General features: G+C 44.8%; 6 protein-coding genes and 1 long non-coding RNA gene across 53 annotated transcripts in view; 4 read left to right on the plus strand and 3 right to left on the minus strand.

The window, feature by feature from the left end:
* The window catches only part of LOC118507132 (potassium voltage-gated channel protein Shaker), a 175,520-nt gene extending 158,407 nt beyond the window's left edge, over window positions 1–17,113 (plus strand). For 4 of the 10 annotated variants that reach the window (XM_036045177.1, XM_036045198.1, XM_036045207.1 and 1 more), the window contains 2 exons: window positions 1–135; window positions 3,219–4,292. The exon at window positions 1–135 is cut by the window's left edge and continues 312 nt beyond it. In XM_036045177.1, coding sequence (XP_035901070.1) covers window positions 1–128 — 128 coding nt within the window. In that variant the 3' untranslated portion in view covers window positions 129–135; window positions 3,219–4,292. Of the gene's footprint in view, window positions 136–188; window positions 532–3,218 lie in introns of those variants that run through there. The other 6 variants (XM_036045183.1, XM_036045168.1, XM_036045161.1 and 3 more) reach the window with 4 other exon arrangements.
* Window positions 17,114–25,497: 8,384 nt separating this feature from the next.
* LOC118507207 (disks large 1 tumor suppressor protein) lies at window positions 25,498–85,629 on the minus strand. 32 transcript variants are annotated; one of them, XM_036045345.1, is made up of 20 exons: window positions 85,529–85,629; window positions 75,635–76,427; window positions 69,182–69,313; window positions 67,196–67,317; window positions 62,027–62,176; window positions 39,931–39,963; window positions 38,131–38,406; window positions 37,440–38,047; window positions 37,282–37,357; window positions 36,252–36,389; window positions 36,019–36,167; window positions 35,650–35,929; window positions 35,426–35,528; window positions 34,818–34,862; window positions 34,390–34,431; window positions 33,278–33,361; window positions 30,178–30,324; window positions 29,818–30,100; window positions 29,642–29,733; window positions 28,691–29,562 (listed from the first exon to the last, which is right to left on the minus strand). In XM_036045345.1, the coding sequence occupies exons 2-20, from the start codon at window positions 75,651–75,653 to the stop codon at window positions 29,456–29,458; spliced, it is 2,886 nt and encodes a 961-aa protein (XP_035901238.1). In that variant the 5' UTR covers window positions 75,654–76,427; window positions 85,529–85,629; the 3' UTR covers window positions 28,691–29,455. The 32 variants fall into 32 exon arrangements, with proteins under 32 accessions (XP_035901190.1, XP_035901238.1, XP_035901227.1 ...); XM_036045334.1 differs by lacking the exon at window positions 85,529–85,629 and adding an exon at window positions 84,597–84,653; XM_036045323.1 differs by lacking the exon at window positions 85,529–85,629 and adding an exon at window positions 82,759–82,842.
* Window positions 85,630–86,449: 820 nt separating this feature from the next.
* On the minus strand, window positions 86,450–90,145 carry LOC118507330. The gene is made up of 4 exons (XR_004905622.1): window positions 89,969–90,145; window positions 89,582–89,861; window positions 86,697–89,517; window positions 86,450–86,489 (listed from the first exon to the last, which is right to left on the minus strand). It is a non-coding gene; the product is annotated as an uncharacterized LOC118507330 (long non-coding RNA).
* Window positions 90,128–92,430, plus strand: LOC118507284 (NADH-ubiquinone oxidoreductase 49 kDa subunit-like). Of its 2 annotated transcripts, none has more exons than XM_036045633.1 (2): window positions 90,128–90,269; window positions 90,655–92,430. In XM_036045633.1, exon 2 carries the CDS (start codon window positions 90,747–90,749, stop codon window positions 92,157–92,159), a length of 1,413 nt encoding a protein of 470 aa, XP_035901526.1. In that variant the 5' UTR covers window positions 90,128–90,269; window positions 90,655–90,746; the 3' UTR covers window positions 92,160–92,430. The 2 variants fall into 2 exon arrangements, with proteins under 2 accessions (XP_035901526.1, XP_035901534.1); XM_036045641.1 differs by having other exon boundaries at window positions 90,167–90,517; window positions 90,655–92,418.
* Window positions 90,142–95,047, plus strand: LOC118507320 (uncharacterized protein C15orf61 homolog). Its single transcript, XM_036045711.1, has 3 exons — window positions 90,142–90,269; window positions 93,528–93,664; window positions 93,726–95,047. The coding sequence occupies exons 2-3, from the start codon at window positions 93,551–93,553 to the stop codon at window positions 94,044–94,046; spliced, it is 435 nt and encodes a 144-aa protein (XP_035901604.1). The 5' UTR covers window positions 90,142–90,269; window positions 93,528–93,550; the 3' UTR covers window positions 94,047–95,047.
* Window positions 95,048–95,234: 187 nt separating this feature from the next.
* LOC118507292 (adenosylhomocysteinase-like 1) lies at window positions 95,235–111,361 on the minus strand. Of its 6 annotated transcripts, none has more exons than XM_036045682.1 (7): window positions 110,929–111,361; window positions 110,808–110,857; window positions 101,905–102,282; window positions 101,462–101,781; window positions 99,105–99,454; window positions 98,404–98,975; window positions 95,235–98,344 (listed from the first exon to the last, which is right to left on the minus strand). In XM_036045682.1, the coding sequence occupies exons 3-7, from the start codon at window positions 101,912–101,914 to the stop codon at window positions 98,217–98,219; spliced, it is 1,380 nt and encodes a 459-aa protein (XP_035901575.1). In that variant the 5' UTR covers window positions 101,915–102,282; window positions 110,808–110,857; window positions 110,929–111,361; the 3' UTR covers window positions 95,235–98,216. The 6 variants fall into 6 exon arrangements, with proteins under 6 accessions (XP_035901575.1, XP_035901584.1, XP_035901557.1 ...); XM_036045691.1 differs by lacking the exon at window positions 110,808–110,857 and having other exon boundaries at window positions 101,905–102,090; window positions 102,231–102,941; window positions 110,929–111,330; XM_036045664.1 differs by lacking the exon at window positions 110,808–110,857 and having other exon boundaries at window positions 101,905–102,541; window positions 110,929–111,337.
* A 1,322-nt stretch (window positions 111,362–112,683) lies between these two features.
* On the plus strand, window positions 112,684–120,350 carry LOC118507283 (BTB/POZ domain-containing protein 17). Its single transcript, XM_036045617.1, has 4 exons — window positions 112,684–113,815; window positions 114,350–115,352; window positions 115,426–115,601; window positions 119,106–120,350. The coding sequence occupies exons 1-4, from the start codon at window positions 113,729–113,731 to the stop codon at window positions 119,355–119,357; spliced, it is 1,518 nt and encodes a 505-aa protein (XP_035901510.1). The 5' UTR covers window positions 112,684–113,728; the 3' UTR covers window positions 119,358–120,350.
* Window positions 120,351–121,896: the final 1,546 nt, after the last annotated feature.

Raw genomic sequence — 121,896 nt, forward strand, 5'->3', positions numbered from 1 at the left:
GCGGAGGAGTCGTCGGTGGTGCCGTCGGCGGTGCTGCCGGTGGCGCCGGAAGCATCGGTGGAACGAATAATAATTTACAACAACGCCATAATAGCGCTTTAGCTGTTAGTATCGAAACCGATGTCTGACTACTGGGTATGGCTATTTCTGCTAGTTTATATTATAATTTACCTTTTTTTTAATTATAGTTCTGTATTTAGGCTTCCGACGGTGCTCACCGGTGGCGGTACATCGATCGATTCGTTCCTTGACACACTCCTCTTCTTCTGATATCATCTACGTCAACTTCCTTCTTCAGAGATCCTTAAATACTCTCCCAAAATTCTCCAAAATCCTCTCTTTAGCCACAATTAGAAAAGGCTTCTCGTTCTCTATCTCCACCGTAATCTCCGTCCAATCCTCATCCTCCACAATCCCGTTCGATCGTGTACGCTAGCCAGCGAGCACCAGAAGCGGCCTGTAAGTAAAGCATTGCTCCTTCATTATACGCACCTGACCGGAATATGAATACATATGATACAGCTTCAACTACACGTCACTCACACAACCACGCCTACTCACGCGCGCCCTACCCTTTCTGTTCCCTTGTCTTGTTCGGTACCGTAAAACAAAAAATACCAAAGCAAACCAGCAAATCGTATCCGTCAATGTTTCTGGCCCCAAATTTTGTTCGGAAAGTGTTTTTGTTTTTGCAAACGAATAGAAGAAAAACAGTAATTGAAACTTGAATTCGTCTATGTATGTGTGTGTGTGTGTTCTGGGTCCTAGCAGCAAGGCAGCTCCAGTTGTTTTGCTTCCCATTTTTTGTTCTATTCGATTTCTATAAGATCGACAAGTCTTCAGTGATCAAAATTTTGAACGTTTTTTTTGTAATGCGTATTGCATACTGATAGGCGCTTTGTATGCAGTTGTGAGATTCACTGCAGATATTAATGTAATTTTTTGGTTTACACATTGGAACCAGTTTGAGGACCTACGATTTGTCAGTTAAGGCTGAAGTATTAAAGTCTTCTGCGTTTAGATTGGCCATCAGTTTAGTGTAAGTTAGTTAATAGCTCTAGAATTCAAGGTCTTCTAATTCAAAACAAGACCTCCAATCTCCAAGATCGAGATTCAATTGAATGTCTAAACGCCTTAAAGTATGCAATCGATGCTTTAAAGAATACCTATAAGTTCCTTTTGGCTTTGCAAAACTGTTGAGCCTTCCAGGTGCTAGGTGCCGAGCCCACAACATACAGCAAAGAAGCAAACCTAGACATTTTAAAAAAATCCCCAAACCGTCGTTTGTCGCTATAGGCACAGCGAGGGCAGGAAATAAACAAAAACCTTAAAAAGTGAAACGAGGAAAAGAGAGATAACAATAACAAAACAAAAAAAGGCAAACCTTCCAGACAAGTAAAGCTCGCACCAATAATATCTCACCGTAATTGTACTTTAATTCGATCGTTTCAGTTTTTGCCGTTTTTTGCTACCACTTGTTCTTCTTCTTCTGTTTCGTATGAGTTTAACTTTTTTTCCACACGTTATACTGATATATATATATATATACAATAGTTATGTTTTATTACCCAACGGCAACCGTTACAACACAGCCCAATCTGTTTTTGCCACCCTTCTTCAACCCCCCCTCCCTCTTGCTCACTAGCACGGGAGGCGTTCGCGCACTATATCAATAATATAGGCAGGGGGGGCGAAGAGATTCGCAGCCTTCGACGAGGGAAGGGAGCGGTGGGGGGGTGGGGGTTGGAGAGGGCAGGGAGATGGAGCAGGAGTCATCAGGATAAGAATTCTCGTTGTTAAGGACGCTAGACGAGAGTTCTTGCCTTCCATCCGCTCACTCAGCTACTCTCCCTCTCACTCTCTCCCTCTCACTCTCTCCCTCTCACTCTCTCCCTTTCTCTCTCTCTCTCTCTTGCTTACTCTTCTATATTAAACGCATACACAAACACCCTAGTAACACTTACAAGATGCGAAAAAACTGGAACATAGTCCAAAACCCAAACACTCGACTATTCGAATCCCGAAAAAAACCCCAAACTGGCTAGATTGGTGTCTAAGCGTAGGTTACACAAACTATCCTGAATCCTAGATTGGAACGAAGCAAGAAACTACCAAATAATCACCAGCTGCGACTCTCTGCGTTTAGTTAGTGCTCGCTCGCTGAACCACTGTTCCCTTTTGTTTTGTGACCGGTAGTTGTTGTATTGCGTGCTGCATACGGAACCTCCGGGACCGGCCGGAAGTCCGACCGCTAGTCTCAAGGGTTAATTTTGTGTTTTATTCTTTTTCGGAATGATGCTAGGCACCGGTGAAATAAACGCTGTTCCGTTTGCCTTTGTATAGCTTGCTCGATACCGTAGCCCGTAGTAGAACCCGTACGTGTAGATAGTTGTCTCTTACTCTATAATAGCCCTTGTATGCTATGTTCCTCTAACGAACGAACAATCACGGGAATGGGGTCGGCCCAATGTCGGCCGAGTTGAGCTAGCGATCGCCAAAACAGAACAAAATAATGGAATATCACACAGATAACACTATTGTCTACTCTCCCTCTCACAGTCTAACGCTCTCTTTCTCTCTCGCTCACTCTCCGAAAACAGGCCAAAAAGAAGGATATGACCTAAAGACAGAGACAGAGACAGTAGAACTAGAACTTCTATAGGGAGCGAGAGAGATCCTATAGTGATCAAGAGCTCTACTCAGAATACCCCTACGCGACGACTCACAAAGACTTCCTCATGATGCCCGACAATGAACCTTGCAAGATATATAGACGTAGTAGCAGCAAGCAATTCTGAACTCTTCTGAAACTCTAGACACGAAGACTTGAAGTAGGAGATATCCTAACCATCTCAGACCTTACCAGACCACGACAGACCAGACAACCTTTGAATCCTTTCAAACGAACTTCTACTCCTCTCCACGAATTTTTTCCCATATTCATACTCCGTGTTTTCCCAACTACCTTAGAAAACCTTCCTAAATTCCAATGTCTGTGTTATGTTCCCTATGTACAAACTCTGTACCGCACGAAGCCGTATCCTCCAGACGCTGGCTGTCTATCCTCTGGTGCGCGCCTGCACCTGGACAGTCACGCCTCGGAAGGATGGCCAAATCCAGCGCATCGTCTAATATGTATACCGTTTTTTTCTTCTTCTTGTTGCTTTTTTTCCCGGGGGGGGGCGATCTCATCCGCATCGCATCGCACCATCCGCCAGTGAAACGAACACTTCGCGCTATTTTTTGGCCAGCAGAACTCATACGCTGGCTGCCAGTTTCACCGAGAGCAGTCTGAACGGTTTGAACGGTCTCCCCATCGCCAACCATCGCCGGAGCGGATGGACACACGTCGTGGACAGTTTGCCAGCCCCGACCAGCACGCCCCGAGATGGGCCTCCTGCTCCACCGTGTTCCACGTTTAACACATTCACGCCCTTCCTTCTCTTAGCCTAAACGAAAAACAAAACCCAAAATATCGCCTGCAATGATGCGCCATAGTCAGGTCAGAGAGAGAGAGAGAGATGGTGTTGTTCGGTGTATTTGATAGACACGCTCGCATACACCACGGTACACATCGAACTGTAACGCCACGCCACGTGTTTTCTGGACATCCCCGTGCATGTCCCTACAAATCCCTACAACACCCCTTTGGAAAGGAGCAAGTAGTTGTAGTAGTAGTAGTAGTAGTAGTAGCAGCAGCAGCAGCAGCAGCAGCAACATCAGCAGCAGCAGCAGCATCAGCAGCAGAAGCAGCACCAACCATCATACAAGGTCCCGAAGGTTTCACCAACGGAGTCGGCCACGGAAGACGACTACCCTCACTTTTTGGCAGAGGCGGATCACACCGCTGGACTTTCACGGAGTCAAGTGACGCTCTCCAACATCTCCTCGACCGTTAGTGCTACGTAAAAACGCAATACAGTGCGCGTGTACAGGCCAATATCGCTTTCGCCGCAAAGTCGTAATTGCGTTTACTACATTACCATTTGCGTTTGCGTTTTTGATCCCCTAATAACTTCTTCTGCTACGAGCGTAATGAATAAATGCAAAAGCAACCAACAAAAAACACACGGAACAGATCGAACTCTCAATATCGCGTGTGCGCTGACACAGGTGACACCATGCAACCCATCAAGCTGGTCGCCAACCCTCCTTCAGCTTAACACCCTCTCCTCTTTCCCTTCAATATCCCCTCTACATACCGATACACTTACACGGGATTTTTTTAATCCTCCTGGAGCAACCGCTCCGGCGTCCAACCGTCGCTGATGTGGTGTAGGGGCAGGACTCGAGCAACAAAAAAGAAACCCCCCCTGGAGCGTTCGGCCGTACGTCCGTTCCACTACTCGTCCTTAACTACCGAGGACTGAACACAATATCCGCAGTTTATTGCGTATTTTGCAAAACTTTTTCATCTATTGTCAAAAACCAAAAACCAAAAAAAAAAACTTTAATATAGATTAAACAAACAAACAAACAAAAAACTACCAAAAACCAAAAAAACACATACACACTCACACACGCGGTATCGAAAGAAACGGTAGGGCGGAGTTCAACAAATAAGGCGGACAAAGGAAGAGGTGGATAGATTATAGAAAGAAGAAGAAAAAAAAACAACCAAAACTGCTACCAAACACTGAGGCTGAAGCGTAGAACGGAACGGGATTAATGAAAAAAAGAGAGAGAGAAAGAAAATCATGCAAAACTACTACTACCACTGTTACAAGAAGAAAAAAAAAGGGGAAAACATAAGAAGAAGAACAACAGCTAAACCAAAGGGAACGAAACCAAAAAGTAAATAATTAATCAATAATTAAAGAAGACGACGAGAGGTAGAAAACCCAAACTCGTAAGGAAATCATTCGCAATTATACTACATTAAACGCAGGCAGAGGCGGTACACGTACATAACAAGCAGCATACCTTTAGCAAAGTAAAAACAAACGTCGCAAAACAGAAACAGACAAACAAACAATGCAGCAAGAAGAGCAAAATGGCAAAAACGCGAGGCGTGTAGACTAATGACAAAACACACACACAAACACAACAAGACATAACCAAGCCAGGAGCTCACGCTCTCTTTCTTTCTCTCTCTCTCTCTCTCTCTCTCTCTACGGCACTCGTGCGAAAAAGAGAACGAAAATACTCTATAAAAATAGCCAGTGACTCTACCAGATAGTAACACAGGAGGGCATGATAGAGTAGCCCTGGGACATCTCCCGTTGTTAGCTGAGATGAGGAGCGCTCACTGAAGGCGTCCGAGCGAGAGAGATAGAGATAGAGAGAGAAAAGCGCCATCTGATGGTGAGAGCTAGAGTCCGACTTGGACACTAAACACTAAACAGAGGACGTTCTAGCCGTACCACAGACAGACCGACGGACAGAACCAGCGTAGCAGTAGCGTCTAGCGTACAGGCCCCCAAAACTAAAGCTGTGTTAGTAGCGTCATGTTGCTAGAGAACTAACTATAGCTACACGGTGAGGTAGACAAAAACATACACACTTTTCTTCAACTCTCTTCCCGGTCCCCTTTGCTGATCTCCTTTGGCCTTCTTCCTCTAGATCCTGGACCCAAAAAAAAAACAATCTACACCAGGCTTCCTATTCCTAACCTCCTACTCTCTGTTTTAGACCCTTTGTGGGGGTGATGTTTTAGTAAATTCAAGTCAACACACACATACACACCAAAAAGACAGATACAGACCAGCAATAGAACGCAAAACCAAACAAACTAACGAACAAAAAAAAACCAACGTCAATGTTACTAAGGTTAGGTATCCGGTTCCGCAGCAAAACGGTCCTGCCCCAGTTTGTAGATATTCCTTTCGGTTTTTTCTCTGTACATTTCTAACTCAATTCTTAGGCTACTATGTGCTCGTTCCTGCACCGGCGACCGCGTGCGTGCGTGTACTGTTGTTTCCCCCCGGGGGAAGGGGGGGCAAATAGGTGCGATCGACAACCAAGGCAGGGTTTTTTGGCTTGAGTAAAAACGTAAAGCAAACCAAAACACTAAACACAACTCCTATCCACGTTTTAGCCTCGTAGGCGCAGATGATTATAGGCGAACAGGCAGCAGATAGGCCAGTGAAGAAACACACTCATAGGGTTAGGGAGCTCGTAGGCAACGCAAAACAAAACAAAAAAAACAGTGGGTTGGGAAGGAGGGAAGGAGATGGAGTGATTAGGGAGAGTTGATCGTGTGTGTGTGTGAGAGAGAGAGATAATGAAAGAGGGAGAGAGAGTATGGGTGAGAGAGAGAGAGATAGAGTTGAGAACTCGGAGGATGCGTATGAATCTTTCTTTCCTCATCGCTCTTTCCCTCTCTCTCTCTCTACCTCTCTCTTTCTCGTCTTGTTCTCTCGTTCTCGCTTTCTTTTTCTCTCTCTCATCCCCCGCTCTCTCTCTCTCTTCACTCTCGCACACTAGCCAGAAACATAAAAAAATCGGACAAAATTCTAAAAAAACGTTCTTAAGCTTTGATGCGCGGCGTGCTCGCATATGTTTTTGGTGGGAAAGCGGGGAGGGGATGGGACACGGGGGTTACGTGTTATAGGGGTAGAGATGCCATGTAGTTTGCCATGTTTATTATTCACCTACTGAAGCGTAAACAGTAAAACAAGTGAACCATAAATCCGTTCCCGACTACGTTCGATCTAACCGGGGTAGCCGGTTCAATGGTGGCTAAGGTAGCAATCGCACTACTCTCTCACACACAGACACACACAAACACTACACTCTATCCTACATCCGCTCTCCCTTCTCTCCAACCCCCTCCCCTTCCCCTTAAAACCCCTCCTCGGAATAAAAAAATTGAGATATTATAGTAACGAGTAACTTCAATAGAATTCTTAATCAGATTAATTTATTATTCATATATTTTTTCTATAAAATAATGGAAAGCGGTTCACGTATTGCTCTTTATAGATTCTAATCCAGCAAAAACAAAAACAAAACAAACCAAAAAAAAACAATACGCAAAGATGAACGCGACTAGAAAAATAATAATAATTAATGCAAAGAAAAACTCGAAATCGGAATAAGAGAAAGAAAACAGCACATAGTGACACAAATTATTAATGAAAGTGTAACAGAGCTAGGCGAAAATAGGAGTGCGAAGCAGAAGAAAACAAAACAAAAACATATTTGCATGCAGGCGGCACAGAAATCGTTTATAGTTACAAGAGAACAAAACACACATACACACGGAGAGACACTTACATATACACACAAAAACGGACAGTGAGGTACTAGTAGAATATCGCACATAGCGACCTTTCAGACAAGGAAACGTAATAAAATCCTAGTCCCCCTCCATCCATCCATTACAACAGTAGCATCAAACAATCCCTGAAGCAAAAGGACTTAAACACACACACACACATACAAATACACACAAGACACAATTACACAGGAAAGGCAGGAAAAAAACCTAAAATAAGAAGTATGGAAGCAAATCGAAACTAATACGCAGAAGAAGTTATGCAAAGCAGAAAGAAGAAAACAACCGAAAAAAAATGAAGAAATCAACAAGGCGTGTGTAAGCTTATATCGTATAATGAATCTAGGCGTTTAGTGAAAGAAAAACCGCAAACTCTGAAGAAACAAAACAAAACCACACCGGAAAAAAAAGGTAAACCAATGAGAGGAAACAAACCAAACAGCAACAGCAAAAGCAAACGAAAATACCTAGAAAAAGAAACCAAAAGTAAAGTGCAAAACGGGTTTTTGCAAAAGTAAAGAAAAGAAACGAAAAACAAAAAGTCACACATACACATGTTTGAAGAAAAAGTGCTGCCATCCCAATTGTTGCGTCCTTTTTAGTACACTACGAATTACTCTCACTTGGCCTCCATCGGATACTCACCCGTATGGAAGAGGAGGAAGGGGAGCGGAGGAGGAGGGGGGGGGGGGTGGGGGAAGATGAAGTGGGTGGCGGGAGAGGTGAAAGAGAGAAAGCGAGCGAGAGCGAGAGAGAGAGAAGAGATTTGGCAGTGAAAAAAAAGCCAACTACTAGCAAATCAACTGTCATCAGGCACAGCCATTTTAGTAAACAAGCTAAGTAGATCGCAAACACACACAAAACAAACAAAAGCACATCGAAACAGTACGAACAACCGGGAAACCCTTATCTCTCTCGCTATCTGCTCCGCCTATCCTTCCTACTTCTTTCATTTTGAAATATCTCTCTTTATCTCTCTCTCTATCCCTCTCTTTCGCTACCTTTCTCTCTTTCTCTCTCTCTCTGCTTATCTCTATCTCTATCTAACTCTCACGCACACTTACACATCCTTCTCTTTTCTTTCTCACTGTTCTCTATAGCTCTCTCTCTCGCTATCTCTCTATCTGTCGGTCTGTCTGACTCTCTTTCTCTACTTCCTTGTCAGATTTTTTTTCGTCCTTTTTCTCACTCGGTTTCTCTCTCTCTCTTTTACACGAACGCTCCTACCTACAACTATCAAAACAAAATCAAGACGCACACTATTTTCTTTCCGTGAGACCTTACTTCGTACATCATTCGTTTATTCGTGTATCTGGTTCGGTTTTTTCGTATTCCTTGTGTTTCTTGGATTGATTTAAGGTTTCGTTTGTGTTTTTTGTATTTTGTCGTCTTTTTTCGCTTATTTTTCGCTGTTTTTACTGGTTTGCTATGTTTTTCTTACGCCTTGTTCCGGTTTTCAGTTTTTTTCCACTGTTTTCGTTTTATGAATGATTAATATCACAGTACTTGTGTTTTTTTTTCTGTTCGGCGTTTTTCTATTCTTTTTTCATATATCACTTCTATTGACTTTATGATTATGCAATTATGACGTTAGACGTTTAAATTTTGATGGTAAAACACAACTCCAACAACGCATCCTAGTGGACGCACCTCACCTCACCGCTGACTGACGCCGACGCGCCTGGCTAAAGAGCCATCCAAACTCCGGGCGGACAACTGAAACATCTCAAAAAACGTCCCTTGCTTCAAGCATGAGCATAAGGTTGTACGGTTGTATCACCTGTTCTCTCCGCTTCATCTACATCGAAAACGCTCAACCAAAATCCAAATGTCAATTAACACCGAACAACCACGACGCTTTCGATGCAGACTGTGTGGCTGGGATATTTTTTGGTCAGTCACCTTCGGAACGATTGCGACAGTAAAACCGACACTGCTGCCTCGTCCTCGCCATATTTTTTTGTGGTTTTTTTTATTGTGATTTTTACTTTCACAAAGTCTTGCTAACAAAAAGTTTGTTCATTTATGCCAAACATCATGCCGAAGAGTTATTGCCGTTCGTGCCGATACCATATGCCGTTCGATGCGATTCCCAGACCCAGGCCGATGATCGAACCGATGCAAAACTGTGCCGTGTAGCCACACACACACACGCACGCAACAACTATCTGACCTCACACGAACCTTACAACTTTGGACTAGTATCTGGGAGTAAACCGTATTCACAGAAATCAGAAATACACAGAGACGACACCCGCAGCGTACGGAGACGTAAAAGAGAGAAAGGCTGCATGCGCATTAAACAAAACAATTGTCTACTTAAATACAACAAGAACAGTGTCAAACAAAAACCACAGAAAAGAGAGAAACATCCTTACGATCTAGTGAGCTAGTAGAGAAAGAGCCAGCCGAGACCATTTCCACCTAGACCAGTGCAAACTTCGAAACAAAAAAGAGGAAGTTAAGCAAAACACTGCAGAGAGAGAAAAAGGAGAGAAAATATGCAAGGAAACAAGAACACCAAAATAAGAAAAAAATAAAAGCAAAAAAAAGCTAAAGAAGAGGAATGCTAATAAAAGTAAAGTGTAGCAAAAACTAAATAAAGCAACAGTGTCGTTTTAATTGGAAAATTGGATAAAACAATACGAAAAACATCTAATCGTTGTGGATAACTTTGCCAAAAAAGCAGTAAAAAACAACACAACAAATGAGATAGAAAGAGAGAGAGAGTAACAAAAAGAGAGAGAGAAAGCAAAAGAGAGAAAGTGAGAGATGCTATAGAGAGAGAGTAGGCTAGTGTGTGAGAGTGAACGAGTGAGAGGAATAAAGCAGGAGAGCGCGCGGTGCGAGTAAAAGAGTGCGAGTGAGATAGTGAAAAATAACCAAAGAAAAAAATTGTAAACTTAACGATATTCATTACTCATTTGACTAAGAACGAGAGCTCTCGAGTTTTGCCGTTTAAACAAAACCAGAAATGAAACAAAAAAAAACCCAAAAAAAAAACAAACAAACGTCTTTTGCTAAAGCACTGGATATAATTAACAAGCAAGCAAGCAAACAAAACAAAAAAAGAAGCGAAAACGAAACAAAATGCATATAAATATCGGCAGTTAGCACACATGCGCTCGGCAAACAAACAAAAAATGAGGGGGATAAACGAATGTTACTAACCTTTTTCGAAAATCTTAGCCTATGGGAACCCCCGACATTTGGTTTTCTGTTTTCTATATAGTTTGTTTTTGTCTATCCCTGCAAACAAAGAAAGAAAGAATAAATCACACTAAACAGCGCTGCTAGGCTAGAGACTACTTTGTGCAACAGCAAAGCAATAGTGAAGGCTGCACACATACGACACGCTCACACACACACACATACTTACACATTGAACAAATTACAGGCGTTAGCAGCTAAATAACAAATACTCTCTCACACTTACACACACAAACTCACCCACACACAAACTCACCCACACACACACCCATACATCCGGTTGCTAGGAATGAGCACGTTTGCAACCAAACCAAATACTGCACGCGAAAGTGTGTGTATGTGTGTGTGTGGGCGTGTGTAAGCGTAGTGCAAGGGGTTGCAGGTGAAGGGAGAACGGTGTAGAAACGTAAGATTTACCTTTTTAGATAGTCCTTTAACAAAACAAAACTAATAAACAACCAAAGCAAAACGAACAACAAACAAAACAAAAAAAACGCAACACGATATGCTAAAGAATTACTCCAGAACAACAAAAAGCAAAATCAGCCATCTTATCGTCTATTTCGACCAAACAAAATAAAACTTTAAATCCAAGAGACAAAAACAAAAATCTTTTTCTTTGCTGCTGTTACGATTTTCTGATTTCTTACTGTTTTTTTGTTGTCCCACTATCAAGACTAAACCGTCGATGCGCTTTGATGGTATGTGTGGTTTTTGGTTCGTTTTGTTCCCAGGTACCCATTCTCATATTGTACTCAATTTTCTACTCATTAAAGACCAATCTAAGGGGCATTCGGTTCCGTACTAGGCAATAGCAGAGAGCGAGAGAGAGAGAGCGAGAGAGAGCAGCAGCAGCAGCAGCAGCAAGAGCGTATACAGTGTATAGCGTTGGAAAAACGAAACAAAACCAAACAACAAGACAACCCCTTCCCTCCCCAATTTCTGTGACGTGTGTCAGACGGCGGAAGGAGTGTAGAAAATATGTCCAAAACAAAAACCAAGCAAACAAAAAACGTGGTAAGCAACAACAAAAAAACAAACAAACGCAACTCGTAGCGAAAACAAATGAGAAACAAATGAATCAAACTAAAAACAAACCAAACTAACAATTACAAACCAAACAAAACAAAAAAAAAACAAAACCTTTTAGCTTGTAAGTTTATCGCCACATCAGCTTCTGTTAGTTAGCCCTTCGTGTAGAAATGAGATGATAAAGTGCGAGCGAAACCAAAAACCAAAAAAAAAAATAGAACGAAAGACCGAAAAACCAAAGCGTATGAAAGAGTGAAACTTCTCTGGCACTGACACAAACGACACACAAACACATACATACACACACAGCACTGACAAACGACTTGTCCAAAAGAGGAAGAAGATGAAGAAACCCATAATCAGCCAATATAGGTGTAATGAGAGAGAGAGAGAGAGAGAGAGAGAGAGCGAGAACGAGACACACACACACACGTAAGAACTCATTACGAGAAAAAAACAAACTTTTTTCCTGCTTCCTTAAACGTTTCTTAGAGTGATTGCAGGCTTGTAGCGAACAGCGAACTAACAAAACTCAAACCCGCAACAAGAAAAAAAAAAGAAAAAGAATGACAAGAAAAGTAAAACTATCCAACTCTTAAGCCCGCGTAAATGATGCTAATGTTTTCTTGTAGTAGCACCTGATTCTCGAAAAAGAAAGGACAACAGGAAGAAGATAAAACAATAAAGAAAACACACATACACACACCACACCAGTTCGAGTAAGTACAGTGGTAAAGAGTAGGGAACGAGGGGTGGATAAAAGAGAAGAGCAAAACGGAAGGCGAGGGGTTGGGATAGATAAGATCAGGGACGCGGGAAACCTACAGTAGATAAAACAAAAACTCAAGCAAATGCAGCATATAAGGCAGCCAAGCGGCCGTGCGGCCAGCAGCTAAAAACTCGAGATGAAAATAAAACTAAGCAACAGCAACCAACAAAAAAAAAAACACGTAAGAAGCTAAGCATGTATGGTAAAAGGGCCACGGGTCGTAATGGCATATTTAGTAGTATGAAGAGGACAAAAAACACATACACACAGACACAACACAGAATATGCTTGGTACCAAATGCAACAATACAAGAGAATCGTAACGTTAGCTGATGCGAACAAAAAAAAACACTGGAGGGAAAAAGAAAAAGATAGAGAGAGAGAGAGAGCTAGATGCGAATAAAATGAAAAAAATGAGAAAAGGCAGCGAAGTTGCGTCTATACATATATATAAATATACATATAATATAAGCGATGAGATATCGAAACAGTGTCGAAACGTGGCGTTTCGGATGCTAACAGGTCAGACCGCATAGTCTAAAACTAAACCAACAACCAAACCAAAATGAATAAAAAAATCGAAAAGAAAGCAAAAAAAAAAACATACACACACACATATTTCCCAAATCTGCAATTATTATCTTTAAAAACAAACAAACAAAAAACACAAAAATCGCGTAACGATTAAACCGCCCCCTCCTAAGAAGGAAAACATAAAGATTAAAGAGGAAGAAGAAAGAAGAAGAAGAAAACAAAACAAACGCAAAACATTAGGAGCCAGAACATGCAAACAAAACTTAATAAGCAAGAGTAGGAGTAAAGTAGTTCGCAGACGCAAATCGAAACGAGTGAAAGAAACAGAAAGAGAGAGAGAGACAGAGAGAGAGTAAATTCGCTAATCGACAGTTAAAAAAAGAGCGGTTTAGCGATTGCGAATAACAGATAGAGAGAGAGAGCGAGAGAGAGAGAGAGGGTGTAAGAGTGAGATGTGCAGTGTAAGCGAGAAGATTATACAGTGAGGCAAGAAAGAAAAAGAACAAGTAACATAGAATTAAGCAAAACCCCTTTCCCGAATTTCTTCCTCTTTTGGATAGTGTAATGAACGATTATGAAACCAATGTTGCAAAATGGAAGCGGTAGGGCGAACGCTGTAGTTAAACATAAAACAACAAAACAACAAAAAAAGCAAGAAAACAAATGCGAAGCTGAACTACAAAACAAAGTAACGCAGAAGAAATAATAATAATAATAATAATAATAATAATAAATAATAATAATAATAATAAATACTAATAATAACTAGTACTAACAATAACATTAAAACATGAAGCAAGGTGAAGAATACGATAAACACAGCGAGCGAGAAAGAAGGATAGACGCAGCAGAACGAATAACGAAAAAAAAGGAAGAGAAAAAGGGAAACATACACACACAGCAAGCAGTGAACCAAAATTCTTATGATTAAAACAAAAAAAATGTAAGCTTAACTAAACAAAAAGAAAACATTTTAAATAAGCAAATATCCCTTTAAAGGAAGAAGAAGTAGAAGACACACAAAAAATGCAACCGAAAACAAAAGCAAGTAAGGGAGAAGGGGATAAAGGCAGGCTCGTAAAATAGCGAACAGCAACAAAAAATCTAGTATTAGACAAGCTCACACACACACACAAACGAAGACAAAACATAGCAAAAAAACACACACACACACATACACACCGACATACACGAAAATAGAAAATGTCGCTCCCATAGCAGAAGCAGAATCGAGTTAAAGCTACAATAAAAAGCCAGCACCTTAAATAAGTTAATACTATTCGTCGATGAACAGGATGGAAAATGCTTGTGAGTAAAACAGAGGCAACATGAGCTGGAGCGAGAGAGAGAGAGAAAGCGAGTGAGTGAGAGCGAGCGATCGTGCACTAGGGAAAGTAGAATTTGAAATATCGAACAACCAAAGAAGCCAACCAAAGAGATGCCACTGATTGCCACTTCCACTGTCCAAATAAAATAAGCATGCGAGAAAAGAGGTAAAAAGAGATAAAAGAAAGAAGAAAGAGAAAGAGAGGGAGGGAGAGAGAGAGAGAGGCGGGTAAGAAAAAGTGAGAAAGAAAAATCATAGAAAGAGAGAGACAAGCCACTACTGTAGCATGAAGCACTAAGCAACAGCTTGACAGATGACGCAAGTTAATTAAATTATTGTGTTTTTATATTTCCCGTTTCTATTTTTTGTTTTTCTCATTTTTTTAATCATTTGTCAAATTTCCCAATTTAGTTTTTGTTAATTTTTCTTTCCTTATTCGTTTATCTCTATTTTTCTCACTCTCATTATCATCCTGTTCACTCAAAAGAAATTGCATATGCTGTACATTTATTTTCTCTTCCTTACTGTACTGCCCGTTTCGTTACACGCACACAAATGCAATTGGAAGAGACAAAAAAAAGAAAGTAAGATATTATGTAGCAAAACTAACATCAAAAATATAAACAACAGAAGATAAGACAAGAACAAGAAGAAAGATTAAAAGTAAAAAGAGAAAAGGGCGAAAGTGTGTAAGTGTAGAAGAAGTAAAACGCGAAAGACAAAAACCTCACATTGTGATAAAAAAAAACAACAACCGGACCCCTTACATGAGCTACACAAACACACACATGTCAACAGGAAGTAATTCCCATTTAGATAGCTTTCTCCTTCTACTTCGCTGTACTGTATCCAAACGATCTCCCCCACACTCACTCTCTTTCGGTCTCTTTCTCATTCTCCCATTCTCTTTCTTTCTTTCTCTCCCGCTCCCCCCCTTCCCTCTCTCTCTCTCTCACTCACTCTCTTTTCTCGTCAGGATTAATGGCTGTAAGAAAAATAAAAAGTTATATAAATAAATCAAACACAACGGTGATCAAATTTACCGTATCCCGCATTAAAAGAGAGACGAAAAAAAAATCACGCGCTGTTTGGAGAGAAAAAAACGACAGAAAAGAAAACTACAAAAAAAAGTCTGCTTGAAAGGATAGACGAAAAAAAAGGGGAGGCAAAAACAAAACACTTAGAGTAAAAACAGACACAAACGAAGGAGAAATCACCCAGACAGCAGTTACGGTTTTGTCCAAAATGTTTTTTAAAAAGCTATGCCGCGATTATTAGAAGAAACTACTCAACGCCTCCATCCACTCGGTCGGGCTCGGGTCGGGCTTTAGGCACCGTTTGGGTGCCCGAGCTTACACACCTTTAATCCCAGTTTTGCATCCCCTCTCTTCTCGCCTGCCACCCTTTTCCCTCCATTTTGACGTTTGTTGCCCACACCCCTACCCCCCCTCCCATTAGTAGAGCTTAGTCGAGCAAAGCAAGAAACTAATCCGCCAACCAGTGTTAGTACTTTCGTTCGTTTCGTGCGTGAAACCGTTTGAAAACGCATACTCAATTATAGCGCCTGGGTTTTTGCAGCAAGAAGCAGAAGAAGAAAAAAAAACAAAACAGGCAACAAGAAACCACACACAGCTAAACAAATATAAGAAATCAGGAGCGAAACGGAGCGGAAAACAAAACATAAAACAAAACCAAAAAAAAAACGATAACGAACAAGAAAAAAAGCTTTACTTAATAAAATTAAACTTCATATGTTGAAAACAAAACAACCGGTAAAGCGCCTAATGTCTCTTCTGTTGTTTCTGGCTACACTGTGCATTGTCCACCGTGCTTTCACACCACCGTCCGCACAACATCTTTCAGTCACGCTTTCTCTCTCTCTCTTGATCGCTCTTTCTCTCACTCATTCTCTCGCTCGCGCACTATGGAAAGAAAGCTTAAATTTGCCAGTTGGGAAGTGCTGCTACTGGTAACGGGCGGCTAACGTTGCTGGCGTTTCGTCCAACCGCATTCCCCTCCTTCGCATGGTAAAAACCGGCCCCCGAATCCTACCCCGCAATACACGTCCCTCTTAATCGCCCACTTTCCGTCCGATAAAATCCGGGTTGTGTCCTTTCGGTAGCGCCATTTGAAGAAGAAAAAAAATCAAACGATCATTAGACATTTAGAAGCATAGCCTGCGTGCCATTTTGTGAATCCGCTGATCCACGGTTGAACAGTGTAAGTGAGGGAGGCCCGATTTGCTTTCCCATTCATGGGTGGTTAGTTTTGTCTCCCTGTTGTTTTTAACTTCTTTTTTTTTTGTATCGAAAACTTGTCGCTATTTACCCCGCATCCAATTTTTGCGAGCAGAGCTTTGAATAGTAAAACAAAAACATACAACGTATATAGTACATCTATAGGTATATGAGAAACAAAAAACAAATATACATAAATATATTTAGCAAACGCAGAGCAAACGTGGAGCGCGCGCAGTGTGGAGCGGACTCGATGACGGGTGTTCAACGCTCCAGTAATCACGCTTAGTGCAAGATTTAGAATCGCTTTTTTTGATAACGTATACTAAGCGATAGTACACGGGCAGGCAAGAAGTACGGGAGCGCCTTCACTAGCAAGAGGGAAAGAGTAAGAGAAAGAGAGAGAGAGACAGAGCGACAGAGAGAAAGAGAAAAAGAAAGAAAAGTTAAGAGAGAAAGCAAGAGTAATAAAGAGAGAATGAGAAAAACTGAGAAGAAAGAAACAATGTGCGGAAAGGGAAAGAAGAAAACGAATGTGAAAAAAAACAGAAAGAGAAAGTAAAAGAAAGCTAGCTCGCTTACCGCTACCAGAAGAAAAAGAAAACAAATGCGTTAATCATAGAAGAAGAGAAGAGAGAAATATACGATCCACGGTTCTGTTTCTGTCGATTGGGAATAATACAGCGCAAACGTGATAAATAACGAAACAACAACTCGCAAAACAACAACAAAACAAATACACACCCACACACATGAACACATTAGTAAAAAACAGCATCAGCAAAGAAAAAACAAAACAAAACAATAATAAACAACAACAATACGCAACACAAACACAATAACGTGCAAATTCTAAAACATGTTAATGACACCGAACTAAAACAACGGAAAAAATGAAGAGGAAGTAATAAGGGAAAGGCGTAAGAAGATAACACAAAAACACATGAAAAGTATGAAAAATTCATTAGTGCGTAAGCACTAATTCGAAACATGAAAAAGAAGAAGAAGAAGAAGAAAAAAGGGAAGAAGAAGGAGAAAATGAAGAAAAATAGTAACTTACACAACAGCACAAGAACAACAACAAAAAAATCCATTAGGTTAGGGCTCCTGCGGGAACGGTAGAATAACACGAATCCCGCATTCTCTTTCTCTCTCTCTTTCTCTCCCCAATTTAAAAAAAAATCTCTCCCCCCCCCCTCCTCCCGTCCAACCCCAACCCCTTCCGCTATCAAAACTCACCCCGAAACACATACCAAAGCATTAGACAGTTTTTGAGCGAGTAGAGACAAAACGCAAACCAGTGCAGCGGGTTAGGGGGTATAGGGGAAAGCCAATATATTAGTAAAACAACAACCAAAAAAACGCGTAAAATTAAGCGTAAACAGTAAGTGCAAGCCATAAAAGACTAACAAAAAAAGCAACAAAAAAAAGAAATAAGGGCAAGCATGAGAAACAGCTTTTTAAGAACTTCATTAGCTTAATTAAAATAAAAGAAAACGGAGGAAAAAAGCGGAGCAGATGAACGACGATGAATGCAAAACAAACATCATAGAAAAGAGAAAAAAAACAATAAGAAGAAAACAACAACAGCAAACAATTACCAAACAACCGACCGGAGGTAAGAAATGCACAAACAAAATATTGTTTTAAAAGGTTTAACAACTTTACTTACGAATCGCATCGTACCACTTTTCAGCGTGCTTGTGTGCGTGTGTGGGTTGTGTGCGTAATGTGTATGTACTAAAGTGAAACGGTGGACATTACACCATAGCATAACCCGTTCATCCTTCCCTACGTTATATCGGCTGTAAATCGGACGCTCACGCACACACGCACACAGCTACACATCGTCTCAAAAGAAAAGCAAAAAAAAAGAAACTAGCTAAGATGAAATAGGTTTGTATAAATAGGCAAAACAAAACAGATAACGAAAAAAACGAAAGAAAGAAACACACACACACACACATGTTACCAAACGAATGGCAAAAAGAAGCAGGAAGAACAAGACGAAAGAAGCAAACTAAACCTGCATAATAACTGAACCTAACATAGAAGCAGAAAAAGCAAGAAAGAGAAAGAGAGAGAGAGCGAAAGAAAAGGGGGAAAAACGAAAAAGAACAGGAGAAAAACAAAAGAAGATAAGTACAGTAGAAGCAACAACAACAACAACAACAAACCACAACAGCACACACACACACGCGCACACACACATGCGAATCGAACACTGTGCGTGTAGGGGAATGAGCAGGCAGCACACGCACACACACACACATACACATTAAAAAAAGGCTCGATTTGTGTATGTGTAGCGTGCGTGTGCGTGTATTTTCGTTATGTGAGGTTATGTGGGTCTGTGGCTGTTGTGCAATGGTGGGTTGAGGGAGGAGAAGAAGAAAACTAATATTATTATTATTATTATTATTGTGATTATTATTATTATTATTATTACTATTATAAAGCACTTTTAATTGTCAGCAGTACGTCATGCCGTTTGACATTGCTAGCGAACGGTTAGTCGGGCAAAAAAGGGAACGTTGATCAGCATCGAAGGCATCGGTGAACACGGTGGCGTTCATATCGCTGCCGGAAAGCAAGAAAAACGGAAAATTTCAAGTTCGAATGCACACATTTCCACACATACACACACACACACATGCACACATACGGACACTAAAAGGAAGTCAACTACAGATATTGCTGTACTACTGCCCGAGAGCTGCTCTCAATAATCGAGTGCGCCAAAATGTAGGCAATACTATGCTTCCCAGCACCCAGATGGCAATTTCAATTCATCGCGTTCAATCAGCTCGCTCGACGTTAAGTTTGAGCGAGCTGATTTTGTTCCGTACAAGTAAGCCGATTATCCGCACAGCCGAATAACAATTCGAACAAATGCGAAGCAGTACGCAAAAGAAACTATTCATTGTAACACACAAACAGATCGAATCCTTTACATACGTGTATGTATGAGTATATGTGTGTGCATATGGCTGTGTGTGTGTTTGAATGTGTGTGTGTTCATATGAAATTCAAATAAAAAAGATCTAAGTGAAATAGAGCAAAGCAGATGCGAGCGTAATGCTGCACTGCGAACAGCAAAACAAAGTGACAGCAGGAAACGGAACGAGAAGTGCACGCAACAAGCATGAATAGCATGGAAGCGAGAAAAGAAATAACAAAACCCAAACAAACACAGAACCCATGACGAATCCCATGACGTGTGTGTGTGTATGTATGGGCGCGCGCGTGCGTGTGTGTGTATGTATGTGTGTGTGTATAGAGTGTGCAGAGAGAAGCGGACGGAGAAACAGAAAAAAAAAACACTTGAACTAAAGAAAAAATAAAGACGTTGTTAAGATTATGAAATGTTTTATAACCGTTATAAAAAAAAATCGCTGCGAAAATAAATCAATCCAAACACATTCCTCCTGTAAAAAATTACTCCAGCCCCGTGTGTATGTGTGTTTGCACTTTTTTGTGTCTTCTCTTTTTGTTTTGGTTTTATCAACTGAGGCTAGGTTAAAGCTTTCAGTGCAATGATTTTAATTGTAATTTGTTGTTGTTGTATGTTGAAGAAAAATAATGAGAAATTTCCCAATTTTACCGGCATTGTTACAACTTTTTTTTAGAATGAATAAAATTTAAATGTTAAATAAGGTAAGTTTCATGCGGACTTATATTAACGGATGGTGGAAACGCTGGGTTTTATCCGTCAACGGCACTGTGGTTCAGCTTTCAAGCAATGAGCGGCTGTTTAATTTTCGGTTTTATGAAAATTTTTTGTTTTTAGCTATGGTTCTTGGTACTGCAATTTAGCTTAATATAACTCTAAGTATTTGCCTGACGATTTTGACGATTTTGACGATGTTGACTGTAAGGATTTAGTTAGCCTAGACAGCAAAGCTAACAGCAAAGCAAGATTTTGCTGGAATGATGGAATGATTGATTTTTTGATTACAAACTAGCAAACGATAAAAATAGTGGAACATGCTTTATCGTCGATGAACCATTATGAGGAACATAACAAAATTTAAAAAAAAAACATGAAACTTTAAATCTTGTAACACATTTACATGAAACTTTAAATGCATTTATCGTTTGTCGATATATCGATAGTGAGGAGGTAGCTGAAACTTTCCACTGCTTTGGACATGTTATTGACTTACCTATTTTATTTAGGTCTAAAATAAGGATTGTATTAGTTTTTAAAAATTTAATTAATATTATTCTCTAATGCATATTAGCCATAATGCCATCCACAGGCACAGATTTTGTTCAACAAACATATACAAAGTAAAGTGTAGAATTGCAAAAATCGAGGTGAAAGACTCGAGAAGCCCCGCCCCCTAGACTCTATCAATGTGTGCAGCATTTGTGGCCTGTCATTTTTATTGCACAGTGTGATTTCTGTATGGTCAAAACTCGTTTGATAAAAACATTGTGCATTGTTCCTTACAGTTACTAGACAACGAGTAGAACATGAGGTAAAAGGCTCTAAATGAGATATGAGATGTTGTAAAGGAGGAAAAATAAGGGTAAAAGACTCAAGATGGCTCTCCCCCCTGACAAAATTTGTTCGTCATTATGCGGCATACGGCATACACGTTGCAAAAGCTTCACAGTGTCCTTTCAGTGTGGTCAAAAGTGGTTGAATAAATTTGAATGAAATATTCCTTATTATTCAATAAAATCATCTACCCACCCCTTCCTTCTATTCCGGAGCATTCATTTTGGCTTAAGGAGGCTATGTACTTATTCTCGGTCGCACAAGGATGAGACAATCTGTCCTATAACTTTCACGGAGTTCTCAGACGGTAACGGAACATTGATTCGATGCATACTTGTTATCGGGCATAGATATTTAGAAAAGGAGGAAAAAAAAGAATATCAACATGTCAAATCACTTATTACAATGTATATTATCATGCTCTACTCGCTGTATGGTGACAGTATTAGGGAACAATACATAATGTTTATATCAAACGAGTTATGACCTTACAAAAATCCCACTGTGCAATAAAAATGACAGGCCACAGTGCTGCACATAAAAGATTCTAGGGGGGGTCTTCTCTAGTCTTTTACCTTATTATTCTTATTTTTCCTCCTTTTCTGAATATCTATGCCCGTTGACAAGTATCCATCGAACCAATGTTCCGTTACAGTTCGGGAACACCGTGTATGTTGTAAGCCTGATTGATCACTCCTAGCGTGACCAAAAATTATTACGTAGCTCCTGTAAGCCAATACAAATGATCAGGATACGGGAAGGGGGAATTAATCGAATTTTAAGCAATATTTAATTTGACTTTATTCGACCATTTTTGACCACACTGAAAGCACACTGTGAAACTTTCGGAACGTGTACTACGGATTGCATACATTCAGGCGTAAATCCTTCAGTACCTAACAAATTTGGTCAAAGCGGCCTTCTCGAGTCTTTTACGCAATTTTTAATTTGTTTTTTATAATTTCAGTATTACGGCATGACGCCGTATTGTCAAACCCTATTTTTAATTAAGATTTTTATTCCATGAATTCATATTGGTTATTAAATTTAATAGTTTTTCACATTATGTCCGCCCATAACCCAATGTGGGATGAGTTCTAATCAAAAAGCCACAGTTGGCGCCTAAAGCAATGCAATGCGTGTTACATGGCATTTTTTTCCCCCTCAACACGCTATTATGGAAACCCACTCTTTCTTTTCTTCCTTAACCGGGTTTGTTTCGGATGTTACACAATCTTGTTGCACATCTGTTTGCACATCTATCCATTTTGCACCAACATACCTGCTGTCACTCACTCTTTATTGCAGTACAATACTTAAACAAACACGTGTATTTTTTCTTTGCCCTCTTTTCCCATTTAACTTTCCGTTGTGAAAATTTTCACCCTTCTTAATGCCTCTTTACAGCGTGCAGCGTGTGTCCCTTTTTCCATCCCCTCAACAGCTTCCATTTCGTGCTATCTATTTACTATCTCTTGCTTATCATTTTTCTGCTGTCTATTCCATTCTCGTTTTCTTTTCTGTTTTTTTTTTTTGTTCGTTTATACTCCTTCGCATATCGCATCATTTTACATCATCTACTTTCAATCAACAATATAATGCTGTAACGGTTTTGTTCTGTGTTTTTTTTGTTTTCATGTGTCTGTATTTGTGTAAGTATAAATGCGTTTGCATATTATTGTGTGTGGGTGTATGTTTTTCCTTATATTTTTCTCTCTACATAGGGTTGTTTTCCGCTTTATTCAACTGTCTTAATCATAATACCATCTCCTGCCATGATACACGGTCTGACACACCTTTCTATATCGGTACTCCATTTTTTTTTTTCGTCATGCTCTTCCTTGGCTGTGCAGTTACGGTGCCCGTCCCGATTAGTTAAATAAGTTATAGAACAGTTGTGATAATAAATACAACAACAAAAAAACACGATAACATCATCGATTTGTTTGCCTTTGCGTTTAATTTGTTACCGAAACATGACCTCTGTAACGCGTTGGCGTTACATGTAACGAAAAACTAAAAATCGTCCCCTATCCTTATCCAACAAACCAAATATAGAAAAAAGATCAATTAAGGATTTAATTTCAGTTGTTTTTTCCTTTCTTTAATTAATTAACGAATTTACTAAGACCCAAACCCGAAAAACCAGAAAAAGTTGTGTCGATTGCCTACATTTAGGCGTCGCATTTAAAACTCATTCATTTATAATTATTTCAATTTTTACTACAATCAGGATAGCAAAAACCGACAACAGATTATCTTTGGAACAGATTTTTTTCACCACTTGCATTACTTCCGGTGCACAAAAACCAGCAAAACAAAACCAAAATATTTTATATTTAAAAGAACCTTCTTCATACGTGTGTCACAGCATCATTGGACCTCTACTACAATTACATTTTGCAGCAAACCAACACAACACACTGTAACAGGCTCTCAAAACGCATATTACTAACACACTTGCCGTAGTTTGTCCCACACACTTTCACCTTACTGTTACTGTTGCACCAAATATAATTTATACATGTGTGGTGTGTCTTTGTATGTTGTATATCTTCTACCAGTGTTTTCTAAACAACATTGCATCTACAGCTTTGCATCACCTTAAACGCACCAGGTGCAATCGAACAAAACTCCAAAATCGAGAAAAAAAGGAAAACGAAAAAAAAACTGCGAAAGAAAAACATCAAATTATACAATGTGTATCAGATCGTAACACAACTGTCCACATGTTTAAAACAATGTGCAATGTATGAGATGTAGCGGAGATTGCGTCAATCGGTTGTCTACTTCGAAATTGTCTATTGTTGTAAACATTTGAACACTTGTGTACATTGTGTACTGAACAGCATTGTATCTTTGACAGCTGTTCTTCCTCCATTTTGTTTTTAGTTTTATCTCTTATTTTGATTGAGTCGAATAGAAACCAGCCACTGTTCGGCATGCAAAGCAGGGGAAACGAAACGGCATCCAAAACCGGATAGAACATTTTCCCCCATCAAAGACTCGCTCTCTCTCTCTCTCTCTCTCTCTCTCGCTCTCTCGTGATCCTTCACGATCTCTCACCATTTCTGACGAACACTCTTTCTATCGATCTCTCGCGATCTCTCTGACTCCAATGCTATATGGGTGTTTTAACTGACAAGTTCATCGAGATATTGATTTATTTACAGCCATACAATTAACACTTGAAGTGTGAATTGCTCCTTTGTTCGTTGGTATTGTAGAATCAAGCGTTTTCGGTCCAAGCGTCCCTTGCTCTAAATTTTCTCCTGAACTATGGTTACTACAATAGCAGAGGTGTGTGAATCAACCACGGAAAGAATCAATAGTATGCCTGAACGTGAAGCAATATCTCGACAAACGTGTCTATTATACCTTCGAAAACCCTGTACAACTGACAAGTGCATCGAGATGTAGATTTGTTCAGACATAAAATTGACACTTGCAATGAGCTGTTGGATTAATTTGTTCGGACTGTGCTGATGCAAACCTGATGTATATCAGTATCTATAGGTTCTTCTTGGCTTAAAAACCTGTAAGGGCATGCCGGCTACCAACACGTTTTCTACAATTATTGATACCACGTAGTTTTATAGTCGTGAGGACTGATGGGGGAACGGTGTAAATCCCACATTCGATACAAATCTCTGGTCCTGCCGTGTGAGGGGACTGGACCCGCTATCGCCAACTCCACCGGACCACTGAGAAACTATTAGCCAAGGATCGCGCGACAGACTTTTCCGAGACCCAGCACCAAGCGGATTGGACCAACGAACTGATATTAGTACTACAATCCTAGTCACCAACTCATCTAACCATATCGGGCCAATCCAACAACTCCCTGCAAGTGTCAAGTGCTATGGCTGAATAAATCAATATCTATCAACTAGCGTGTTGATTACATCTTCGCACTCGGAAAACCCTGCATTATAAATATCTTTCTTTTGGGTTTCGGCTTTCGATTTATCTACGCGCTCTACACATTCTAAGCAGGACGAACAAAACCAAACAACCATCGCGTACCGTCTATGGGCAAATCAGAGCGAATGAAGAATCAGTATTGAGTTCCGTTGCGTGATTTTACAAAACCACCTTGCTGGCTTGCTTTCTTATTTCGTTTCAATCGCTTTTCTTCTTTTACCAAGTTTTTTTTTGTTTTCATATCGTTTCACTCCTTTTTTTGTTAATGGCTTCTCCACTCTTTTTTGCATTCATCTCTGTGTGATTTTATGTTTCTCAATTCGTCGTTCTCTCTTCCCTGGCTTCAACGGGGTTCCCCTTTCTCGCTTCTCGAGGCTAACGCTTTCTCAATTTAGTTATTCTTTGCTTAAATTGCGTGATTTTTTTTTGGTTTCTTATAAAAAAGTGGGACTATATGTAAGGCAGCTTCCTAATTTTTTTTAATGCATTCTTCCTTTTTTCCTCGCGTCATTTCTGTTCTGGAGAGTGTGTTTGTGTGTGTGTGTGTGTGTGTGTGTGTGTGTGTGTGTGTGTGTGTATTTGTGTTAGCAATATGGGTTTTCAATACTTTTATTCGTTCTTTTGTGAGTTTTGCGCTCTTTTCACATGTTTTCATTCGTTTGATTTCCAATTTTTCCCCCCATTTATCTACCATCCTTTTCTTGTGTTGTGTATATGTGTGCTTTCGATATTGTTTCCTTATTTTCTTTCATTTTTCTTTCTACAGGTTTAGAGGGATTTTTATTTTGCTTTTTTGCAATGCGTGTTCGATTTCTATCTGAACCTCACCGTGAACCATCCACTCGGAGGGGGTTTTGCTTTTAGTGTTAATGTTTTTATCGTCTAAAGTTTGCCTTTATATTTGCTTTACGTTTCCGTTCACGAGGTCTAAAGGTTTCTTTTATTACTTATTTTGCGGTTTTCGGTGTATTTATTGCAATTTTGCGTACTATTGTTCCTATGTGATTTTTTTTCTGCTTAGAGATTTAATTCTGCTTCTGATACGTTTTCGCTAATGGTGAAGCTTGATTCAACCTGTAACAAACTGCTCCGTTCAAGCTCTAAAGCGTTTGGAGGAAACTCAGAAAAAAAATAGGCAAGAATTCGTGAAAGCAATGCCTAGGTGTAATCTACAGAGTGTGCGAAAGGTAGAAAAACAAAATGGAACGAAATGGCTCGGCAGAGGTCTGGTGGGACTTCTGTGTGTGTGTGTCCACATTACGCTTGGACAGTTTCCCGCTAAGCGTTACGCGTATCAACCAATCGGGAACGGCGGAACGAAAGCCAACAAGACAAAACGCCAGAATCTACGCTTTGGCACAAGATCCTTTCGGGTGGGACGGAACGGATTGGGTGGGCGGGTAGAGAGGAAAAAGAGGGGGAGGGGGGGCGAGTATACGGATTACAGACAGACAATGAAGTTTTGTCCTCTAAATTGGTCATATTGTATGAGGTCAAAACACACACGCGCACCAAAAAACACACGCAGCTTCGCTCCAAAATACTGAACATTTGGCTCTCCACATAGCTATCAGCGCTCTCGAGTGATTGGATATCCTCCCTAAGCACTCCTCCCAGATGGAGCTCTTTTTTAAGGATAAGGGTTTTTGTATTTCAAATTTTATCAACTTAGCAAATTTTCTTTTATTTGGAAGGAAGATCTTAGACTGACCCGCCCCTGCTAGGTCCGTTTGCCAGAGTTCATCCAACATTCTTGAGCTCTCCAGGGTACGCAGATGAATGAACTTTGCCTCAATCTTGATTGTCCGCTAATAAACGTGTTTCGGTCGTGTTCGTCTGAGGACTTCCGAATATGCTGCCGAAGTCACGCCAAGGGCATCGTGTCCTACAAACAGTGACTATAGTGCTTCCATGAGTGTGTGTGTGTGTGTTTGTGTACGATATCCGCGCATTCTTCCCCGTTTGTGTTTCGATATAAATATATGCCTATAGTTGTTGTGTAAAGGACTCCACCATGCACACCGCCACTAGAACGGAGAGCTGTGGACGCAGACCGGGCGCCATCGAGGAAGTCTCTTTTGTGTATGAGTCGCCTTATATACACTTCCCTACGCGTTCTATAAAGCAGTTATCAAGGAATCATATTCCTATGGTGGTTCGTACAGTAGTAGTTGAGACATTGACCGGAGCCAGCTATTGCTTTTCTGCGCACGGTGTTTTATTGCATTTTTTGGCTCTTGATTTCTGTTCTGCTCCATGTGAACTCCAACTCCCGCGAACTCTCCTGGGAGTGTGAGCCAAACATTTTGGTAAGTATATTTAGATTCGTTTAGCCGTACTAACTCTATATTACGCGCTCCCTCTCCCTACCTACATCTCTGTAGTGGTGTTTAAAGTGTTCCGAGTGTTGCAAAATGTATTTTACTATTATTTATTAATTACTATAGCTTTACTCTTCACGCGCTCCCCGGTTTTGTTGCCCTAATCGCTAAGCAAACAGCAAAAGATAAGTTAAAATCAACGGAACAACGTGCAAAACTTCGTAGTTCGATTGGCCAAAAATTATGCCTGAGAGGAGGGGATTGATTATTGCCTTCCATTGCCACACCACTGTCACAACCACAAACGTAAAGCGCCCTACAGGATGGAATCGAATGCTAGAAGCGAAACACCAGTGGTTACCTGAACGAAACCCGAGCCCCACACAAACAAAAAACCTCCGTCACCTATACAAAAACACAAAGCGGAACCGGAATATTAAAAAAAAAAACAGTTTTATCGTGGATGTGCTTTTTTTCGTTTTTCTTTAAACATGTATATAAACTAAGATTAAAAAAAGCGCTTCACCAGTACAACGACGCCACCGGGCTACGCTACAATTCGTTTACATTTAAAATAAAATTATTATTCAATAATAATTAAAAACAAAAGTTCATTAATTACACAATTGTTTGCAATTATTTTTGTTTTAATTAAACAACAACATTCCTGTCGCATGTCTGCTTTTCTGCGTTTGCTTGTTCCTGTTTGTTTTGCTTCACGTTCATGCCACAAGGATGAAGCGGGTTAATCGGCCATCTAATGGGGGGGGGGGGACAAAAACCGGGACTGGTAAAGGAGGGGATGACAAGGGAGATGGGGGGGGGGGGGAAAGGAAAGCATACCAAATACATGTGTTGCTGTACGTGAGTGTGTGTGTGTGTGTTTGCTACATAATTATTTCGTGACCTTCTTCTGCTTCTTCTAACCTGCAAATCGTTTGCTTCCCATGTTCCGCCATGTTTGTTTTTTTTTTTTTTGGGATATGCTGTAGCCGTGTCCTTAACCTTAACCGAAATGGAGGATATCGCGTAACGTTGGTTTTGTTGGTTGCTGTTACGAATCGTTGAGCTAAACCAGTGTTTTTCGCAGGTGTTCCATTAGCTCAAGTGTCTACTTGACACAAAACACAAAGCCCGATTCGAGATATAACAACAGTGCGTTTGTTTCTAACTCGAAATCAATTATTGTTTTAAACATGTGGACACTTGTCTGTATGGACTGAAAAACACTGTAAAGGATGCTGCTCTTCCCTCTCTCTCTCTTTAGCTCTCTTTTGCTCATACAAGAAAACCCTTCCTTCTGTACAATAGTGCGTTTCTACTACCGCAACCGGTCGTTTGCCTTTTGACCCCCTCCCAAAAAAAAACTACTCTGCCCCTCTCGTTCTACTACAACGGTTAAGATGGTGAACAAAGCTACACACTGTCTCGCAACAACAAAACACCACCATTCCTAAATAAGTCTAGTATTCGATATAAATACGATCAAGTTTGCTTCTCTTTCGGGGTTTTTAGTTGTTTGCCCGTCGGGTTTTGCGCTAAACCGCGTTCCTGCCATTGCCAGCACCGACATTTTTTTTTTTGCTACGCTTTCTGATACTGACTTATGGGTTGTTTTTTTTTTTTTTTTGCTAGCTACATCCAATGCAACACACCACCTCAAGTAACAATGCTCTGTGCGTCCCTTTTTTGCCCGGGACGGACCTGAATGGGATAATAAAACGGGGCTATCGCTTCGCAAACAACTACGTCATCTTGCTTTCGGTCTGATTCTGCTTTACGCTAATACGCTGCCTACACATCTCATCAAGAATTTTCCCAATTCGCTCCTTACACCCTCTCGCTCTCTCTCTCTCTTTCTCGCTTCCGATACAATTGATTAATAAAGCGGTGCCGCTCCATCGTGGGGGAACAATCGACCCCCCCAAACAAAACCATCGCCCATCCGACCAAACACCAACATACGTTAACGTTCGTAAAATGGTGTCGCCCGGGGTAAGCATTGGAAGAGGACGTGTAGGGTGGGAGGGGGAAAGAGGGGTTGCTCCTACATATTTTTAACATTTTCTTTTTTTTGTAATTTTTTGTCGAGTTTTCAAACATTTTTTTCTGTATGACTTTTCTCCCACCGATTTTTTTTTCCGTCTGTGTTTTCTTTATCTGCGTGTTTTGTGTAAGGGTGTGTGTGTGTGTTTTCCGCTTTCTCATCCGTTTTTGCGGCAAGACCCCTATCATCCGTGGGGCCTCTTCTGGCTTATCGTACTCCACCTCTCCGTGCCCGTGCTTTTGTTTTACCGTCAATGGTGGCCGGATGTGCGGGATACGGGCCGTGCGCGCATATTTGGTGGCAGCGTCCAGGTGATGCTTGCCTGCGGTCATAGAGATTCCTTCGACGGTACCCAGATCGTCGGTCCGCCCTGCGACCAGATAACATTCTTCACCTTGCTGTAGATCTCCTCGATCGTGTCGCCTTGCACAATGGCTATGAGATGCAAAAATGGCAATCAATATCATCAATTCAGCTCAAATCGTTCCGAAGCGCAACACTCCGCACAACTTACCGGTAAAGTATTCGCCAAACTCGTGCTCCATCTTTAGCGTTCGTTCGTAGGTTTTCTTCGCCTGTTCCTCCGTCATGCGTCTATTCATTTCCCTGGAAGGATATAGAAATCCACCGTAAACAAAAAAATCTGCTCGTGGATATACATCACACACAATCGCGCTGTGCACTACATACATGATCGACTCCACCGACATCGGCTTGATGAAGATGGCGATCGGGTAGAGTTGGGCGACCTGCAGCCGCTTGATCGCATTGCCGGACACGTCCAGTATGCAGTGTTTGCCCTTCTCGGCGACCTCGCGCACCGACGCCACCGACGTACCGTACAGATTATCATTGTACTGGCCCGCCTCGATAAACAGATGGTTCTGGATGTCCTTTTCCATCTGTTCGCGTGACGCGATAAAATGGTAGTCCCGGCCGTCCACCTCATAGTCACGTTTCGGGCGTGTGGTATCTACAGAAAAAAAAGGGGGGGGGACATTAATAATTACTATCATCGTTTATAATCGCCTCCTCTTGCCCAACACTTACGTGGTACACACGAGCCGAATTTGTTCGGGTACTCCGAGATCAGGTCGTCATTGATGCGATCCTTCAGCGGACCAAGTATAATGACGGGGCGCGTGTAGGTGATTTGCAGACGCTGCACCGGCTCGTACGACAAGATGTTTTCCTCCGCTAATGGTGTTAAGGGAAAAGAAAAAGTAGGCAAATCAAGCAAACCTCCACATTGGTGACATTGTACGCCATTATACGAGATATTAGATCCGTCATCTTGACGGGTGACGAATTAGAGCTACCGAAGAGTTGATTGGTCAAACAAAACGGGACCATTACGGCACACCATAGCCGAAGAACACACCAGGTGTGGTGAAGGTGATTGGTGAACTCTGGTGCAGAGACAACGTAATTGTGTTCGTGTTTTTTTTTATGCAGTACATACATCGAAACAAACACAGAAGCCATAACAGATCAGTCAGTGTAGGAAACGTTTCAAACCCCAACCTTTAACGAAGACAGTACGAGACGGCAAAACAGAAAAGCTCACGAAAGAACAACTTGCAGCCGACAGAACCATGCCAAAAGTATTATAAGAAAAACCAAAGGAGCAATTGCAAAGGAAACCCGTAGAAAAGCCAAGTGGATGAGTATTTGAATTTCGAGTCTCAGTGAGTCTTGTAGGAGTATTGATGTTCCTAGGCAGTTGGACATTTAAATAGAAAATATTCAGATTCAGATTCAGAACATACTGCATTGGGATTATAAGGATTAGGATAAGCATGTCTGAACTTCATTTCAGATTCATGATGAGTTACCCCAGTCATATCAAATTATGGGATTAGGATTGGATCAGGCTTTGGACAGTTGGAAACTGAACTCAAATAAGCTTGACGATTCTCGAATCTCCAGCTCTAGCTCTAGCGGTTCTAGAATCTATTAGTTGCTCGATGAAAAGGTTAGTTCACGAGGCACGCCATCTTGCTAGGTATCTCCAGAATGTCAGTATTAAGAGTGTGTTTTGATACTGGACCGCAAACAAGCGTTGCTTGACGGTAATTGTCTGATGACAACTCATCACCAAGATTTTGTGATTTAACCTTGCTAGCCTTCTTTACGAAGTTACGTGTCTTTGCTCGTCTAGATCTTTGCCAATATGTCACAAAGTACTGACGCTTTGAATGCCAACATTACACAATCCTTCAACGAGTTATGCACAAGAGTAATACACAGTTTGACCTTTCAAAGCAAAGTCTATGTGCCCTACTCAAAAGTTTAGAATGAGGATACTCAGTTTAAATCGCTGTACGCCATCATTTATGGTATACATCGAGACTTCAATATTCTCTCCACGATGAGGAATACTAAAATCTGTCCTTGCCCAAAATCTGGGGGCGGACCAATGGTAGATGTGACAGCGACGCCGGTCTTCATCACACGGCAGGGCTGGGGTTCACATGCCTTCCGAACCGTTCCCCCGAAGTGAGGACTGACTATCCAACTATGCGGTATTAACCAGTCTAGTAAGCCAGAAATGCCAGGCATGACCGAAGAGGTCGTTAAGCCAACAAAGAAGAGAAGAGACTAAACTCACTCAGAATGACAGGTCTAGATCTCTAGAGCTTTTTAAAACCGGTCTGATTATAAGTGAAGATTCCTGCAGTACTCAACGCATACTGAGGACGAAGAACTCGAAGAGTCCACAGAGCTTATGTCTGCAGGCAGAATCTCCCAGCTATGAAGAATATTGCTAGTGACAGCTTCATGGCGAGTTTGGAGTTAGCAGTTTAGAAATACAAGAGAGTTCTCAGAGCCCTCCGTTTTTGGAGGAGGTTCCTGAGTGGGTACTCTCAAACTCGTATTCTAAGGATACAGTTTTTACGTCTATTCAATTCAGAATCTAATTATACACAGAGTCCACAATGTAACGCATATACGTTACGCTCAAACTTCATATAATTGAGCTTCGAGCATCCACATCCATGGACACAAAGTAAACTGCCAAAAGCGAAAATGTTGAGCACTGTCACATCTATAGAAGCTACAGGGACCATTACAGTGTTTATATTCCACGAATAGGGACTTACATTACTATTGCTATCGAATTCAAATGTCCATTGTCAAACATATTTCTCGACGATTCTTCGAATGGTTGACAATAATCGATCGCTAATTTCAGATTTCTTACATCAAACCACCTTAGAGCGTACACAATTGTTAGTCAATCTCTTCTTTTTCAAAAATAATTAGAACTTTGGAGGCCATTACAGCATGCAAACGAGTAGATAAAATAAGAACAAAATAAAAGAAACATCAACAACGTTTGCACATGCACAAAACTGTTTAACATTGAACGATATCATTAAAAAGGGTGAATCTATTAAGGAACGAAACCAATCTTGATAGTTTTGTAATTTGTCTAAAACGAAAAAAACTATATGGAAATAGACACAAAAAAACGCCATTTTGTCGCTGAAAATCCAAACCAAAAAAAAAAATTACAATCCCAACATAGAAACAGGATCAGGAGTAGAGGAAGGTAGACAGTAAAAGAAAACCAACAGAGCGAATAATGGAGTAACTGAGCTGCTCTCTATCGGTGCTGAGGCCGGTTCGAGCCACTACAAAAAAGAATGGAACATACGTCAAAACATAGAACATGCTCGAACCGGAACGATCAATAACGGCTAAACAACGACCATAATATAAACACTCTAGAGGACGTTACAAAACAAACGATAAACTTGATGATGGATTCTGCAAAACCGGTAAAAGTAGTCTAAAGAGTCGAATACAAACAAGGAACACATACACACATACACAAAACAGAAAACAGACCAACATGTACGGGAGAGTGTGAGAAAAAGAACGACCAGAAATGAGAACCGGTAATACCGATGTTACACTAGATCTTTGCCAGAACGTGGAGCAGAAAGGACAGGGTGAATGCGACAGATGGAAGAAGTACAACGACAACTTAAAGACAAATCGAAAATGAATGAGAAAATAGAATGAAACAAACCAGAGTGGTTAAAAGAAAGATAGAGCGAGAGAAAGAAAGATAGACAGAGAGAGAGACGAAAGGGGTGAGAGAAAGAGAGAGAGAGAGCTGCGTCCGTGGTGGCAGACTTACAGTCGGCATAGTTATTCTCCAGGTAGATAAGAGTTATCTGCTCCATATCAGGTAATTCCACGCGGTAGATTATTTCACCACCACCTGGACAGAGGAAGAAGAGACACAGATATACATATAGAGAAACAAAGAGAGAAAGAGAGAGAGAGAAAGAGAGAAAGAGTAGGAGAAAGAGAGAGAGAAACAGAGTGGGATAGATATAAGATAGAAAAAAAAGAGAAAAAATAAAAAGGTAAACAGACTAAAACGGAAGAAAGAAAAGTCGAGAAAACAAAATGGAGGAAATTGGCGAATAAAGAAAAGGAGGACCAAAAACAGAGAAAGAGAGAGAGAGAGAAAGAGAGCGAAAACAAAACAAGGAAAATAGTTCAATGAATTTAACGTAAGAGGTTTGAGTGGAAATAAGTTCGAAATGGAGACGGGAAAAAAATCGCAAAAAAGTGAACAAAATGGAGGATGAATAGCATTTTTCTTCCCCGGTTTTACCGCCATTTGTATCGCTCTGCGACGTTACATTGCTATCAATCCGTTTCCCTCTTCCAAAGCTTTCTTAATTACACCCACGCCACGGAATATACACAGAATATAGGGTTCAAATGTACAACCGAGAAGGCAAGACCCAGACCACAACACCACATGAGCTTCATCAAAGGAAAATGGCCGACCGACACGTACGGTACGTTTCTTTATGCCCCGGAAGTCAACATTGAAACATTCGAAGATCTTACATCCGCCATTTCAGCGTAGTGCTGTTAAACCGGACAGAGAAAACGACATGGAAATTAAACCAAACTAAAACAGAACACGCTAAAATGATGGGTGGGGGAGCGTAACGACACGGGACACCGGGAAGGGACTGGGGAAAAGATGGGAACTTGTATATCGGAGTGGAGCAAAACCCAACATCTAAAAAATCAGGAATGAAACATAATGAGCAGGATTCAAAACAACAGCGATAAAACATAACTTAGGTGTACTTAGATTTATGTATATATCTTGGTATCGGTAGCGGGAGTTATAGTATTTCGATGCCAACACAAGAGAAACCCAAGAAACCGAAGAAGAAAAAAAAACAAAATGAAATCAAAGAAATCCATCTCGGTCACACTTACCTTCGGCGTTCGCGTCTTCTTGTGTGTAGCAAAGCATGAAAGCTGGAAATGGATTGGAGATGACGATTAGAGTATTCAAGAAGAAGAAAAAATCCCTTGGTGAGAAGCAGATGTTCCGGCTTAATGCTAGTTTGCGCGTGGGGTATCGGAGCAATCAAAGACTTTCCCTCCCGCTGGTTGTCCGGAAATCGGAGATTGGTTGTTTTGTTAAGTGTGTGAGGAAGAGATGAAACAGCGTGCGTGATCAGACCCCTCAAAGTTAGTGAGGCTCAAAGTTCTGAGACATAAAGTAAACCAAAACCCAACGGGGGGAACACACAGGATAAAGCCAAACACCACCAACCGGAACTGGATGTAGTATAGCGGAAGTAGCCGGATGGTTTGAGATGCATTAAGAAGGAAATAAAAGAAAAACTCGGGAAACTTACGCTGCTCGGGATCATGACTATTTGGATCGCTCAGGTTGCCATTGGCTGTTTGGGCGACATATTTGTTGGAGGGATATATCGTTAAAGGGAAGATGATGTGCAGCAGCAGCGACACGACGATGATGGCGACGACGACGATCACGGGACAGAGTACACGTAACATAACACATACATACACACGCACACATACATGGAGATGATGGAGGGGAGCATTTTTGGGGGTTGTGGTGCAGTGGCATTAAACCCGCCGGATGTAAGGATGAGTCGTACATATAGAAAAGAAATTGAAAGAACGAAACAAAATAACAAATGATGAAATTGTTGCAAACGACGCTTCACGGTGCTTTTTGCTGTGAGGGTTGGGGGGGGGGGTATAAAAGATCATCTAAGAACACACGCACGCACACACACACACACACACGCACAATACATCAATAATCGAGCAGTACAATCACAGCCACCAAGAAAAGAAAAGCCCCGTTCATAGGCATCGGTCCCGGGAAAACGATCCCGCCTAGTGAAACGAGGGCAAGGATGCTGGTAGGTGGTGGTAGTGGTGCGATGGTGGAGTAGATGGGGGGGGGTGTGTGTGTTTTGCCTTTACTTACGCTCCTGATCCGATCCGTCCTCGTTCTTGTCGTCTTTGCTCTTCATGAACGGGAACCGGCGGGAGAAGGAAAAGTTTTTCTTTTTACGATCGAGCGTCGACACCTGAGGAAGACACACAGAGGCGAACGGTTAGTAGGATGCACATTTAGCGCTCGGCACAACGGGTACACCGGCCAGCAAGCAGGGCCAGGTGTAGCCATTTCGCTGGCGAAGGAACATTCACCTCCTCGCCCGTTGGAGATACCTTTTCCAGGTTGTTATTGTTCGCACCGGCGTGACCCTGGAACTTGACGCTTCGGTCCCGGGCCCGCTGCTTGCGCTCCCAGCGCCGCTTCGACGGTACGATACCAATGCTTTCCTCCTCGTCCTCGCCGATCACGCGGCGCGCCTGCCACCATTCGTCGTCGGACGCGTTCGTGACGTGCAGGATGTCACCGTGCCGGAACTGGAGTCCGCGCGTCGGCAACCCATCGTCCCGGTTCGGATCGTAATCGAACAGTGCGCTGTAAATGGGTGAAGCGCAAAATAAAATTGTGGTGTCTCAACAGTATTGCACACTTGCAGGCGTTTTTTTTACCATGCCATCACTTACCGTACGTAGAGTGTACGCTTCTGGGACGTTCGCAGTAGCGTGCCGGTACCGGCCGCTACCGCTTGCTTCAGCTCCTGGATGCGCTGCTCGAAGCGGTTGTAGTCTTCCGGTCGGTACTGCACCACCAGCGTCACCGTGCCACCGGCATTCTGGATGAGCATTTCGAATGGAAAAAAAGCGAAAGAAAATGTGCTAAAAACTGCCAATAAACTGATCAACGCTCGAAGGCTCACCTTCAACGCTTGGGCTGCATCTTCGTGCGATGCGTTCGCCAAACTGATACCGTTGACGGACAGTAGCTGGTCGCCACGCTTTAGCTCACCACCGAGATCGGCCGCACCGCCAGCCAACACGTACGATACGAAGATTCCCTGTTGGAAAAGACACGCAAAGAGTTTAAAAATAAGGAAAGAGTTAAAATCGCAGGACACACTATCACAGGTCACATACGTCCGAGATCCCTTCCTATTCAAGAACCTCATCAGAGCTATAGAATGATTTCATGTGACATTTTATAGAAAAAAGCATGATTAGTTGATAGAATATGACTCTACAACACATCAGCACTTTAATTAAACCTCAGCCACGATTATGTCTTTCAGAGGAATTATTATTCGCGTGAAGGTACTTCAAGTTCAAACGCATAAATAGTTAGCCGAGGAACCGAGGAAGAAATATCCAGGGCATCCAGATAAGCTGCCTACATCATGCTTAATAAAAAAGGTCTTCAGGCGACCAGACAGACAGAGGATTAGTTCCAACGATTTCACCTTGAACGAGGCGCAAGATGAGGGATTGCAAGAATTGAAAAGCAAAAAATCGCTCTCACACAAATTACTTGAAAGAGCACCTCAACACGGTAACAAACGGAGTTGATGCTCTTTAAATGCTCGGTGACACTGATGAGAAATTGTGTGGCTGCTCTTCAGAACAACTAAGATGCGATAATCCTCGTAACGTGTTGGTTGAATAAATAAAATTGGGTAAGGGAGGAAAAATCGATGGTGGTGTATAGAGTAAACGCAACCAATGATGCACTAAGCAACTGCCGAAGAGATAAGATGAAATAAGATGGGCTTCGCGGTAAACTCAACTCAAGAAGGGAACGTTTTTGGAGGTATTTGAATTCAACGTAATGAAAACTGGAAACTGGGACCTGCAAGAACTCCCATTTGCATTGATCCAAGAATTTACGTATGTCAGCTACTCTGGGCCTATTTGTTGTCCTGACCTTTAGAAGTTCCGTCCTCCATCTTGACGTACCTGTCCATCCTCACCGCCGACGATGTTGAAGCCAAGCCCGGACGCTCCTTTCCGAATAACGATCGTACGTGGTACTCTGAAACACACAAAGAAAGGACCATCAGATCGCTATCAAACCAACAATCCAGACATTCGTTTGCACTTCCGCGCCAACCTACCGCGTTATGTCTTCACTGCTAACGGCACGCGGTGTACCGATCGGCATGCCCGTTTCCAGCACGTTAGACGATGCGTACCGGGAGGAGCTGTTCTCCAGTGCGAACGCCGGCGAGTGGGAACGTGCCGTCGGTGCCATTTCGCTGTCACCTCCACCGGCCTCGCCGCCACCGCCACCACCCGCATCCGGTGACGCGTGATCCACCATGCTGACGCCCACATTGTTCATCGCGTTGGTCGAGAGCGAGTTCAGGTTGCTGATCGAGTTGGCGAGCGCCTGCAGTATGTTCGTCTTCTGCACGATCAGCGTCGCCCGGTTGGTGATCGCCTTCAGCGTTGCGACCGCTTCCTCGTGCACCACATTCTCGAGATTGCGCTCTCCACCGTCCGGTGTGCGGACCGCGATCAGCTTATCGCCGACGGCGAGCCGCCCATCGATGTGGGCCGCACCGCCCTCCATGATCTTCGTCACGTAAATGCCATTATCGCCCGGGATGTGCTGGTTGCCGATGCCGCCCGCAATCGAAAACCCGAGCCCTTTGCTACCCTTCAGCAGTTCGATCTCTTCCAGCTTCGGTGCCTGGGCGGGTGGTCGCTTCCGGCGGATGTGCTGTACAGGGGTTGGAAACGATACATCAGTGAGCTTTGCTGTCCGTGGTGCACCGCGAACCGTGGGCTAGTTCAGCTACCTACCAGTGTTACACGATCGCCGGCCTGCTTGAGAGCGTCGACAGCTTCACCGTGCGTTACGTTCACAACGCGCACCTCGTTCACGGCCACGATGCAATCGTTCACCTGCAGCCGGCCGTCCACGTGTGCCGCACCGCCCGGTATCACCTTGGTGATGTAGATCGAAGCGTCGAGATTGATGTGCGGATTGTCCGTACCGCCGGCGATCGAAAAACCAAGGCCGGTCGAACCACGTATCAGCGTTATCTCATCGTACTCCCAGGGCGAATCGCCGTTAAGCTGTAATGAAATGACAGATGGAGCGAAGCGTCAGTACAGCACGGGAAGACATCATCATGAGCGTAGATGAGTGATCATTTAGCAGTATGCTCCAGGATGGTGCAATCATATCAAATGCTTTCTTGAACAATTTGTACTTATAATAAGATAGTTCCTATGATTGCAATACTTGCAAGCACCATAACAAAAACCAGCCAGTTAGTAGTAACAAACCCAAAACAAAATTAATGAACAAAACAACAACTCACACAAACTTTATCTGTAATTTTATGAAAATATAGGCAGTTCAAAAAATAGACTGATGTTCAAGAATTTGCTGATTAGCTACGCTTGAGTCCTAACAATCCACTTTGTGCAAATATTGAGGCATATTTCCTGATGTCCGATTACGAATGCTTTTCACTTCTGAAGAAGCACGAGACTTCCAGATCGTTATAGGAGACCTGATTCCAGGGCCCCTGACTTCACAGCAAGTTTCTTCTGACGTAGCAGGAACTCTCCAAGGCTTTTTTTATCTTGGAGCATGGCTAAGCATAGTCCGGCCCATAGGCCAAATCCAACCGACCAAAATCTTTATCTGACATACCAGAAAATATTGCCAAGGTCGCACACAGAGAACACAAAGTCTCTTCAGCAAGACATCGGCTACTTTTCCCAGAAGTTTAGAACTTATACGACAAGGAACGTAATGTGCTATAAAAAAGTCCTCGAAATTCTTAAATACACAACAAAGGCTACATGGAGCTGGTGTTCTCCAAGGTGTCGGAATCTGGGAGCGAACAGCAAGTTTTCAATCGAAAATTTACTGATTAATTGTTTTTAGTCTTCATTATGGAATGCTATATCAATCTATGGTACGTGTACTAGATAATTGTGACGTACTCGTACAGTTTTTCGAGATCAAGTTGCTAGCTGAGATACCATACAACTTTGGACTATTTGACTCGTAGTTTCAGTATTGTTGCAACTGTCTGACTCTGTCAGCGAGAAGTGTGGCTACCACCGGGCTGGAGCCTTTATCTTGGATAAAGGCGTTATCTTGGATCCAAGGGTTAGAGGACATGGATCCAAGTCCAAGGATAAGCTATAAAACATATCTTTTTTATTGGAGAGTAAGTCATCACGCTCCCTTTTTAAACTTCTACAGCGTCAAATAATATGTGTTGAGATCTCACCTCTATTGGAGTATCTTCAACCGAGATTTCAACACCCATCACGAAATAGTAAGATTTAGAAGAAATTGAAATACTGCAAACATGGATACTCTCCACCTTGAAGATGGTCTCAATAGTTTTTTTTTTTTGTGGGATGTTTCTAGAAGGAAAGATTTTTTTCCAACGTAAGTCCAAAGTCTTCAAACCGGATCCAAAATCCCATTTCATTTGAACAATTTCTGAAAAGGAAATATTCCAACTAGACCAACATCCCGATATCCGACAGCTTTATAGCATCCTTCTTCATACTGATCATACCTGGCAGTTTCCTATAAAGTGATATTCGAGATAATTTTTAACTTCAACTCACCTGTTTTGTTTCATTCGCATTCGATGTTGGAACCTGGGTTGGGAATGAGATAGGAAGCGAAACGTGAAATTAGGCCGTGTAAATGTTGATGAGGGTGAGAATAGGTTAATTGTTTATCCTGCCGCAAATATATCCTTTTTACCGCCGAAAGAATTTTTTTTTTTCAAAGAAGAATAGAAGCGCACAATTTAACAAGAGTGGAAACTGAGTTTAAAACGCTTTTTAATTGAATTTCTAAACAGTAAAGAGAAGCGTTTTCTTCCCTCACATTAAGAAGCTAATTTTATTATGGCAAAATTTTCTAATTCGCACGAACACGTTAAAACACACGCCTAAAGTTAGGCAATCGGCAAGTCTCAACCGTTAGTTCAAATTTAAATATACCCATTTTTGACTCATAATTATTTCTTTTAATGCTTCTTTATTGTTTATGTTAATTTTAAGTAATCGAATGTGTATGAAAGTGTTCAAAATGTTTAAAATGTAACAGTGAGACAAAACATGCGAATAAATAGCGAATAAAATTAAATACAAAAAAAAAACAGGATAAAAAAACTACAAAAACAGCGAAATACGGTTTTGTTTTTAAACAGGGAAAACACACATCAACTACATCAGCTACAAGATACACTAATCACTACACACTACTACCGTACCGTGTCCAGGCTGAATAAGGACGAAACCTTCTTGAGGAATCCTCCACCACCAGCGCCACCTCCGCCGCCATCCTGCTGACGTTTCTTTTTCCTCGTCGTCATGTTTTATTTCCCTTACTTGTCGTGTGTGGGTGTGTGTATTTTTTTTCCTGTATTAAAGCTTCACTACTCTTTCACTCTCACAACCCGTCAGTGTTTGTCACCACTTCGTTTTATTGTTGAATATCTGTGCTGCCTAGAGTGTAACAGAGTGTTTTAATGGACTGTGTGAGGGTTGTTTAGCTATATTTTTAGCAACATTTAATCATCGACTCTGGAAACGTGCAACATCCACCCCCTACTCGGAAGTAAGGTTCCTCCGTCCCCAAAACAGCTACCCCTCAAACCCACACCTTCCTCATGGGGAAGTGGTCAGGGTGAAGTCGTTCTCTTCACCTTCTTTATCGGGCTGAGTCGATAAAAGGTATGAAGTAGAAGGGGTTGTTGCTTTTCTTTTTTCTCTTTATTGATGGTTTATTATTGTAATATGGGTTTTAAATAATTTATTTCACTTGATATTCGGGATGTTTGCACTGCAGCTGCTTAAGAGCTAATTACACGCTGCCCCTTGCACAAACGGTTACACGCACACATGGATACACACACAACAAACGCACGCCTAATTTTCTTCTTTGTGGGCGGAAAATGAGGAAACACAGATTAAAACACATGGTCACATCGAGAGTCAAAACGCAACACACAGCAACGCAACAAACATTATTTAAAATCAACTGCTCTCAAATCTGCCACCTTTCCAATGTGGGTGTGTATTTTTTTAAACGATATTTAATTGAACGAATTGAATCCCATTACTGCCCGCGCCCCCCAAAACTTAACCGACCGGCGAGCCAAGAGGGTAATAAACGCATCGAGCCAATAGTAACAATTGATATCCGATTCATTTAATTTAAGAGAGAGAGAAAAAAAATTACACGCTGAAAAGGCCCACTACTTCACCGGTGTAATGAGCTGCAAAAATAGCAGCCCATACACCCTTTTTTCCACCCCCACCGATAGGAGTGTAGCAGGGTGCAGAGAAGCATAGCGATCCTTTCAATGTGCCTGATTTAATATAGCACAAACGAATGCGCACACCGATGGATTTTGCATGATGATGCGCGGTCTCCTAGCGCGAGGGCGAATGAAGGGTGAAAAAAGGGGGTGGGAGCTAAAAGCTGGTACAGTAATATTGGATAAAGATTTCCCGGAAAGTGCAGAAGCATACAATTCTCGGGCCCAAGTGCCAATGCGAGAACGAGCCAGGCAAAGGTCAAATGCAATCTAGGGCTAATCTGGTCCGTCCTCTATCAAGGTTCCTTATTCTTTGTAGAGTGCCCGGGGGGGGGGGGGGCCTTCTTGCCTTGTGGTTTGATCCTTAAGATAACTACAACTCTTTACCCCTTTTCGTGTTTCGTTTTTCCATCACCACAAACGCATTTCGATACATCAGGCGCCTGAAGCCCCCCCTGCCACAAAAGCTTTCGCTCCTAAAAACTCTTTGCTTCCATCCTCATCATCAATTTATCTAACCGCTTTTCCCCGTGACGTGACTCGCTTAGCAACCGAGAACAAACCAATAAAAAAAAACACAACCAGAAAGTCTGGGAAGAAAAAAACTCGTAGCTTGAAATATCGCCCCCAAGGGGAGGCCCCCCCTAGGGGAGACAGTTTTGCGCGTACCAGCGCTAATAATGCTGCTGCTCAAACGATAGTCACCTGTAAAAGCGTGCAAACATTGGACAGAGGTAAGAAAACGAGTGAAGAAAAAAGGGTCGTGGAAAAACGAAACGAAAGTTAAGAAAATGAGTGGAAGAGATGAGAGGGAGAGGGGTGGAGGGGGAAAGTAGAAGGGACGTAAATTAGAGAGAGAAAAGAAGATGAAGGCCAAGTAGAAAAGAAAAAAGAAGAAGAAAGAAAAAAAGAAAAAGAGAGAGAGAGAGAAATTTAAATTAAATTTTGTGATAAAAATCTAATCTGAATGGGGACACGGAGGAGCAGTGGGGGTTGGGTAGTTGTGTGAGGGTGTTAAACCAAAAAAAACCGGGGTAGCAAGACACGAGTAGTGTTGGGAGATTTGTGGATAATAAAACCAAAGAAGAATAAGTCAAAACAACACGCAGTCAAACGGAAAATGCACAATCCACGATCCGGGGAAGTCATTTTGTTGGTAGGCACACCGAAGAGACAAAGATATTAACACACTGCTGTTGTTGTGGTTGTTTAATGGTCAATAGTTGGTGGGTGGCGGGGTTATTCGCTGGTGTTGTCGTAAGACACGACAGCAATTACAGCAACAAACAGAATGGGATTAGAAGGGTCAAGGCATATAGCACACATAACTCGGCGAGGCAGGAGAGGTGGAGGTGTGGTGGGGTTGTGGTGGCGGGCAACTAAGCGGGTTGACAATAGAATTGATTGTCTCCTCTAAAAAACGCTTTTTCTCCATCCACCATCACTATAGCTTCTGCTTCCTCTGTGGAAATACAACTTCAAGAGATCTTGGGGCCTGTCAATAATCTCTTCTTCACTTTGACTTGATACTACGCGTGTATCTGGTTAGTTAAAGTCTTGTATACGCAGGGAGACAGAAGGCTTCAGGATGGGATTCGTTACCCGCGGTTAGGTCCTGCCGTTTACCAGCGACCAGACCAGACTCGCCTAGCTTACGGACGTAGTATATCACGGGGGCCATCTAATGCCCTACTAGAATTATAGATGCCACGTAGTTCGATAGTTAGTATTTATTCCGGGGGCATGATCCGGATGCGATTCAATCATCTGCTACGCCCTAGGGAGACTCAATGACTACTCTACGCCAGTCTTCAAAACTCTGTACGCCTCGGTAGTAATATTACGAGATAGTTTCCCGATCCGCTTGATAACCCGCGTTTGCGTCCTCTGCCGAGAGAGGTTAAGTTAGAACCGTCCCGAATGTTCACCGAGAATGGGGGGGGGACATAGACGGTCTTATTTTTTTCTTCTTGCACAAACCGCCAGAAACTGCTTGCCTGACCGTTGTTGCGCACGATCTTCACCCTGTACGCAAGAAGCAGCCGGGCTTACTTGCATATTCCGTATGCAAAACCTGTCTCCACATATTCGTCAACGGTCGTTCTCGCACCATGGTGTGCATTTCGCATTTCAGCTTTCGTACCTCAAAATAGACAAGAATAGGTGTGTGTGTGTGTGAGAGATGACATCAAACGATGGCAACTGTAGCCTGGCACCGGACTGTAACCTGGCACCTTCGATTAACCTCCAATTTTCATTTCCACGTCACACGTTATTGCGCTACCATATACCATATATACGCCCCTTTTAACTCACATCTGCGTGTGTATGCGTTGTGCTCATAGGGGTGTGTAGTTAGAAAAAGTATGCGGTGCAACATAATCGCACAAACTGTTCGTGAGTCACTAGTTCCGTCTTTCGACAAAACACCCCGTTCGAGTCAGACACATGTACGCCGTTTGGGGTCAACTTTTTTTTGGAGGGGGGGGGGGGAAGTAACACACGCCCGCGCATCAACAGGGTTGCCTCCCGTGTGTTATTTTCATTTAGCAGCGCGGTGTCTCTAAAAATATGCGGGTTTGCCCAAAACTCTATTCAAATGTCGTTACTACTGCCAGTGGAAAGCAAAAAAAAACATTCCGTCCTACCCAGTCCTACACAATCCAACAGTCGTTGTCGGTTTTTGGGGTGCTGATCACTTTAATATGCGGAACAGCTCTCTCTCTCTCACACTTGCTATCTTGCGATGCTTTGAGGGGACCAAGAGCTTTACAAACGGAAAGAATCAATTATACGTGAGACGATTTGCTGAGCAGTGTGTTCCATCCGTGTACGCCGTATCTGATCCGTCCTCGATGCTGCTGATGCAGCAGCAGCAATAAACAAAGCAATGCTTCAGTGGCATCTTTAAGCGATAGATAAGATGCAAACCTCCTTATCCCTGTTTACACATCTTGCATGCCAATAATGTAGTCACCAGGGTTAGGTTAGGTTTTATTGTTTGCAACACTGTAGTAACAACACACGCCCTTTCCGTTCGGAAACCTGAACAATCCGTTCGGACGAGGAAAGTACGCTTAATGCTAAAATTATTAGGCTGCGTACGTGGTGTTGCAGCCATTAAGATAGCAGTTACGATCGCAGCCCAATGATCATACTATAATCTTCAATACAGTCAGGACTCCTATAAAACTGGCTATATGAGCACAAGGGCCCTAAACGATTGTCATTAAATGCAATGCAATGCAAATTTGATCATTTTTAAGGGTTTTAAAAGCATAAAGACATGTTTTGTTAGTATCAAAATACATTAACTCTGTTACATCTTTACAACTTTGAGACTTTCATCCGTCTGTTTCTTGATGAAGGTGGTCAGTACTTCGTAAGTCGTATACTCCGCGTAATCGTCACCCAAAACACCTTCTGAATGTCCCGAACTTCACCCAAATTGGAAATCTACCGTTTTGCGATTTTAGTACCAAATTTGCTTCCTTATCTAGCACCATCGGTTGCTAATTCCATTATCCAGGCACTTCTTACGGATTCTTCAATCTCCTTTTGGCCTTTCTTCTGTTTTGGCTCTAAAGCCTCGAGAGGTCTTCTGCTTCTTCTTCTTCCTTGGCACTACAACCTTGAAAGGTCTCGGCCTGCCATTTCTGGCTCTCTGTGACTTGATTTTACCCCCAGCAAAGTAGTCAGTCGCTGTCACCTCGGCCACTGGGCCGCCGAGAAGTCTTGGACTGCCAGTTTTGCCTGCCTTGACTTTGTTTTACCATGTACCTTGATAGTCAGTCTGATGGTTAGGAATCTACCAAATCTCTTCCTGTGTACCTTCTTGACCATTCTCATGCCATAGCTAGGCCTCCAGATCTACAGGCTAATTGAACTCTCTCGATAGGGAGATCATCGAGCAGCTCATACAACTCGGCACCATGTACCAAATAGAATGTTCGTGGAACTCAAATGCTCACCACACAACCTTCCAAGCCTACTAACCCTATCTTGACTTACTCCCTGCACTCGAATAACTCGTGCAAGTAAGGGGTACCCCAATCCGATGAGTTCATTCTAAAATTACACAAAAAGCTGTTTTCTGTATTCGGCGCAATTTTGCTGTTTTCTATTTTCAGATAAGGCCCCGTTCGGTGTTGATTGGTTCTGTTGATAGTATAGAGCAGTTGGTTGATTGTTGATACGGTTGATTTGTCGCACACGAGCAGGCACAGAGGCGTCAGGCATCGGTCCCTCGCTAGGTCACGGTTGATGCAATACGCCGAGCAACAACGATAACGATTATGAATAACATCATCCTTCAGCTGAAGTCCCATTCTTCAAATTCTACCATTTAACACCACCATGACACACTCTCAGCAGCAGCAGCAGCAGCAGCAGCAGCATGATTCATGCTTGAAGCCCTCGTGGAACGGAGGTGCAGTAAAGCGGACGATTCGAGGATAGCGAAACATCTTTTTTTTATCGATATCGGTGCAGATTTTTATTCCTTACGCTGTATTCGCCATTCGCAAGTTATTGATCCAATGCCTCCCCCAGCCAGCTTCACAATGCCAAGTGCTCCAGCAGTGTGGGAAATGATAATTGGAAAGAATAGCGTGGAAAAGTGTGAAAGCGAGGTAGAATTTTCCGCGCAATAGTTTTATGGTAATTTCGTTCCACCGGCCATGCCCACGTGACGGTGTTGCATTGGAGCAAACAAGAAACGAATCTCGCCATTGGCTGTCAGGAGATGTTGCAACTTGCTTGATTTCTTGCGATCGCTTCTTGACATTTAAAAAACAACATTTCTATCCTTCTAATGGGCTGATGGGCGTAATGGTGTCTTCCTGCAAGCATCAGCTAATTGGATCGCTGCACAATATTTCGAGAATTGTTCCTTGAGCGCCAATTATTCTTTTCCAGCAGTTAGCTGTTATCGATTGCAGTTAATGACTTCTATTTTAAAAAGACTGGCGATAATAGGAAAATGTGGACACTGTTCCTTTTTCTTTGGCTCTACAACTTCGAGAGGGCAGACCAGAGTTTGTTTGCATGACTTGAGGCTAGATGCTCAGCAAGTGGGATGCTGCTCCAAGTTGGATAAAGTATGGATCTAGAGACGACCCGGTCTTCATCCTATCTAATTCTCGTTAATGTGTGGCCATTAGCGCTGATTGAGTGTTCAAACTGACTGTCCACTGACTTCTTACTGGGTAAAAAAACCGGAAGCTTTTGCTTACTTTTCCATACCAGCTTTCGACACAAGCGAATAAACCGTACAGACCTTCGCTATGTGGCCATGAAGAACACTTTCGAGGCATTTTCTTTTTCGGTCTTCTTCCATGGCAAACACACGTCGCCTAGTTGTCATTTAACCCTCGCTCGCAATGTGGAAAATGGGCTCTGAAACTCACTGCTACGCTCGAAGCTGAATGGAAACAGAAACAGATAAGAAAAAAAAACGCAAGCGAATTCATCCATTCAAAGGAACGTCAGTGAATGGGAAAACAACACCGGCTCAGCACGGCGCTCTCTCTCTCGCTCTCCTTCTGTTTCTATCTCGCTTATTGTCGTCGACTTGTCGACTTTTCTGCCCGCATTCCACGGCATCGTCATCATCATCAGCCGCCATCAGGGTGGTACGGTGTTGTGTGCAGGGAAACCCGAAACCGTTCGAGTGACTTCTACACACACACACTGTGAATGACGCATTCCTCTCACACATGCGTGCCATATGTGCGCACGCGAAGGTTTTTCTTGTTTTCCCTACCGCCTTTACCCTCTCCCTCTTCCAAGCATTGTTCCTTTTGCCGGGGTTCAATTTTTATTACAACACAACAACAGTCTGCCTAATCGGGACTGCATCCCCGAAAATTGATGTCACCACTCGAAATTACAAAAATTTCGCTAAAATGGTGCGTGCGCGCGCACGCTCACTCACCCTGGCTGAATTTTCCGCCGCGAACATTTTACTCCCTACTTAAAGCGATATGCGCACCAACGCACACACACACACACGAGCATTCTGCAGCAGCGAAAATGGTTCGAATATAGGGCAAAAGAGCAAAAATAGTTGAACAAAATTAAATAGAATGTTCTTGTTAAATGCTTCAATCGAGTCGGCTTTTGGTGAGTAAGTTGCATCGGTGCATTGTGCACTTTTTCTTTATCCTTATAATTGTACGTTTTGCTTCTTCTGCTTTGACAATACAACCTCCAAGAGGTATTGGTTTGCGGTTTTTGACTTTCCTGAATTGATTTTGCCCGTAACGGCATAGTCAGTGAGAGGACCTCAGATAGAATTTAGAAGTCAGAGCTTACATTTTATGACTATTGTGACTTGATTTTACCCGTAGCTGGATAGTCGGTGAGAGGAAAAGTATTTAAAAAAACCTCCAAGAAGTCTTGATTTTGACGACAATACGGCTTCAAGCCGTCATCATAAATATATAAATAAGTCTTGGTTTTGAGATGCCTGGTTTCCTTGGCTCGATTTTCTTTGGCCTCCGCACAACTTCCAACGAGTCTGACTATTGGTACAATCAAGTCGAGAAATCAAGGAAAATTTCAAGCCAATCCCTGATTCCTTGACTTGTTTGTACCAATAGTCATTTGGACGATCCGGACGGCTAGGAAAACAGCCTATGTTTCGTCAGGAACTTCATCTCTTAAGCTCTCGGAACGTCGCGAACTCTAGTCATGACATTACTGGTTTCCTTGACTTAGTTTTAACCCGTAGCTAGATAGTCAATTGCCGCATACCGGGAGACCGGGCGTCCGGGTGGAAATTTAGCCGTATGAGCACCGATTCCCATCTCCGGACGTCAGAGAGCATTTCTTGTTACATTTTCCATTTGAACTGTAAACATTTCAAAGATCTTAGCCATTTTTCACTTCCTTTCCGGGCATCACCGGACGTAACCATAGTGAAAGAAAAATATGGTACGCAAAAAAAACAAAACTCGCTCCGTATCTGCTCGAATTTATGCTCGCAACAGAAACGGGACGGTACGGAACTGCTCGAATCGGGCATCGGTTAGTTACGCGTGCCTTGTCTGCCCGAATGATGATGATGATGATGATGGAACGCGATCTCGCACAGCAGACACGGCATATTTTTGGGGTTGTGCTGCTTCGATGTCTGTGTGTGTGTGTGCATGCAATAAAGTGGTGTTTGTGTGTGCGTGCACGGGTTAGAAAGGCGTAACGAAAGAAGACGGGTGCGCATAGCGAACCGACAACACACAGGAAGGAAGGGAATAAAAAAGAACCTTTAAGCATACAAATGTTGCCCCTTAAACGCGCGCACACACACACACACACACATCCACGCACGCATATTCGCGCTGGTTGATAATGGAGAGACGGTATTCTATTTCGTTGGTATGTTGCTGCTGCTGTTGCTTGGGTTCGGGGCTTTTGCAGTTGTATTGATGTTTGATGAGACTTTTTTTGGGGGGCCGTCGCTATTATTCTCACACCCGGGGGGTCGGGGGAACCCAGGGCGGGATTGATTGAATGCAGTTTTTGCTCTCCACCGTTTCTTCCTCTTCTGCTCGGTCCTATTTGTACGGCCTGCGCTAACGGGACACTAATGCGACCACGCACACACACACGCACACGCACTTATGTACACAAAACATCGGCAGGAGCGGAGTGCGTTAGGCAACAAAACAATACAGTGTCGGCCAGTGTGCCGCCCTTTTACACTCACATTCGTGTGGATTTTTAATACGCACACACACACACGCGCGCAGAAGAAACATGAACAAAACGCATTCAGTACACTGGTTTGGAGAGTTGAGCATATATGTTGGAATTGCAATTAAATAATACAGCAAACGCACTATGATTCGGCTTAACTAAACGCACACACACACAAAAACACAGCCGTTAAGCCTCGAAGGCCCGATTTGACACCGATTCTGACAGCGCAGCCCGACCGACCGAGCTTTGCATTCCGTCAATTCATTTTCCACAAACACATCCGCACAGTTTTTCCCCCCCACCCAACGCTATGCGCACAATTTTGCATTCGTTTGGGTGTGATTTTCCGGCTTAACTTTACCTTTTCTATGTTTGGCTTATGCTACTACATATTCCTTCTAGCAACCAAAAACCCCCAAGAACGTCACACGCATAATCGATCACACGTCCACAAAACCAGACCAGAGTCACACAAACGCAGCACTACCATAAAATACAACAAGAGAGAGAGAGTGCGCGAGTGTGCAGGCACGCACGTAAACGCGCTTACACACCAGCACACACACACACACGCGCGCGCGCTTACACACAACACACAGCCGCGCTGGAGAACCTCTAGCGAAGGGAAAGTGCTCCCTGTGCGGTCGATGCTTGAAACAGAAATGCCGAGTGCAGTCAACTGACACGACTGCGACCTATACCCGGGCCACACAGCACTATGGGCTTAAATCATCCCACTGCTGGTGTCAGTAGTGTGCCGGTGGAATATTATGGTGTGGTGTGGTGAATTTCTGCTCACTCTCTCTCTCTCTTTCTCTCTCGCTCTCCACAACGACGCCCGGGGTGCGAGGACGCTCCAAACATTGGTGCGAAAATTTCACGCATGCGATTTAGCCCGCGCGCTTAGCGCAAATGTGTCCGATCCAGAATCGATCGATTTTAAGCTGAGCTCGCGCGCGCTGTTGGTACGCTATGGAGGATTTATTTTTGCGAGCAAGAACAAATCACACTTTGATTTGGGATTTGAGTTGAATCCTTTTGAGAAAGTTGAAAAAAGAGAAGGTGTTTTCTCTCTCCAAAAATTAACACCACATGGTTCCAGGCCGCTTAGTTTGGCTAAGCGTTGGATTCGAATTCAACTAATGGGTCGTCCATAAATTACGCGACGCTCGAATGGGAGGGTCCGTAGCTGGAGCGGTACCCAGACGGGCTTCGGTCTTCCATCAAACCGTGCCATGCTTTATAGTGAAGACAAATTTTTGCTCACATCATCAAATTTCTGGAAGAATAATAAAACGATTAAAAGGGGAAGTACGGTCACTATGTATAAAACTTTGATCGAGGGGCAGAGTGTCGACTGCGTCTGGAATAAAGCCGCCCGTCTGACTACTGCTTAGAATAAGCGGTAAATGCGCTTTCCTGTGTGTAGGAGGAGGAAACGGCGTCGTTCTGCATCAAATCCCATCCGGAACGTTCTCCCGTAGTAAGGACTAATAATAATAAAATTATATGAATATATGAAACTCCCTTATGAAACTCCCTTATGGAGTTCGGACCCTCTACATGATCGAACAATCATCCCGAGACCACACAGCTTGCTTATAGGGCGATATGTGTCTATCGAAACGAAGGAGCCTCTAGAAAACTCGAAGCCCCTAACATCTGCACCAGACTAATCCCGACTATCACAATATCCTTATACTTGGAACAAGAAAAATGCCACAAAAGAGCTAACTAAACTTTTAAATTTAATCCAAAAAGTAAGGAAAATATGGATGGTGTCCTGCGTGGCGTAAAGTATGGACGACCCCTAACCACGTTCTTTCCGGTGATCCGGTGGTAAAATTTTACGTGGGCGCACCGCTGCGCATGGACATCGCCGCGGAAAACTTATTCGCGCACAGATGACATCAATCGGTCGAAAATAAACCAATGTTTCGCATCGAATCGCCCGTTAGTTTACCGATTATTTGGTTTATAGCTGTTTTTTTTTCTTCTTCCATTCACTGTTCCCTTTTTTTCCCCGATGGTGCAGAATTGAATCGCAGGCTATGGTAAAAAAAAAACAAAACACCCACCCACATCTAAGGAGCTGCTAGGGAGTTTGCTGCGATTTTTCCCCGTTGATTATTTTTATATCACAGATAGTGTAGGCGTGTGCGTAGTGAGGTCATGCGAGCATTCCTTTACATGGCTTACTGTTTGAAGCAACAACAAAAAAAACTTTGAGCACTTATGGTAAGTTAAGTGACCATAGTGCGCTCGGGACCAAAAATCCGCAACTGGAGCAATAGTCGGCCACGATCTCACTATAGCGAGTGAACGGGATAGTCCGGGGTTTTGTGTAACCCGTTGTTATCTCGTTCGCACCTACTCACTAATCTGCGGACAAGGTTGGCCCCGGCCTGTATCCCGTCAACGGGGGACTCGGGCGTTTGAATTGACCGTTTACCGGTTCCCGGTTCCCATCCACCATTAGAACTGGTTTGTGATCGCGCACACACACACAGCGAGATACGGTCCCCATATTCCGGTTTACAGCCATCTAGAAACCGCCAGAGCAGTGTGTGGTTTTTCATCACCATTTCTGTATTAACACACGGTTTGTTTATTCAAGACTTTCGTCACACACCGGCAGTGCGGGTTACCGGCACGCCCTTACACCTTGCGATAAGCAATCAACGCATCGCGGTTCCAGCGGTACGTAACAGTCCCTTCTACCTTGACGGTAGCACCATCACCATTGTGCGTTGTGATAATTTTTACTCTCATTTCACAACCGTCAGACACACACACACAGCGCATGTAAAAGCGAAAGAGTCACGTTTTACACATTGGCCGTTCCGGCATGACATTTCCACATGTCGGGTCGGGCGATTACGCGAACGTCACGGAAGCATGGACGTGCGAAGACGTGTTGTTGGTCATACACGCAGACCGAAGTCACCAAATCGGCCGGTCACTGTCTGGTTGGAAATGCTAATTTATAAGCAACTAGCAAAAACACCACCCTAGGAAGTCGCACTAAAGGCCCAAGACGTTCTACATGACGACCAGTTTTAACGACTAGATATCCAACCTCTTAGGGTGGCCCGGTGGTAGAAAGTGGCACCGGTCTTCACACGGCAGGATCATAGTTCAAGTCTTATCTAGGCTGTTACCCCGTAGTGAGGAATGACTTTCCAGCTACGTGCTATCATTAAGGCTAGTAAGCCAAAACATGGCAGATCAATTCTTCAGCGGTAGAGCAACGCACTTTCATCGCTATCCCTGATGGACAGTCTTGAGCACAGAACGAGTCGCTCAAACCTACGACCAGCAGCAGAAGCACAAGCAGACACAACCAGACGAGATGATCAATGATCACGACGCTCACCCATCTTCCGCAAGACTCGTCCCGTCAGGGTCGTAGATGTCGGCTACCTGTCTCTCTGCAACCTGACCGAAACCGATTAGCCGATCGAAACTTTAGTGTCATTTGGCAAGACACCGGTCGGGTCTGTCTGACTGGCTACCGTCGCACACGCAGCACGCATCTTCCTTGACCTTGGGCTTCAGCCAGTGCAACACAACGCGCATGTGCTTAAGGCAGGTCAAGGCAAACAATACGCGCGCGCGTGTGTGTGTTTGTGTGTCGGTTAACGAGACTGGTAGGAACTGAAACAGGTACCAAGTGTCCGGATGGAAGGATATCGACCAGACACGGTTCGAAGCAAATTTCAACGATTCTTCTTCTTTTTCCGTGGCAATACAAAACCTCGAGAGATCTCGGCCTGCCATTTCTAGGTTTATGTGACTTTGAACTTACCCGTAGTAATGAAGTCGGCCCTACGTCTGGATGGGATTTGAACACCGGTCTTGGCGTGTGAAGACCGCCCCCAAAGATTCTTTAATACCCATATTATTAAAGAAACTGCTAACATGGCCATATAGCCTTTTAAAGTGATTTAAATCACTGCTGGCGAAATGGAGCAGATGTTGAGCAAGTCTTAAAGTGATAGCACGAACGATACTTAATATCCCAACTTCCCCATGGAGATTAAAGTTCCAAGTCTCTTTTCTTTCCCAGTACGCCCGATACAAAATACCGATTCTACCAGACAATAATAAAAACAACGCTGCTACAAGCTGGCCCACCTTGACGCGTTTGAAGTCCGCAACTCTTCACGAACGAGATCAATGTCTTGTTCTTGGTATCCGCTTTGATCGTTGTTTGGAAAAAGAAAAACATCCGGAAGCTGGGGCACGTTTGCGGATGATTGTATTTTGCTTTGCTAGACTACATGAAAGCAGTGTCGGGCAAAGGGCAATGCACCCGGAACACATCCGTATGGGAAAATGCATTTTCCCCCGGACGGAAACTAAATATAGGAAGAGTCTCTTAGGAAGACTTCAAACGTCTTCCAGCAACCGGACGCGGTTTTATTGATTTTTACCCATTCCGGGGACGCTTAGCAGTCAAAGCGTTATGGAAGCACTGGTGGAATCAAAAGTAATACCAAATCAAACAGAATGCGATTTCTTTGCATCGGATCGGTCGACCGTGAGCATTGCCGGCATTTACCATTTACACCGCGAGTTTTTATAGCTTTACACCCATCCGCCACGTTGGTGGTGGATCCGGGGACATCTTGACACAAGCTCGTACACGACGGAAACGTTGCGACGGCATTCGCCAGCGTTCTCGAGCGCAGTAAAATTTAGAACCGCTCGTAAAATCTCGCTCGTCAAACTCGGTTTGCTCGGCGACTGCAGCAGAAGTGCAGCGCTTGAGCGTCACAGCAAATGAAATTTGGTGCAATGGTTTGTCAATGGGGCGTTCTCCCCTTCTTGGTTGGTTCTGAGACGTGGGAGCCCCACGTTCGGTATAAAAGAATCGTAAAATGAATCGCCGCGACGCTGCACGCCCCGCCAGCAGCCACTTGAGCCCTTGTTCATCTCCATAAACAATCAAAATCCAGCTGCAAATCCGTCGAACGGATTTAACCGTCACCGTGATTTTCATTCACCACTTTTTTTTTAAATCACAAACGACCATTATTGATTTCAGGAAACCGGTTACCGAGACAGGATAACCTTGCGTTTGTTTCTCCTGGTTTTGTTTTGCACCGTAAGGTAATTCGATTTCAGCACTTTTACGACCCCCTTTTACGGATGGTGGTTTTATTATACCGGTAGCGATACACACGTATGAATGCATGACTCACTTTAGAGCGATGCGAATTGAATTGCATTCGTTTTACTGGTAAGCTTTATGGTGGTTTGAGTGTACTGCTTGTTATTGCTTGTTACGACCAGCCCTTGAACTGATGAGCAAGCAAACGTTATTGCACTATCACTGATCATTGTGCAATAATTAAGATGATTTCCGATTGTGTTGACAGTAGCTCCTTATTATGTACAGAATTTTATCTGTGCAGTTGACATAACAATGGGGGGGGGGGGGACGAGTACGGTGAGAAAAATGCAATGTCGTACTCTTCTATCACTGCGTTGAGTTAGGAACCAAAATGGTGTCATTCAGTCGCCCATGCAGAGATTTTACCAATGTTTTGTAACTAACTATAAGACTAACTATAGTCGAAGTCTCTCTTCTCTTCCTTGGCACTACAACCTCTAAAGGTCCCGGCCTGCCATTTGCGGCTTTCTGTGACATGAGTTTATCCGTAGCAAGGAAGTAAGTCCAGCATACGGGGAGGGATTTGAACCTCGGTCCTGTCATGAGAAGACCAGCGCCTCTGCCTCCGGACCGCCCCAATGGTCGAAGTTCGAAATCCATCCGAACCATCTCTACTGACGGAGGACCGACACCTCTAACTAAGGGGTAAAAATTAAGCCCAGGAATCCAGTAATTGCAGGCCAAGGAACATCATAAGGACGATCCGACCTAAGTCGAAGATAACCTAATACAGACATCTGCTAAAAAACTTAGGCGTCCTTACTTTATCTAAGCTACCTGATACATAGCTGCCTTTAATATGTTTTCAGATCTTGCAAGGCTTTCTTGGGCCTGCTGATGGTAGATGTGACAGCAGGACCGATCTTCACACGGCAGGACCGGGGTTCAAGTCTCATCTGGGTCGTTCCCCCATAGTGAGGACTGACTCTCCAACTATGCGATAACAAGATGTCTAGTAAACCAAAACTGGCAGGCATGACCTAAGAGGTCGGTAGGCCACGAAAGAAGAAAAAGAAGGCCTTATTGATCAGTGAATGCTCCTTCCTAGTCATTGACAGAGGTGCTCCGATTAAGGATTTCCTCTGGATGCTTCTAAGTCACTAGTTGGCGCCTCTAGCGTTCTTAGAGTTGCTAAAGCTCACACAAGGATATCTTGTCCAAGATCTTCTTCTGAGCCCTAGAGAACAAATCCTCTTATCCTTGAGTCCAAGATTCGGAACTATAACATAATCAAAGATTCTTATTCTTCCCTGATCAGATTTTTTTTGTATTTCATTGCCTAATCTGGTCATCGGACTGAGACCTGATCCACATCCCGAACACTGCTGAACTGGGTATCTCGTTAAGACAATTCCTTCCTGATGCAGGATTCAAAGTTAAAGAAATAAGAATTTTCTGACATAAACCTTTAAAAGTTGTAAAGCCTAACAAGAAAAAGAAGACTAGTCCAGCAGCTTCTACACACATAGATGCTCTGATATGCGAGATAGAAAACGTGCATGAAGTATCACATACAGAAGAGATAATGTAGAAACACAGCACACAAAAAAACCTACATTTTGTACAATATCTTGTGTCAATCACTGTGCACACTCCCACACTCGACCTTCACCGTTCAAGTGCGACCTTACGCGCTTATCTGCCCCGTTCGCCTACCGATCTGTCTCTAATGTGCGGTGACTGTGTTCTACTCCACAACCGAACAAGTACGTGGAATGTCGTAGACGCTGGCAGGGCTGTGTCCATCCTGCGTCGTTCACATTCCTAGACGTAGACAACAGGCAAGCGGTTCCAGTTAGCAGGTATGGTGCCGGTATGAATGAATCTCATTGTACGGATTTGATTGATGTGAGCCACGAACCTCGGATACATTAGTGATGAGGTCTCGAGCGTTACAGCGTGCCATCAATACCACCGTGTGCACTAAGTGCACGGACAAGTGCGTGTCCATGGTTGCCGGTGTTATCTTCAACCGGCACCCAGGCAGCAAAATCCGTTGTCCGAAAGAGAAGAAAAGCGGGTGGTATCAATATCTCCAAAATAACCTAAACAAACACCAGCCAGGCTGATTGCAGCCTGGCAGGGTGTTAAATTTCATATCCACTCCCTCCGGCCCAAAAACAGACAGCAGGCCTCATTTTTCAAACCAAGATTCCGCGAATAGATTAATCGTTGGAACATTTCAATTTTATTCCTCTACCAACAGACCGGCCTGTGCCCATCTGCTTTGCGGATCTGTTTTGCAATTCTTCTCAAGTTGGCCGGCTGCTTGATGTTCTCTCTGGGATGCTGTCTATAACTTATAGCAGCGAAAACTTCGACTCAACGCGCAAAGATTTAGCACCATCTCGTGTCTCGCTCACACACTTTGTCTCGTGTGCGAACTTCAAGAACAGTAAACAATCAGACTCGCTGGTCTCTTAGTATAGCGCTCCGACTAAAACCGGGGCCAACTGTTCACTATAATATAATCGTGGCCAAAAAACGATACGGATAGTGTGTGTGTTTTAACGTAGCTATTAAATTGCATGCGAGAGCACCATACGAAAATATAGCAAACAAACTTTAACCAACTGGTAACGCAGAGATGATATACTCGTACGCCCCGATTTGCAGAAAAATGGAGGACCGCCATCGCTGACAGAAGAAGAAAAAAAGATGGAGAACAATCACCGAGAATGTATGATCTCAGCCAACAGTTCATTCTGTCGATTACTGAGATACAATGCGAGCAAAAACCCTAACTATATGGCAGACAACTGAAACACAATTCTGCTTCAAAACCCAAAGCATGCCCATCATACAGTAAACCCGAGAATAAAACCGATTAGAATGAAAACGAACGAAACGGTACAAAAACAAGCCGGACAAAGTTGCTGTACACAGTTAGAAATCATAAGAGAATTATAAACGAACAACTAAGCAACAACAACGAAAAAAACAGAACAATATGGCAGCGGGTAGAGGGGCACAGGATAATGCTATTAAAACACACAAAAGCCCTGAACCTCGTACGTAAAAAAAAAAAACAAAATGGAATGAACGAGATGTGGCGAATACAAAACGAGAATATGAACAACGAAAGAGATTAGCACAAGTGATGAACAACAGTGCAATACTAAACTTCTGCACACTTATCAATCTCGTTAGAGTCGGTGCGCGTGTGAGGGAAAAGGAGAGAGAGAGAGTGAGAGGGAGAGAGCAATATGAAAAAAAAAACACCAACACGAATGAGAAAAGTTTCCATTATGATACATACTAACTCGGGCTTGATGATCCTTTGCTTAGTTTTCCTTTCTCTGTCCATTCCACCTTTTTTTACTCTCCCTCTCTCTCTCTCACTCTATCTCTATCACAGACCTCATGCATCCTCACACTAAACCAGGGCTCGGCAAACTTCTACTCTAGCTCTGCTTTGCTTCCGATTTGCTTTGTGGGGTGAAAAAAATGAATGGAATTGAATTTATCTGTCAAACTTTTTCTTCTGAAAAATTGAAGAAGAACAGAAAACAACAGCAAGTATTGCAAGGATGTATCGAGATAGAATAAAAATTCTATCTCAGGTGTTTTCAGGCATAAATTGAAGACTTGGGCTGGGCGAACGTAACTTCCCAGGTGCAACTGTTTGAAAACTGTGCTGTTGCTGGGAGTGTTCTTAGAACCGGTAGTCAATAATAAGTTATTCGCCGAGTAATAGTATAGGAACAGGGTAGATGGGGCAGAAAAGGGTAAGAGAAGGAATGTTGAATCATGGGTATTGCCAAGCTGGGTCAATAATAACTAATTGAAGTTGGCAATCGGTTTGTACGTGCCTTTCTTTGAACTATGACATTCTGACGTTTGGACCGTTTTATTGCCCACATACAGTGACATTTGTTTGTTGACTGGACGCCCAGAAGATCTATCCAAGGAGATCTCAAAAAAAGTTTCAGAGAGATGTTTCTATCCGCCAGGCTTTAACAGAAAAATTCTTAAGAAGACTTTAACCAAGGAACGCTTTAATGCAACTTCTACGACCAATAGTTAGGTGTCATTTGATTAAACAACTTCCAAGGAAACTATCGAGTGGTCCGAGTTCGAAGAATTTGTTTACAGGAACAAATGATGATACGGTACCTCGACCGATACTGTATCTCCACTAGCCGCCCAGATCGATTCGTTTCATCAGACAAACTTGAGGATGTTCCCGAGAAGGTGCAATCAAAGTTTCAAACTATATTGTTGGCTGGTGTGAATGATAGGAGGTTTGGTAACGTCCAATGGTTTGAAAATACACGGCCCATTGAATAACGTGTTGAAACGAGTGCATAAGTATAAATCGATATTTTGACACGAGACTGACTGGGTGCTTCCCTAGTTAAAGGCCAACTACTCTGAGGATTAAAACATTGTTTAAGTCAAAAGTGTAATTATGCTTATACTAGGTGGGTGATGGAAAACAAGAAGTTTTGACTACCTAGAACCCTAGGGTCTGGAGATGCTTCTGCTTCTTCTTTAGCACTTTAAACTCGAAAGGTCTTGCAGGAATCCCATTTCTGGCTTTCTTGACTTATTTTTACCCGTAGCTGGGTACTTAGTGCCTTATGTAAGAGGAGACTTTCCGGACCCTATGTTCTAACCGCTAACGACTCAGCCTCTAGACCGTTCTTGGAGATTATCAAAGAGAAAACCAAAATGATGATGTCTCCACCATCAGAACTCCTGCTAAACCGGTCATTATACGGTTTGAGGAATCTTCTTCTCGCTCGTCGTGCTACTAACAAAGCTGTGACTGTGTAGAACATTTTGTAGAACAACAGTACTCACATACGCATCTCTAAGGCATAGATTCTAGATAGGGTTTTAAGCCCCATATGTGCAATCAATAAGTCGCATTGCAAATGATGAGTCTGACAAGCTGGACCTGCTCTAGGGATTAGAGTCACCAGGCTCTGGTCTGCCATAAGAATAGCACCGGATGACTCACTGCTTATAATCTTTTTCGGGCCCGACCACAACAACGGAGTTGGAGTCGGAGCTAGTAGACCCAAGCTGAAATGAAGTGATGGCGTTAATGCGCCGGAATATTCAAGTGATAGATGAAAGTCGCAAAACGGGTTGCAGAGCTTGATATGTAAGCAAATAAGCCTGGATCTGAACCCATTGAATGATACCTCTTGGACATATGTTTATCCACCATCCTGCCAAACATTTTAGCATCCTAGGGTGGAAATCCTGAAGACTTTTGTAACACACCAGTCAATATCTGAGGACTACATCACAAGACGTGTTAGAGCTTTCTGCGTTCTGGCTGGAGAATCGTAGCACGTGGCAATATCTTGGTGGCAATGTCTAGGTGGTAGACCTCTGTCAAGGTTGTATTGTACATTGAAAATGGCTTTGATTATTCGTTGTCCTTGGTGAGAGGACTTGTCAAAGTGTACTAAACAGTTCACCTTTCAAAAAGGCACATAACATTCGCTATCAGTAAGTTGAAGAGTTACTAAAACTTGGTTAATGTATTCCGGTCCTACCGAATGTTTCCCTGGAAAACACCAGAATTATCATTAAAAGCAGCATAGTTTTTCACAATCCCCGCTACCATTGCGTCCAACTGCGCCACGCCGTTACGTGTGTGGGGTTTCGAGAAAATGGTTTATATAGTTGATTAGATCGCACAAAATGAGAGCTTGCTGGCGTTGCTGGCCTCAACACTGCCCCTGTGATTGTGTTATTTTTGGGGCGTCTTTTATTGTTATTCACACGCTACACAGCTTAAATTGCTCGTAAAACGTGTAGCACGCCGCCGCCGCGGGTGCATGGTGCGAGCAGGGCGGCAGCGAGGAAGTTGATATGTGTTTGTTTGCTTTCTTGCCTGCTTGCTTTTTGTTTTGCTCAGTAAATCGAAACATTTTTAAACATTGCTTCTTTGGTGGGTTTCCTTTGATGGTCCGTGCAGCTCGCTTCTGCTCGACCGGGCCACCGTGTGGGCTGACTGGCATACCCTGCCCGAAACTTTGATGATGAATTATAAACGTTATGTTTGCCTTTTCACTCTCGCTCTCTCTCTCTCTCTCTCTCTGTCTCTCTTGCTCGTCTGTATCTTTCAACTCGAATTCTAACCCATTCTTTTTGGGCCCGGTTAGTACTGGTCCCAGGCAAACTGTCAGGGAAGAGTAATTTCTTTGAATTATTCCGTTCTTTCTCGACTCGACTTCGAGCGCTACGGGCACTTTTACCTCCCAACAGTTCTTGCGAAAATACTTCACGCTCGTACTTGACCTGAGGCGATGGACGGAAAACCTGTAAAAGCATTGTTTGATATTTCATTCAAACGTTTCGTGACGTTCACGTGACGCTCCAAACCATACTTTGTTGCTAAACATTTCTTCCGAACTAGAGCATACCGTAAAGATGGCTCTCTTTTATCTGTATTTCCAATTTCCCAAAACCAAAATCAACCTCCCGCCCCATTTCGGTTGGTCAGAGAATGCTTTCGATTGCGGTATCACTGTAGCTTTTGCTGGTGTGGTAGAAAAGGATGGTTTAAGGGTGGTTGTACTTACTTGGACAAGCTGGTTATCGTAGGCCAAAAAGAAGGATATGCACTTGGTTTCTTTTTTTTTGTGCTGTTGATAGCTTGACAGCATCAGGATATGTTGGTCGAACAAAGTAAATCAAACCACAGACGGACGCAAACAGAAAACACACAAGAAACACTAGTTTGTTTAAATTGTGGCAAACATGGATCCATGCAGTTTACTACAGGCAGGTATCGGCTACGCTAAAGCTAAGGGTGTTGCTGAGGATGAGCTGTCACCATGTTTACAACACTTTGTAGATCGAGATATAACAAACAACAAGAAGAGGTAAGTTGCTTCCATAGGATATTACATCAAAATCGCTTATTGTTTTCAACATGGAGATACTTGTTGTATGTCCTGAGAAGCCAGAAGGGATATTCCTTACCATATAAAACAAAAAAAATGACTGTATGTATAGTGTGTGTGTGTGTGTTTTTGTGAGAAATTATATTTTACTTCTATATGGTTCTCTGCTCTGCAAGAATAACGGCTAATTCAAAATTCATTTCAGTATGAATGTTCATTACGTAGACATTAAATTCGAGTGAACTTTGACATGAAGTAATTTTGACATTTCTGTACCACTGGATTTACTAACAGGAGACTGGAGCTCAAAAATATACCTCACTGGGCGCACAATTTGGAAGAAAAAAAAAAACAAAACGAAACTCAAATACTACGCAATTCTACATATGCAACGCTGGCCTACAGCAAAAACAAACGGAAAACCAGTTTGACAGTTAAAACTAAGTCGCCATTCGTAGGAGCGTAACGAATAAAAAAAACATGAAAATGATCTACGCAGGAATCTTTGAACAAGAATCTCTAAATCCTTGCTTAACACAGCCCAAAAGCACACAAGAAACACAGGGTGGCATGCACACACACATACATACACACACACGCACAACGGAAGCGAGAGGAAAGATGGCGATCTAACGACTCACTTTGGTTGTCGTCAGCCGGGGCGACGGTAACTCAATGATGGGTTGCTTATCAACCTCCTGCTGGAGCTGAAGCTGTGGCGGTGACTGCTGCTGCTGCTGCTGCTGCAACTGTTGCTGCTGCTCCTGTTCCTGTTGCTTGATGCGGTTTGCCTGTTTGGGGGAAAAAAAAGGAACCAAGCTTAGTACGCTGAAGTTTTACCAAAGGTTATGGTCCTCTCTTGTAGGAATTTCGATTGGATGCGATCTCCTCCATTATCGCTTGGGCGTAGATATGGGCTTACGTACACTCACTCTCGATTTGGCGGCATGGTGCGGTAGCGGGATTGAGTCCGTACACACGGTGTAACGATCACTCGGTTTGTCTGTACGACGTCGGGGCGACACGTACGACGATATACGATGCCGCGAATGGCGAACGATCGACACCCAATCGATCATGATTCGCAAAGGAACTACTGGCTAAGTAATCAACACTACTGACATAACGCCTAGCAAGGCACGAGAACTTTGGCACCACTCAACTGACCGTTGGACATTACCAAGAATGTCTGGCTGGAGGTAAATTGATAGAGAGATTGAGAATGGTTGATAGCTAGTGTCCGGATGTTAAGAACTCTGATTATCTTGAGGTATGTGGCTGTTTAGGCCGGAGAGATCTCAGGTGCACCAGAGCTCCAAAATTCTAATCTCCAAAATACACTTCACATTACTTTTCTGGAAACCGACTGCCCTAGCGCTGGAGCTGTGACTACCACACACTGCCTAGCACACTCACTAATATTCTACACAAAGATCACCCACAAGGGGTAAAACACACACACCTTCCAACAATCTTCACGGACATTAGGCGGCCAACTGATGCGACCTTTCAACCTTCCATTCCTTCACGGACAGTATAATTTCATTCTTTATCACATTCTTTTTCTCCCCCCATCCCTGCAATCCGACGACACCACGTGGAAACGTCAACCCACTTAGGAGATAGAGAGATATAGAGCGTAGGCAAACATGCACGACAGCGGAAACCAACATCGGCAAACATTATGGGATTAATAAAATAAAAATAAAACCTAGCCTTGACAGGGAAGGGAGCGAACTTATGAGGCACACTTTGGCTGTAAATCGCCTGTTAGTCCTGAACACCGCTTCCCTACACCTCTACGACGTATCACGCAGTGTTTGAGTTCTTGGTTTCACAACACACGGCACAAGGTACACTGCGATTCCCACGCCATTAGGACATTAAGTTTGATACGGCTGTTTATCTCTCTCTCTCTCGCTCTCTGGATAGATAAGATGACTACTCTCCTCTACCGACAACTATGTTTGCGCGCACGTGTAACACGTCTCACACGTCTCCTGATATCGATCAGGCAACAGTAACCTAACCAGGTGTAATAGGTGATCGCCACCTAGCACCGGAACCAATTAGCAACCACTGACGAACGTCGAACTAACAATAGTATCAGACACAAAAACAAAGTAAACAGCGGGAAAAAAAAAGAATTAAAACAACAGTACAACAAAATACAAATCCGACTACACACACGCGTCCGCGGTCCAAAACAAATCAATCTCAACTAGTCCCGTGTCCCGCCCAGAGTGGCGCGGAGAGTCACAAACCTTGTTGGCGTCCACCAGGGGGCGCATCAACAGTGTTGTGTCCCGGGGACGCTACGACACCAGGAGCCAGGAGGAGGGGGAGGGGGCAGAATCGAAATGGAAGGGACCACTGGGGATGGTGGAGGAGAGTGTAAAACTCGTGTATGATGATACCCCGGTACAGTAAGGTGGTAGGCAAGAAGAAGAAGCCACAACAACAACAGCAACCAGCTACCAAAAACTCGATCCTCGAGAGATAGAAAAGCGAAGCCGTCAAGAGAAAGAGCGTACACATCGGGCAGACTTTTTTTTTTGGCGTCCGAAATTAAGTTACGGTATACTAAAACGCACCCAAAACCTTCCACGGGAGTGATGTGAGCGTGAGGTTACAGGAACGGTGCGCTCGGGAGGATTTTTTCTTGGGAGAAAGAAATGCTGGCATGGTGAAGTAGTAGACAGAGATTGAAATCAACACGACACGTTGCGCGGTTCAGAGCGAGAGAGTGTCTGAGATCCGTAAACCTTTTCACTGACAGCATTGACCGAAGCCGCGGCGAAAAGATGGCGACCGCTAGCCAGAAGAAGAGCTCTTGGGTGTCATCGAGTCGGATGCCACACTATTATTCTGCTTCTCTTAATATAAACCTACCGCCATCGCTACACGCTATACCCTATGCACGAGGATTGATACGGTACGATCGGTAACCCCCGGGGGCCCTCTACACCGGTGTGGTCGTCCATCTTGCAAGCGGTACGGAGGTGCGAGCGTGTTCTACGGAGGAGATGTGTATTTACGATCCTCGGCCGATAGGCAGGCAGCATGAAAGCAATCGGGCAGCCGCATGTGTTAGCCAAATGTGCTCATATTTCACACCGAATTGCACAAAACGATTCACTACTCACCGTTGTGCGCACCGGGAGCATGTGCCAAAAAAGGATGGATGTGCAAAGGGGTTCATCATAAAATGCCTCCTACAGTGCTACATGGCATTTAGTAGCGTGCGTTTCTGGCCGTGCTAAAGGTGCTTGAACGTATAATATGACCGTGTGTGCACCACACCATCAGGCAGAAGATCCTCTCGTTGGATTCAGGGATCGGCAAGCTAAACGATCGAGTATACTAAATTCTGATTTTTATCTCATTAGCTAATAGGTACATAGTTCAAGGTTTTTTTGTGTTTGGGCTGTTTAGTTGATTGGTGTTGTTGGTGGATACGGCCCCTTTGAAGGCCCTAAGTGGATTGGAAGTCAGGCAGGCCTCTACTTGACTTCCTGTCCTCGTATCTACCGCAGCCGATATTTGATCAAACGTATAGGAGAACGGTTCCGGTCAGGATTCGAAAAACGCGTCCTTTCTTGCTTTCAAACTTCTTCTTCTTCTTCCTTGACACTACAACCTCGAGAGGTCTCGGCTTGCCATTTCTGGCTTTCTGTTACTTCTTTTTACCCGTAGTAAAGTAGTCAGCTCCACGTACGGGGAGGCGTTCTGGATGGGATTTGAATACCGGTCCTGCCGGGTGAAGACCGGCGCCACTGTCGGCTCGGCCACCGGACCGCCTCACTCGGCTTTCAAACTGCACCACTATACTACACGGTTCCATGCTTCTCCCTAGATTAGCGAGAACTAGCGAGAAAACAACAATTTGCCTAGCTCAATCATTCAATTAAAACCATTCCAATTTACAACCGAGCGCATAACAAATCGATGCAACAGTGCAGCGATTGCAGACACTAGTACGGTAATTGGTTTAATTTGCATTGATAGACAGCGGCCGTGCCGTACCTGTGCAACTCTTCCCACTCAGCGCACAATCACGAATAATTTACGTTTGATCAATCCGATCGTTTGAATAAATCCAATTCTATGAAAGATAGCAGTGCGGTTGAACATTTGGCAAGGGAAGCTATCGTTGCTGTAATAAGCTTGTAATTATTGCGAGAATTTGGAAACATTTTGCAAATTGTTTCTGCCGAAAATGTAACAACTTCTTGCTAAGAAGCTCTCCGTCCAACCGATACTGGTTGCAAAATAAAGCGTTACTGGAGTTACGTAATTTTCCGAAGAAGCCAATTTTATTGCTATCGATTCCTACCATATTGGGACCGATAAAAATGTGCTTTTAATGTTTCGAAAATTCGTTAAAATATTGAAATTCAGCACTACGTTAACTTTTTTGTTTGGCAAATATCTATCAATTCGAATGCGTGCTGTTGTTCTCAACCACGATTGATTGATGGGAAGACAAAAGTAAACGGATAATTAGATATTTGCCTTTTTTAACATTACTATTATTTTGTGGAAAAATTTGTGAAGAAACAATTATTTTTTTTTTTTATTTTATTAATTCCACAAATTGTAAATCATTCCAAAAAAACATAACAAATCTGGATTGTGGTAAAGCAAATAATAATAGAAATAAGGGGTTAAAGACACTCCTTTAGGTACCTTTAGTACCTACCTAGTAGCTCCTTTAGTACCTAACTAGGTTAGTAGCTAAAAGTGAGTGCTCATGAGAGGAGGGGGAGCGGGAAGAGGTCTTTATTCAGACTCAATTCTATAAAAACACACTCTCTTAAAACTATAAAAAATATCCAGATTTTTTTTTAGGAAGATTGTTATTTAAAAGTATATTTTTTTGGCATATTTTAAAGCGATTTTTCGATTTGAGATTCAACGAAGGAATCGTTGTACTAACATCTTTGCCCAATTTGTAGTAAATGAAAACTCAAAATGTTACTAAAGTCGTTTCGTTTAAAAATTGACAATCATAACCACAATTTTAGGATTTTTAAAAATTTGGAGTTTAAATTCTATTATCCGTTTCTGGTAAAATCGGCATTTGGCAAACAATTTATTACCACATGAACATAGGGCAATCTTGTGAGATAGAATCTTACTTCAGCTGATACAACAACAAAAATCTCCATCTGTAATAACCGGTTTAGAGGACTTGCCGACCCCTGCCTAGCAGTAGTAGCGTGATTTATGTTGTAGTAAACCCGCCAAAGCAAACCCGTAGAGTGCAACGCTTCTTACCGGTGGTGCAGAATTGTTTACCGATAGGAAGGAAACCCAAAAATATCCCACCAAATCATAAGGAACTGCAGGCGTAGCTGTTCCTGCGTTCCGTTCGAGGAATGGGGCATGCACACAAGACAGACATATGAGCTTGTTATTAATTTGAAGTCGTAAAAACAGCTTCAATAATGTACCGGTAAGACCTACCCCCAACTAACCATCTCCGTCACCCCCCGGTTGCTATCTCAAGCAACGGCTAGAACGGTGGACCATTGCTGTGCCCAAATGCCCAAAGGCATTTCGTCGGCATACCATCACAGCGTACCTGATGATGCTGTGTTACGTTCTAATTTTAAAACAATTGCTTCTGCTTGCTCGGTGTGCAACTTGCGTGCTGATTAAAACTCACCCAGAGCGAGTGAGAGAATCTTTCGGTGAATATGTGTATCGGCCCTAGCGTAGTTTGAACACTATAACTAAGGAGAAACAATATCCCTGGTACGATTTCACGTGTAAGGATTCCGACGTCCTTGCCCACACATACTTACTTCGTTCGTCTTGATGGCATTGTCCTGTTCCCATTTGCTAGCAATCAGCAGTGTTTCTGCGGTCTTCTGCTGTATGGTTTTCGATTCGTCCAGTAGCGTCAGCTCGTAAAACTCTTGTATATCTGTGTGGGATGGGAGAGAGAGAGAGAGAACAAAAACACGGTACAGAAAGCGCATGTAATGTTGGTGTATGGAAGCCAAACAAATAAGAAAGTCTCAGAAACAACCAATGAAACGATTAAGTTAGATGATGATTCGTTATGATATCTGACGGCAGAAATATAAAATCAACTACCCTGCCTCCACAGTCGACAGCCGAACTAGTAGTCGACTACATCATCTCAGACAAAACGGCGTCCATTTGACCTTCCTCTTGTGGTGCTCGACTCTGGTTTTTTTGCGACCGAGGGCCCAGGAAGTATTGTTTCGATCCTCAGCATGGATGTCGGTGCGGAACGAACATCAACAACATGGCGAAACCCCTGTTCCTAGAAAGTTTTGCACCAGGCGGGCCGGCCGGCAGTCTTACAATACAAGTCGATCCAACCCCGTCACTTGCCGTCGGGGGTGGGGGGGGGCACGAGTTATTGGGAAATGTAATAGGATTGGAGGCAAAAGTTCCAATCATGACATTCAGCAGCGTTCAGCCACCAAGACTTTACGCATCTCAAAACAGCTCTCGTCAGAGACTCCATTGTCCCCGATGATGCTGGATGCATTGAAGGTTTCTTCTTCACTATTTTATTGTTGTTGTTGTTGCTGTTGCGAAATGTAGGACACGTGCAATCCTCCCCATCCAGCTCCTCCTTCGTTCCGGTTTCCGTTCCGCGGAAAATGGTTGAAGAAATCGATCGCAGGCATCAGTAACCTCAACAGCAAACGGAAGAAAAGAAGATCCCCCGGCTGGTGGCGGGTGTCTTCACTGTACTGTCTCCCTAGCCGGGCGATCTTCTCCACGGCAGGTTCTCGCCAGATGGCCAGGTTTTCATGATTCCAAAACAGTAAAAAAAAACATGGAGAAAGGAAAATGGCGAAAGCCCATGACAATCGATGCGCTAATGGCAAACGAGAAAAAGACCAGCAATCAGGCAAGTTCTTTTGCATCTCATTTCACTGGCTAAATGAGAAAGATTGAACAAGCCGTTTGGCAGCGTAACGAAACTGCCAAGTCACATAGAGAGAGAGAGAGAGATACACACACACATTTTTCGCACACGATAAGGCACGGGAAGCAGCTTGCGACGGCACTGTGTGTGTGTGTGTTTGCTATTAGCTGAGCTGAAATGTCGAAGAAATTGGAGCAACATTCCGGGGTTTATTTTTAATGACGCAAATGAAACCTCGGGCCGTAAGGTAAGGCGCGCCCGTGGGAGGAGGACATTCGGGCGAAACATTGGATGATGGCTCGAAGTTCTAAACCAACCTACACAGTCACACAACAGTACAGTTTACCCAATTTCCGTCCCCCCAAACGGGGAAGCGGTGGCCTCGATTGCTTGACCAACCGATGTGGCACGGCACGACATGTGGTCCAGAGGCACAGTAGAGTCCTTCCACTTCTTCCGGGTAGCCTACCATTAGCCCAGACCCTACCGAGGCGCTGCTGGACCGATGTCAGCTCCGGTGGTAGTCGTCGTCGTGGTAGGGCGATTTTGATAGCGAAACGTCGTAACGGTGTGTGTGTGTGTGTGTGTGTGTGTGTGTGTATGTGATGCAACCTTCATTGAACGGCAGCAGTTGCGCTTGCACCAGCTTCATCTTGCTAATTGTGAGCTATTTATAGCTCGATTGTTATATCTGCGAACTGCCGTACACCTACAGCCGAAGCGAACAGCCAGGTTTTGGCGTCCATTATGGCGGCCGTGTGCTTACGCCACACGGTTGGATTGGAAATGAAGCGCGATTTCGCGTCCCTAGCGTGTGTGTGTGTGTGTCCTCTTCATATGAGTTCTATTTCGTAACCAAGATATGGAAGGCTACACTTACCGAGCAGTGCCTGGAAAAGGCGCGATTTGAATATCCGGATGACACGTTCGATGGCGCTGCGTAGGGCGCGGTCCTGCGGTGACGATAGACGGGAATGGTAGTCCTCCAGCAGCTCGAGCGCCCGGTGTGCCTCTGCGGAAGAAAAAAGTTGAGCCGTGAGTGAAAGATAAGCGGAATCCGATTCACTAACATTAGCCCTGTTCTCGTGATCGTGATATTCAGAGATATGGGGGCCGAGACAATAAAACCACACTGACACGCTTAAAAACACTCAACACACAAATAACTAAACACTCAATTAACACGCAGAAATTGTACCTCCTGCCAACCGGGTAACACCTGTCATAACTCATATCGTTTAATGTGCCGGGAGTTCTATTTTCGGGTAACGGACACCCTATACTAATACCGTCATCATGGCCTCGGACTCGCCGAACCACTAGCCGTCTCCTTACACTGCTCAAGGCCGGCTAAAGTGAGCCTGTTGGTGTGTGTGTGTTTTTATTAAAGTTCACTTTTCTACTACACAACACCTAAAAAAAGTTTGGTTAGGACACGCACTAGATTCCAGTGTGTGTGTGTGTGTGTGTTCTTTACACAATATCTCGTAGCACGTACGTAATGACGTTTTTTTGTTGTTGCTCTTCTCTTCTTCAAGGGTTTTCGGTTGCGTGAGGTGCGGCCATTTTTATGGACCCGTATCTCATCTACTTTTTTGTTAATGCTGGTCATGTTCTTGTGCTTGCTCAGTTAAATAATTTCCCGGTCCCTTTTGCGTGGTGGGTTTTGGGTGTTTGGGCAGGGTGGAACCTACGATTTGCGTACCAAAAATAGCACACGGTAACATGGCGATGGCGGTGTAAATGGGACGTTGGCTGGGACAAGTGTTTTCCCGCCGGACAAGGTGAAGTTATTGCACGATAGCGATACAGGCTAGAACGGCTTTGACACCGGTCGAAAGTTAACCTCACGTCATTCGAGGATTGGATGACCAAGCGTCGCGTACGAAAATGCGGTCAGTTCGATTCGGGAGGACCACAGCCAGAGCATTGCCAGCAACAACCAGAGCGCAAGCAGAAAACTGCATGATACAACGGACAGGCGAGCGTTATTTTTAAACGTTAGCCAAGTTGAAGGTTTTGGTGCGATACCCTCGCACGCTCCGTACGTCGTCTGGCGGGTTTAGACGAGCAGCAGCACGTACGTCTGGTACAAGCGTCTGCTAGTCGAGGACGCTCGGCGCTAGTCACTTTCCTTTTGGTTTCTAGTTTATGCTCGTTGTGTTTGCTCGGTCCCTTCAGAAAAGGGAAAAAGGGCAGAAAACTTTCGGCATGAAAAGCAACACGTAGCGTGACAAAAACTAGGACAACCCCAGCTATTCTGCGGTGAACAGGTAACAGGACCCTTTCCAAACCCCGTAAATGAAGTAAACGAGGGTCGTAGACGTAACCGGCAGAGTCGTAAAAAACATCCGTTCCCCAAAAACATCCACCGGCAGGTAGTGGATATCGATCGGGGGTGGTCTCTGTCACTCGCTTCTTCCGGTCTCGCTTCTTCTGTACGCCCCCTCCTGAATGGTCGCACCATCGTAACATCTGGAATCAACAAATCATCTCATCTCGGAACCTCCTACAACATCCCGCCATCTTGCGCTGTGGTTGGTCAAAGTGGCGTGTTGCTTTGACAGTTCGACCTAGATGGTAGAAACCTGGATCGGGGAATCTGTCATTTGCTCCATCCACCACCACCACCACCTTCGTGTGGGAATAGGGTGTTTGAGATACTCTCGGTGGGATCGATAACATGCCATGCTGCTGGAATTAACCTTGTCGGAAGTATGGTCTAGTTGCGACCAACTTAAAATTAGAATCATTTGCCCGGACATACCTCCCCCGCAATCCGTTTCCAGTGAATCTAATATCGGCGTACCGTCCAGATGCAACAGCTCTAGCTCAATTGAGATTGGGCCAGAGACCGTACCTACCGTAACTGTAACAAAGCCAAGATAAAGCTCTGACAGCGTGGAATATGTGTGTGTGTAAGGAAGCGTGATTGAACGGTTCAGAACTTTCTACGCAAGCATTACGCTACATGCATCAGCCTTCCCTTCCCCACCCCCCGGATCTAGCGTTCCAGTATTCGGGTGAGCTGACGGGTCTGTCCCGGGTGGTTTGCCCTGGTTGAGACTCGATGAAACGTGACAACTTTTTAGCTTGCCAACTTTTCAAGCACACTCCACCATGCCCGGTGTAGAGTGGCACGCTCCAACGTAGCCGCGTGTCCTGATAGATCTACAATCGATGTCGTTGATTGCTGGCAGCGCGACCACCGTCGGGATGGGCATCCTGTGAAGCAGCCGCCGGATCTTCAGTGTCAACTAACGTTCGCTTTCTCTTTGCTGTCATCATCATCATCATGAACGGGGCTACAAGATACAAAGCGTGCTAGAGCGTGCCATAGTTCCACCGTCCATTATTGTACCCGATCGATGCATATTAAAGGCGTGTGTGGGTGGGTGTGTTTTTTCATCCCCATCGATAGAGTTTCCACTTTGCCACCTCGTTCCAACGTCCAGCAGTACAACCAGCGTCCAGTAGTAGTTTCCCATTGGTGTTGTTTGTTCCTCGCCGAGGCAAATGTGTCCGTTACCCATAACGGTTCTCCGGCGCAGCACTTGGCAGTGCACCGAAGTGCTTTATGAAGCAGCGTGGCTCAATGATAAAGTGAAAAGTTTTCCCAGCAAACAACAACAAAAAAGCCCCACACTTCAACCGGACTCTGGTGCGTTCGTCTTCTGCTGCTGCTTCTACGCGCCATAAAAATCGTCTATGCAGAATGTTACGCCGTTTGAAGTACGGCACCGCGTCGAACGACCGAGTGACGTCCCTTGATATGCTGGTCCGATGAATGGATGCCACTCATACGCATCCCCGTGCACATCAAACAGATTTGCATACTGTGTATGTATGTGTCTGGAGAACAATCCTAGAACAAGCTCACTTTCAGACACCTGTACCCGTGTTCACAGGTAAGGTCCGCAAAGTTGGTCCTGTGCGTTCCCCCGTTGCAAATCCTATCTGTGCTGTCCAAAGCACACCAGCTGGAACTGTTTGCATCGTACCGCTAACAATGCGCTGCTGTCCCGTTGATGGCAAAGAAAAAGGATACGAATTAGAGGTGTGTTTCTCTTGTTGCTTTTGGTTGGTGACTAAATAAAACTATCCAACTTTTGCTTCCGGTAACTCGCTACAGCTACACGATTGTTTGGACAGCATCGGTGACGGTTTCGAGATGTCAAACATTGTAAGGCGGGTCGTAAGGATAAGGATTTTCTGTGCTGTATGTACCACTCTGTTCGAATCCCCATTTTGTACGCAGTTTGCAATACGACGATACGGTGTTCTAAAGGGTAGCGGTGTACGTAAAGCCTAAGTAAACATGGGATATCTTTGTAAACTGCTGACACCCTGCTAAGTAGTTGTGTAGCACTAAACATTGGACGTCAGTGGTGACAACAATCCGGTGACTTGATTTCGCCCCGGCAGAGAACCTGGAATCCAATTTGTCATGTTTCAATTCGGTGCAGGTAGGTGGTACGCCCAATCTGCATATCTCATCGTAGCCAGGGTATGATACCGCACCGTAGAGACTCGTCGTTAATATGTGATGGCTCGGGAAAGGTAGTGCTTATCATTGGCCTTCCATATAGCAAGAGCTCATCATTATGGATGCAATATTTATTCATTCTTATGTAATGGTGACTAAGGCGGACCGGCGGCCGAGGCGATAACGGCGCAGATCTTCACACGGCAGGACTAGGTTTCAAATCCCATCCAGATCTCTTCTCCGTACTAGTGATGGGAATAACCACTCAGTAGCGTGAATTAAATCAGAGTGAATGAGTTATAATAGCGAGCAACATCTTATACTTACTCTTTAAGAGTTTATTCTTGAATAATGATTTAACCCTCCATGCCGACTAGCCACTCACTCACTGCGTTTAAACTCACTCATGAGTTAAATATCTCATTGGTGATTTAACTCTCCGTGCCGACTAACCACTCACTCACCTCGTTTTTACTCACTCACCTCGTTTTTACTCACTAGAGAGTTAAATATCGTATTGAAGGTGAGTGAGTTAAAACGAGGTGATTGAGTGGCTAGTCGGCACGGAGAGTTAAATCAAAGGTGAGTTGAAATAACTCTTCGTGATGATTTGAACCATCTAATTCATTGCTAAGATTTAAGTCATTCACTCATTCTGATTCAGTTTCAGCACATCACTACTCCGTACGTAGGGCTGACTCCTTTTACTACGAGTAAAAGGAAGTCACAGAAAGTCCGAAATGGCAGACCGAGACCCCTCTTCAAGGCTTTAATTTAATGCCAAAGAAGCAGAAGAAGGAGAACGTAATGGGTAGAGCTCTTTATCTATTATCCCAGAGTTCCAGAGTTCCGAAGCTCCGAAGTAGGCATTGTCCTAGTATTGCATACCCACTATGCCTAGACGCGAATCTGAACGCATTGCAGAACATCCCTAAAAAACCGGAAACGCTTCGGTATTGCGCACCTACCGGTTACTTATCCATACCACGTTTATAATCTCACCAATTTTGCAAAAGTAGACAACTCTTGGCGTTATATTGTACTGCCTACCAACAGATCCCCACAGATCGAAGCATAGGATACGTGTGTGTGTGGTGGGGGATATCTTTTTTTTTCTTCTTCCGTCATCCAAATTAGGTCATAGCCGAGCGAAGGCGAAGGTCGGAATGTAAAGGCGAGAAGCACCCCGCTAGCATCAAGCTGTTGGGCAGGAAACATTGACCATGGACCAGGAAAAGGACCGGACGCCATTAGTAGCTGCTGGTGGGTGCTTTGGATCTCACACACGCGTTCTGTCTCGGCAGACGAACGTCCAGGCAGGCCTTTTGTGTGTGTGTATAGTGCAATCATCATCTTCCGCCATTTTCCCTACCACCACGTGGGCTCGTGGTGCTTTCCAGTACAACCTTCTCGGTTCCTGCGATTCTAACAGCAATCTGTGTATAATTTGTACACAGTCTCTTTCGCTTACCCCCGTTGGTGTCCTCTTTGTCTTCCGTAAGCGAAAATTCTTGATACGGAGGAAACGAATGGAGAGAGAGAGGGAGTGAGAGAGAAAGAAAGGCACAAGTTGGAAACCCTTTCAGCTCCACGACATCGAAGCCATTGAGCCCAGCTCACTAGGTTGATGGTAATTATATAACAGTAGCGGTTCAGGATTAACTAACACTCCACACACGGACTACCGTGAGTACCCGTTTGCACAATGTTTATCTGTCTGGCATGTCTCGGCGTGTGTGTGTGTATTTGTTTGTTGGAGCTAGTGTATGTTTGTAAGCCAGCTTACTGAGCTTGTGTAGCACCGGGAAGACAGATTTTGCCCCATTGCAACAAAATGGATTTCAACCTTCCCCGGCCCATCCGCCATTAAGGTTGGCACAGGAAGCCATTGGCATCAGGTGTACCGGTGTCGATTTCTGAACTGTGTTTAAAAACTCTCCCTCCATTCCGGGGCGGGGGCGAGTTTGTGAACCTAGAATCAATGATACCGGGAGTTGCAAAATGCAGTCCATGGGTGGAACAAGTTTTCCAACTAGTTTCCATAGCACACACACACACACACACGGGAAAAAAACCCCGTTGGGGTAATAAATATACACCGTGCCACACCGGGTCCACACACAGGATATAATATTCAACTCTCAGAAATATCGGAGTCGGAGTCCCCGAGGAAACCCTGGCAACTCTCCACAACCCAGACATCGCGCGACCCCCGGGGGGAGGGGGGGGGACATTTTCCCGAACTCCGGAGGCGTATGGTACTGTGGTTGCGGTTGTACTGGTCCAGGATGCTGCATAATTAAATTTCTGATCTTTTTCCAATGAATACTCCCCCCCCCCCCCCCCGTTTCCGAGCCGAAGCCTCAACCACTCTGCATGGCACTAAAGGATGTTCGAGGTAAAAACACAAATACACGAGCCGCTTGATTTTATTTCCATATCAGATGTAATCTAATTTTGTTCCTCAGTTTCCCATACACACTTCATACCGCCATATGGTCCTGAATTGCTGGAACCCTCAAAACTAACTGCCGGGAGTTGGGGCGTGCGGTGAGACATAGGCTAGCGTATATAGGCCGCGCGCCAGATACATTGACAACTCCGTTTGGGTTGCAGTTGCGGACGGACGAACAACAACAACAAAACTGCAATAAGCGCCCAGGATACGGAAATGGGAACAAAAGGATATCATATTATCAGGCCGCCAATTCCACCTTCAGGCTGCTCTGTAAATCTAGCTCTCCGGAACCGAACAAGCCTCGACAGGTTAATACGTGAAAAACAATTTCAATAAACAACACACACACACAAATCGAGCCTAGAATTGGTCGCTCTAGCTATACGTACCTTGCTTTTTCACCGGCATTCTGATGATGGTCGGTCTCGGTTTGACAGTTGACGGCCGTGTATGGTGCGTGAAGTTGAGGTTGAGCGACGGTCTCCTGGTCCTCCCTGCTGCTGCTGCTTCTTCGCTATCTCGTGTGGTTTGTTTGCGTACTGTTGCGAGGATCTCGAGCCCACGTATCTATGTGTATTTGTTTTTGTTTCTTCCAGGAACACACACACACGCACCGCAGAGTATGGTTAGCTGTTTGTTGCTTCTCGTTTTGGAGTCACTGAGGTTGTTGTCTCCCGCCCGACTTCCTCGGTCTAGTGTAATTAAATATGTTCGCCTTATTACCCTTTATGGAAATGGATTTTACACCACCTTTCACCACTTCTTCGCGTTTCCGTTTGTTTTGTCTTTTTTTTTTTTGTTCGGCTTGCTGTTTTTACGCCAGTTTTAACCTGGCGATTATCACACGGAAACGCTTCGCGCAGGGCGGATGTGTTCGGGGGCAAAGATTATCATGGAGTTTGAACGACCCAAAACCCAAACAACAACAAAAACCGGGGTCTGGGATATACGGACCACTCTTTAACTGTGTTCGTTCACACACGCACACGCGAGCTCACACACAGTATGTTAGGGATTCACTGTTCGAGGCGTTTGACGACACTTGACGGAGCCACCGGGTCGTGGTCACTCATTTGCACGCAGCGAAAAAAAAACGGTCCATCACCACTGCAGAGAGTCGCGTCCGGTTTTGGTCGGAGGTCTCGTCTAACGCGCGACACCTACACCAGCTAAGCAAACGTCCTAGAATGAGACGATCCAGAGGTAGATTAGCAAGCGAACCTTAACAATTGGACGATTCTTGAGGCGCGTGAGAGGGAATCCTTAGCGTCCGTAATCAAACACCGACGTCCGACAGCAACCAGTTGAGCTTGTGATGTAGTTCAGATTCGTCAAAGCTTCTCCGAAAAAAAAAAAAAACCCCAGATCGCTGGTCCGAAGGTTGGGATTCCGTACTTCCGTCTAGTTGCGCCAGGACTCGCTCACACACAGAGTGACACTTAGAGTCGATTAAAGAACAATCGCCCACGAACACGCACTGGTGCTGAATGGGCTAGCCGTTGCTGCACCAGGCCGCTCACACCAGGACGCGGGATTCATTGGCACAAAGCGCAAACAACAAGAAGCACGGGGAACTGCACACAAGAGTGCAGTGCAGCGAGTCGGACGACTGCACTCACTCTCATCGGCCGCACCGTGCTCTATGGCTAGCTCTCCCAGGCTCAACAGGCCCTACTGCATCTGGTGCTGCTGCTGCTGCTGCTGCTGCAACTACTACTATCACTGGTTCTCTCAGTAGCAGCAACAGCCAACACACCGAGCCCAAACCGGGATTTGGACGCGTAGCCACGACAGGGGAACGACGAGTTCCCGGCTAGTTCTCACGCAACTCCCATCACCTGCACCTTTCGCCACCGACGGACGGACTATTTCGCCCATTTTTTCCCCCAATGGAGAGATGTGTTCAAGCAAATAGAAAAATCCGGACAAAACCCTTTTCCTCGAACTTTTAACTCATCTCCCTACACACACACACACAGAGAAGCAAGCAAAAAAATGGCCGCACAGGTAGCAGTCCGTATCTAACATCCCCGAAATCTCGTTATAGCTCGCTGCCGGGTTTAATTGATGCACTGGCAGTGGGTTGTTTGTTCGCTTTTTCCCGGATAGGGATCCTACCGAGTGGCCAGCAGGCTTATCAAGTTACCCGGAATTGGAGCACCGAAATGTTCCCACTGTCCCGCCGTCAAACTACACTTGTAATACTTCCCGCGAGCCCGGCGTGTTGATTGATCGTTTCCCAAACTTGGTCCAACTAAAACCCCTCGCCACAAACACCGCGGGGTCACTAGGTGGGGAAGCTGCATACAGGTCGTGAACCGGGCGGGCCTGCTGCGTGTGCGATGTGTGGCTTCTTTGTGTGGCCCGCCAACGGTTCGGATCGTTTTGAACGCGAATTTGCCCCAGCTTCGATTGATTGCGATTGGAGGAGTGGCGTGTTTGCTACAGCTACAGCTTCACTGTACGCTCCAGCTAATGTAAACACACACGCCGCAAGGCACTTTCTTCGCCGCGATCGAAGCAGCGTAATGAACTTGGGTGGCTTTTGTGCAGCAACAGAACAAGAACCTTGGAAAAATGTCCGAACCATGCTGTGTGACTTGTGTGAAGTTTCAACTCTGGGACTGTTTTGACAGGTAGAGTCAGATTATTAGAGTTCTTACCGATAACGGAGATACTTGGGACCAACGTCCAGTCCAAGTGCAGAGTTCCAGGATTTACACTCACAGCGAGCTCACCAAATCCTTAAGACTACGTATTTGTGTTGCTTGAATCCCACCGAACGCACACCGGACCGGTCGAGACGGTTGCTCTATCGCGAAATATTGATTTTTAGGTAAACTTCTCTCCCTCATTGCTGGAGCGCACCGCTAAAAGCTTGGCTAATCATATCCAATAACCTTCACCCTCCTTGTACCGCTTCCAAACGGCAGGAGTTGGTGTAGAGGAGGTCCTCCACGAAAAAGAAAACCCCGGCGCGAACTGCTGAGCAATGGCCTTCCACAGCCCGTAATGGTGGCGTTGCACTTTTACTGCAGCTTTGTGTAGGTTCATATTTTGTTGCGCTTGGGAACATCCATTCACCCACCACCCATCACCACCCCAGAACGATAACTGATCTGACACCCCCGAAGAAGCCACGATTCCCGACCACCGTGCCGCCGCTGGACGAGTTACTGCTGACTGGTCGCTGACAGTTTTTTTGTTGGCGTTGCTCAACACAAACAAACGGTCGCGATTGCACTTGGTGGGTATATGGGGTGTTTGGTGTGTTTAAGTTTAATAATACATCAACAGCACGCAGTACCGTCTAGTGGGCCCGGGTATGGCATTACGGCAGGTAACCACAGGACCACAACCTCCCCCCACCCCGTTTCAGATGGTATGCGAGAGATCTGATGGACATCCACGCACTGCGCCAATAATGTCTGCTGCTGGTGGAATCACTTGAACCGGAGCGGTTTAAAGCCGGACCCTTACCCCGCTCCCTCAGCTTTCCTCACCAACTGCTTTGCCAACAAAAAGTCAATCCTTTCTCCACTTCTGCTTCGGTGTCTTCGGCCTTTAAGACGTCAGCAATGTGTCTCGAGGCGTCTCGTCACTGATATACACACAGAACGGCGATCGATCTAAAGGGGACGCGGCGAAGGATACAGCGGGGTACTAAAAATACTTACACTCTCGCCTCCCATACTCCCTCTCTCTCTCTCACTCTCTCTTCTGCCGCCAGTTCCCCCTTCCCAGTTGACGCTTCAACGGTCGAATATAAATATAAACACACATATCTATATTCTATTTCAAACTGTGCTGTGCGGTTTTGCCCGTGGTCTGTCCCGCTGTGTGTGGCGGCTTTTCGGGCCAGGTTTTGGGGAGTGCGCTAATATACACTGCCCCTACTGCGTGACCCGGCCTACCGAGCGTATGTAGGCGGAGGTACGGCGCGGAGAACGCTGCCAGCCTAAGGAAGAAATCGATTTCGAGTGTTTTCTTTTGCGTTAGCGCTCCCGCAACGATTCGCTCGATTTGGAGCATTGCAAGTGGTCGAGCGTGTGTACGGTCTGGGAGAAGAAAAAAACCACTTAGCCGTCCGGCAAAATTGGAACACGCATCTCCAATTCCAACAATCGGGAGGTGTTGGAAGCTCTCCGAACGAACTGGACGTTTGTTCCCCGGTGCAACGTGGATTTGGACAACACCACCAGGGGAACTTCACTCTTGGTGGAATATTGTTTGGTCCTCACAGTATCACCCACAATCAACCAATAGGAGTTTTAGAGTCCTTTTCGGAGTTTTTCGACAGGCCCTGCTGGTTTCTAACGTTTCTTGGAGATCGTTGAAGGGCTAACGCTACTCTCCGGCTATCATTGCACCAATGTTTGGTTTCAACGCCCCAAAAACGGTATCACGAAGATTTCGGAGGACGTTAACAGGCACGAGGAACTAGCACACACACACACTTACACCAACACACATAGTAAACGTATACACACACACACACAAGCCAATTTTTTGTTGTCTTCCTTTACCTCGAGTCTGTCGAGTTACGGTAGACCCCTAAAGTTCCGCGTGTATGGGCAAAGTCGTACGGGAGTGTTGGTTCGGTTGCTAAGACCCAACTAAATAATAATCGTCGCGGTGGCCCGTCGAGCGCGCACACCACGGTAACGGGATCCGTGCGGATGTGCGGGAATCCTTACGAGCGTCAGGGTTGCCTAGGAGTGTGTATTGCGCCACGCCAAGGATACGGCCCCACGTGGGAAAGCAAGAGCGAGGGAGCGAGAGAGAGAGAGTGCGCGCGCGAGCGAGAGAGAGAGAGAGAATGTGGGAGAGAGAGAGAATGCACGCGTGGGAAAGAGCAAACTGCAGCTCGCTCTAACTGACTCGTCGAGTGTTAGGAGCTACAAACTAGCACGAGGTGATTGCTTGCGTGGAAACGCGATTGTCACAGGGAAAGCGATGGCCCTAAAAGCAGGCATATGGGTGGGTGTTTGTACACCGGGCATGCAAGGGGGGGGGGGGGTGGAAGATGGATAGGGCATGGAAGTCGGAGGGATCCGCAAAGGGCGAAGGGACACACATATATACGTGCGTCCACGATTATCGCGTCGAGGAAAGAGTTGAGAGCGGAACGTTGTCGGTGAGCAAGACTAGAGAGAAAATGTTCCCTCCATGTACAAGTTCGGTTACGTCTTTTCCATCCGGCGCCTCACTTTATTTGGGTGGGATGAGAGATGGGTAAACGTTTTATTTGAATAAATCTATATCGAAGGGTCAAGGGAGGAGGAGAGGAGGGGGAGGGGGGGAGGGGTTTGGAGGAGGTAGGAGTGATGGTTCGCACATGGTGCGCCCCAATAGCTCTGAGCGTCAGAGTCACAATCGAAACTGCATTGCGGAATGCTCCTTTCAGGAAAGGGTGCTGGTTTTATTGGATCCGGGGCCCATGTGGAGAAGGGTCGGGTGGAGTCGAAAAGAGAGGAAATGCACAAACATACACAAACACACAGCTACACACAGGGAAAGGACAAAAAGAGGAGCAAAAGCAAAGCGCGCGCGCGCACTGTCTCCCTCTCTTTCTCGCTGTCGCTCTCGTTCTCGCTCTCACCAACAGCACGCCACACATCGCGTATCGGAGTACAGCTGATAGCATACATTCAGGCTGTTACGCACGGTTCGATCGTTTGTCAATCATCGATTGTGCATGTATTGTTTTTTTTTTTTTGTTTTGTTGGAAAGTCCCGGCATTCGATCGATCCCAACCACACTCTCTACACGCAGCCAACTAATAACGGATCGTGGCGGATCGGGGCGGAAAAACGGGAGGTGTTTTCCGGGCGGGGGGGGGGGGGGGAGAAATAATTAAATAAAATTGACACTTTACAAAATCTGTGCGGATAGCGAGTCCGCTACCCACCCACCCCGGCGAACGAGAGACGGGTAATTTGTGGCGCGTTAAAATACGCTTGAAACTCACTTCCCATCGCTTCCAAACCACTGCCCATACAACACGGTCAGGCTCTACCCTGAACCGATTCTGGCGAAGCTTCGCGGAAACTGATGTAATGTGAAACTTTTCGCACAATTTTGCCACCGAACGTATGGTTGTCGTGGAAAAAGTTTTACAATTGTGGCAAACAGGCGCACACACACACATGAACGATTACTAGCAGCTTACAGCAACGGGGAGATGAGTTTTTTCCATCTGATACGAGAGTTTTTGCGTGTATCCCTTCATCCCGGGTGGAATACGTTCTACACGGGACTGTTTCGCGCTGTGCTAATTGTTTTGTTCGAATCCCATTTAGGAACGTGTCGCTCGGTCCAGGTGTCCCAGGTCCCTGGTATCTGAATATTCGGCTACGGGGTATAATCAAGTTAGGGAAGCCAGAAATGGTAGGCCAAGCACCTGTCGAAGTTGTTGTTGAGCGAGTACAGTACAGTTGATTGTCGTAGGTTGGTAGGGCTATTGTGACTCACAACAGATCTAGACACAGTTCTCTAGAATCTAGGTTGTGGGGAGTTTTGATTGAAGATTTCGGCTTAGCCGACACTGTTCTGGATGTCCTATTTGGTATCACATCACACACACGCTTTTCTTCTTCGGCTTTTTCGTGTTCTTCACACTAATAAATCGGAGTCTTAGTTTTTCAAGTTTATCAGCTATCTGAGGCACAACCAAATTCTAGGATTCACGACATGATGGAGTCACATCAAGTTCTATTAATGTTTTTTGCAGGGTTTTCCGTGATCAATCCGAAGTTTAGCAGCTTTAACGAGGACTCTGCACAAGCGGAGGAGTTCTGGACTCTATCACATTTTCTCGACTCTCGGCACAAACTTTAGTGAATAGACACCTCTCAAAACAATTGTGCTTGAGGAAACAGGTATCCGGAAATAATTCGATACAGATATTCCTGGACTTCTTCTTGAGAGATGTCCGACAAAGTGCGACAGCGTTCAGAACTACCAAACAAAATTGCTTCAACTTCATCTCTGCCTTCGAACAATACTAGTCCATCTAGGCAACCCTGCAACCTTTCGAGCCGTTTAAATTTTCCGAGTTTTCTCCTTACACCTACACTCATTCACATACACACACACACGCACACTATTACACTGTTTGTCGATATTCAGGATAAAAGAAACAGCCGGATGAATTTCAAACACTTTTAATTACACTTCAACTACGACCACGTGGATGAAAACAGGACCAATCGGAAAATGGCATACACACACACGCACACACACACCAAACACTGTTTTTCTCTTGTTGTTGTTGTTGTTCACGGCAGTAAGTTGATTGCAAACCCGGACCAGGGGAAAAGGTATGTTGAGGTTGATGCAGAAGAATGAAAGTCTGGGGGGAGGAAAGGGGGCGGGTGGGGGGGGTTCGATGCACCGCGTCGTCCGTTGCACTACACAAACAACTCGCAACTCGGGAAAATGGTGGAAACGAAGGAGCAGGGATACGGTGATGTATCGAAGCAAACAACCACAACAACAACGGCAACCTTACGCGCAACAACGCAACGCCGTCCCACGTTGGCCGTACAGATCACGAGACCACGCTGCTCACCGCACACGGTTCAAGTGTACCGGAGTCCTCGGCCACGGCAAAATAAGGCAGGTGGAAAATTTAGTCAAACAACCGTAGGAAAAAGAAGAAAATAAATCACCCCCCCATCAAATGCTTCTGCTGCGCGCACCGACCGGTCTCGGGCCAATTCGGGTGTTCACGCACACATCGGCACGCTCTGGCGCAACAACGGCAACAACAACGATACACAACACAACAACCTACCAAAATCGCTATTCTTAATAGGGAAAAACGGCAGGTTGTTGGCACGCACGTTAATGCGTCTATGTGTGTGTGTGTGTGTGTGAGTGAGTATGTGTTTTTGGTTTTTCCTTTTTCCATTTGTCTAAAATATCGTAACACGTCGCTCTAGCGCTCTCTCTCTCTCACGCACTTTTTTCGGCGATACAGTCACTACCCGAAGTACGCGAATTCGGCGGAAGAGAGTGAATCCGCGTACCACGAGTGGTCGCCGAAACACTGCCTAACACAATTGATAGGATCTTGTACACGAATAGAATCTTGCACGAGTTTCCACTGATAGCGAGCCTTTTTTGTTCGCTGTATTGGTGTATGCGAAGCGGAGATGGCGATGGGGTTTTGGCGGATAACAGATGAATTTTTGGTGAGAATCTTTAATTGCGACGCTGGCAATCATTGATGCACAATTTGATGAATGTCTGCTATAAGAAACGTTTTCTGACTTTTTTTGTGACTTTTGTACCCGTATCACCCCCATAACTGACTTAACTTTTTTACTCGTATCAGAATAGGATTCGATCGCTTGTCTCGCCGTGTGCAGTCCGGCCTGGCTCTCGTCTCGGCAATAAACTCTTTAAACGAGAAAAGGAACGCGAATCTATGTTATAACAGCTATTCGTGATGGGTAAGATTTAGAGAAACATATCATGTACCAGGTGCCTATTTCCTAATTCGAATAAGGAATTGAAAGTAATTTTTTTTTAATTAACTTAGAAAAAACCGTAGGATTTTTACACTTATATCAAAGTGATCCGTGTGACGGAACTTTTGAATCACCAAGGGGATTATGTTTGAAATGGAAAGTATGTTGAATATAGTCCACTGTTGAACTTTGCTATCATATAATGGAATCTAGCAAACAGCTAGGACAGATTTGCAACGTGACAATGAAACATTGTGCTGAGCTGTGTATATTCTGCCTTATGTTTAGAAAATATCGCACTACGCCCTTTGATGCACATCCGAACAGATATTACACAGAAATTGAGTGGAAAATGTTATTTTAGTTAATCCGCAACTACACAAAATTCCATTATATGATTGCAAAAGCCACCTTTTCCACTATTCGCTTGATACATCCAGCTGAGTAATTTTAAGAGTTCCTTAAGAAGGATTAAACCCCTGTAACTCTGTGGTTTTTTTGTTTTAAATCAAGAATCAAATCTACATCATAAACTCGAAATTCGGTCATATTTTAAAATCCGCAAACTCGAGTACTGCGTAAGTCGGGAACTGACTGTACGCTCTGTAGTATAATCTCTTGAATCTCTCTCTGAGTCTCTCTCTCTCTCTGTTTCAGCCACGCACACAAAACTTTCTCTTTCTAACGCGCCGACTTGAGATGCGGGACTTCGGGAAAACGCGGTTTGCTTAAACAGATTGAAGTTTTTCTTTAACCTTTTTCCCCTATTTTCCCAAATCTTTCCCTATCGTGGCTCGTGCAAAAACAGGGCAACAACGGTTAAAACTTCTGCAAATGCACTCAACCACTATAACGAACCCACACACACACAGACCTCGCTGAACGGAACCGTAACTGAACTGTTGGTGTTGTGCACGGACCGCACGCCGTGTCCCTTTTGCCAAAAGTGTTTTATTCTAGCCCTCTAGATTTCATAATCATTGCTTGTTGTTTTTTTCCCCGCTTTTTCTTTTGCTCGCTTGCCTGCTTGCTCCGCCAGCACGAACCAACACACTCAGCGAGCCTGTCTCTGTCGGAAAATCTCGTCCTTTGCGTCCTCTCGCTCTCGCACGCTCTGGCACTCTCGCTCGCTCTTTGCGTACTTTTCAAATTGTTTTTGCTCCTGTATTTAATGCTCATGCTCGTTAGTTGTTTCCTGCCTTTTCTTACTATATACCACTGCAGTGCTTTTTCATTTCTCTTTTTTTGAACAGCCAACCAAACTTTCCTTTTGCTTCTTTCTCTTTTCCACCTTCTTGTTTCCTTGCCGGTTTTTCTTCTGTGCGTCATGAGTTTCATTTGGCCGCTCGCTAAGGGATGTTGGTGGGATGGGGGAGGTTTATTCTTCCCTACAATTTTGTATTGTGCATCCTTGCGCGAACAAGAGAGCGAGAGAGAGAGAGCGTGCTCGAGAGAGCGTTAAGTTCCGAAAAGGGATTTTCAAAAGAGAGTGAAGAAAGAGATGGGGCGATAAGGCTTTACACGGGAGTGACAGCGTAAGGGGGACACAAACTTTGGGAGCACCAGCCTTTGAAAGCACGTGTGTGAAGCCCAAAAATTTTCTTTTGGGCAATTTTTGATAGTTGCCGGAGAGAGCGTTTTCTTCTCTACCGGTTTGAAGAGGTTTTTTTTGTTATTTTACACACCAATTCCGCCACCACGTTACATCACAAAACAAAAACTTTTGGTTAGAATTAGTAGACTTGACAACCAGATAAACCGAAGGTCTGTGTTTACTGTATAGGAAAACGGTCTTTTAGGCCTCACTCTCATACTACTGCTGCATTTCTTCACTACTTTTCGTTGGTTTTTTTTTTCTCCCAAACACAGGACAGTTTTCCATGTGTTTTTCCAACGCCACCACAAACACAACACGGTACGATCGTGGCACGAAACCGACCGAAAGGACGATGCCAATGTCAAGGATTTCGAGTATCGCATCGACAAGGATTCGGACGAAACAGTGGCATTTGCTCAGCAAATTGTTGGTATATTTTGGAAATATTTTCTCTTTTAATTACATGTGGTAAAGATTATGAGTTTGATTCATATATGTGTTAATAATCCTTTTTTTAACCGTTGTCGAATTTAATCAATTTTGCTAAAAGTAAAAAGTAGAAAAAGTAGTAGAGTAAAAGTAGTAAAAGTAAAAGTAGATTAAAAATAAAAATTTATCCAATATTTAATTGAAGCATTTTTATTATATATTTTCTTTAATTTTTTCAATCTGAATCAAGCTTCAAATATGCAACAGTTGTGAAGGATAACTATAGCAGACTGTTCTGCAATCAATTCCGAGAAATTATTTCATTTGAACCTAAAAAGCCTTTCTTTTGGCTAATTTGGCGCCAAAGATTGATCACCTCTGGTTGTAGCAAACGTTGCACGCCGCGTCCACAAGTTGCATGCAACATTTTGTCAAAGAAGGACAAAAATTTGAAATTTCAAATTTTGCAGCAAGATTCTCACAACGTCTAATCACGAGATTTCTATACCAAACAGGCAGTTTTATGTTAAACATCCATAAAGATTATTGAGTATAGTTTATTAAGAATACTTCCGCTAGAAATCGGTAAGAAAGGGGTTTAAATGATTTACCCCAAACGGTTAATCCTGATACCATGTTTGCACGACAGCTTGTATGCAACCTCTTGCAGGCACTGGTTGTTGTAGGCGTTTGCTTTTTTCTCACAAGCGATAAGGGCCAGGATGGATTTCTTATAGAAGGCTTACATAACAATCGATAAACGGACCGGAATGCAGTATCACATAGACCAGGAAGAAGAAGACGTAAGGGGAAAGTGTTAATCATAAAAAAGGGAAGTATAATTACTGAAATGTTGAATTTTACACAAAGTACACCAAGGTAAGGGCGTAGTATATACACTAACTAGAACACTATTTAAAAAGGTAATAAAATTGTTTAATTACTTACCTACTTATCAGACGCTACAATCGTATCACTATAGAAGCCTGGCTTACTATAAAAGTTCTCGATGTCGTTCAATGTATTTCGTCGTCATCTGCCAATCCAACATCCGGACGATTCCGGTGGATAGCCACCACCTTCATTCCATCTCAAAATGGGATCTCTTTTCTCTGTTGTGGGCTGGATCGTTCCTTTCTCGTCTCAATAAGAACGCCATTCATTGTCCTTCTACGCAATCCTACGTATAAGGCAACACAACCGCTTCCAGGAATCTCCGTTGCCAGTCACGTTCAGGCCTTCGTCCAGCCATTCTGGTGAATGCACCAATGCCTTCATTCTATGCTGGATGGTCCGGTACCATTCTCATCACGCTAAGATTGTCCTTCCACGCATTCTTATTGCTTCACGGAGTTGGCATGCTGTAGAAGTCCTTGATGACGCTCAACGTCGTCAGCCAATCCAATACCCGGACCTTACCAGCAGATTTATACACTATCATTCGCATCGCACTAACGCATCAATTTGGTACGCCAACTTTAGATGGCCTTCAGAAACGTTGCGTGGAGAGTCGTCCCGGTCCCGTTCTCATCTTGATTGAATGCTGATACATTATCCTCCCACGCAAACTTAATTATCAGATCCTATAATCGCCTAGAAGTCTTGGCTTCCAGTCGTCTGTCGATCCAATATCCTGGTCTTGCTGGCGGACACATCAACGCCATCGCTTCATCTCACCATGAACCTGCTATAAGATCTCTGTGTATGTGGATGACCTAGAAGGACTTTACGGGGTGGTTCAACCAAGGCCAGTCTACTGGAGCCCAGCGAATCTAATTCGTTGCACGATAAGGAGATTATCGTGCAGCTCATAATGCCCGCCATTGTACCACCTCTTCCTTTGACGGCTTTCGAACGCTGCTAAGAAGGATCTTGGATAATTCTGGAAAGTGTCCAAATCTCAGAGGTGTATTGTAATATGCGGGATCGGTCGACGGGGCTTTGCGCATATGCGATTTGAGTCGCGCCGTACTTACGTGGTTCATTTGGGTTTCGACGAGAGTGACAAACGACAACTTGCTATCCGAACCAAATCTTCCTTTTATCGACTGTCGAGGCAATCGTGAAGGTTCTAGATGAGAATCTTCCTTACTGGATTGTTGGAGATATCGAGGCCTTACCTTTGGTAGGGGGACACTCGAAGCTCATCGGCGTTGAGTCGGCCGGGCGACTCTAGATATTCAGAGGGAACATCCCTTACTGGCTCGTCGGAGATTTGAGACCTTACCTTGGGTTGGGGGACTCCCAAAGCTCTGGAAAGGATTTGGACGTCAGGTTTTGATTTGCATCAAGTCTAGCCAAGAACCAACTCTCACGTTAAAATAACTTTTCCTATCTGTATGGTTACATTGCCTAATAGTTTTTTTTCTGGTTGGCGACAAGAGCATAAAGCTTTTGTCGTAAAAAAGTGTCGAATTTCGTTTGGATGGATGGACTTATTGTTATTGTTTGTTAGTTCGAATAAGTCTTGGTTTGTTTGTTCGTTGAACAGCATGGTCTAAAAATTAGCTTACATTAACGTTCCGCATGGAGACAAGAACTTAAGGTTCTTGGCGCAAAAAACTTGTGTCGCGTTACGTTGCGCACTTTTGGTTCTGTTACCAACGCGACGAATTGAGCTAGATTTAACGGCATGCGAGGATTAGATGGAAAATTAATAAACGTCTTTGTTTAGGATAAACTATCACCGGCAAATATTATTTTAGGAAAAAACCCTAAACTAACAGAGCGACAAGATTATGATGCGTTATTGGAAATATCTCGAAAAAGGGACAAATCTCGACATATGGTAATCGTAAACTCAGGCCATGTAATTAAATACGAAAGTGAAGAACATAGGCCGAAAAAGGTTAACGCTAGAACCCAACGCATACGTTATCGTTGCGCGATTAGTTTCACGAAACAACGACCTGCGCGAAGATCAAGGCACGGTCGTAGGGCAGTGAAGGAAAGACCAACTTGACGAATAGAGTAAACGACGCGCAGGCAATAGGCAATAGGAAAATAAACATACGCACTTGAACCACAGATGCGCGATGCGTTACCCATGGTCATAAAACGATAGGGTAACAATCGCCAGATATTGTAACGTTACAGACCTCCTACACTAGCCGACGTCAGGCAGGGATCAAACGCATCGGCATACCGAGTTAGAATAAATGAGATCGATGTAATGCTATTTCATGTTCTTTTTCCCACGGAATTTTAGTATATAAGACAGGATTTTTTGAGAATAAAAGCGACTTGTAATCCAAACCTCAACGAAGAAACTTGTGTTTCATTGTTTGTTTGGGTTTGGGTATAGAAGCGGGAAAGTTTCACCTTTGCCTTCCCTCCGGAAATTGGTTACGCACTTTGGTGCCTCCCCACTCCGTCGGAAGAATTAGGCGAAATTAAGCCAAGCAAGAACCACGGTTAGAAACTTCTCCTGGTTATTCAGGAAAAAAGGCTAATCGTCTGATCGAGCTACGGCATTCCCGTTGTCCACGCCGAGTTAGTGTAGTGCGAGTCCGCCGCTAAAAACTTCTCCTGGTTTTCCAGGAAAAAAGGTCAGCCGCCTGATTCAAGCAACTCTGACAAGGCCAGGAATCTGCGCGGAGATCTCCGAATCGATCACTCCTTCGCGTGGTCGGTTCAACAACGGTTCGTTATCGAACTAACAGGTTTGATACAGTATCTCAGGATGCAAAGGATTTCTTGAAGCTTCCTTGAAGCAGCAGCATCCGTATAGATGTGGGTACTGAATTTTCTCCCCAAAATAGGTGAAGCTCTGTAAAAAAAAGATACATGTTAAAGTATGTTCCTACATTTTGCATGTCCCACTTTTGTCTTACCTGATACAGATTTGACCAACGAGCTCTCTGTGATATCGTCTGCAGCTACCAGGCTCTGCATGCTCTATCCGTCTAGTCCTGCCGTTTCTGGCTTTCTGTGACTATATGTTTTAACCCTAGCAAGGATTACCGGTCTTGCGTACGGGGAGACGGTATCAAGGTGGGATTCGATTCTCGGTGCTGGTCCGGAACTCTACAATTCCTTGCTAAATTCCAGGAATGCCAAGAGTACCAGATTCCCATTCATCGATTCCATTCCTTTCGTCGGCTTCATTGCGAGCTGTATACACCACAGATCGAACCATAGCATTAAACATCAGCAATACAGATTCCCTAATTATTTTTCCAATAGCAAAACAACAAAAAAGTAGCAAATATTCCATTTACCTGGTGGTTAACTGTTTTGTTTTGACTCCCATTGTTCACACAGGAATCCGACACGCACCCACACACACACATGCACTCGTTCAATGCCGGATGACAGCGACAGCGACAAAAAGGCTCACCGCACACTCTATACACCTTGGGCACCGGTCCCGCGTACTGCACGTGTGAACAGTGCCGAACACAACAACACTGACAGCTGTCAGATTCGGTCCGGACCGATTGCATATTGTTGTGCAGGCGATTTGCTGCAGACGAGAGAAAAACCAACACCAACCAATCTCCAGTCGGCCCCGAACGTAGGGTAAGTTTTTCCGCGAGCGAATTTTCATGAAAATGCAACCGTTAAGTCACAGTTTCAGGCGCGCAATAGTGTAGGGGAAATGTATTCGCTGTTTCTCTAATCGGGCACCCGAAAAACTGACATTTAGATAAGCTCGAGAACAAAAATTTCTGTCAATTAGTGAAAAGTGCAAGAAAAATATTATCAATACACACACACACACACGCACATCCGTGTGTAGAGCAATACTGTTTCAGTCCCCACTAAAGGTGCGAACGGGTGGTGATATTTTTCCTCCCGCTTTTACACATTACGCCCCCAAAACCCCCCCCTCCCCCCCCCCGTTCTCCGAAACCGAATTGCTCCTAACGACTGACCGTGTGTTTTTCTTTCCGTTGCGTTTCAGCTCCGACCGGAAGCAAAAACCCGACCAACGAAAACAAAAGGCCCGCTGCAGGTTAGAGCGCGCAGTATCGCGGGACCGAGCAAGTAAAAAGGATGGCATTCAGCGTGCTGAACACGGTCGCGAAGCGCACGGCCGCCAATGTTTATGTAACCGGTGGTGGGCTGCTGAAAAATGTCGCCGCTTTATATAATGCACGCCAACCGTCCCGTGGCGCCGGCAAGTGGTTCCCGGACGAGGAGTTTATCGACCAGTTCAAGGGCCCGGTCATGTACCCGGACGAGGTGACCTCCCGCTGGAAGCTGCCACCGTGGAACAGCAAGATCGCACCGGTGGAGAAAACGGTCCGCAACCTTAGCCTTAACTTTGGGCCCCAGCACCCGGCCGCTCACGGTGTGCTGCGTTTGGTGCTGGAGCTGGACGGTGAGACGGTGATGCGGGCGGATCCGCACATCGGGCTGCTGCACCGCGGTACCGAGAAGCTGATCGAGTACAAGACGTACACACAGGCGCTGCCTTACTTCGATCGGCTCGATTACGTTTCGATGATGTGCAACGAACAGTGCTATTCGCTTGCGGTCGAGAAGCTGCTGAACATCGATATCCCGCTGCGGGCGAAGTACATTCGGGTGCTGTTTGCGGAAATTACGCGCATCCTGAACCACATTATGGCGGTCGGTACGCACGCGCTGGATGTGGGCGCCCTGACGCCGTTCTTCTGGCTGTTCGAGGAGCGCGAGAAGATGATGGAGTTTTACGAGCGCGTGTCGGGTGCGCGTATGCACGCCGCCTACATCCGGCCGGGTGGTGTGTCGCAGGATCTGCCGCTCGGTCTGCTGGACGATATCTACGAGTTTGCGTCCAAGTTCGGCGAGCGGTTGGATGAGGTGGAGGATGTGCTGACGACCAACCGCATCTGGGTGCAGCGTACGGTCGACATCGGTGTCGTGTCGGCGGAGGACGCACTGAACTACGGCTTCAGCGGTGTGATGTTGCGCGGTTCCGGCATCAAGTGGGATCTGCGCAAATCGCAGCCGTACGATGCGTACGATCGGGTCGAGTTCGACGTGCCGATCGGCACGAAGGGCGATTGCTACGACCGGTACCTGTGCCGTATCGAGGAGATGCGTCAGTCGCTACGCATCATCGACCAGTGCCTGAACCAGATGCCGGCCGGTGAAATTAAGACGGACGATGCGAAGCTAACGCCACCGTCCCGGGGTGAAATGAAACATTCGATGGAAGCGCTCATCCACCATTTCAAGCTGTTCACGCAAGGATACCAGGTGCCGCCCGGTGCGACGTACACCGCGGTTGAAGCGCCGAAGGGCGAATTCGGCCTGTACCTGGTGTCGGACGGTTCAAGCCGACCGTACCGGTGCAAGATTAAGGCGCCAGGGTTCGCACATCTGGCCGCACTAGACAAGGTCGGCCGTCATCACATGCTGGCGGACGTGGTAGCGATCATCGGTACGCTTGACGTTGTGTTCGGTGAAATCGATCGCTAATCGATCCTACGCGAGTAGCGCACCCTATACTCCCACTGTTTTGTCCGTTATCTAGAACGTAAACGCCACCAAGCCCGCAGTACGACAGTCCCCATTTCTCCAGCATCATCGTCCAGCATGTGAAGGAAATGGAAAACACGCTAGAAATGCTGTCGAAAATATGAAAATCGAAACGAACACAACACCATACGCATACTATTCGAGCGGTTGCGGTGTTTGTAAAACATGAGTTACTGTAAATGAAAATAAATAATTAAAATTAAAAACAAAATTGCACGTCTCGGTTGCTTCTTTATGTGGCGCTGGGTCCCGAGTCGAGAAGGACGCATTAATTTGTGGACCTATTCTCAGTGGTGGATCAAGCCTCTCTGGAGGCCCTAAGTAGAATGCCTCTAATAAGTCAATTCAGTGGCCATGCGGCATACATTAAACGAATCCTCTTAGGGTGTTTAGGGTCCTTTAAATGATCGAGGCTTCCAGAACCTCACAACCATTTTAAAGGAAGATACGCCTCTGACGATATGAACGGGCCTTAAGGATCTGCTTGGTTTGATTTTACTGGCTAGTCGTGTTCTGTTCATCCTACTCTCGAATACGGCTTAGTTCCCATCAGCCTTGGACGGAGTCTATGTCTCCTGAGCACGGGGACAATGATTCCTCTATATATTCCCAGCTTCTGTCCCATCGTGACAGGTTGCAGGTTGAGTGGAACAGTTTCGCTGCCAGCTCCTTTACACGTACCTCAGCATGTACGCTTTAGTCGGGTGCTAAGTTTTAGCAGTAGATAGATGAAGTCACCTAAAACCCTCGAGCTCCTCGTAAACCAGGAGTCTAGAATAATTTTTCGAAGATAGTCCTCAAATCCGTGATTCTCGAAGAGATCTCTCTGCCGCTAGGTTGAATACCTCCCTGGGTGCAGGTCCGTGATTGAAGCAAAATGGCCGGGGAGAGATTTCCACCCAGCTGGTCGCTGCCAATCCTAATAATCCGTTTTCCAGTTCCATAAGCCAGGAGTCTGGATTCATCCGAGAGTCTTGGAGAGATCTCTCTGCCGCTAGGTTGAAGACCTCCCTAGGAGCAGGTCCATGATTGTAGCAAAATGGCATGGGAGAGATTTCCACCCAGCTGGTCACTGTCGATTCTAATAAGCCAGTGACTTTGAAATCAATTAAGGAATTCCCTCTTAATATCTTCAAGAACTTCCCACCGGAATGGTGTGCAGCTGATCAAAGGATTGATTCTCATTACGGCATCAGGTTACCTCTGAAGTTATTTCGGTGACCTTTCACAGGCACATCGCGCTCTTCCTGTAGCTTTAGGCATCAATTTTCTATTAAATAATTTCCCCCACCTTTTCCTTACTTACAGAGCTGTAGCATTTGCTTAACAAAATGCTTCTCCTAAAGCGTGCGCTACACACCGCCCACAAACCGAAAGTGTCCGAGGTGCTCACAGCATATCTGAAGCAATGCAACGAACCACCCTGGACGTCCTACTTCATCAAGGTAACCCAACCATGTTTAGCCGTCATATGTTCCTTCTTCAATGCTCTTCCATCTCAAGCAGCATGCGGACGTGTACAACGACCAGTTCGGATGGTCCCACTTCAACTGGACGCTCGATACGGGCGCAAACTATCACATCCTGCGTACCGGGTGCTACCCCTACATGAAGTACCACTGCACCAAGCGACCCTGGCAAGACCTCACACTGGACGATCGGTTTTTTCGCTGCATCAAGGTCGCCAACCTGGGACTACCGCAGCTATTCTACGGACTGGCGGCCATGTTTCTTATACGCCATACTGAGTACGTCCAGATGCCGGACGGCCGGGCCCCCGTACCGATCTACTTCCTGTACGAAGAGGATAAAGGTTCGATGTATTAGTTGCGCACAGTAAAGGCTAGCAGCAAGCACCATTTTGTTTGCCTCCGTTATACACGATTTCTTTGCTCAGCTTCACATGGTTTCCTTTTTTTTTGTTTCGCCTTTTTTTATTTTATTGTGTTTTCATCATACTTCCGGTTCGGCCGGGTGTTGTAGCAAACTAAATACAGGCTCTCTCTTTGCTAGGTGTTTCGTTTGTAAAAGTATATGTATTCGTTTTGTTTCTTCTTTCTTTTGCACATGGGCTTTTTTTGTGTGCTGTGTGTGTCTTTCTCGCCTGTCCGACCCTCTCTCCCGCCGTCCGTTCCGCTCCCCGCTACGAGCTTTACTCCTCCAAATAGACCCTACATCACAACACGGGTGAGGTGACCCGTTGCGGGACGGGGGGTTTTTACGGGGGCGAGAGGGACGCAAGGACGAGCAGACCTTCAACGATACATCCACACACACGCATATACTAAGCAGACAAAGTAAAGCAATTTGAAAAAAGGACAGAAAAAAACTCGAAAAGCTCTAAATAATTCCCCGTGAAAAGCTAGTCCTACTGTGTGCACTACACCGTTGCGAATTGGATGGGTGGGATGTGAGGAGGGGTGGAGGGGGTGAGGGTTTGGAATGGAGAAGTGGAGCTGTGGTAAGGTGATAGAAATTCGTTTCTACTCTAAACAAGTGCACTGCAGATGGGGCGGGAAGCACAGGACGAGAAGGACATCGGGCAGGTATCCGGTTGGGTGCAAACACTGTGCAAAAGGTAAACCAACTGTTCAACTATTATAGTATACGCCTACTTAGTAAAAAGTAATAATACCGTACGAGACCTCATAAGCCTGGTTTGTTTGCTTTGCTTGGAAAGAAAGTGGCAGCGGTGTCCTCTCGGTTTGTGTGTGGCAACTCCTTACTTCTAACAAGCGGGTGCTCGAAACCGCCTAGTGAGGGACTGATTACAGATCAGACCTGAAGGGTCGGTAGCCCCTAGCTCAAACTACTCCAAAAAAAAAAAACATCATCAATTCACACCAAGTCCCCATATAACGCAGAATATGCTTTCGTTTCCGTTACTAATAAATCCATACGCTTTGCCGGCCAGTCTCACTAAACTACTTCATAAGTGGGTTTCCGCTGTATCGCCTTCATCCGTCGTCGTCCCCCATTTTGTTCATCACTTACAGCCACATACATAATTTATCGTCTTCCGGTTTGTTTTACTCTCTCTCTCTCTCTCTCTCTCTCTCTCTCTCTTTCTCTCTCTCTCTCTCTCCCGCGCTCTCTTCATTTCAGTTTGTTTCACTTACTGGAAAAATATGTTCTTCTGTTTCTGTGTGTGTGTTTTTTATTATACAAATTTTCTTTTTTTTATTATCCCCGTGTTTCGCACTTTCATTGTGTGTGTGTGTTTCTTTGTCTGTAAACTAAAAACATTATATTCCAATTATTGCACCACAAGAAGAAACAAGTGGGTCCCTCAACCTGATAGAAGCACTGAACTGAACGCAGAACAGCCATATTTTGGCTGTGTTCTGGTCTCTGGTCCATCCTCTCCAACATGGGTATTCCACAAAATGGCCGTGCTTTCCATTTGGAACAAAATGGCAAAACAGGACACACCAAAAGGAAATGCGTTAAAAACCACAAGCAACAGTTTTGAACAGTCACTATCCTCCGAACCCTTCTCGGAGGTTCGTTATAATCCTTCTCTTTTTTCTTAGTTAATTGACAATTAATGTTTAGTTGAGGAGAGTAAACGCTGTGCTGTGCGTGAAGCTCCAACAGGAAAAAAAAACCAAGACCCAACATAGTATAAAAAGGATCTCTTCTGCAGCTCTGCACCCACCTATATATATGAGCTCCCCTTTACATGTGTTTGCTGCTGTACGCTCGGGGGTTTCGTAATAATTATTACTCTATTTAACTCTTCGTTTTTCGCATCTGATTTTTTTTTTTATAACAAGGGGTTAACATTCCACCCAACACACACACACATGCAGACACAGCCACGATGATAGTGGGTTTTAGGCAGCGGCGTACACCAAACATGCACAGCAGAAGACGTTACCTCTTCCGGTATTTTTTTTTCTCTCAGTGTGGATGTTAGTGTGTGTGTGTGCAGAGCAGATTCTCCGTCTGTGTGTGTTTTATAAGCGGCGGAAGAAATTCGTTTTTAATATAGTGTTGTATGTATTATACACAGAGCAAAGGAAGAACGCGTACCTCATTTCCGGTTTCATTACTTTTCTACATGCGTTCGTGTGTGTGTGTGTTTTTGCGTGTGTTTCCACTGCGAAATGTTTTTTTTCTATCATCTTTTTCTTCTTCTCATTCGTCCTATTCGTCCTTCCACTTTGGCACTACAACCTCGAAAGGTTACGGCCTACTGTTTGATCTAGCTTCCTGTGACCTTGACTGTACCCAGAGCTGGCTATACTCTAGTGATGTGCAAACTGAGTCAGAATGAGTGAATGAGTTAAAGCTTAGCAATGTCTGAGATGGTTTAAATCATCACTAAGAATTATTTCAACTCATTTATAATTTAACTCCCTGTGCCGATTAACCACTCACTCACTTCGTTTTAACTCACTCACTATGTTTTAACTCAGTGAATACGCTTTTTGCACGTGTTTTAACTCATCGAAACGATATTTAACTCTTCTTCTTCGGCCTAACGACCTCTTAAGCTCACGCCTGCCATTTCTGGCTTACTAGACTTAATGATATCGCATAGTTGAATAGCCAGTCCTCACCGTGAGGGAACGACCAAGATGGGATTTGAATCCCGGTCGTGAGATTTAACTCACGGAGTGGAATAAAACATACTGCGTGAGTTAAAACGTTTTGAAAGAGTTTAAACGCAGTGAGCCAGTGGTTAGTCAGCGCCGACATTTAACTCTTGTAGAGTGAGCATTTAACTCACTATTCTAACTCAACTCACTCTGATTCAATTCACGCTACTGAGTGGTTGTTCCCATCACAATTATACTCAGTCCCTTGCGTACCAGAAGACAGTCCCATAGGTGGGATTCGTCTGAAACCTCTGGTACACAAAGCGGAAACTCAGAAAAGATTATGCCTGATTTAGAGGTGAATTTAAAAAAAAGTTTGTAGCTTCGAGTTCGGGTAAAAGTTCGAGTAAACTTTTGACGGCTCGATTTTCAAGCAGTAGAAAAACTTAGTGTACAGAGGATATATTCACTGTTCAATTAAAAAATGTCTGCGCGTGCGATTGATGTTCAAAGTTACACCAATGAGACATAGAAGAAATATACACTGGTCAATGAAAAATATTCTTCACAATTATTGCGTTAAAATGAATAGATTAAATTTTCAAAATAAAAAAAATTACACTTCGTGTACCGTGGATTGCATAGCTTGCAAGCTTATCTGCATCTCTAAAATATTGCGAGCAACGGTGGACAACATTTCTAACATGGAAACACACCAGCGTAAAGAATCTTGGTGCTTTAAAACACACACACACGCGCGCGCTTCCACACAACCTACACCTCAAATACTACTACACACATGCCGCAAACGCGGATTCGTTTGCTTCATCGGTTTCGATACGGGTTTGTCCTGCTTGAGCGCGGCTTCCGTCCACTTCCGCTTCCTTTGCATCGTTTTTTTTTATCGTACTAATCTATCTCCTAAATGCTAGTAAGTGTACTAGTGTGTGTGTGTATGTGTCTGTAGTGCAGCGTTTTACAACGTCCTAGAAAGTCCTTTATGGCGCTCGGGGAACACGCTGCATCTCTTCGCTGCTTCGAATTGAGTGTTAAGTGTTTCGCTGCATAGCTCTATCGGTACTATCATTACAACTTGGTATAACTTTGTGGGGCTTCAGTAATTTTGGTGGCTCCCGCGAAAGCCTACGAGGTTCCAAAGTGATGTTGGGTTTTTTTTTTCTTACTCCTCCCTCTTCCTCTTTATATCTATCGCTCTCTCCCTCCATCTCTCTCTCTCTTCATAAATTCGCTTTGTTCTAATGCGTTTGTTCTTCCGATAGTCTGCCGGTGTTCGGTCTCGCATCATACGATCGTTCCGTTTTCGATGCGTCAAATAAAATCTGTCACTTTACGCACACAAATGCTAACTCGAAACGTGTGCCGAATAACGTACGGCTAAGGTGTGGCGGCGGCACGGTGCGACCGGAACCGGGAACGAAGCGCGCTTGCTATACTAATACCTGTAGTAGTTCGGCTTGAACGGGCCGGCCTTGTTGAGGCCCATGTACCGTGCCTGCTCGTCGGTCAATTCCGTCAGATGTGCATCGAGCGTCTGGAGATGCAGACTGGCGACGTACTCGTCTGTGAAGTAAAAGCGATTTTAGTAACAGCCAAAAAAAAAGGACACTTCCGCATCATACCCATCTTCTTCGGCAGCAAGTACACGTCCGCCTTGTACCGACCGGGCGGTGCATTGAACAGCTCGATCAACGCCAACGCCTGCGTGGTAGCCGAGATGGACGCCACAAAGGACGAGATGCTCGAACAGGACAGATTCACCAACCGCCCTTCGGCCAGCAGTATGATGCGCTTCCCGTCCGGACCGGGCCAGATGATGTGATCGACCTGGGAGCGCATCTTTTCCCACTGCAGCTCGGACGTGCGCAGACTGTTCACGTCGATTTCCGTGTTCGAGTGGCCCATATTGCACACGATGCAACCGTTCTTCATCTTGTCCATATGTTCGCGCGTCACCACGTTCTTGTTGCCGGTGCACGTAATGACCACATCGACCGTGCGGATCACCTCGTTCAGCTTCACCACGCGGAACCCGTCCATGCACGCCTGAAGCGCACAGATCGGATCGATCTCCGTCACGTACACGATGCAGCCGAGCCCCTTCAGTGCCTGGGCACAGCCCTTGCCGACCTCACCGTACCCGCACAGCACAATCTGCTTACCGCCAATCATAATGTCCGTGGCACGCTTCAGGCTGGAAGAGAGATTGCACACGGTGGGGGGGGGGGGGGGGGGGAGCAGAACCATACAGCACAATTGATGATTTGTCAACGGTCAGCTAATCAATCAACGTGCCGCTGTTTTTGCAGCATGCCAAACTCACCTGTCAATAACCGACTCTTTGCAGCTGTACAGGCTGTCAAACTTGGTCTTGGTAATCGCGTCCTTCACGTTCATGGCCGGTACGGTAAGCTTGCTCGTCTTCGACAGCTGGTACAGCCGATGGACGCCCGTTACGCTCTCGTCCACAATGCCCTTGATCATCTTGAACATCACCGGATACTTCTTCAGCATCAGGTGCGTCGCATCGCCCCCATCGTCCAGAATCATGTTCGGCTGCCAGTTTTCCGCGTGTACACACTTGTCGATGCACCACCAGAAATCTTCCTCGATTTCACCGCGCCAGGCAAAGATGGGGACGCCACTTTCGGCCAGTGCTGCCGCCACCTCATTCTGTGTGTGTGTGTGATTGAACGATAAAATGGAGAAATATAGCGTTTTTTTTTATTTATCCTTAAAAGTCCCGAGGAAGGACATCTAAGAAGATTCGCATTTGGAAACACTAGGATAGGTCTATCCAGACTTCAACGACACAGTCTTTACGATGAAAGTGACTTAGAGACTTTTGCCGATAAAAAAATGGATTAACATGAAATATTATCAAGATCTTCACAATTCAGATTTTCAATCAAGGATATATATTATTGAGATATATCCAGAGCATGTGCTACCTCCAGGGTTCCGGAACCAGTTGCCTATACAACCTAGTATTCCTAGTAGGGACAGCCCCTTACAATCAAAGTAAATGGCTAGACGAAAATCGGAACAAACCTGCTATTGATAACGTCATAACATTTCTAGACAGATTTTATAATTCATGCAGAAATTCAGATCTGATCTGAAGACTTCGGACCATTCTACTATACATGGAACCTCACTGCAATATACAGAATTCATATCGGATACATCTCTCGAGATAAAATACAAAGTGTCTTTTGCAGTTTCAAGCCCATTAACTAGTAGCCTCAGCAAAATAACTCTAGCAAGATCTCTAGCGAAATAGGAAATACGATAAGTCATAATCCTAACCATCAACCCGAAAGATCTCCACACGGGAAATAGACCGATCTCGGTGCACGAAATCAAACCTTCCCGCAATCGCATGCATGTCAACGAAAACAGATAAAATCCTCTTCAAACACACGAGGACCGACGACGACGCCAGCACATTCTTCTCGGTTGGCCCCGATTGTAGGCGTTATCACGAACCACGAACTTCACTTGAGACGAAGTGTCACTCCAAAAGCCCCAGTGTCGCCGTGCACGACCGATTTTACGAAATCTGCTCGTTCCACCGGCAACGGTCGTATCTAGACCACACCGGAGAGATCTACATTGTGTAGATAGTGTGATGTAGATTGTTCAACCGGGGGGCGAAATTGATGCTCGTGTCAACAGATGGACTGGCAAATCTGCCAGTAGCAGCTATTAGGTAGGATAACAAAAGATAAACTAAAGTTTCCATGTTTGCCGGACCGTGGATGGTTGTGCACGTGATGCATCCTAAAAAAGTTCAACCCCCCCTCCACCAACCCTCACACCCGACTAGCGAGCGAGCGAATGCAGTTATGAAGATGCCGTAGAACGCAGGCCAGGTACCCCGAAATGGGGAAAGGGTTTGGTACGAAACGTTATAACTCTCAGAAACACGTCACTAGACAACGGCGATATGCACGGAACCCGGCAATTGAGTAATAAAACAACTGGCACGCAAAAAAAACACACACACACACCGGTGATGGGCGGGAAGGAGTGGACCCGCTGGTAACGATGCTTCCGAGTGGCAATTCATTATCTATAACCGAGTGCGAGACGTTCTATTCACCTTCAGCGTGCTCGAAACGCAACACTCTATCTATTTGCCCCATCTTTATCATCGCAGCGAAATGTCGTAAATTAGTTGGAGCGGCAGGAGCAGGAGGATGCGGGTGGTGGAGGAGGAGAAAGACCTGACCGAAAAATAACCTCACCCATCGTTGTGCTGTATCTCTGGTGTTATCGTGAAACTGTTGGGGGGGTTTTTTTTTAAGTGGCAACAAGCAAGTGCAACAACCATCGATACTGTGACGATTTCCGGCCAGTCTGAGTAGTATAATGATGGTGTTGCTTCGAGTATGTAGTTGATGATCGATTGTGTGTGGACACGGCAGATGTGATTTTAGTACAACCAGATAGACAAATAGAGGAAACAGGGTCCTCGACCCGACTTGGCCTAAAAATATAAATGGCGCCCGTGCGCACTTTCCTGAAGTATCAAACAAATTCTTCTAGCCTCTATAACCAAATGACTACCATGCTGAGGAGATGGTTCGTGTGCAACAAAACGAACTTCAATTCGAGTTGTAAAATGCAGCCTAAATTACCTAAACTCCCCCCCCCCCCCACAATTACAATACCTACCTGCGTCGAGTAGATGTTGCACGCCGCCCATCTAACGTTCGCACCGAGACAGATCAGCGTCTCGATCAGGACGGCCGTTTGCGCGTTCACATGCGTGCAGCCGACAATGTTCGCACCCTTGAGCGGTTTGTCGTCCAGGGCCTGCTTGCGCAGCGCCATGATGCCCGGCATCTCCTGCTCGGCGATCTCGATCTCGTGCCGGCCGAACGCGTGCTGCTTGATGTTGCGGACGCAGAAATCCGCGTAACCCTTGGAGTTTTGCTGCACCTTATCGCGCGGTGACAGATCATCCTCCTCCGAGCTGCTCTCGGTGTACGAACCTGCGGAGAAGAGCGACGTGTTAGGGCCGTACTCCACGGAACGCACTTTGCGGGGCACCACCGGACAGCCCCCGGTTGGTTTGTATTGCTGATTGATTGTAGAACGGTGTGGCAAACACTTACTCATACTCATCTTGGCAAGTGTTTGTTGGTTGAACCCAGCCCGGGTGAAGAGAAGGTTGACTCTTGAAGTTTGCTGCGTTGCACACACGCGTACACAGTGGCTGGATCGCTGGCACGCACCGAATGGCAGCTAGCTCAATGGCTCGTCGCTCAAACTACACTGCTGCCGGGCGCACCTGAACAGAACTGAGCCTTCCGATTAGTTTGCACTTCACCAGCACGACTACACACCTGCTCTATTCACACCGGCAGTACGAAACACACCGCACCTCCGGTAGATATTTATATCACCGGAACAAAGCCGTGCAAGATAAGCGGCTACTCACTGCAACACACTACACCCTCGGTGGCGTCGCCGCTACACTAGAGGTTCTGCTGCTGGATGTGGTAATAGTTGGTAATAACAGCCAGCTTAATTATTCCGGTGGCTACTACAACACCGCCAACATTGGTGAGACGTTATTCGGACACGTTACGCTTTTATGCCTATCGAAATTCAAATATACACACTCTCTACGTTTGATGGACGACGGTGCTCAGTTGTGCAGCACAAAACGCTTATGCTCCGATCGCGACCATGTATGTCCTACTCCCGATCCGCACTGCTCGACTTCCTAACGAACACTGCTAATCAATGCTACGAATCGCGATAGCATAAATACATTTATATATATACATGTATCTCGTGTTCCACTGCGTCCTCCTCCACAGCTGTTAGGGCAGAGGTAGGAGGCTTAGGCCACACGGAGAGGTACCGCGCTCTTCTTCGCCACGTTCTATCTACAGCCGTGGATCAGTAAGAACTAGCACACTCGCACACTGTAGAGCTGTGCGCGCCCGCGACACTTCCAGATACCGTGCCCGCCTGTCAGCGCGTAGACGCACGCAAGCAGTAGATACAGCGGTCAATCAGAAACTACGTCAGACCCGGAGCTGTCGCCGTCGGCTTCTTGCGCACGCGGGTACCAGATCGTGCCCGAAAATGTTATATAGCAGCAACAGCAAGTCTTCTTCACTCAATAAATTGCTCAAGCTATCTGAAAGAAAATAGATAAGTCAGCCCTGCATGGGTGTACGTGTTTGTGGTTGAGCGTGTGTGTGTGTGTCTCATCAATTGATTTCTTTCCCTCGGTCCCTCGGTGTTAATGAAAGTAATAAACACAACAGCAACACCAGCAACAGGCCCAAAGATATCGCCACCCACTTGATGATGAACAGCCACAACAGCAAGCTCACTGACAAGTATGCTTAATTACACCTTTGCCTATTTTCGCTCATTATCTAACGCAATTAATAGCGCAATAGTGTCCCAATACGCTTGGTGGGGCCCTACTACCTTTGCCCTACTTATAAACTTTCCATACTTACCGTTTCTAACTATTTACACACAGCGACACACACGCGCACCTATGATATTGGGAAGGCTAGCTGCATCATTGTCGTGTGCTCTGCTCCCCCCACCTTCAGAACTAGCTAGAGAAGTTGGAGCTAGTGTGTGTGTGTATGTGTGTTCCACCTGAGAGCGCCAGTCATATGACAGATGAGGATTGTCTTTATGGACGCATCTTCCCCCATCTGCTCATCATCAGATGTCTCCATATCTTCCTAAGAGGCGGCGATGGCGCTTCGTTTTCGGAAGCCCGTTTGCGTGCCACGGGCCTGACGTTGGTGCTTTACAGCGGGAGCGTTTAATTAAAATTTACGATTTTCCACCGGGGATACCTGATAAGCGAGACCTCCACCGTTACCTTCCCCAGTTTAAAGCCTACCGCGTTCGCGTTGCTCTGGATATAATAAGTTGGCGATGGATGTGGTCTCGCTACGGTGTGTCTCGGTAGTCACGGTGACAAATGAAACCGTGGGGCGACGCAATCTCCCGCGAACAGGAAGGGAGCAGAAAGCTAATTAAACTACTGCTGCACCACTGGATTAGACTGGAGAGGTTGGGTAACGGCCAAACGTTAGCCCTGATGGAGTAAAATAATGCATTCTCCCTTTGACGTGAACAGGCATGTAGAATCTAGCAGGTCGTTTGGCAAATTTGGCAGCAAATCTTGATTGTAGTCATATATCCTCTACTTTCCAAATTGGTTTGGAGTTTTCTTTTCGATGTTTTGGGTAAAACTCCTATAAATCTCTAAATCAACAATATTCCCATGATTAGGCATCGTATTATCCACGCCAGGTTCCAGTGGTCTAGACAATTTTATGGAAATGGAACAGAACGACCAATTCTTCTGTCTTCTTCTTCTTTGCCCTAACGACCTCTTAGGTCCTGGCTGCCATTTCTGGCTTACTAGACTTAATCATACCACGTTGTTGGATAGTCAGTCCACACTACAAACAGGCGAGGCCTAAGAGGCCTAATTTTGGCAGTGATATTGTCGAGTAGACTGTGCTAGACCGTCTGTGGTATATCAAGGACTTTTGCAGCAACCGGAAACCCGTTGTAGTTCCTGATAAGTATACTACGATATTCAGTTGTTTTCTACGATAGGGATCTTCACTGTTCCATACAGTTGCGGATCAATCCCCCTTGGAAGGTTGAAGGCCCCTAACACATTGAATCTGCTGATAGGGCCAGCATCAGTGGTCAAGTGGAGATATTATACCAGGTACCTTATAGAGTTCTTCTCTTCTTCCTCTCTGTGACTTGATTTTACCCGGTACAAGGTTTTCAACTCTGCGACCTTATGGAGTTCAGGACTCTCCAAATGGTCCTGGGACCAGCGTACAGTACCTTATACTCCTTTCAAGCCTCTGGCCTTTCATTGGTGTACAGGTTTTCTCAGGCCAGTTCAACATTGTAACACTATTTCTTCTTTCTTGACTTAACGACCTGTTAGGTCATGCCTGCCTGGCTTACTAGACTTATTGATACCACGTAGTTGTATAGTCATGGAGGAACGGCCCAGACGAGATTTGGTCCTGCTGTGTGAAGACAGGCTAAACTGGCCTGAGAAATCCTGTAAAGATATTAGCTTGTAAAGATAGTTTTTAACAGGCCAGATCCAGATATGGATTCGCAAAACCCTGCCCGATCAATCCACACGCGTAGGACTTTGACTACGAATTCAGCTACGGATAAGATTCAAATCAAGCAAGCCAAAAATGATTGGCCATGACCTCTGGAGGTTGTAGAGAGTGCCAAATGAAAAACCAAAAAAATTACATTGCAAAATAACAACAAAATTCAATCGATAGACAAACGTTTTTGGTTTTACCCCGACGTCTACGAGCCGGTAATAGGATGCATTTCCAGCGGCAAAAACAACACAATCCAACACCATATCATGCATTATGCAGTTTCCCACCCCCTACCTCTCCCACCCACCATACCACTGTTTGTTAGTTTTTCAAGAGAGCATCACGTGAAGATGCAGCTGACGACAATTGTACCGCCGCCGCGACGTGCCGCGAGAGATCGTTCGTTAAAGCGACGAGAAAGAGGAATGATATTGTGGCCTTTTGACTATTTATGCAACAGCACATCGAGAAGAAATAAAGCACACAACGAAAAAAAAGGCAGCTAAATGGCTGTGTCAACCTCGCTGAAATGATGTCAGTTGGCAGAGAATGGAACCGGCAAACGGGGAAAAAAAATTAATTAAAAAATCGATCATGCCTCGCGTTGGTTTTTTTTTTCATACCCTAGGCTGAATGTTATAGGCTTGATGGAGTGTGTGTATATGTAAATATAAAAAAAACTCAGGCAAAAAGTTTGATGATGTAGTTCCATCTTGTTGGGATGGTTCAAACGCTTCATGTGAGCAATTTCTCTGCATGAAGGCTAACGTAATTAATTTAGAGCGACATGGTACAGGGTTTCTCACGCCAGTTCAACATTGTAACACGCGAATCCGACATCGTATATGCACTTCAACCTCGTGAAGCCTTCTAAACACGGGTAAACAAACATTCAACTCAGTAAAATCCACAATCCCAGGTAAATCATCATCCTTCTTCGTTTTGGTGGGTTTACTTGTTATTTAGATGGAGCGAGAAAACATTACGATTTTGTTACCTGTGATGTTTATATGCTGTATATAAAACATGGTTTTACACTATAAATTCCGTATCATTTCAATTGTTTCAAGTCAATAGGGTGGTCCGGTGGCAGAGTCGATTGTAGCAACGGTCTTCACACGGCAGGAGAGGGTTTCAAATCCCATCCAGACCGCCACCCCGTAGGCAGAACTGATTATCCAACTACGGGTAAAATCAAGTCAAAGAAAGCCAGAGAAAAAAAAAAACAGATAAGATTTTGCATATCCCCCTTCCCTATCCCCCCCCCCCCCCCCCCCCCCCCTATTACACGTGGTAATTTTGGGTGGAATAATTCGGGAAATTTGTCAATACGGCGTCAAGCCGTCTAACTCAAAATATAAAATAAAAAATTCGGGAAATTCGCTGTCGAAATTTCGTTTCACCTCCTTCAGAAAATTCCATGCTTCACGAATGATAGCAGCGATGGAATAATTCTACTTTTCCATAGTGACAGAAAGTAAATAGGATGAGCCGAATTCATTTTTCTCCTCCATGGTAGCAGCGAAATTTCGGAATTATTCCAACCAAAATTACTACGTGGTTCGATGTTATACTGTTAAAAATTTGAATTTTTAACCGTTTACTGGATGATTTGATATGATTTTCATTTTAAAACTTCTAATAACTTTTAATAATAAGTTTGTTAGGTTTTTACTGTTTATGTTGAGTTGATAAGGTCTCTGGCTGCCATTTTTTTCTTCGACTTGATTTTTTCCCCGTAGCTGGATAGTAAGGATAGTACAGAATGGCGGTCTGAATGGGATTACAGCTCCAGTCTTGCCGTGTGAAGACCAACGCCTCGACCACCAGATAGCCACAATCGTTTAGAATAAATTGAAATGATACAAGAATCATAGTGTGAAACCAAAGATTTTAAAAGCATATAACTATTGTGTCAGAAACAGCACCGTCAACTAGGTAGTTTCTATTGTAGATTTAATATTGAATATTTGTTTTCCCGCGTTAAGAAGGTTTTAACGAGATTAAATACGTTGTTGGATTAGCGTTTTATGCTGTTGACATACATAGTGTTACAATGTAGAGCCCTGTATTTCTATTAGCAGTTTCAAAGATTTAATTGTTATTTATAAAATGCTTCAGATTTTTTTCCTGATTTTTGTCTCGATCCAGTTTAGCTCCACTGTTCGAAATTAATATGTAGCATTGAAAATATCAATGATAATAGTACATGAAACGGTACGTCCCGTTCACACCGTCTGAAGGTGTTAACAATTTGCTAATAAAATGTCTATTCACACTGGCACTGAAGGTTCCGGTGGTGTGAGGCGCCGGGTTTTTTTTCGACGTGTGAAACTTGTACCATTTTGTGATGTGTGATGATGTTAATTGTAATATAATTTACATGAATGAATGCCCGCGCAGCAGGTGCTGTGAGTGTGTGTCCTCTGTACAACAAAGCACCGGAAGAGAGAAAAAAAAATGGAAAACAAATGATCCACCCTACACAACAACCAAAATTCACGCGAGAAGCACCAAAAAGCAATAAACACACACGCAGCACACAATCAGGGAAGCTGGTGTTATCATTCCACAATAAAAAGGGGTGCACACACACAGAACGCGCTTGTTCGCAATTTGATGAAAACGCTTCACCAATTCAATCCAATCGTTGATGCGGCAGCGGTAATTGAAAATGACTCGCCGTTCAATCGCGTCCAACGTGTGTGTGTGCTGGATACCGAAATGAGCACAAATCTATTAAGTGGATGAGGGCATGGTGCGCGTGATAGATCACAATGATTTACGCGTGTTGCATCGAACCGTTGCCGTCGAACCGCGCTAATGTGTCGTTTTTGTTTCTTTTCTCTTCTAGACTTCCCCCCAACGGACGATTGCAACACTCGATCTGGTGATACGGTACATTAACGATCGCTTTTTGTCAGTTCCTCCTGCTCGCTGGTTCTTTTGGGCGGCCTGGAGTGGCACCGTAGTAGCAGTTGTATAGGACCTTTGGCTATCCAAGCTTTCTTCTTTACTATTAGGAAGTCCTCGCTACCGCTGATGGTCTAACACTGCTATCTACTAATGGACGCATGAAAGTCATCACTTCATCTCAGTTTGAGCTTTACACAACTCAGCTAATTTAATTCTAATCTCTAATTTAGAGTTTAATCAAATTTGCTGCACAATGGTGAGATCACCGTACAGCTCTCAGAGCTCGTCTATCTAGAAGCGACTCCTTAATACGGTATCAAAAAATCATTTTGCTCGCACATGCATATCCATAGAAAAGATCACCACACAGCTCTTGGAGCTCTTCCATGTAGTAGGAGCTCCATCGTCCTTCCATACTCTCTCTATCTCTCTGTTCTTGGCCCTTTACTGTTAGGACATGCCTGCCATTCCTAGCTAACTAAAATTAATCATCCCAAGTAGTTGGATAGTCAGTGCTCACTGCAGGGAAGCGATCCGTATGTAGAGCAGCACCGTTGCTGCATCTACCACCGTGCCGCTCTCGTCCTTCCATACATACAGGACCATGCATCATTTAGTGTACGCTCCTCTCCCGTGGATCATAGCTCCTAGAGCTCGTCAATGTAACGACTTCTTCCTAATCCTTCCCCATTTGCGGGATCAAAAATCCTTCAGTGCCTTTTCTCTCTCGCACGCGAGTAAGAGGAATTCGTCAGCTTGAGACAGAGCACATGCATATCGATATAAGGGATCATCACACAGCTCTTAGAGCTCTTCCATGTAGTGGGACCTCCATCGTCCTTCCAGACACACAGGATCTTATATCCTTTAGAGCGTTTTCTCTGGTCTGGTCTCTGGTCTGGTTCTCTGGTCCGGTAGTTAGAGGCGACACCGGCGCCGATCTTCATACGGCAGGACCGGGGTTCAAATCCGTACTGAGGACTTGGGTATCCAACAACGTGATATCATGAAGTCTAGTAAGCCAGAAATAGCACGCATGATCTATGCGGTCATTAGACAAAAGAAGAAGATGATATGAATCTCCTGATCACGGATCATAGCTCTTAAAGCTCGTCAAAGTAGCGACTCCCTCTTAGTCCTACCCCATTTACGGGATCAAAAATCGAAAAAGTTTTTTTTTTCCCGAACGCTACGAAATTAGAGCAATTCGTCAGTTTTTGACAGAGTCCATGACTAACTAGTCTACGGGGGTAGCCAATGAAGGTCAGAAAATTCTCACGACGGGTTGCGGCTTTACGCAGCAATATCACTACCAATATACATACATCACATGAATCACGCGCATTATTGTGTGATTGGCTAATTAAAAATGCTCCTTATCGCTCGATTGAAATTGAACTCCCCTCGCTCAGTTTGTCCACTTTTCAATAGTAATTAATAACTGTTTGGCATTATACTGCTCGTTTTGAAAAGGGTTTCTCTGACTGGCTACTGAAATAAAAGGGCATAATAGAGTACAACAAATAACAATTAGTATTCCTTTTCGGTTTTCTGCGTTAAGCGCAAAGCTAACAGCTGTGTAAAGCTCGACTTACCAGTGGAGTGGGGTACGGTCACGTGCCATGCCAGTACTGTTGTTTGCCTTTTGATCCACAAGTGGTATTAGCAATTTGTTTTTCTTAGCCCTCAATCTCTCTCTCTCTCCCTTTCTTGCTCACTGATAGTTGAATAATTGGATAAATTCGGTTGATTGAATATTTCTGCGTCATGAATCTGGCAAGGCTTGGTATTTTTTCTCCGATTCTGCCGCTCGTATGAGACAGCAGCCATTGCAGCAAATCGTGTGCACGTGTGCTATTGAAGTACTTGCAGATGATGCACGGATGCAAATTATCTCATTTTTATCTGACACATTCCACGAAGGCCGAGCTGGGGAACGCGCAAAAAAAAAAGAAACCCGCCTACGGACAATCGGTTGGAATGTGTCTGGTGGGGAAGATGGAAAACCTTTTCCAGCGTTCAGTGGGAAACGGTGGTTACGCAACCGGTGCCACCGTAACGCACCCTTGGCGTGTGTTGGTTTTTGCTAGCTATCCATTTCCATTCGGATGCAAGAGCGCAGCGTATGTTGGACGGGGAACCAGTTCCGCCGTCTGGCTATCGAATGTGTTACTGGAGAACTGTGGGCACAGATAAAATTCACTAAAAATCCCGTCAATGTCCGGCGAAGGTAGCAAACAATGTTTCGGCTTAAATGCGGAAAGATGACATGCTATGCGCACATACACACACCCTGACCTATATACGCTTCACCGATGCACTGGATGCACTTTCATGCACGTACGAAAACAGCTTGTGACAGAGCGTTGCTGATGCAGGTGGTGAATGTTTTCCTGGCTACGGAATATCCAGCAGGTTTCACCGTACACACCGATTTACTAGAATTGCACGTTCCGGGGTATGGTTCATTTACACATCTGCTGTGTTGCAAAGCAAATACAAAATGCTAAAAAATAAACAGCTCGCCTCCCATTTCCCCAAGCAGTTTCCCGTCCCTGATACCGTGGCCACTCTATGGCTTCTCTCGCCTGAACGCTGCGTTTCTGTACGCGCCCGTATGGATAATCCTCTGCAAAAGGGATTCCTGTGCTTCTTTTTTTTCGCCACTGGTAATTTTGAGCCAGAACGTTGGGCAAAACAAAAACCCCCGAACACCGACCGTTATTCTACCTTCTCCCACCACCCCACATTGGGGTGTACATATACAAACATTTCACAAAAAAAACACACACACACAAAGAAAAAAATAACGATGCAGCGCTGTCAACTTCTATTCGATCGATGGAATGGCATTGTTTTTGCAGGTGGAGTTTTTTTTAACATACATTATGATTAATGAAAGTCGAATCGGAAAGCGCGTGTAGTGTGTGAGCAACACCAAAATGGTGAAATTAACCCACCCCCGGGGAACGTACGGACGGGCAGCTCCTACTGGTCCGGCCACTAGCGGCTACTAAACAAAACACATCTGAAACAATGAGACGGATTTGAACGGTGAATGGTATGATAATGCACACTTACCCCGGGTGTTCCGAATCCGTGGTCGTTGATCGTGCCACACCGCTTTTCCGCCTGTGCAAGCTTTCTCCACTTCTGCGAAACTGAACCTCGAAAGGAATGCAACCAGCCAATCTGCTGCATAGGCTGCTGCGAGATGCGTTTTCACTTGCAGCTGACGTGACGACGGTACGACGGCACAATCCGGCGTTCGATGATCGTTGGATTGATGCTAATTGAACGCGTACGCCGTTACCGAGCACAAAACCGAATACCAGCCGGATTAGAATGGCGCCGTTTATGTCGGAGTTATTGGTCGCCGTCAGGCGATAGGTTGCAGCTGTGTTTTTCGATACATCGGTCGACAATTTTAGTTTTATATGTGTGTGCGTGTCTGCGTGTGACTGTGCTTGAAGCTATTTCACATTTCTCCAGTGAGATGGAACGGTGCTTCGCTTAACCGTGCTCATTCCAACAAAAAAAACTGCCGGATATTCGAACCGACCCGGATTATCCCGGAGGTTGGGTCAAGGTTTCTATAGTCAAGGTGGCGTTTGCTGTAATAATTGTGTACATTCACCACAGCGAGGTTTCTCACCACCGCTCCAGAGAATCAACGGACAAAAAGGGTTCTGGGGAAAAATTACATCGCATAATTACGCAAAGGACTAATGTTAGAGGCTTTTAAGATGTATCGAAAAAGGTCCAACCGAAACCTGTGCCTTTGTTTATGTTTTGCGCTGGGTTAAAGTTCCCAAACGGGGGTTCGATCGAACTGTTTTCCAATATGAGTTTGGAGGATAATATCGAAATATACTGAACATCTTAGGCTTCTTCTTGTCCTAACGACCTCAAAGGCTATGACGGCTACTAGACAATACCCCGTTCCTACTACTAGCAAACGGTTCGGAATAGGGTTCGATACGCGGTCCTGCAGTGAGAAGACCAGTTCCAGTACCGTCTCAGTCACCGGATCGCACCTTTCGTCGGATATCTTGCGAGCTTAAGAGTTTTCGCGGCCTCTCAGCGTATTCACGAAACTAACTCATTTGCTTTCTGTGTGTGTGTTTTTTTTATTCCCAAACGTTTTTTAAAAGATAATCGAATACAAACTCTTCTATACATGCCTTACAGTGCTGGTTTGTCTATGCCTTGTAGGATTTAGAAAAGGCAAGATAGGTGAAGAAAGATGGAGAGCGTATGAATGATCGAGCAGGACAGGATTGCTTTAAGCGGTGCGCAAAAGTTTTTTGAAAGAAAATGGAAATATTCTATCGTACATCAGCAAAACGGTCTGGCCATTTCTCATGAATAAATAATTTATCAAACGAACCATACTAACGCATTTTCTATCTCTTTCTCTCTCTCTCTCTCTCACTCTCTCTCTCTCTCTCTCTCTCTCAATTCGGATGTTTCCCATCAGTTACGGGAACAAATTAAAAGCTATTTATGTCTGAACTCAACATACGTGCACTAATGGAATGTTCCATAAGGCTGGTGGGACAGCTTCTTTGTACGGCTTTATCTGTCAAAATTTCCAAAGATATTTATTGTTTCAATCGTACGACGGAAATGTTAAGCTTTTGCCATCTCCCATACAAATTCCCTAAAATTTTTACCGGACCCCACGACGGTGTTGTGCTGCCAGCCAATGTTTTCGACTCAAAAATTCACCACTAAAATGGCCGCTGCGAAATTGCTGTTCCATACCAACCTTTGTTGTGTGCATCATGCATTGTTTACCTGCTACATGCAATGCGCATTTCTTGTTGCATGTTGATAAAACATTCCAAAACATCAACCAAAACATCCCGCTCTTGACTCTTGTTGTCATTTAAGAATTATTTGAATTGCACTGTAAATTATTCCTTTTACTAGAAGACAGGCAATAACAACAGCAATGGAAATTTGATACTGTTGCAAAACAAACACAAACAAAATAAAGTTGTTTACCGCTGGTGTACATGGGGTTTACATGTAAAGTTGTTGTTTGTATACACCCTGAGCCCAGCTGGCACAGCGCCACCTGTGTGTGCATCTTGTGCACACCGTCTGTGTCAAACACGAAAAGAGCGTTCTATTCTCCTGGGTGCAACACTGTTGGTAGCATTTATCCAAGGCCTCCCCTGTCCGCAACTGTGTTGTGTTGAAAATCTCTCGTTGCTGGTGGAATCGTCGAACGACCGAACGATAGGAAAAAGGCCCTGCGTAATTTGGAGGAAAAAAACACGTCCCAATTCGGCTCACGGATTTCGTCACCCCAAAAACACTCGCACAAGTGTCGAACTGCAGCTCGCACGACTAGCGACTGGTTATCAAAGTTGTGTGTATACAATCTGCTGCTGGAAAGGATCCCAGGTTTGGGTTGGAACGATTTGTAGGGCGGTGCAAATCGACGAGCGAACTGCCTTGCCAGCCTGTGGTGCTGCTCGATAGTTCGGGGAAATGAGTTTTGCTTCAGAACGCAATTACAGCAGGAAAATTGGTATCACAACAAGGCGTTAGGTTGCTTGTTGCACCTATTGCATCGCTAGACGTGGGAGGAGGAAGTGAGGTGGAAACAGGGAGAAACAGTCCCATGGTTTGTAATGCCCGCTTTCTGACCCTAACACGCCACAAGCCGTAGGGTCGAAACTGTGATCTACATTAACCCAACCAACCATTCGGTTGGTCGCAAAAGAGGAACGAACCACATACCAGCTAGGATTGTAAATAATAGCGTCGTTGTACCGTGCAGGGCAGGCATGCTTTAGTGTACAGGCCTCCACCCACCCCCTGCAGCACCCTGTTCTAGCAGAAGGCCGGAAGAAACCGGAAACGCAATATGGATTTGGACACGGACTGCTGTGAATACCCCCAAGACTGCTCGATGGTGGACGTCCAGGATTATGGCGACATGGGACTAAAAATGGTGAGTGAAAACAGGTTTTTGTTAAAACCCAATATTTCAATTAATCGCCACATTATGCTTTCCTTGTAAGCGAAAAATTAAAATGCAGGTACGCTTCGGGGGTTCTGCTGTCAAATTGTTATAACCCCATTATTGTTTGCTACATCGACAACGCCCTGTTGCACTATTCGACGTCCATCAACTCATCGTATCAACCTTTTCTGAGATTTGTTTTGCTTCCACACTGCAACCTCAGCAGTTACCTACCATTACTGGCTTCGTTGAATTTATTAATTCGTAGCTGGAATGAGGAGGAGCGGTGGTAGGGGCGATAACGGCGCCGGTCTTCATACTGCAGGACCGAGGTTTAAATCCCATCCGGACCGTTCCTCCGTACTGAGGACCATCTTTCAGTCCATTATGGTTTATTACCTGTCTCCCTGTCCAGAATCTCAATACGGGTTAAATGGCCCACACTCGAAAATCAATTTATTTCGAATGAAACACTCGTTATAGCTTTACATACTAATGTTCCCCCGTAACCCACTCTTTCAGCTCTACAACACAAATAGTGTGTTGCAAAAGATTGCCAACCTGTACGCGGAACGGCTTATGTCGGATGTGACGCTTGTGGTGGGCGAAAACCGATATCCAGCCCACCGGATCATTCTCTGTGCCAGCAGCGACGTGTTTCAGGTGATGCTGATGAACGCGACGTGGCGCGAGTTCGGGGACGCGGTCATCACACTGCAGGAGGAGGACAAGTGCCAGGACGTGTTTCCCCAGTTTCTGCGCTACATGTACGTCGGCAAAATGACGATCTCGGTCGATACGGCCGTGTACATACTGAAGCTCGCCGACAAGTACAACATCCACGATCTGGTGCAGATCTGCATCGACTACATGAAGCGCCACGTTAACAAAGCGACCGCCAAAGGACACTTTGTCGAGTGGCTGCACAATGCGCTGCTCATCTGCCCGGGTCGGAAGGATTTGATTACGCTGCTGGAGAACTATCTAAAATGGAACCTGGAGCGGATAGTGGCGTACCCGGGCTGGGAGCAGCTGAGCCTCGGTCTGATGAACTGGCTGTTGCAGCAGAACGATCTAGTCGTGCGCAGCGAGTTCCGGCTGTACGAGCTGGTCGAGTGTTGGTTTCGGTACCAGAAAACGGCAATCGAGGAGCGGGCCGACATGCGGGAACAGGACCGGGAAAGTGCAATCAATAAGCTCATCAACGGTGTGCTGGTACACATACGGTTCGCGATGATGAGCCTACCGCAGCTAGCGAACGTCCTGATGAGCGGTGCGTCCGTGCGGATGCTGAAAGAGTTTTACGTGGCGCGGGTAGCGGACGGGATGAATTTTCACTCGCGCCACCTGGAGATAGTCAGTGCCATACGGCAGAGCGAAACGGGTGAACTGTTTTTCACACCGCGGCTCTACACCAGCGACCTGTGGAGTTTGGAGATTGCGGTCAACTACTTCCACAAGGTGGAAAAATATTCGAGCGTCGCGTCGGTGTTCTTTTCACCCACCAACTTCAGTGATGTCGATGGTAAGTGTACACTGCCGGGAGGATAGCGCCATGGTAGAGCCAAAGCTAATGGGACTTTCTTTTACTATTTTAGAAGAGAGTAATGGTTGGGATGTGGAGTTTTTCCCGCTCGGTGTACGCTACAAACCGGCACAGCTGATCGGTATCTACAGTGCGGCCACCAATCGGGAAATACCGGAAAGTATCATACGCACGGTACGGTTAAGAATTACCAGCCAGTCGGCAATGCGAACGGAACGCCGGTACATGGTACGTATGCCTACGGGTTCAGGGAATTGTCTGGGGCGTAACGGCACCAGATGCTTCTTCTTTGCTTTCCCTCCTACGAACATTAACCCTTTCCTTGTCGAGTACTCCGTGACCCATATGAGAAGTCCTCCCTTAGCTTTGACTCCATTTGATCCAACCACCGAGTTCGTTGTGCTCCTTTACGCCTCGTGCCAAGAGGGTCGTTGGCGAGCTCGTTCTTGGTAGGGCCCTAACCACTGTATCCTTCCGGCATTGACAACCGTCAGGATGTCTGCATCACTAAACTGCTCAGCTAGTTCGTGGTTCATTCTCCCTATCTTTTGCACCACCGCTCGTAAATGACGAGTGCATTGGTGTCCTTCTCCAGCAGCAGTCCAGGATTCATGCCCGTAGAGGACTACCGGCCGTGTCAGTGCGCGATGTATGGCACATTTCGTGCGTTGTAGGAGGCTTCTGGGTCTCAGTAGCCTGTGGAGCCTGTAGTAGGCACGTTCCCCCTTGATTTCGCTGCTTAAGTTGTTGTCCGAAGTCCGAAGATCGTGCCAAGGTAGCAAAACTCCTCTACTACCTCAAGATCGTCGCCGTCAACCAAGACTCTGTTGCCGAGTCGTGCTCTATCACGGTCAGAGCCTCTGGCAAGCAGGTGCTTTGTCTTCGTCGTATTGATCCTCAAACCAATCCTATCAGCCTCACGTTTTTAGTCGGGTGTACGCCTCGCACACCGCCGCAGATGTCCGTCCGATGATTTCGATGTCATCCGCAAAGCCAAGGAATTGGAGAGACTGGGTGGAAATCGTGCCCCTGATGTCGAAGCCCGCGCTGCGCATGACACCTTTCAGAGCGATGTTGAACAGTAAACAGGAGAGTCCATCCCCTTGCCTCAGTCCCCTATGAGATTCGAACGATTCCGACAGCATGTTCGACACTCTCACCTTGCACTGCAGCAACAACCGTACTGCCGCATACTCCATAGCACGGTCCGATCTGTTGTACCGTAGGCTGCCTTGGAGTCGATGAACAGGTGGTGGCATGGGTATCCGGTGCTCCCTGCACTTCTGGAGGATTTCAGTCGTAGAGTGAAGATTTGGTCGGTCGTGGATTTCCCTTCAACAAATCCAGCTTGATAGCCTACAACGAAATCTATAGCAAGTGGCGCAAACCTGCAGAAGAGTATGCGGGACAGGATCTTGTAGGCACAGTCAAGTAAAGTTGAAGTTAGCACAGTTCAATCTGTCGTCCTTGTTGTACACTGGGTGAATGACAGCCAGCTTCCACTCGTCCTTTAGTTCTGCCACCAGCCCATCGCTGCCAGCCGACTTGTGGGCACTGATGACTTCATCCAATGGCTGGTGGCATTTTGTCATTGTCATGCTGGCTGTTGTAGTGCTCCTCTCCACTGTTTTCTTCGCCTGGTTCATTGTCTCCTGCATCTGCTCGGTTTGGGTGTCTGTTGAAGAAACACTTATATGCAACCTGTCAATCACCTCTAGTTTGACAAGATATCTCTCTCCTATGACCGCGTCACTTGTCCCTTTCGTCGAAAAGATAGTCGGAAACTATCAGAGAGGATTCCGAAACGGAAAATCAACCACAGACCAGATCTTCACGATGCGGCAAATCTTAGAGAAGATGGCGGAGAAGCAGCTCCACTCCTACCATCTCTTCATTGATTTTAAAGCCGCATATGACAGCATAGCCAGGGTAAAACTGTACGACGCAATGAGCTCTTTTGGAATCCCGGCCAAGCTTACCAGGCTTGTAAGAATGACAATGGCCATCATCACATGCCAGGTGAAGGTGGACCACCAAGGGCCTGCGCTAGGGAGAGCTGGCTTGCCTGTCTCCTTTTCAATCTGGCACTAGAGAGAGCCATCCGCGACTCGGAGGTGGACACTTCGGGGACCATCTTCTATAAGTCAATCCAGAGTCCTGGCATACGCTGATGACATAGACATCATTGGTTTGAGGCTCTCCTATATAGCGGAAGCTTATCAAAGGATCGAGCGTGCGGCACAGAACCTCGGGTTGGAGATTAACGAGGCGAAAACCAAAATGATGGTGGCACCACCAGCGGCCCTGCTAACAAACACTGATTTACGCAGGGGTGATGTACAGAGAGGTGACCGCACCTTCGAAGTCGTCCAAAACTTCACCTATCTGGGGTCAAAAGTCAGCCCACCGACAACAACATTGATGGTGAGTTACGCGCAAGGGTGCTGGCTGCCAACCGGTCATACTACAGCCTGAGAAAACTTCTCCACTCTAAATCAGTTGTTGATTAAGGCATTTGGAGGGCCCGAGCGGAATGGCAGTTGAGTCCCCTCTAATTTTATATTAAAGGGAAACAACAGGACTTCCCTCGCGGACGCGGCTAACCGAGGCTTCCCTAACCGACGAGCCGCTCCTTCCGCTCCTAGGTTGATCCGCCACTGCTCTAAACACCTGTCGCGATGGACGAAGCTGGGATTGTACAGCACATTTATAGTCCCAGTACTCACATACGCCTCTGAGACGTGGACTCAGTCCAGACTGACGAAGCCCTCTTCCTCCTCCGCGTTCGAGAGGAAGATGGTCAAAAGCATTTTTGGTCCCGTATGTGTGGAAGGACAATGGAGGAGCCGCTACAACGACGAGCTCTACGAGCTGTACGATGATCTCACTATCGTACAGCGCATTAGACTCGCCAGGCTACGGTGGGCTGGTCACGTCATGAAAATGACACCGGACGACCCAGCCCGTTAAGTCCTTTGAGGCCGTCGATGCGGACAGAGGAAGCGTGGTAGGCCCAAATTGAGATGCGTCCGCCAGAACGGCCGGGATAACGGATTGGCAGACGACGGCGCTAAACCGTGAGCGGTATCGAGGATTGTTGCAGCAGGCCAAGACCGCAAAGCGGTTGTAGCGCCTGATAAGTAAGTAAGTATGACCGCGTTGCGGTACATGACGATCATAGATAGCTGCTTCATCAGCTGCTCGTCTGAATTCCCGAGGCAGCGCTTCTTGTCCTAAAAGAGTCTGCACCCATCTTCAAACGATTCCTTCCTCTGGTTACGTGTCCCGTAGCCAATCGTTGGTTCGTTCGTGGTGCTGATGGCTTGTTCCACCGTGGTCCAGTGGTCATTAAGGAAGATCGTCTCGGTAGTGGTGTCCTCCGGCAACGCGCGGTCGCTAAGTCCCTCGCCACATCAGCTTACCTCAGCCGATCCATATTGAGCCTTGGGGTAAACGTATTAGTCTTAGTAACAAAAAGTCCAACGGAAAACTATTTATCCAAATGGATGCCTTCTGTCTAACACAACAGCATCCCAATTTGTACCTGTCTATTATCTGGTGGTTTTATCATTGTGAAACATGGTTCCTAGGGATCAGAGCGTCCATGTATACGATAGAAAACGTTTCTGGCTTCTACATTTACCTTGTATTACTCTACCAACTATGCATTTTGTTCCTTTTTCCTTAAAATGTAGAACAATTTTTTTTTTCGTTCAATTCTCTCCCACACAGATCGGCGTCCTCATCTGCGGTATGATGAACGATGAAGAGTACGTCCGCAACTGTCACGTCCGCATGGCCTACTTCTCCAACGATCAACGGGTGCTGAATATCGATAATTTAATACCGTTCGAGGAGCTGCAGCTAGGGGCGCGCAAATTTAGTCAATACATGGTCGGCGAGCAGCAAAACACGATTAAGATTAAGGTTGTTATCGTACCGCTGAACCGATTCTCCAACGTATTTGCTCCATTGTTGGAGTAGTGTCGGGAGCCTGCCGAACCTTTGCAGAGAGTAGAATTGTTACTTTCATCCCCGCCCGCTGTGCTGTTCTCCCGGTTTGGCAGCGACTTGTGGTAGTTTCGACCGGATATCGATTCCAGAGCGGCACTGAAACGGCATACTTTAGGGCGGGCGAGTGCTAGCGGTACTTTATTTTCCCAAATCCTATCATCAAAGGAAAATAACGCCCATTACTTGTGATATAGTGCTTGTTTTTGTTTTGTTTTGAACTTGAAGGAAGCGACAAAGAGTGAGCTTTCGGTTGAGCTAGCCACATCACAGGATTTGGTTTAGTTTTTTTTTTTCTTTCGCTTCCTGTGTTGGCTTACTGTTATTCACTGCAAATCACATCACTAGAATTATTTTTAGTTACAAGCTAGAACCGTATGCAGACCGGGTTGTGCACTGATACAGTGGCCGATATTCCTTTGCAAGCGTTGCTAGCGTTTTAAAAGTTGGAATCCCAGATGACAAGGTACCGTGGTGTCTTCTTTTTGAAATATTTTATCTTGATTGTTTTATATTTGTTTTGCAAACCAAATTTTTAGTTGCACAAAATAATTTATAACTTAACGTCTAAGCGGCCGGTGTAGAACGTGTACAGTACATTAGGTAGTCGGAACGTCGGTTACTGTATTGCGCAACCCCCCCCCCCCTCCTACTTCCTCTCCACACTCTCCTCCCCCTCTCCTACTTCCTCTCCACACTCTCCCCTCCCCTCCCCACGTGCCACAGTCATAAACCCCCCTCTCTGAAAGGTTTAGCGTAAGCGCGGGACAGAGCGTTATAGTAAATTTACAAGCGATGCTGTGAATATAGGATCACCGTGTACAGTTATTACCATGTGGCGGTTAGAAAACACAAAAACACAAAAATAAAAACGGGCGAATCGTTCTGTTTTGCGTAATATTTTCGATTGCATAAATTTTCAATAAAAAAGAACACGTAAAGGACTACGTGTTGAAATACGTGTAATGTTCTATGTGGCAATAAAATCGTGTGTATTTGTTTGTTATTTTTTTACCCCTTAAAATAATAGTAACTGTAAGCAATCTTCAGTTGGCTTCTTGAGCGCGGCTTCTCACACACCCAGTACGTCTTCAGCGCGATTCGCAAAAAAAAAACAACGTGTGGCCAGCAGCAGCAGCAGCATCATCGCGGTTTGGGAACTTTAAAAAGGGAAAACATCCGTCCCGGTGGCAAGCGGAGGCAGTGGGACGATGATTTTCACTTTCGATAAACCCCTGTGTCCGCTTTTCTCATCCCATCCGCATCAACGCGGGCATAATTGTGGCATCAATTGCTGCTCCGCCACTGCCACACGAGGCAGACAGACAGAGGGGGGATGATGGTGTCGGGACACCTATTACAGAGTAGGGAGGGGGTAGCACGGAAACTGCTGCCATTTTTCATTAACGGTGGTAACTATTAGCCAAGTGTGCGGCCCGTGGTGGTGTGTCTGTGCTGTAAGCGTGTGAAAGTGAGAAAATGAGCGGGTGAGCAACCCGGGTATGTGGGTTGCGGATGTGGAAGCAGGAGCGTAAATGAATGATGGGAAGCGCATCATATTATCGTAATGGATGCCTTTTTGGCACCGGGGCCATCCTAATGCGAACGCTGGCGGCTCATTTTGGGCGTTGATTTTGGTGCATCTTGGCGGATTATATTATGCGCACAGGGGTTAACGAAAGGGGAACCGATCATGGTCGAGTGCTGAGCAGAAGAAATGTTCTCAGGTGTTTTCTCGAACCATCAGTGCGATGACTTACATTGAGGCCATCTTGTTTTGTAATATCGGAACAGTAAGATTCTTCGACATCACTGGCTTCCCTGACTTAGTTTACTCGTAACTGGATGATCAGTTCTCTTTAGTCTGGTGCTAGAGAAGGCTCTCTCAATGCTCATGTCGATAGATATAATCTTCTCCAAATGCGACGAATAAGAACTCCAGATGTTGGTATACGTTAGACATAATTGATTTGAAGGTCTCTCTTGAAGTAGCTTAATGAACCGATCATGAACCTCGGGTCGAGATTAACTAGGTCAAACCCACCATGATGGAGGCACTATCAGCGACCCTGGCAACAAAAACTGATTAGAACTAGATCAGGATTTTTGACCCTATATGTAGAGAAGAACATTGGGAGAGTCGAACGGCAAATTATAAGCTCTATTACTGCGGCTTACCCAGATCCTGAAGGGTTAGTCTTACCATGACTCGAACGACTCTACCACAATCTTTTCAGGCCGTTCCTAATGGACGGGAGGACTCATATGAATCCCACGTTGCAATCGAGTAACGATGTGGATGGCACCTCCAGAATGGTCCACATATTGGGTTGGCAGACGACGGCGCTGGACCGTGAGTAGTATGGATGACTTGCAACCAGGCAATCAGGCAAGGATCGTGTAGAGGATGAAGCACCTGTTAAGTGAAGGATATTCACATAGGCCTCACTGAGACATGGAAAAACTGACGAAACTCATCTTCGAGAGAAAGATGCTCAGAACAAATGTTAGA

This window comes from Anopheles stephensi, chromosome X (assembly GCF_013141755.1).
Source record: "Anopheles stephensi strain Indian chromosome X, UCI_ANSTEP_V1.0, whole genome shotgun sequence".
In the NCBI taxonomy this organism is placed as follows: Eukaryota; Metazoa; Arthropoda; class Insecta; order Diptera; family Culicidae; genus Anopheles; species Anopheles stephensi.

Excerpts from the sequence above, each read along its gene's own strand:
- LOC118507292 (XM_036045682.1), bottom strand. Across the intron at positions 98,976-99,104 it reads AAAGAGTCGGTTATTGACAG|CCTGAAGCGTGCCACGGACA; the intron begins GTGAGTTTGGCA and ends TCTCTCTTCCAG. Across the intron at positions 98,345-98,403 it reads CTTGCTGCCGAAGAAGATGG|ACGAGTACGTCGCCAGTCTG; the intron begins GTATGATGCGGA and ends TTTACTTCACAG.
- LOC118507284 (XM_036045633.1), top strand. The coding sequence starts at position 90,747 with ATGGCATTCAGCGTGCTGAACACGGTCGCGAAGCGCACGGCCGCCAAT.
- LOC118507320 (XM_036045711.1), top strand. The coding sequence starts at position 93,551 with ATGCTTCTCCTAAAGCGTGCGCTACACACCGCCCACAAACCGAAAGTG. Across the intron at positions 93,665-93,725 it reads GGACGTCCTACTTCATCAAG|CATGCGGACGTGTACAACGA; the intron begins GTAACCCAACCA and ends CATCTCAAGCAG.
- LOC118507283 (XM_036045617.1), top strand. The coding sequence starts at position 113,729 with ATGGATTTGGACACGGACTGCTGTGAATACCCCCAAGACTGCTCGATG. Across the intron at positions 115,353-115,425 it reads CAACTTCAGTGATGTCGATG|AAGAGAGTAATGGTTGGGAT; the intron begins GTAAGTGTACAC and ends TTACTATTTTAG. Across the intron at positions 115,602-119,105 it reads GAACGGAACGCCGGTACATG|ATCGGCGTCCTCATCTGCGG; the intron begins GTACGTATGCCT and ends TCTCCCACACAG.
- LOC118507207 (XM_036045297.1), bottom strand. The coding sequence starts at position 69,527 with ATGACAGGTGTTACCCGGTTGGCAGGAG. Across the intron at positions 35,930-36,018 it reads AAGCGTACACTCTACGTACG|CGCACTGTTCGATTACGATC; the intron begins GTAAGTGATGGC and ends ACCCATTTACAG. Across the intron at positions 30,325-33,277 it reads GGAGAATAACTATGCCGACT|CGGAGGAAAACATCTTGTCG; the intron begins GTAAGTCTGCCA and ends TAACACCATTAG.